Source organism: Macaca nemestrina, unplaced genomic scaffold, assembly GCF_043159975.1.
Source record: "Macaca nemestrina isolate mMacNem1 unplaced genomic scaffold, mMacNem.hap1 Scaffold_99, whole genome shotgun sequence".
NCBI classification, from domain to species: Eukaryota; Metazoa; Chordata; class Mammalia; order Primates; family Cercopithecidae; genus Macaca; species Macaca nemestrina.
The window spans coordinates 60,180-204,358 of record NW_027257890.1 but is presented as its reverse complement, the minus strand read 5'-3'; the positions used below and the strand labels follow the sequence as shown (position 1 = coordinate 204,358).

At 42.7% G+C, this 144,179-nt stretch overlaps 2 protein-coding genes and 2 pseudogenes across 8 annotated transcripts; 2 read left to right on the top strand and 2 right to left on the bottom strand.

Moving 5' to 3' along the window:
• Nucleotides 1-41,864: 41,864 nt before the first annotated feature.
• Nucleotides 41,865-57,950, top strand: LOC139361726 (zinc finger protein 705A-like; annotated as a pseudogene).
• Nucleotides 57,951-60,466: 2,516 nt separating this feature from the next.
• LOC139355333 (uncharacterized) lies at nt 60,467-134,733 on the top strand. 7 transcript variants are annotated; one of them, XM_071090488.1, is made up of 7 exons: nt 60,473-60,995; nt 66,622-66,795; nt 80,299-80,364; nt 81,416-81,591; nt 86,169-86,402; nt 88,061-88,166; nt 99,229-99,788. In XM_071090488.1, exons 1-2 carry the CDS (start codon nt 60,635-60,637, stop codon nt 66,651-66,653), a joined length of 393 nt encoding a protein of 130 aa, XP_070946589.1. In that variant the 5' UTR covers nt 60,473-60,634; the 3' UTR covers nt 66,654-66,795; nt 80,299-80,364; nt 81,416-81,591; nt 86,169-86,402; nt 88,061-88,166; nt 99,229-99,788. The 7 variants fall into 7 exon arrangements, 6 of the variants coding, with proteins under 6 accessions (XP_070946589.1, XP_070946588.1, XP_070946587.1 ...); XR_011619303.1 differs by lacking the exon at nt 81,416-81,591 and having other exon boundaries at nt 60,467-60,537; XM_071090487.1 differs by lacking the exons at nt 81,416-81,591; nt 88,061-88,166; nt 99,229-99,788 and adding an exon at nt 134,164-134,733.
• On the bottom strand, nt 98,977-104,579 carry LOC139361723 (beta-defensin 109). The gene is made up of 2 exons (XM_071090490.1): nt 104,522-104,579; nt 98,977-99,325 (listed from the first exon to the last, which is right to left on the bottom strand). Exons 1-2 carry the CDS (start codon nt 104,577-104,579, stop codon nt 99,120-99,122), a joined length of 264 nt encoding a protein of 87 aa, XP_070946591.1. The 3' UTR covers nt 98,977-99,119.
• LOC139361725 (protein FAM90A5-like) lies at nt 117,301-119,337 on the bottom strand (annotated as a pseudogene).
• Nucleotides 134,734-144,179: the final 9,446 nt, after the last annotated feature.

Genomic DNA, 144,179 nt, shown 5'->3' with positions numbered 1-144,179 from the left:
CGTGTGACATTGTCAGGGCCTTAGGCAAATTCACTTTTCTTGGTCCTGTTTCTAGGTTCATCAAAAACCAGCTTTGGACTAGGGAATCTGTTGCTTCCCAAAGCCTTCCTTCTGTGATTCCAGCCCAGATTTTAGGACTGCTCTCCCACTTGGTATATGAAAGCACTTTCCATGTATAATAGCAAGAGTGCATTTCTGTGTTGAATGCGGTTTGGGACCTACTCTATGAGGCAGAATATCATCATGTAACTTTAAACGTGACGACAAGGCGCACTCTAGATAAGGATAACACATAAGATGTGGCCATACACCTGTGCATGCCTGGCAGGGAGATGCGGAAGTCTCATTTAATGAAGCCGGGGTGCCTGTCGCACCTGAACATCCTCAGTCCACGTCAAGTTCACAACGTCCTTCTGACATCAAACCACAGGTATCACATACTTTTCCATACTTTCCACCCAAGATTAAAATATGCAGAGCACCGTGATAAAGACGCCTCCATTCCCAGCATGTTGGCTCTCATTCCGTAGAATTACATACTTTCAGTGCAAAATGATGACCAGGTTCCAGCGGCAAGCAAGACTGGGCTCAGTGGGGACAGCAGGCCCTGCAGGAGCCACCACTCCTGTCGCCACAGTCTGATGCAGCTGCAGAGAAGCTGTGGCTGAGGCCATTCACTTTGTGAGAGAACCGCACAGGAGGGAAAAGGTAGGGAAGGTTGGAAAGAGGACAATGTCATGCTTCTGAGCCCAAGCCAAGCCATCGCATCCCCTGTGACTTGCATGTATACACCCAGATGACCTGAAGTAACTGAAGAATCACAAAAGAAGTGCAAATGCCCTGTCCCACCTTAACTGATGACATTCTACCACAAAAGAAGTGAAAATGACCGGTCCTTGCCTTAAGCGATTATATTATCTTGTGAAATTCCTTCTCCTGGCTCATCCTGGCTCAAAAAGCTCCCACACTGAACACCTTGTGACTCCCACTCCTGCCCAACAGAGAACAACCCCCCTTTGACTGTAATTTTCCTTTACCTTCCCAAATCCTATAAAACGCCCCCACCCTTATCTCCCTTCGCTGACTCTCTTTTTCAGACTCAGCCCGCCTGCACCCAGTTGATTAAAAAGCTTTATTGTTCACACAAAGCCTGTTTGGTGGTCTCTTCACACGGACGCGCATGACAGGCAGTTGCAGAGCCAGGGAAGGACCTGTGATGAGAACAGAAAGGAATGCGTCTCCCTGTACACACACTCGGATTTTATGACAATGTGCGCAGGGGGCTGAACTGGATGCCTGAGAACATTCCTAAAAGTTCTTTTGCAGATTTTCTAAATATTGGTGTAAAATCTGAACTCAGACAAAATTTTTTTAAATCACTTCAATCAACATCTTTGTCTAGTGCTCAGCATCATGTCTACATCATCATCTAGAAAACCAACTTCTGTTCTAAGGCTCACATCCTCCTATAAAGTCCCAGGGATTTTACAAGGGAATGCACCTCTCATTCGCATCAAGAACACACACAACTACTGTTAAAGAAATGATTAAATTGCTTACATAATTTTTTAAACACCCAGATTTGAAATACAACAGAGACAACTTTTTGATAGCTCTGCTTTCCAACTGCAAACTGCGAGTGGAGAAAATAACCTACCATGATTTCTAACCAGTCAACAACCTGTCTTCCCTGGCTGCAGTAGGAGCAATCTTTCTGAGCTCAGGAGGAAAAAGAACCCAGCGGGTTAGCGGACAGATAATCATCAGTTCTCAGCGGGCTTCCCCGGTCCCAAATCCCCATGTGATACATGGAAGTAAACAGCTATCATTGACCAAGCATCTGAATGCTTATCTCACCTCGCCATCTGATTCTCCTGCCATGCAAATTTAAAATTAATAAGCCTGCTATTAGAGAACAGAGTTGGTGCTACATCTGTCTTCCTAAAATTATGGATAATTACCAGCCCACAATGGCTTCTAATCAGATTTGAGTAGTCCCTTAGACAGGAAGCTAAAGTGCCTCAGCCCTAAACAGAGAAGAAAACAGAAACTGGAATGCTCTAGGTTTGATTTTTTCCCCCTTGTTCTAAAGTTGCTGTTCACGAATCTCCTTCTACTGTCTTGTTTATAAAATTTATGAGAAACAGGGAAATTCAAAGACATGATAGAAATGGCCACGTTTTCTAGGTACAAACTTTGTGAACATTATTTTTAGGTGCTGGGCTTTTTCTCCACAAATTGTGAGCCTGGAGTACATTTTCTCCCTCGTGGTTACACATTCAGAGTCAGGGAAAGTGGCTTTAGGAGTAAAGAGGGGAGTGCAGTGAGAAGTGACCGGACACTGAGAAGGACAGACAGGGACTCTACCTCGGTGGCCTACAGCATTCCTGGGCCTCTGCCTTTACTTTTCTATCTGTACAAGGGATATAAAGGCCCGTGATTCTAGGCCACGACAGCTCTTCATACACACATACACTAACATCACACGCCTGTGTGAAAAGCTGTGACACTTGGCTGATTTCCTGAAGAAGTTATCTTGTATCATTTCTACTCAAGTACTCCACCTCCTTCTAGACAAGTATCTGAGGATGATGGGCTATCCCACAGCCATGTGTGTAACCTCTGCTGCTTACGATCCCTGTTCACATAGCATTTTCCAAAAGCATTTGGTGTAAAGTGACAGAAGAAAGAAGAATAAGGTTCTTTCAGCCCATTCATTCATTCATTCATTCATTCAACAAATATTGACTATCTATGTGCCAGGCACTGGTGATATAACAGTGAACATATATTTTTGTAGGTAGCGACAGACAACCAAAAAGTATGTTAAAGAGTGATCAAGACTGTAGAGGAAAATACACCAGGAAACAGGAAAGAATAATACCCCTAGCCACCCTACACTGGGGTGACGCTAGTGTTACACAATGGAAACAGCGGCCGGGCGCAGTGGCTCACACCTGTAATCTCAGCTCTTTGGGAGACTGAGGCAGGCAGATCACCTGAGTTCAGGAGTTCAAGATCAGCCTGACCAACACGACGAAACCTTGTCTCCACTAAAAACATAAAAATTAGCTGGACGTGGTGGCACACGCCTGTAATCTCAGTTACTCAGGAAGCTGAGGCACAAGAATCACTTGAACCTGGGAGGCAGAGGTTGGAGTGAGCCGAGATCGTGCCACTGCACTCCAGCCTGGGTGACAGAGTAAGACTCTGTCTCAAAAAATGTAAAAAAAAAAAAAAAAAAATGTAAACAGAGAATAAGATACCAAAAGAAAGAACATGAAGGATTAATTGTAACAAAAGCCTTTGTAAGCTGATACTTTCCTTCCTGGATCCTTGTCCCTTACAAATGGAAAAAAAGGGCAGAGAGGGGGTAGCATCCAAATGATGTTGTAAGATGGCTTCGGGTTTCAGATGTCTGACAGCCATACTCAGGTACTTCAAGGAAAAAGCTCTAGCTCTATAAGCAATCTGGGCAATGGTTTAATGATCCTGTAAGATCAGTACCATATTCTCTCATTTTTCATAGATGAGGAAACTGAGGCATAGAAAGGCTAAGTAAATTGTCCATGGTCACAGGTGATTTAGAAACTTTTCTTCAAACTTTCAAAAGTTAACTACTGCCACTATTACACATGGGTTTTTGTTTGTTTGTTTTTGTCTGTTTTGAGACAAGGTCTTGCTCTGACCAGGCTGGAGTGCAGTGGCGTGATGATGGTTCACTGCAGCCTCGACTTCCCAGGCTCAAGTGATTCTTGCACCTCAGCCTCTCCAGTAGCTGGGATTACAGGCATGAGCCACCACACCTGCTAATTTTTTAATTTTTATTTTTTGTAGGGATGGGCTTTCACCATGTGGCCCAGACTGGTTCCAAACTCTGGGATCAAGAGATCCTCCCAGGTCGGCCTCCCAAAGTGCTGGGATTACAGGTGTAAGCCACTGTGCACAGCCCTACAAATGTGACTTGTACAAAGTCAGAGCAGTGAGCAGGAAGAGAACAGAGACTTCAGCGAGTCTCCTGGCTGTGGCAACGCCATATCCCTCCTTCATACCGTAATGTGTCTACACCCACCAAGCTCCTAGATGTTGAAGGCAGGCCAGCTCAGAGACGAAACAGCAGTCAAGAAAGAGGAGATGCAGACATGCGTCTTGATTTCAGCTCGAGCGTGCCTCTCTGCCCTGCAGCTGCACAGGCAGAAACCAGGGGCCGTGAGTCTCAGGCAGTGTGTTTGGTTCCTGGCTGGTTATCTTTTGGGAGACCATCCCATACAATTAGTGTTACACTTCTCAAAAAGGAAGTGTGAGTTTTATAGAAAAATCGATTCCATTTGGGAGAAAGGCCTAATAAAACCACAAAAGGATAACACATTCATACAACAACAGATTCAATTCATCTGTCACAAACTGAAATCCCAAAGCCCTCGGCACACAGCTGCTTTTCTGAGCTGAAATTCAACTCCAGTTGAGAAACAGGTCAACTTTTCTAAAGAGATTTCTTTTTCACATGCCTTCAATAAAAATTCCTTTCCCTCACTTGTCATTTTCCAGATTTAATGACTCTGTTGGCCTTTCTCTCATTTAGGCCGTGAACACTGACTGCATGTCTAATACGGCCAGGACTCCAAGGGAGGCACCCTAGGGAACACAGATGACCGCAGCACAGCGACAACCTCAAGGAGCACACACGGGGAAGGCAAGATGATACAATCGAAGACTTCACACAGAAAAGAACTTGGCATCCATACCCCGTCCCATTTATAGAAAACAACGATGCTGACTTAGGAACATTTACCGAACAGCCTGCAGTGTGGAGGCAGCACGAGGGGGTTCCATGCGGGGAAGAGCCCCTTCAGAAGGCGGCGTTCAAGCAACGTGGAGGCAGGAGACGTCCCCAAGCACAAGGGCCAGCCTGGGGGCCTGCAGAAATGCCCATGCATCTGGGAAGAGGGAGAGAGGACAAGATACTTAAATGCTCCAAAATGAATAGAAGCCTCCCAAGAACCTCCCCCGAAATGGGGCAGGGATTTACGAAAGACCAAACCGAGCATGCGCAGTTACCTGAACATAGCGCCACCAGAGCGAGCTATCAAGGAAGAAACAGGGTCACTAGAAGCCTGAGCCTCTACTCCCAGCTCTGCAACTCATTCACCCTATGACCTTGGTGAAGGCTCTTAGCCTCTGTGAGCCACAAGAGAATCACGGGAAAACAGAAGATATGAAAGTGTTCTACCTTTTTCACAGAACTGCTGAGGGAATAAAATCAGATAACGGATTTTAAAATTCTCTGTGAATTACAAAGCAAAATGCAACCGTATGAAATCATTCTTAGCATTAATAACAGCACTGTCAAATTAAGAGAAGAGTTAAGACCACAGCATTTTCCATCCCCCGACTCCCGAGACAAATAGTGAGTCCAGCTGACGTATTTGGGCAACCCCAGTATCTAGGCTTTGAGAGTCTCAAACAGCTCATGAACTCTGACAGTATCACTCCAGCCCAGTGCTCATTAAGTTCTCCAAGACAGCCAACTGACCTAAAAAACTACAGCTTTTTCAGCTGGACTTGAAGCCCTCCAAGCTCACTGCACAGCTCAACAATGAAGAAGAGGTTTTCTGCCACTAGACTCAAAAGCAGGCTTTCGTAGATTCCCATAGAAAGAACATTCAAGGCCAGGCATGGCGGCGCATGCCTGTAATCCCAGCAATTTGGGAAGCCGAGGCAGGAAGATCACCTGAGGTCAGAAGTTCAAGAACAGCCTGGCCAATATGGCAAAGCCCCATCTGTACTAAAAATACAAAAATTAGCCGGGCATGCTGGCGGGCACCTGTAATTCCAGCTACTCAGGAGGCTGAGGCAGGAAAATCCCTTGAACTCAGGAGGTCGAGGTTGCAGTGAGCTGAGATCACGCCACTGCACTCCAGCCTGGGTGACAAGAGCGAAAGTCCATCTCAAAGAAAAAAAAAAAAAGAAAGAGCATTCTTCTTTGCTGATGTTAAATTTCCTGTGCTTAACACAGAGAAATCATACAACACTGAAATCCCGAAAAACATATCATAAAAAGCATTTAGTGACTAAAGACATTCAATATAACCTGTAACAGTGAGTTCCCCTCCTCTTTCCAGCCTGCTCCACTAACGCTGTGACCCTTAACACAATGCTTTCACTAACACAGAGGAAAATTAATAGGACCGCTTACCCCTCTCAGATGACAGCTAAACCACTGTTTCTCCCTGGGCTCACTAAAGATGACCTTTACCCAAAACCAGGCTGCAACGACCCTGTAGATGTTGACTAACAATTTCAAAATTCCCATATTCTTTGTCCACTCCTAAGGAAGATGAACTGAAGCCAGGTGTCTCCAAGTCAGAACTAACAGAGGCCTTAAACATCAGATGGCCCATTCCGTTCTTTGACAACCGGGGGATCTAAAGCTGAGCTTATGGAAGAAAACAGCCTGTTTAGTAACAAAGCGAAAACCAAAGCCTAGTCACCCAACCTCTGGTCCAGAACTCCTGTGACATTCCAGCACCCATACAGGATGAGTCTCCCTAACCAGAAACTCTGAAATCTACAACTTTTGAGTGCCGACGTGACGCTCAACGAAATGTTCATTGGAACAGCTCAGACTCAGGATTTTTGAATTCAGGAGGCTCAACCAGCAAGTATAATACAAATATTCAAAAATCCAAAAATGTAAAGAAATCTGAGACACTTCTGGTTCCAAAAGTTTGGACGAGGGATATTCAAAGTGCATTTTTTTTTTCTCTAATGAAGGAAATTAAAAACGAGGCCCAAGCAAAGTCATTCAATCCATACTAAAGTCATCAATAGTTTAATTAGTACCCATTTAAAGTTAAGTTCTACCCGCAGATATTTAAAAGGATGAATACATACATGCCTATAATTCCAGAACTTTGGAAGGCCGAGGTGGGAGGATCACCTGATGTCAGGAGTCCAAGACCAGCCCGGTCAGCATGGTGAAACTCCATTCCTACTATAAATGCAAAAATTAGCCAGGCGTGGTGGAGCACACCTGTTATCCCAGCTACTCAGGAGGCTGAGGCACGAGAATCGCTTGAACCTGCGGGAAGCACGTTGCAGTGAGCCGAGATCACACCACTGTACTCCAGCCTGGACCACAGAGCAAGACTCTGTCTCAAAAAAAAAAAAAAAAAAAAAGAAAATTTAAATTGTGTTTTCACATGGAGCCCATGTTCCCAGAACACAAACCCTGCTCTGTGCTCCAAGGGCACACAGGGTGCCCCTTTATCTTAATGTTCACCATATTCCATGACAGCCATTGGCACGTGTCTGTCCATCGCACTAGACTTCCTGTGCATGAGGCAGGGATCATATATTCTTAATGTTCACCATATTCCATGACAGCCATTGGCACGTGTCTGTCCATCGCACTAGACTTCCTGTGCATGAGGCAGGGATCATATATTATTACCTTTCTGTCCCCAGTGTCTGGCCTAGAAGACACTCAGTAAATGATTCCTGAATTAAGTCACTTACTAAAATATGTTAAACTTGTATTAACAAAATTGATTTAATAAGTTTGCCAATGCAGCGTTCATACCACACAGCTTGAATCTCAACCTGTGGATTTATCTTGTGTTCTGCTAGATTATCACCTATTAACATTCAGGAGGCACCTAGCATGTGCTAGGCATTACTAATTGCTGGAGACCTAGCAGTGACAAAACAACATTCCTTGTTCAAAGACAAGTTCTAGTATAAAGAGGAATAGAAGGAACAGGCTAGATTGATGAGAGAGCTAAGAAAAGGACAGGCTGCCATGGGAAGCACCTGGTCTTGTCTGGATGGTACACAGTTAACAAAGTCTGAGTGCTTCATACAACATAAGATCATCTCCTCCAAAGAAGCGAATGAAGCTTTGATTCCCCAGTACCAGAAGTCACCATAAAGGTGTGCACAGCCACATGCTTAGTGTAGGAAGTGAAACCAAACGAACAAACAAAGCTCCAACTTCCAGAGGCAATGGTCCAATTATGAAATCCTCTGGCTACGTTCAATTGAAATTCAAGGTATTCAAGAGGCCAATATTTAAGGGATAAATTAACCCAACCACTTAAAACTAAAGTAGTCAAGGGGTAAAGGTATAGTACTTTTTACAAATTTATTAGCTCTTAATATTTACATTTAAATATGACGACGATGGTGTAATAACTTTATTAACTAGTTATTATGTGTTAGGTACGAAACTAAGCACGTTACGCACACATTTGCACTATCCTGTGAGATGATAATGACCCCTTGTCATCCCATTTCATAGATGAAAGTTAGGTTTATATAAGCTTAAAAACTTGCCCCGGCCGGGCGCGGTGGCTCAAGCCTGTAATCCCAGCACTTTGGGAGGCCGAGACGGGTGGATCACGAGGTCAGGAGATCGAGACCAACCTGGTGAACATGGTGAAACCCCGTCTCTACTAAAAAATACAAAAAAAAAACTAGCCGGGCGAGGTGGCGGCGCCTGTAGTCCCAGCTACTCGGGAGGCTGAGGCAGGAGAATGGCGTGAACCCGGGAGGCGGAGCTTGCAGTGAGCTGAGATCCGGCCACTGCAACTCCAGCCCGGGAGACAGAGCGAGACTCCGTCTCAAAAAAAAAAAAAAAAAACTTGCCCCAAATGACACAACTACTTAGCAAAACCCAGGCAGCCTGACTCAATAGGCCTTGTTTAAAGAAGTAATATTTATAAACTGTCCAGCACAGCGGTGGTACAAACAAGAGTTCAATAAATGCCTAAAGGGTACTTCATACCCAAAATCGTTTCCCGCCAATCAAACTGGACTTACTCTGGTTCTGCATAACCAACTGTCAAATTATTGTTCCATGAAGAAATGGTGGAATGGGTAGAGATCAGGAAAGAGTGAATAACTGCTAAATATACTTGATGGCAGGTAGTAACAGGAGGTGGCATTTAGGCTGTTTCCACATTTGTTTGGGCAACACTTTTTTTTCACAGTTCTAAAGCACAAGAGCCATTCTAAGCTGGTGAAAGCGTAAGGCATGTCTATGATCCAGGCCTCCAATTCACTGTGGATCAGTGGATCTCAACCTTTACGGTATATCAGAACCACCTGGGGGGTTTTAACAGCACTAGAGCTGCCCAGGCTCCATTCCTGCAGATTCTATTTCAACTGGTCGGGAGTAAGCAAGCATGCTTTTTTCACAGCCATCCAGATGCAGCTACGTTTGCAAACCACTGTCCAAGATGCTCTCACACTTCCACTCAGTTCAACACACACTCACTGAGATTCTAAGCACTATGAATCGGGCTAAGTTAACAAGTCAGGCTCCACTCCCTAATAATATTGGCAAAGAAACCAACATCAGAGATTTATTCCAGTCCAAACCAAACAAATTGCCGGGTGAAAAAAATGCCCTGGCATAGTTTGCCATACAGAACAGCTTCCTGTATCTTCCCGGTCAGTAGCCTAGAGACTGACTCTGAGCCATGAGAATTCAGAGTCAGAGAAAAATGCCAGTCTGAGGCATCTGCCATACTTCTATCACACCCCCAAAAGCGCCCAGCTACATTTCACATCCACTGTCCTAACAGGGGTTGAAACAGGGAAGAGCAGTGCAATACAGAAAACAGAGCCTGCTGGGCATCAAAAGGCTGGAGAATTCCAGTCCTATCCCTGCTACCAATCGGTCTGGTCACTTGTCTCTGGTCCTGGTGTGGCCAACAGTTACGCGAGAGGGTGAGGCATAAAAACACAGATGTCAGGCAAGCTCCAGCATCCAAAATACATCGAAATTAAAAAGCATTAAGGTGATATCAAGGAATGTATGCCATCAACCAGAAAAGTAACGGAAATATTCCTTTTCCCATTCTTAAGAAATCAAAAGTGGAAGCAGAAAATTGAGCAATCAGCCTACTAAGTTGACTGCGGCAACAGAATACACTCACGGATTCTGTTCACAAAAGGAGGGGTGACAGACCAAAAGGAGAACTGCAGAGCGTCCCTCTCTCCTCTGTCCACCCATGACACCAGCATGTGAGCGCGTCCACACGCAGCGCCCAGTCTCCTGTCCCACTGGCGCCAGAGTCCACCCACCGCAAGCCTGCTAAGTGCCACATGTGCTAGGATGCTCCCTCATCTCATCACCATAGACATCCCTGCTGGACGTGAGTATGTGACGGACGAAAATCACGGAGGCCTAGGGAAGTTGAGATCCGCATTCCCACTGCGGTGAGGGCGTGCTTGAGAGGGACCCCACGGCTGGGCCCTCCATGCCGCTCTCCTCAGTAATCACCCCCAGACCAGAGCAGCGAGGGGGAATTTTCTTCCTCTCACTCTTTTCAGCCCCTTGGCTGACCCAGCATTCCCCAGAAAGCTATCGAGTTCTGGCAGCTCTGAGGCCACAAAGCCACAAAGGCACGGGACACACAGCCCATCTGTCTCTAACGGGGCTTTTACTTGGTCATGCTGATCATTTCTAAGAGCAGATGGGTTAAAAAAGACTTGGCAAGTTACCACGAAATGGCCCCTCCACTCCTCCCTGGGGGAAGGCTGACTAGTGAGCAGTCAGGCCGGCTTTCTTCCCCCACTCCCTGCATTCCTGTCCCCAAGGAGCCACAGACAATCCCACCAAATAGAGGCAGGAGACAGCCGCCTCCTTCCTACAGCTGGAGGGGGAAGGGTCCTCTCGGGCCTTTCTAACTGCATGAAAACCAAACTGTGAGCGGTACTGACCCGGGCCTCACCCATGTTGCAGGCATGTACAACACAGGTGCCCAGTGCTATCATCAGGCAGAACTACGAATGTGCTTTCCATCGTTTTCATACAATGATTCCAGAACCGTTATCCACACAGCTCCACTTCTCACATATACAACGTGCTTCACGGATTACACAGCATGTTCACCATGCCCCTCATCCGCTTCTCCCAGCAGCCTTGTGTGATCCCTTGGGTATGCTTCCTCATACTGAGGTTTGAAACCAAAATTTTCCCAAGAACATCCAGCTAGTGTTAGAACCAGGATATGAGGGCTTCTGATTCTAGAACCGGTATTTGTGCCACTATTCCACATGGGGCCCCTCCAGGGATTTCTGCCTGATCTGAAAATGCAGACAGCAAATCCGTCTCTCTACAGTCCTGGGGTTCCCTATAGACAAGAAGTCAAACTTCTAACAGAAAGCTTATACTTATTTGGAAGGCTACCTGGGATATTTCTTTTAAGTTAGTTTGTTCATGTTTTGGAAAGATTGTTCCAATGGCAATATGGGGCATGAAGTGTAGAAAGGATTCCATGATGAGACAGAGAAACAATTCGGTGGCTCTTACAACAGTTCAAATCAGGCATGAGGCACAACCAGAAAGGACAGAGGGAAAATGTATTGGAAAGAAATGCAAAATGAAGTCCACTCAGACCCAGGATGGAAAAAAGGGGATTAAGCATGATGGTGGTTTCTACTTTGAAAGACTGATGAACAAGGATGTCATTAACTACTGCAGAGTGGTATCTGGGGCCTGGGTGCACCAGTTTGTTTAACCATTCACCTGCTGAGCAGTCTCCGGGCTGTTTCCAGTTTCTAGCCTTTATAAATGCTGCTGCTATGAACAGATACATACAGGCTTTTGTGTGAACATAAGTCCTCATTTCTCTGGGATAGCAGCCCATGAATGTGAATGCTGCCTCCTACGGCAATTGCACATTTAGCTTTTTAAGAAACTGTCAAGCTGTTTTCCAGAATGGCCCTACCATCTTCCATTCCCACCAGCCAAGTGTGAGTGATCCGGTTTCCCTGCATCCTCACCAGCATTGGTCTTGTTACTACTTTTTATTTTAGGCATTCTGATAGGTGTATAGTGACGTGGCTTTAGTGTGCATTTTTCTGATGGCTCATGATGTTGCACATCTTTTCATGTGCTTATATGTTATCTGAAATGTCTCTTCAGGTCTGCTATTCATTTTCAAACTAGATGATTTGGTTTCACTGCTGAATTTGGAAAGTTCTTTATATATTATAGATATGAGTCCTTTATCAGACATGTGGTTTGCAAATAGTTTCTCCCAGTCTCTATCTCCTCCTTTCATCTTTATTTTGTATTTCACGTTTTAATCCATGATCTATTTTGAGTTAATTTTTGTACGAGGTATGAGGTTTAGATCAGAGTTCAGGTTTTTTTTCGTATGAATAATCAGGTAGTCAGTAACTTTTTTTAAGAGACAAGGTCTCACTCTGTCACCCAGGCTGGAATGCAATGACAAGATCAGAGCTCACTGCAGCCTCGACTCCTGGGCTCAAGTTATCCTCCTGCCTCAGTCTCCTGGAGCAGCTGGCACCACAGGCAGGTGCCACGGTGACCAGTTCATTTTTTTAGTTTTTGTAGAGACAGGGTCTTGAGCCATGTTACCCAGGCTGGTCTGGAACTCCTAGGCTCAAGTCATCATCCCACTTATATGGGGCCAGGCAGTGGCACATGCCTGTGATCACAGCACTTTGGGAGGATGAAGCAGGAGAATCACTTGAACCCAGGATTCCAGACCAGCCTGAGCAACAGAGGAAGGCCCTGTCTCTGCAAACATTTTAAACATTAGCTGGGCATGGTGTTGTACACCTGTGGTCCCAGCTACTTGGGAGGCTGAGGTGGGAGGATCTCTCGAGCCTATGAGGCTGAGGCTGCAGTGATCCATGATCGGACCACTACACTCCAGCCTGGGAGAAAGTCAGACGCTCTCTCCAAAAAAAAAAAAAAAAAAAAAAAAAAAAATCCTAGAGCATCACCCATATTAAAGACAGGTATTGTCTTTTTCAAATTTAATTACTGTTATATAATGGACATGTAAAATGTCCAGTTTGAAAGTTTGAAAATATATAACTCTAAGTATTCTTACCTTAAAATTCTGATTCCTACCTAAGATATTGCATACTGTTTACATAAGTATCACAATGCCTGGACAACAACTAAAAATGTGTAAGAGTAAGAATAATGAGCATGTATGCCTATTAATTAAGGTATATTTCCCCCTTATTACATAAAAAAGTCATCACTGCAAATCCCTATGACCGTATCGAAAGTAAACCTACAGTTTTACTTCTCTATATTATAAAATGCAAGGTTAAAACTCGAATACTAAACATTTCCTGAAGCCAAGGGTAGTTTACTTAAAATAAATGCCTAGGGTCTATATCAAAAATATGAAAAAGCTAGCTACTTCATAGCCATTCCAATCTAAGTTCAGCTTTTTTTAATTGACACATAATTGTGTACTGTACATATGTATGGAGTACACAGAGTGATGTTATAATACATGTAATGTATGTGATCAGCATAATTAGCATATCCACCATCTTAAACATTTATCATTTCTTTGTGTTGGTAACTTTCAATACCCTTCCTCCAATTATCTGGAACTATATATTCTTTTTTTTTTTTTTTTTTTTTTGAGACAAAGTCTTGCTCTGTTGCCCAGGCTAGAGGGCAGTGGTGTGATCTCAGCTCACTGCAACATCTCCTTCCCAGGTTCAAGCTATTCTCCTGCCTCGGCCTCCCTGGTAGCTGGGATTACAGGCACCCACCACTATGCCCAGCTAATTTTTGTATTTTTAGTAGAGACGGGGTTTCACCATGTTGGCCAGACTGGTCTCAAACTCCTGACCTCAGGTGATCCACCCACCCACCTCAGCCTCCCAAAGTGCTAGGATTACAGGCATGAGCCACCGCGCCCAGCCTGAAACTACATGTTCTTGTTGACTATAGTCATCCTATGTTATAGAACACTAGAACTTATTCCTATCCAGCTATAATTTTGTATCCTTTAACAAATTTCTCCCTATCTTCCTCTTCCCCCACCCTTCTCACCCTCTAGGATCCTGTCTACTTTCAACTTCAATGAGATCCACTCTCTTTTGCCTTCCACATAAGAGAACATGTGCTGTGTAACTTCCTGTCCCTGGCTTATTTCATAATATCTTCCAGTTCCATCCACGTTGCTGAGAATAACAGGACTTCATCCCGTGTTATGGCTGAATAGTACTCCATTGTGTATAAACACCACATTTTCTCTATCCATCATCTGCTGTTGGACACCGAGGCTGATTCCATATCTTGGCTATGGTGAACAGTGCTGGAGGAAACATAGAGGTGCAGATGCCCCTCCGACACTGATTTCCTTTTCTTTGGGTATCTACACTGTAGTGGGACTGCTGGATCACACTGTAATTTCATTTGCAGTTTTCTGAGGAACCTCCATACTGTTTGCCATAGTGGGTGCCCTAACTTACTCTTACTCTTTTTCTTTTTTCTCTTCGAGACAGTCTCACTGTGGCCCAGGCTGGAATACAGTGGTGCAATCTCGGCTTGCTTACTGTAGCATCCGCCTCCCGGGTTCCAGTGGTTCTCATGCCTCAGCCTCCTGAGTAGCTGGGATTACGGGCACCCGCCACTACACCTGGCGAAGTTTTGTATTTTTTAGTAGAGATGGGGTTTCACCACGTTGGCCAGGCTGGTCTTGAACTCCTGGCCTCAAGTGACCCACCCACCTCAGCCGCCCAACGGTGCTGGAATTACAGGTATGATCCACCGCTCCCAGCTAATTTTTGTGTTTTTAGTAGAGACGGGGTTTCACCATGTTGGCCAGGCTGGTTTCCAACTCCTGATATCAGGTGATCTGCCCGCCTCGGCCTCCCAAAGTGCTGGGATGTCAGCGTGTGCCCCACGCCCAGCCAGCTGCTCTAGTGTACACCCCCCTACAGTGTGTAAGAGCTCATTTGTCTCCATATCCTCGCCAGCGCTTGTTACTTTTTGTCTTTTTGATAATACTCATCCTAACAGGTGAGATGATACCTCACTGCGGTTTTGATTTGCATTTCTCTGATTATAAGTGATGCTGAGCATTTTTTTCACGTATTTTTTGGCCATTTGTGTGTCTTCTTTAAAGAAATGTCTGTTCGATTGGGTGTGGTGACACAAACCTGTAAGCCCAGCACTTAGAACGCTAAGGCAGGAGGACAGCTTGAGCCTTGACCAGCCTGGCCAGCATAGCAAAACCCTAGCTCAAAAAAAAAAAAAAAAAAAAAAGGAAGAAGAAAAAAGAAATATCTGTGTCTGTTCAGCTATTTGACCTCCAAAAACTAAGAGCCCATTTTGGAATCTAACAACCTGCCTGATTCAGAGACAATCTGTGTTTGGTTCTACTCTGCTACTTCTTATGTGACTTTGGGAAGTTCCCTTAGCCACTTTGAATTCAATTTTCTCAACATTAGCCAGGAATAAGTACCACCTGCCTCTGCTGGTTAACGCTGAGGACTGAAAGGAGAACCTCCACAACGCCACATGACAATGCCGCCTGGCGGAAGCCCCTCAATGCGGGGCTGGTAGGATCATCTGAAGCTAAGTACAACTTTCCTTTCCACTGTCCCAGGCTCACTCTGCATACGATTAGCAAGGAATAGAGAATAAAGGAAACAGAAATAATTGCTTAATTTTTAATAAGAAATTTTTAAAAAGTTGAGGTGGTGGAAAAATAGGAGGGAGAGGAGGGGAAGGAAAAGCAGTCGGTCACAAGTTTTAGTCCAGGGCTCATACCTGGCCTCCTCACTCAGGCAATCACCAGTCCCCACTCCCTGGGGAGGGGTACTTTCTCGGCTGGCTTCACCCACATGGAAGGCACTGCCACAGGTGTTCAGAAACCAGGAGCACCTTGAAATGGGCAATGTGCTTTGGGTAGGAGACCTACAATTTCCCCAAAGAAACCAGGGCATAAAAGTGACCCACATAGGAAGTACCAAGGCTGTAAATACTTGGTGGCAAAAACTGATGTCATACCTGCTGTACAGGAGACACACACCCAAATAAAACTTGCCAAAATAGCAGAGAAAAAAATACAGCAGACATCCAGTGCCATTCTGTTACAGAAATATTTATATCCCAAAGCCAGGGACCTCTCTGAAACACTGTGTTTATTTCCACGTTTCATGGAAGATGTTTGAGTGCGCTCACGTGTGTGTCAACAAACTTCCAGTCCCTGCTCTAAACCCTGTGGCTCCTCAGCAAAACCCAAAAACAAATATCAGTTTTCCTTCCAAATGAGAAGTTTCCTGACTTAGCGAAACCAGCATCAAATCCACTTATTATGAGATAGCTGATTACAGGCGAAGCCCTCTAGTCCCAGGATGACTCCCCTCCTGCAGGAGGCGGGAAGGATGGCCATAGCACTGGCCTGCCAGACCACATCTCCAGGCAGTTCGAAACCATGGCTGCTCAGGTGAGCCATGATAAAAATCGAAACCAAGTATCTCTGAAAAGTGTACATGTCAAGAACCAGACCTCGGACCGGACTCAGCAGAAATGGATGTTGCAAGGTTTGTTCAGAGACCTCCTTTCCATGCCCCCTTTCCCCGGGACCTCCCTCCTTGCACTAGGGGCCCAGGGCCAATGGACCTCTCCCTTATCTCTAGCCCAGTGCATTTTCAGGAACAGCTCCCAGACTGTACCAGACCCTGAAATGTATTCACTGAATGCACTATTTCTTCAAATGATCATAAATCATCTGACTATAACAACAATTGTTTTAAAAGTGTTCTCTCTCTCTCTCTCGGGAATTCTGTCATGAGTTTGAGCAAGCAGCTTTGCTTCTCCTTACTGCAATTCTATCATTTGCAAAATGTTAACAATTACTGTGTTCACCCATAGCATTGTTGTAAAAAGCCTTAAGACCCACTTCATGTAGCCTGCCTGGAGCACAGACACTGTCACATGGTAAATGCCCACTGAAGGTGAGTTATCTATAGCTATTATTACCCGCCACTCCAGCGAACGAAAGGAGTCGATCAGGTCTCATCGTATCACCATGGAAAGATGTCCATGTAGACTGTGCAGTGGGAGTAGGGGGACTCAGTGTTTATCAGGTACTATTTTGTTTTTTACAAAGTGTACATATATATTTGTAGGTACACTGGAAAAGATCTGGAAGGAAATACACCCAGTGTTAGTAGTGACTACCCCAAAGACACATTCATCCAAACACACAACAGAAAAACACTCACTATCTTTCTGCCTTCCATATCATTTGAACTATTTTCAATAAGCATCTATGGCTTTTGTAAAGTTTTTGAAAGGAATTTATTGCAATTTTTTCTGGAGAAACAAGCAGGAGCATGAAAAAGGTGGAAACAGAAGGTAAAATGGAATGGGACTTAATGGAATTGAGTCCAAGCCAGGCTCAGCAGGCACACGAACCACGCACCTCTCACTACAACTCAACACCAGCTCTCTCTTCTCTTCCAATGGCCCAAGACTTAGAGATAAAATGTTTATTGTGATCACATCAATCACACCAAGGAGCTTGGAACCACCCTTTCAAACTCCTCTGGTTCTGTGTACCTGCCCGGGGCTGTTAGTTTTTCTCCTGTGTCTTTGCTGGACTGTAATCCCCTAGTGGTGGAAATGCACCCTGACACTTAGCCATCATCCCCACAACACTCAGCACCGCATAGAGACCAGGGCAGTGATGTCCACTCGGACTGTGATTCCACTTATAAAGCAAAGGACCAGGGACCAGATGCGACTTGTCTTTGGTAACTCACCAGCTGTGGCTTGAACCAGAACAAAGCCAGGTCTCCTGATGCCCAGAAAAGAGCTAGTGTCTGTCCCACTAGAAACGCGGTAAAAATGTTTTGCTTGCTGTGAAAAGATGCACTACTGGAGAAGATGGGTGCAACTTCTCATGGAGGCATTCAGCCCAGATCACCAGGAAACAGAGCTGCCGGATGAGACACTCGGCCCAGACCACCAGGAAACAGGGCTGCCGGATGAGACACTGAGTCCAGATCACCAGGAAACAGGGCTGCCGGATGAGACACTCGGTCCAGGTCATTAGGAAACAGGGCTACCCGATGAGACACTCGGCCCAGGTCACCAGGAAACAGGGCTGCTGTAAGAGACACTCGGCCCAGGTCACCAGGAAACAGGGCTGCTGGATGAGACACTAAGCCCGTCCACTGGAAAGGAAATCTGGCTGGGCAGTGGAGGGAAATTCACACAGCCCAATGGCAGCAACAACATGAACAAAAAATACCTGCCTGGAAAGCCATAGCCTGGCTAGCAAATTCGAAACAGAGCCACAATCCTAGCAGCACACATCACTGCAACACAGGGCTTCAGTCAGTGTGAGCACACTTTAAGTAGAAATGTAAAATGTCCATGTTTTATGGAACAAGGGGGCTATTTGCGTGTGTGTGATGTCAAAGAAAACAGCTGAGAAGAAACTGTTGGCAAGGAAATAGAAATAGGCGCCCTTACACATTGACAGTGAGATAACGGTATGGCCCTAACAGAAGGGAATCCAGCAACACCCATCAACATTTAAAATTCGCAGAACACTGGATCCCACAATTCCATTTCTAGCAATGCATCCTATGAACATATTCACGCAAATATGCAAGAATTATGTACAACTCAGCATTGATTAATCCAAACGGTTGGGAACAACCTAAATACTTACCGGTGGACAACCGTGTTTATCTTATGCCAATATCTGTGTTTTTAAAAACAAGACACACAGGCTGGGCACAGTGGCTCACTCGTGTAATCCCAGCACTTTGAGAGGCTGAGGCAGGTGGATCACTAGGCCAAGATATCCAGACCATCCTGGTCAACATGGTGAAACACCGTCTCTACTCAAAATACAAACATTATCTGGGCGTGGTGGAGCACACCTGTAGTCCCAGCTACTCAGGAGGTTGACGCAGGAGAATCGCTTGAAGCTGGGAGGTGGAGGTTGTAGAGAGCTGAGATCACGCCAGCCTGGTGACAGAGCAAGCCTCTGCCTTGGAAAAACAAACAAACAAAAACTGGCAAAAGTGGTCACAGAGCAGTGATGGGAGTAGGACTGCCTTTCACTCTCCAGGACCTTTTGAATGTCGCTCATATTACGTATTCAAAATATATGACTATAGCAAATATTTTCAAAGTAACTATGAAAAACTGGGAGAATAATAATATCTAACACACAGGACTGCTGTATAATTAAAAGATGAAAAACATTAAGCACTATCAGAGTTCAAAGGAAGAAGGATTAATTCTAGCTTGGATGTCACAGCGGGGATCATGTAAAGGAAGCGAGTATTTCAAGTCTTGAAGGATGGAGAAGATTTAAAGAGGCAGAAGTGTGGAGACGATGTCCCAGATGGAGATAAGAACATAGGCGAAGACGATGGCCCAGATGGAGATAAGAACATAGGCGAAGACGATGAAGAGATGAGAAGGTATAAATTCTAAGTGCAGCTCTCAGGCTGGGCTTCAGAACAGGGCTTAGGAAACAAGCTGGAGCGCATGGCGGGAATGGAAACACTGAAACCCAAACTTGCATATCACGACCTGATCATGAGCCTTGAATGCCAAGCCAAGGAACCTGTCCTTGATCTTAACAATGAAAAATCACTTGGCCGGGTGTGGTGGCTCAAACCTGTAATCCGGTGCTTTGCGAGGCTGAGTCGAGAGGACTGCTTCAGGCCAGGAGTTTGAAACCACTCTGGACAACACGGCAAGACTCTATCCTTACAAAAAATTTAAAAATTAGCTAGGCAGGATAGCACACCTGTAGTCCCAGCTACTCAGGACGCTGAGGCGGGAGGTTCACTTGAGCCCAGGAATTTAGGGTTACAGTGAGCTGTCATAGCACGCCTGCATTCCAGCCTGAGCAACAGAGCAAGGGCATGTCTCAAAAATCAAATAAAATGAAATAAAATCACTACAAGTTTGTATAGACATAAAGTATAAAATCATACCCTATATGATTTAATCCAGGTATATAATATAAATTAGAGAGGGAGAAGAGAAATTAGGAAGCTATTATAAGAAAACGACACAACTAAGACACAAGCAAGGGCCCTGGGCTCACGGCGCTATCTTTATAGAAAGGAATGAACTACCACGTTTATTTTCATGGCATCACCAACTTAGATACAGGCTACAGTATTCTGGAACCATCTCTGTATCAGTCAAATCAGATGGCCATAATACCGTAGGCAAATATCGTCAAAAACACCATAGGCTATGTGGTTTAAACATTAGTTTATTTCTCACAGCTCTGGAGGCTGGAAGTCCAAGATCAAAGTGTCGGCCAACTCAGTTCCCGGACAGGGACCTCTTCCTGGCTTGCAGACAGCCACCTTTCTTCTTGTTTCCTCACACCGGGGCAGTGGGAGCTCTCTGCTTTCTCCTCTATTTTTTTTTTTTTTTTTTTTTTTTTAAAGACAGAGTCTTGCTCTGTCACCAGGCTAGAGTGCTGTGGCACAATCTCAGCTCACTGCAACCTCCGACCCTCTGGTTCAAGCAACTCTCTGCCTCAGCCTCCCGAGTAGCTGGGATTACAGGCACGTGCCACCACACCCAACTAATTTTTGTATTTTTAGTAGAAACACGGTTTCAGGATGGTCTCAATCTCCTGACCTCGTGATCTGCCCACTTCGGCTTCCCAAAGTGCTGGGATTACAGGTGTGAGCCACCACACCTGGCCTGGTTTCTCTTCTTCTAAGGGCACTAATCCTGTCAGACCAGGGCCCACGCTCATGACCTCATCTAACCCTAATCACCTCCCAAAGGTCCTACCCCCTAATACCATCACACTGGCAGTTAGGGCTCCAGTACAAGAATCTGGGGGAGACATAAACATTCAGTTTATAACAATGTCTTTTCAATCCTGTTGAAAAAAACAACCAAATGAGTAGGCGACAAAGTACCTTATATGTAAACAAGTCGGGACTTTTCATATTTCTGCTAACACATTAAGGTCAATTTAAAATGTCTGATAACAAGAGTCAGAAGCAGAGATAAATGAAAGTTAGTTACTCTGCATTTTAGGCGCACATTGAGCTGTCTTTCAATGACATTGTGGTACAAGGAACACTGCTTTCTATTCCTGGTTTTGTCACCAAAAAAAGCTGGAACATTTCCCTGTATTTCCATTTATCTTGAAAATCACTGGGCTGACCTAGCAGACCTCCAAGGTCCCTTCCATTCACAAATTCCACAAATAACTTCCTACCAACAGATACTACACAAATAAACCACACTGACGAAGGGGAAAGCTAACATTAGCAAACAATGAGATGCACACAAGACAAGACGTATAGAGAAGTGGATCAACCACAAACTGGTGGACGATGAGCCGGCGGTGGATAAAAACACATTCCCTATCGATGGACAGACAAGCAAGGGCGCCGAGGTAGTATTGTTGAAGATTTCCTATTTTAAACCTTCAAGATAAATGGCCCAATTGTTTATATTCATTCTGATTAAATGTGAACATGAAAACTTCCTCCAGGGGACACAGACATCTAAAAAGTTCCCAATGTATCCAATTTGTCATTTGATATTTTTACTGACAAGAAAAATGAGGGACTGAATATACAAACAGATCATGCCTGATCATATGTAGAAAGACAGAACTCAGATCACAACCTGTAGCTGCCCACCCAGGAAACCAATCTCCTATCTACAGTAAACAGCCAGGAGGCCAGCCAGGCTAGCACTTCAGACAGGAAGCCAGACTGCTCTCTCTCCACAACCCAGAAACTAAGAAACGACTCTGTCCTAGGTGGCCAGGACTTGACTCAAAACTAACAGCCACCCTAATTTTGGCCCCTGTTTCCAGTTAGGATCATTCAGAGAAAGCCAAATATACCCCTAATCAACCAAGGACACTCCGCTTCTGCACAGCCGCCTCCAGCCCTCACAACAGCCTCCACTGGGAGCCATTCTTTTCCATCCTGAAGCTTCCCCACTCCTCATCCGCCATTCACTTGCATATCAGTCTGTGCCACACGCAAGTGATGGTGCCAACTCCCTTGCCACAGCAGTTCTGAGAAAGTCGCCTCTGCCTGTCTCATGTGGGCAGCCTTCCTTTATTTCCCCCAAAAAACAACTCTTAAATGAGGGGCTTCTCTCTATGTGGCCACGCTATACAATTCAGAAGCCCAGCATGGCAGATTCCAAGCCTGGAAAGACCATACACCCCTCAGGTCCTCTTTCCACAAAACACAGCTTCCTTAAGTTCTTCAGTCACTCCCACCAACCAGGGAAGGAACCACGTGTTATGGAAAGATCAAGGGCCTTGACGTCAAACTTCTGGGTTCATCAAGTACTTCATCTTTCCACTTAAGAAATTACATGGCCTCGGCCAGGCGTGGTGGCTCACACCTGTAATCCCAGCACTTGGGGAGGCTGAGTCGGGTGGTTCAACCGAGGTTGGGAGTTCAAGACCAGCCTAACCAACATGGAAAAACTCCATCTCTACTAAAAATACAAAATCAGCCTGGCATGGTGGTGCATGCCTGTCATCCCAGCTACTCGGGAGACTGAGGCAGAACCACTTGAACCTGGGAAGTAGAGGTTGTGGTGAACCGAGATCACGCCATTGCACTCCAGCCTGGGCAAGAGCAAAACTGAGTCTCAAAAAAAAAAAATAAATAAAAATAAAAATAAAAAATTGACGTGACCTTGAACAATTTTCTTAACTTCTTTAAGCCTCTATCTTCATCTTCAATAAAATAATTTTACCTCCAAGATTGCATTAAATGGAATCCCACAGGAAAAACAGCTGACAAATTTAGGGGCCCAACAGCTGTGCACTCCTACTGTCGCCCCACTTTACTCCAAGAGAGAAGCGGAAGATGTCCAGAAAAAGCCTGTTGATCCCTACACCTCAGCATCCTGTGTTCACACAAGGCGCAGTGGCACCCAGACTTACCGGGGTCACCCAAATACAAGACATGTTTTGATTTTTCAACTTAGGTACACATGACTTCTAACGTTCACCATATATGATCCATAATTTAGAAGAGATTTTCCTACACTACCCCGTGGTTCTATTTTAGCAGACTTAGATGTGCCATAATAGCTCACTCTCTGAAGCCCTCTTCAGTATCAAAAACAAAACTTTAATCTGTAACACAGTTATCAGCAGTGAAAGTGGAAAAGGTACCTACGAGTCAAAATGACCCTCTGCCCCGCCCCGCCCTACAAAAAGCTGTTCAGGAGTATTTGGGCTGTTTATGAGAACGCTGTCTGTATTCCCAGGGACAGACAAACACCTACCCTGGTTAGAAGCTGCGCTGCTCAGCCTCCGGGCTAGAAAGCTCCCCACGCCCTCTACCCAAGGAGAAGAGAAGCAAATGGGGTGGCCAAGCTCCAGGATGTGGACTGTTTAGTGTGGTTTCTGCAGTCCAGGTCACCGCCATGGGTGAAGCTCTTCCTTCCTTCTTTTCCACCCAAGTGGCCAAGGTCCTACGGCTGCTGTGGGGCCTCTTCCCTATGAGTCAGCCTAGCCATTGTTCTTCTTTTTTTTTTTTTGAGACGGAGTCTCACTCTGTCACCCAAGCTGGAGTACAGTGGCGTAATCTTAGCTCACTGCCACCTCTACCAACCGTGTTCAAGCAATTCTCCTGCCTCAGCCTCCCAAGTACCTGGGATTACAGGCACCTGCAACCACGCCCAGCTAATTTTTATAATTTTAGTAGAGACGGAGTTTCAACTTGTTGGTCAGGCTGCTGTCGAACTCACGACCTCAGGTGATCCACCTGCCTCGGCCTCTCAAAGTACTGGGATTACAGGCATGAGCCACTGCATCTGGCCGAGTCAGCCCAGCCATCCTGACTTTTTGTTCTGGTAAAATTACTGTCTTCCACGTCTACCTTCCAAGTAGCTAAATCAGAGATCTGGCCCTTGGAGCAGGCTTGAAGAATCCCTGTTTTTGGTCCTCAAGAGGTCCTACCAGGGTCTGGGACAATTCCAAGACTTGTGTTTTTAAAGAGGAAAGAAACCTCACATACACGGCTCTCGCAGAGCTCAGGCGAGCCCGTATCGGAGGCAAGGCTTGGGAGGCGGCCCTAAGGTTTGGGTGTGCCATCTATGATAACAGATAAGAGATCTGAAGCCAGCTGTCTGGGTTCAAACCTCAATTCCAACAGCACCGGCTGTGTGATGTTAGACAACGTCCCCAGCCTCTCTGTGGTTCCGTTTCCTCACTGTAAAAGGGCCACAATAATAGAGCTGCTCTAAAAATTAAGTGAATTGGTGCATATAAGGTATTCAGAACAATGCTTGGCACATGGGGGAGTTCAATAGACACGTATTGAACAGAGTAACTTAGCAATTAGTAAATATACTCATGCAGGCCAGGCGCGGTGGCTTATGCCTGTAATTCCAAAACTTTGCGAGGTTGAGGCGAGACGGTCACTTGAGCCCAGGAGTTTGAGACTAGCATGGGCAACACAGCAATATTCCATCTCTAAAACTGTGTGTAACATACATGTCTATATACACTCACATGTTCACAGTGTATTTATAGTATACAAAATAGCTGGAATACAGAGTTAACTATTCACAATGGTTACTTCTAGAGAAGGCGGAATGCAAATTTCAGCTTTTTACCCCACATATATATTCTTGTATCATCTGAAATATTTAAGCAAATTGTATGTATAAATTTGCCCCGAAACACATAGCAGAATAATGTAGTTTTGACTCAAAAATCTTCAAATCATGATGGAATTGTCCTGTGAAAGTAAAGTTATAGAGATGAAAAGCCTGCCTCCAGCCTACATGCTCGTTCATATGACCTATATTACACAAAACAATGCAGACACCCCAATCCTTTCCCCACTATCATAAGAATTTTTCAGTGAACTGCATTCCCCTTTACAAACTAGATAATAGTTAGAGTTACCAGGCAAGAACGTGGATCCAGTTCTGCTTTTTCAAAGCCCAATGTTCCTCCCATAATAGCAATGCATTCTTCAACCGGTCAACTGCCCCCAACACCTGAGCTCTCTGTTGTACACAACTCAACGAGGCCTGGGAGAAAGCAGGTGCAAATTTCACTTACTCAGTAACAACACATCCCACCTGATTCCTCTGCTGGGCTAGTTCTCAAGTCATCTTTTTCTAAGCTTTCATTCGGCTCTACCACACGTACCTAGGCTGGGTAAAACACTTTACCAAGTTTTTTTTTTCGAGACGGAGTTTCACTCGGTCGCCCACGCTGGAGTGCAGTGACGTCATCTCGGCTCAGAAGCCAGCGCCCGGGTCCATGCAGTCCCCTCCGCGGCAGACGCGGGGATCCGGGGAGCAGTGGGGACCGGCCTCCACCCGCAGGGCGACCGGGACCCCCGCGCAGGCCCACGCGGTATCGCAGCAGGCGCGAAGCCCCCGGTGCCACCCGAGGCCGAGACAAAGCCCAGGCGCAAGGACCTCGGATCCCGACTTCGGACCCTGCGGAATCCAACTCGGAGCCGACACGCCCGGCGTAGAGAACCCCGCCCGGTCCGCAGACCCCGTCACCGGGTCTCACCTCAGGCCGCCCGCTCACAGGGCCCGCTCCTCGCCGCGGCGCCTGGGCCGACTGGAGCGCGGCTGAGCAGCCTACAGAGCGGAGGCAGCCTCAACAATGGAGTCCCGGGGCGGGGCCGCCGCCGCCGCTTCAGCGCGTGTTCCCCGCTCAGGATCCGGCTCCGAGCAAGGAGCTGCAGCTGGCGCGGGGCTGCGGCCGGGACACACACCCTGCAGGTGCACACGGCCCCGGCCGCCGCCTGCCACCCCGCCCCCAGCGGAGGCGGGCGCCCAGGGCCCGCCCCCCGGCCAACGGAGAGCGAGCTGCACGGAGAGGGCGGGGCCTGGGGGAACAAATGGAGGTTGGGCGGGAAGGCGCTGGGACTGGGCGTACCGGGTTCCGCGGGAGGACTGGACCCAAGAGCTGACCGGATCCTGGCCTTCTAGAAGACCCAGCTCAACGTCCACCTGCAGTCTGGTCTACAGGACGCGCTCATCTCAAGCCCAGAACTCAGGCTTTTAGGGCAGAGAGCGAGAGACAGGCTTGCTTTACAAAAAGGGAAACTGAGGTCCAAGGAATAGGATTGCCTGCTACCGGAAGTCACGTAGTCCCATTCACTCGTTCACCTTGTCATTCAGCAAACATTTGGAAGCACGTATGGTGGGCGTTAGGACTGAAGAAGGGCCGGGCGCGGTGGCTCGCGCCTGTAATCCCAGTACTTTGTGGGGTCGAGGCAGGTGGATCACTTGAGGCCAGGAGTTCGAAACCAGCGTGGCCAACAAGATGAAACCCCATCTCTGCTAAAAATACAAAAACTTAGCCGATCGTGGTGGCGTGTACCTGTGGTCCCGCTACTGGGAAAGCTGAGGCAGGAGAATCGTTTGAACCCGGGAGGTGGAGGTTGCAGTGAGCTTAGATCGTGCCACTGCATGTGCTCCAGCCTGGGCGACAGAGTGAGACTCTGTCTCCAAAAAAAAAAAAAATTAATAGATGGGAAGTAGAAGCGAACTTAGGCCTTCCCTGAAGGAGCTCGGCCAAGGAGTACCTGAAATGTCTCTGCATCTCTTTAAGGTCTGATAAAGGAACCAGGAGCAAGCACTAATCACTTCCCTTTCCTGCCTCAGAGCTTTCATGTGTTTGCTGTTCCCCACCCGAAATGCCAAGTACCAATGGTATTTATTTATTTATAGAAATGGGGTCTCCCTATGTTGCCCAGGGTGGTCTCAAACTCCTGGCCTCAAGCTATCCTCTCGTCTCAGCCTCCCAAAGTGTTGGGATTACAGGCATGCACCACTGTCCCCAGCCCTGATCGTCTTTAAAACCTCTTTCCTCATCTTATTTGAGATTCCTGCTTCATGTGCCCCCACACCCTTGGTTTTTCTGTACCTCCATAGCTGCTCTGCCCAACTTGTATATGTCTGGGCTCAGGCCAAATGCCCTTCCATTTGCAGTGGGCACTGCCACAGGAAATCTCATGCCCTTCCGGGCTTCACAAACCATCCACATGCTCTGCTGCCAGCCAGAGACATCCATCCCAGTCAGATGCCCAGCCCTGACCTTTCCCAAAGCCCCAGTTGGACACAGGGAAGCATCTCCAATTTTCCACGGGCCAAAACAGAGTGCTTTATTAGTGCCCTAAGCTGCTCATCCACATTCTTGTGATTCTCTGTAAACAGCCCCTCCATCCACCCAGCTGCTCAGGTGAAAATCTCAAATCTTCCTCCAGTCCTTCCTCCCCGAACCTCTCATGCAGCCCTCTGCCTTCCTAGGACACTGAGCACCCCTCACTCCCAGCACCAGCTGGGGTGCTGTCTGAGTCGCTGCCACCCACTTGGCATGAAGTGTGACCTCTCGCCCGGTGTGGTGGCTTACGCCTGTAGTCACAGCACTTTGGGAGGTTGTGGCGGGCAGATCGGTTGAGGCCAGGAGACTGGGACCAGCCTGGTCAATACAGTGAAACTAAAATACAACAATTAGCCAGGCATGGTAATGCGTGCCCATCTTCCCAGCTACCCTACCCAGGAGGCTGAGGCAGGAAAATTGCTTGAACCTGGGAGGCAGTGGTTGCAGTGAGCCAACATCACACCACTGCATTCCAGGCTGGGCAACAAGTGAGACTCTGTTGCAAGTTGAAAAAAAAAAAAAAAAAAAAAACCCAAAAAACACACACACAAAAAAAACAAAAACAAAAAAAACAAAAAGCGAAGAAGAAGGAGAAGTGTGACCTCTCTAAGGCAAGGCAGTGTCCCACTCTGATTCACTTCCATGTGCAAAACAGGACCTGCACCCTGAAGGCACTCACTCAGGGAGGCTGCTGGGATGGGTGGATGCACAGTTAAGGTCTTCATGGTGGCTGGGGCTGACCCCATCCCCATCGCTTTTCCCACAGACACCTGTACACTCATCACTCCCACACTCGCACCCACCACTGAAAGCCTGGCCCCTAATCTGATTTGCCTAACAAGCTCCCCAGATGAACAACACATGCTTCCCTACCTCTCCCCTGCTAGGGCCCCACCGTGTTCTGGGATGTACTCAGGGATCAGGAGAACAAAACCTCAGGGAGTGAAAGGACATTCCAGGGTGCAGGCCTCTGCATCCCCCTCCATGCCCTCACCCCTGCCTGACACACCCTCACCCCTGTACCTGGCCAGCTCCTACCAACCCTTAAATTCTCACCAAGTTCAGTGGTGGCAGCCACACCCTAAAGTGACAGACTTCCCAATAACCTATGCCCTTGCATAGTCTTCCTGACCTTGGGTAAGAGCAAAACCGGTGACTGACTTCTAACCCATAGAGCCTGGCAAAAGCAATGGGATGTCACTGTCACAGTGCATCACCTTCGCACACTAGAGAGGAAGGTTCCGCCTGCAGGCACTCCAGGAAGGAGATGCTGTGCTGAGAAAGGACCTTTGGAGGGGCCCCCGTAGGCAAGGAAGCAAAAAGCTGGGCCCTTGCCAAGCCGGTCTGAGGAAATGAATTCTGCCAGTAACCTCAGTGGACCTGGAAATGGATTCTGCCCTGGTGGAGCCTCAGATGAGGATGCCTCCCAGCTGCTTGGCGTGAGATCCCAAACACAGGATCCGCTAAAATGTGCTCAACTACTAGCTTGCCAAAATTGGCTTAAAGGTGTGTGTTGTTTTAAGCTTCTCAGTTTTTAGTTATTGCCTACAAAACTGTTAAAATGTGAGACAATAACAGGTCCCCTCCCCATCACACACATTCTTCTTTTTGGCATTCATCACAATTCTACTTATTGATTTAAAATCTCCCTCTTGACTGGGTGCAGTGGCTCAGGGGTTCCAGACCAGCCTGGCCAATATGGTGAAACCCCATCTCTACTAAAAATACAAAAATTAGCTAGACGTGGTGGTGCAATCCTGTAATCCCAGCTACTCTGAAGGCTGAGGCAGGAGAATTGCTTGAATCCAGGAGGCAGAGGTTGCAGTGAGCCGAGATGACACCATTGCACTCCAGCCTGAGTGACAAGAACAAAACTCTCTCTCAAAAAAAAAAAAAAAATTGTCTCTTGCCACTAGCATGAAGGTCCCATGAGAAGAAAAATGGAAACTCTTGCTCATAACAGCACCCCAAATGCCCAGCACGGTGTAGTTCTAGGGCAGTGGGTCGATGGTGGACGCTGCTGGTTGGAGGACCCAGCTGGCCCTCCCAGCTGCCTTCTCCCTAGTCAGGTTCCATTATAGAGAACAGAATAGTTTCTTGCCTTTCTGGAGTCCCTCTTAGTGGGGATTGGCCAAGTGACATTGTCCTGCCCCAGGACACATAAGTGGAAGTTGGCTGAAAGGTTTCTAGCCATGGTGTGCTGGGGCGATTTGAACCAGGACATGAGAGCTGACCATCCATTGTTCGAGAATTCTGCAAGTTGGTTGTTCAACACATTCAATACTTCAAAATATCAAATAATATAAACTCGCAAATTAAAAAATGCATTAGACCAGATGCAGTGGCCCACATCTAACACATTGGAAGCCTGAGGCAGGAAGATCACTTGAGCTCAGGAGTTCAAGACCAGCTTAGGCAAAAAAGGAAGACCCTGTCTCCACAAAAAAATTTAAAATTAGCTACGCATGGTGGTGTGTGCATGCAATCCTAGCCACTCAGGAGGCTGAGGTGGGAGGATCGCTTGAGCCATCTGTTCAAGGCTCCAATGAGCTATGATAGTGCCACTGCACTCCAGCCTGGGTGACAGAGCCGGACACTATCTCAGAAATAAACATATTTCATATATCAATAAATTTATAATAAATGTATATTTATATATACATTTATGTATTACAATAGACGTAAATATATATTTCTTGTTTTATTTATTCATTTATTTTGAGACGGAGTTTAACCCTTGTCACCCAGGCTGGAGTGCAATGACGCAATCTGGGCTCACCACAACCTCCACCTTCCGGGTTCAAGTGATTTTCCTGCCTCAGTCTCCTGAGTAGCTGGGATTACAGGCACACACCACCATGCCTGGGTAATTTTTGTATCTTTAGTAGAGATGGGGTTTCTCCATGTTGGTCAGGCTAGTCTCGAACTCCTGACCTCAAGTGATCTGCCCACCTCAGCCTCCCAAATTGCTGGGATTACAGGTGTAAGCCACTGTGCCCAGCCTATATGATATATTTATATATTATAATTATGTATATTAATTTTATATAATTATATATAAATATAAATATAAAAACTTTCCTTGCCTTCTCTTGTTTCTACCTACAGTCAGTCCCATAACTTCAAATACTATCTACATGTAATACTTTTAAATGTATATTTATATATATATATATATATATTTTTTTTTTTTTTGAGACGGAGTCTCGCCCTGTAGACAGGCTGGAGTGCAATGACGCAGTCTCAGATCACTGCAACCTCTAACTCCCGGGTTCAAGCGATTCTCCTGCCTCAGCTTCCCAAGTAGCTGGGCTTATAGGCTTCCACCACCACGTCCAACTAATTTTTGTATTTTTAGTAGAGACAGGGTTTTGCCATGTTGGCTAGGTGGGTTTCGAACTCCTGACTTTAATTTATCTCCCACCTCGGCCTCACAAAGTGCTGGGAATACAGGCACGAACCACCTTGGCCAAAATATTTTTCTGTTTCCAAGCACTTTACAGGAGAGGAAAGCGGAGAATAAATCATCTGACACTCTACTGTAGAAAAAAAATCTTTGTGCCTCTCTTCTTTTCATCTTTCCTAAGTGTACATATTACCAAAATGTCTTTAGGTTGAGGTCCCCCTGTGAAAACTTTACAGGGTGCTGTGTTCTCAGCCACCCTCCTGTCTTTTCCTAGTCCTGGAATTTTAGAACTGTCTGGGGATGACCCAGGATACCCACAGTGGCCATGTCTATTGGAGGGTCTAGTGACTATCAGCCCTGGGGTCATCTCATCGCCAAGGACAGCCTGAGGTAGGGGGTAGAGTCTCTCAGGGGAGTAGCTGGATGCTCTTGGCCTTAGAGGAATCTCCTGGTATAATTTCATCTAAAATGGTGACCCCTTAGGGTTATTAAAATTTTAGGACATTAAAATTAATGGACAATACAACGTAATGTCATTAAAGCTAGGTCATTAAAACTGTTCCTCCAGCCAGAGTTTTTATTCCTCGGAGACACATTGATGGTCTGCCAGTGGGATGCTGATATTGAGAGGAAAAGGCAGAAATGATTTCTGCTCTCTAGATTGTCTCAGACTTGTGAAGAGAGAAAAACTGTCCCAAAGGACAAGGAAAACGCACAACAGAGAGGATGTGCAACAACCTGAACATGAAAATGCACTGAAGGCACACAGGAGGACAAAGAGCAGTGCCAGTGCCTCCTAGGTGGTCACTGAGTACTTTACTGAACAGGATGGGTGTCCCGAGGGATAGAATGGCTGCCGTGACACTTAGAAAGGTCTGTGTTGGAGTCAGCACTGCCTCTCCCTGAATTTGTTACCTTGAAAAGGCTTGTCCGCTGATTTGAGTTTCAGTTTTTCATTGACTGTAAGATACATTTTACTTGTACAGCTTGAAAGATAAACATACTATTTCCAAAGAGGCAAAGTAAAATGATGTATTTTATTTGCTAAAAATTCGTATTTATTTCTTCCCCGGAGTGAGTGTAGTAAGTTTTAAAGGTCTGTTCTTTTCAAGGGTGATTTCAAATGGAATTGTAGGACTTAGCTTTGTCAATGCTACCGGTGAAATAAAAGTGTGATAGATAAATTGATGATTTACAAAGATTCACCAAAATGTCAGTTTCCCTCTTGTAGTATGGTGAAGAATTAATGACAGTGGACACATCCGTATCCTCTTCTCTGGATATCTGAGGGTTTTGTTTTGTTGTTGTTGTTGTTGTTGTTTTTTTTTTTGGAGACACTGTCTTGCTCTGTAGCCCAACTGGAGTGCAACGGCGCCATCTCTGCTTACTGCAACCTCCGCCTCCCAGGTTCAAGTGATTCTCCTGTGTCAGCCTCCCGATTAACTGGGATTTTAGGCACCCACCACCACACCCAGCTAATTTTTGTATTTTTAGTAAACACGGGGTATTAGGCCTGGCACAGTGGCTCAGGTCTGTAATCCCAGCACTTTGGGAGGCCAAGGTGGGCCGATCATGAGGTCAGGAGTTCCACAGCAGCCTGACCAACATGATGAAACCCTGTCTCTATTAAAAATACAAAAAAATTAGCTGAACCTGGTGGCAGGCACCTGTAATCCCAGCTACTCAGGAGGCTGAGGCAAGAGAATTGCTTGAACCCGGGAGGTGGAGGTTGCAGTGAGCCAAGATGTTGCCACTGCACCCCAGCCCAAGCGACAATGTGAGACTCCGTCTCAAAAAACAAACAAACGAACAAACAACAAAATGACAGGGTTTTGATATATTGGTCAGGCTGGTCTCAAACTCCTGACCGCAGGTGATCGCCCTCCTCAGCCTCCCAAGCTGCTGGGATTACAGGGGTGAGCCACCATGCCCTGCCCACTCTATTTTCTTTTTATTCCCTGAATTTTAATATGTTTGAGTTTGTCTGTTCCTTTATTACTGTTTTCTTACATAAAAGAAATTCTGCCTAATCCTTCGTTAAAAAAAAAAAATCTTCCTGTGACTTCTGAAAGTGTTCTGGTTTTATCTTTCATATTTGAATATATAATAAGTTGATTATGGTTCATGGAATAGAGAAGAATGCAATGCATTTTCCCAAGTAGATGCCAGCCTGGTTTGTCTCATATTTTAAAACGCATGTGATTTCTTTTTCTCTTCTATAGTGGCTACTCTATCATTCATCAACTTTCCATATGAATGCTGGGTCATTAACACTTTTTTTTCCCTTTGATCTGCTTGCTCATCTCTCTGCTAATACTGTGCTGTCCTGAATATTTTCATTTGAAAATCTTAGAAGTATGTTAGACAAGCCATCACTCTTTTTTTAGATGACTAAAAATCATTAGACGTTTGTCATTTTTACTACATAAGAAAAAGTAGTTTTTCTTGCCTAAAAACAACCTGAGTTGGGAATTTATGTGATTTCATAGGAATAACATCTGGAAGTGGTGATATAAATGTCATTTTAAAAAACATGTGTCACATTTCCTCTTATTCTTTTCTACCTTGATATTGTGCAATGGAAATTTTTAAAATTGTGGCATTAGTATTACCAAATATCAATTATTGGTTTAATTTACTACTCAGTTAAATTTAGTGAGCCTACTCTGTCTTGGTGTAATCACATGGAATGGGCTCAATTCCTCAGTTAACAAGTGACAGCACGTGTAAAATATTGTCTACCAGGGAAACTCATTGAACACTTAGTGTTCAGACTGTGTTTTGGTGTCTGGTTCCCTAAGCACCACTGCAGTGACACAATATAATGGACCTTCAGCAGAAAAAGTTTTTGCAAATATATTGCATAAGCCATTTAGATGCAGTGAGTCATTCTTATTACTTGGGTTGGTGGAATCCCTTTCAAAATGTAAGTTACTAATACAAACAAAGATGAAACTTTGTGAGCAGGCGTTTTTAAGAATAAGTAGTCTCAGGACTGATAATATTAACTCCGTTAGGCACATCAGGTAGGACTTTATTATGACAGATACTAGAAATGTACAAAGTGAAGTTAAAAGGTAACTCCTAGCAGCACATCTTACTCCCTGGATTCTCTAATAAGATGGGTGTTTCTACTTTGCTGTTGCCTTTTTGAATAGTTCAATTCTAGCATTCGTACTGCTGCGTGGGAGGGAGTATGTGTGAACAGAGTAAGAGTTGTGACAATCAAGTCACAGAATAAATGCTTGGAAATTTTAGAATCATGTAAACAGCTTATGGATTGACTATAGATTCCCAGTGCTGTCAGTCCCACCCATCCTTCTATCCACATGTGTGGGATGTTCTAGGACTCCGTGGCTTTTGAGGATGTGGCTGTGAACTTTACCCAGGAGGAATGGGCTTTGCTAGATTCTTCTCAGAAGATTCTCTGCAGAGAAGTGATGCAGGAAACTTGCAGGAACCTGGTTTCTGTAGGTGAGAATGACAACACATTTCACTTAATTACAGAATTATTTCCCTATCATCAGTGCTATTGGTGATTTGGAATGTGGCAAGGGAATGATTTGGTGAAGAAATCAGGCATGGGCACTATGTACAATGAACATGAAATCTAGTAATGTTTCTATAGTTTGTAATAATTTGTGATAATTTTGTGGGTCTGTATTTTAGGAAGCAAATGGAAAGGTCAGAATATTGAAGATCACTTTGAAAAATCTGGGAAAGAGATAAGATAATTTGCACTGAGAAGAGGAAATAAAGTCCTCTGAAGGAATCTTAGCTTGTCATGAACTTAAAAACAAGCGATCAAAGCAAATAAGAGTCACTTGAAATTTATTTCTTTTTAGAAAAATTTCACCCAAAATGTAATGTACTTCAGCGTAGCAGTCAGTGTTTGGAAAACAGTTTACTTGAAAATAGTACTACAAAATTGTGTACATGAATGTTACTAATTTGGTCATAGCCATGCAGGTGGTAGCTGTGTTTTCAGTAGTAACCCATTTACTTTCAAATAATTCAGTCATGGCAACAACAAAAAAAAGCATTTTCCTTGGTATTGGTAGCAGTGTAAGTCAAAGACCTATTAATAAGTAGAAAGTTATTAAACCAAGCAATAATAATGTGCTCGTCATTTTTTTTTTACAGAAATCATGTGATACAGAGACTGTGTGAAAGCAAAGAAGGTAGTCAGTATGGACAGTTGTCAGCCAAATTCCAAAGCTTGATCTGAATGAGAGCATTTCTCCTGGATTAAAACAATGTGAATGAAGTATTTGTGGAAAAGTCTTTGTGCGTCATTCCCTCCTTAATAGGCACATCCCAGCTCACTCAGGATACAAACCATATGGAGAGAAGCAATATAAATGTGAACAGTGTGGGAAACTCTTCGTTTCTGTTCCAGGTGTTAGAAGACACATGATAATGCACAGTGGAAATCCAGTTATACATTTGCTATATGTGCGAAAGCTTTTTATGTTCTCAATTCAATTGAAAGACATCAGAGAACTCACACAGGAGAAAAACCCTATAAATGTAAACAATGTGGTAAAGCGTTCACTGTTTCCGGTTGTTGTCTAATACATGAACGAACTCACACTAGAGAGAACCCCCACGAATGTAAGGAATGTAGAAAAACATTCAGATTTTCTTGTTCCTTTAAGACGCATGAAAGGACTCACACTGGAGAAAGACCCTATACATGTACCAAATGTGATAAAGCCTTCAGCTGTTCCACTTCCCTTCATGACCATGGAAGCATTCATACTGGAGAGATACCCTATGAATGTAAACAACGTGGCAAAGCCTTTAGTCCTTTGAGTTCCCTTTGTAACCATGGAAGTACTCATACTGGAGAGAAAGCCTATGAATGTAAACCATGTGACCAAGCCTTCAGTCGCCTCAGTTCCCTTCACCTCCATGAAATAATTCATACTGAAGAAAAACTCTATGAATGTCAGAGATGCGGTAAAGCCTACATTCGTTCCAGTCACCTTACTCGCCATGAAAGAAGTCATGATATAGAGGCTGGGTGTAGTGACTCAGCCTATAATCCCAGCACTTTGGGAGGCCAAGGAGTGTGTATTGCTTGAGCCCAGGAGTTTATAACCAGCTTGGATTAAAACAATGTGAAACAACCTGAGCATCATGGTGAAACCCTGTCTCTACAAAAAATAAAATAATGCCAGGCGCGGTGGCTCACGCCAGCTACTCGAGAGGCTGAGGCAGGAGAATGGCGTAAACCCAGGAGGCGGAGCTTGCAGTGAGCCGAGATCGCACCAGTGCACTCCAGCCTGGGCGACACAGCGAGACTCTGTCTCAAAACAAATAAATAAATAAATAAATAAAAATAATTAGCTGGGCATGGTGGCACATTTCAGTGGTCTTAGTTCTTTTTCAAGGACATAAAAAGCAACAGGGGGTTGGGGGAAAGCCCTGTGCATGCGGATCACCAGGTCAGGAGATCGAGACCATCCTGGCCAACATGGTGAAACCTCGTCTCTACTAAAAATACAAAAAGTAGCTGGGTGTGGTAGCATATGGTTGTAATCCCAGCTACTCAGGAGGCTGAGGCAGGAGAATCACTTGAACCCAGGAGACGGAGGTTTCAGTGAGCCGAGACTGTGCCACTGCACTCCAGCCTGGTGACAGAGTGAGACTCCATCTCTAAATAAATAAATCAATAAACAAACAAATAAATAAATAAAGCCCCTTGAATGTAAGAAATGTGGTAAAACATTTACTCTTTCCCATTCCCTCATAAACATGAAAAGGCTCACACTGCAGAGAAACCTTAAGAATGTAGGAAATGTGGTCAAGCCTTCAGATTTTCCTGTTTTTGAAGATTTGGGAGGACTCAGAGTGGAGAAAAGCCTTTTGAATTTAAATTTGTGGTAAGGCCTTCAGTTGTGTTAGTTCCATTTGAAGACATCAGCTCATTCCTGAGAAAAACCTTATGAATGTCCAGAATGTGGGAATGTTTCATTTCTCTCATCCCCACTCAAGGACATATGAAAATGCACACTGTAGCTGGCTGGACCTTGTAAATACAAGAACGTACACAGGATTAAAACTCTAATAGTTTAGAAACTGCAAGAATATTTTCAGTTTTCACATTTACTTGAAAAGTCCTGTGAAAACTCCCATGGGAAAGAAGCTCTATAAGTGAAGCTTTTCTAATTTGGAAAGCCTGATGCAAATTAATTATCGTGCAGTGTTTGAAAAAAGTGTATGAAATGTTACACAAGGTACAAGTATATTGTTTTTATCAGTGACTCATTCTTAAAGATTCTTGAGTATGCATTTCACGTTGTTTTGCAGGGAAACCTTGAGGTGAGAGTTCTGTAGATGCTCTTTAAGCAGTAGTACTTGAGTTTCATAGATAATGATATTAAGTTTGTTGGTAGAATTTTTGTCTATTCATTTGATAATTTGCTGGATTCATGGTTGAAGTTTGATGTTTTTCTAATATGTAGGTAAGTTCAATTTTTTTATTTCATTATTATCTTTTTTTGAGATGGAGTCTCACTCTGTTGCCCAGGCTGGAGTGCAGTGGTGCAATCTCGGCTCACTGCAACCTCTACCTCCTAGGTTGAAGCGATTCTCCTGCCTCAGCCTCCTGAGTACTTGAGACTACAAGCGCCCGCCACTACATCCAGCTAATTCTCTGTCTTTTTAGTAGAGACAGGGTGTCGCCATGTTAGCTAGGCTGGTCTTGAACTCCTGACCTCATGATTTGCCTGCCTCGGCCTCCTAATGTGCTGGGATTACAGACATGAGCCACCGTGCCCGGCCAGGTAAGTTTCATTTGTATGTATTGCCCTGTGATTAATGGACCAGTGAATAATGATTATGAATTGTTGAAATAGTCTTACTAGCCTCATTTGGTAAACTTTGATTATACCTTGTTCATTATACACATTCCACCTTTCTTTATTAAAGGAAAAATTACTCTTGATGTAAAGATGTTTATTTTTTGCTAATACTGAGTTGGTATTAATTCCTAAGTACATAAACTTTATCATGGAGTATCATCTCGTGAGTTCTTTGCATCTGTTGCCCTTTATTCTTTATTATTTCTGTCTGTTATTTGGATCGTTCACTTTGAATGAAGGAGAGAGGACTGTCATAGGACGATACGTTGTAACCAATCTGAGGGAGGAAGCATTCAGTCTCTCAGTCACATATGATAGCGTTGGGCTTTTCATCGATGTCTTTGGTATTGTAGTAGATCGTATTACACCATTATGGTATGGTAGTTTATATATTGTATTTTAGAGTATTACAGTCTTACCAGTCAGTGTCACATGACTCAGTTCCCTACCAACCAACAGACAAACCAATCACGTACTCCTGTAGGAACAAAGGAACATCCTCGGCCGGGCACAGTGACTCACGCCTGTAATCCCAGCACTTAGGGAGGTCGAGGCGGGCAGATCACGAGGTCAGGAGATTGAGACCATCCTGGCTAACACGGTGAAACCCCGTCTCTACTAAAACTACAAAAAATCAGCCACGCATGGTGGTGGGCACCTGTAGTCCCAGCTTCTAGGGAGGCTGAGGCAGGAGAATGGCATGAACATGGGAGACGGAGCTTGCAGTGAGCCGAGATCACACCACTGCACCCCAGCAAGGGTGATAGAGCGAGATTCTGTCTCAAAAAAAAGGAAAAAAAAAAAAAAGGAACATCCTCACTTTTTTAATGTGATACCACTCCCTGCTCCCAAGTTAATCCCTGTTTGGGCCTGTGGGAGCTTATGCCATCTTTCTGTATGTAATTAATAACTGATGTCTGGCTTGTCTGTTTAGTAATAGATATTATGTGTTTAACGGTGCCAGTAAACTTAGGGTGTCATTCCTTCCTCACCAGTGGGGTGCATGAGACGCTATTGAAACAATTGGCAATGCAACACGAGTGGAATGGAACAGCCCTCATGCAGGACACCTGCTCAACTTGACCTACCTGCTGTCGGCTGATGGTTCCGTGACACATCAGCAGTCACCTGAGTCAGAACCATGAGCTGACGATGGGCCTTCCCTTTGTTCTGCACAGTGTTTTGTGGTCTTCAGGTGTTGTCATCTTCTCCCACACTAAAATGCTCTCATCTCCTAGACATGAATGTTTAATTGCACCCCAGCATGACATTTGGCCTGTGCTTAACAGGCAGTTTTGAGGCCCTGGATTATTAATGCACAGAAGCACAGCACATAAACCGACACTTAAGTCCTAATTAGCAAAAATCAGGCTGTATCTCTGTAGTCCCTGCATCTACTCTGGTCACCATCTCTGTATGCTTAGGGCAGCCATGTGAACATTATTAACTATTGTACACTCCAAGACAATAGTAATTATGTAGGCAGAAGTAGTGGCCTTGTTTGTTTCTTGTGCTGCTGCTCCCCTTGCCGCTGTCCCCTACAACCTCCTGATGAGGTGTACATCCATGGTGCCTCATGGTTCAAGAGAGCTAGTAGATGGCTCACAAGAACACTCTGTCGCTACCGTCTGTGCCTCTGTCACAACAAATATCCTGATCCTTCAGTTTGAAGGGTGCAGGGCCATTTTCCTCCCTTTCTTACTGGTAGTTCTCAAGATAACTGTATGATATGCTGGGAATGCAATATCCTGATAATCTGGTGACATTGGTCAGAACAGCCCAGGCTCTGTTAGAGTCCCTGCTCAAAACAGAGTGGCCTTTAACGTTTGTGTCCAGCAAACCACATCGTGGGAGAAAACCCAAGGTGGGCTGCTTTCTGGGTCACTTTCTGTAGTGCAAGTGAAGCATTTACAGTCAAAACGCCATCCATCTGCTCTGGATAGCCTTCCTGATCTTGTGGTAGCGGTTCAAATTGAATCCTAGGCTTCTGTTGTCTTTTGTTTGCTATTTGTAAGTAATAAATTCACTTTATGGAATTTATGTATGAATGTGTTTGGTCTCATTGTACTCAGAAAAGTTGGTAGCCATTACACAGTGAACTCGCTTCATAATTGGTGAAAACACCTATCGCCCCCCTTGTGCCACAGCAAGGAGGTTAATTCAGCCAAACATAAACTTCATGTTCGTAAAACCCTGTAGCACAATTATTACCATGTGGGAGGCCTTTAACAATGGTGATGCTGATTTGAAGAACTCTGAAGGAAGAAATTTACACAAATGGGTTGGGTACACGGGAGTCCCTCCTAACTTAAAGCAAACCTTACTCCCCTCTGCTTAAAAAGAGTGGAGAGGGCAGGCACGGTGGCTCAGGCCTGTAATCCAAGCACTTTGGGAGGCCGAGGTGGGCAGATCACAAGATCAGGGGTTCAAGACCAGCCTGACCAACATGGGGAAGCCACATCTCTACTAAAAATACAAAAATTAGCCGGGCGTGGTGGTGGGCGCCTGTAATCCCAGCTACTTGGGAGGCTGAGGCAGGAGAATTGCTTGAACCTGGGAGGTGGAGGTTGAAGTGAGTCAAGACCATGACACTGCACTCCAGTCTGGGTGAGAGGGCAAGACTCCGTCTCAGGGAAAAAAAAAAAAAGTGGATAAGAACTGAAACAGGTTTAAAATTTCACCTAATTGGAAATGCAAAGTTTACAAAAATAATATTTCAAATAAAATGCTAAATGAGTGCTCATTGAATTTTATGCCTCCACAAAGTAGGTTGTGAATTAACTTCCACATCTGTTGAAAGCCACCAAAGTTGGGAAGCCTGCATGTCTGAAATTCACATGTGGCTCAAATAAGAATTGTACCTGGGGATACCCCAAAGTTTAAATATGGTATCCCCTGTGATATTATGAGGAATTATTGTACATAAAACAAGTTGCCTTCCTTTAACTCTGAAAATCATATTATCTTGCCTAAATTCTCCAAAACGCATCGCTCTGCAGTATCCTATAGTGGACATAGGTTTCCTGACCAATGAGCACTAAAAGTAAGTGTGTGCGACTCACCTATGTTCTTATCAAAATGGAAATCCCCGAATCCCACCAGTTAGAACAACATGACAGAATGTCAGGATTTTGGAATATATAGGTTTTCTGTAAGGTTATTAGGTATTGATTCCATTTTTAAAGTAGATATCAATATTTTTAGATTACCTATTTCTCCTATGTTTTAGTATTAATAGATTGTGCCTTTTAATTCATCCAGTTGGTTTAATTTACCAAGTTTGTGGGTTATGGAGATTGTAATATTCTTTATTATTTTATCATCCATGGGCTCTCTAATATAAAGGCCTCTTTTAATTCTTCTATTATTAGGTTGGTGCCAAAGTAATTGTGGTTTTGGACCGTGAATTTTAAATTTTTATAACTAGGCTGCAACACATGTTTATTAATCAAAATAGAACCCATTACAATGGACTGGGCACAGTGGCTTACACCTGTAATCCCAGCACTTTGGGAGACTGCGTCGGGTGAATCAGGAGGTCAGGAGTTTGAGACCAGCCTGACCAACGTGGTGAAATCTCGTCTCTTCTAAAAATACAAAAAGTAGCCAGTGTGGTGGCAAGTGCCTGTAATCCCAGCTACTCAAGAGGCTGAGGCAGGAGAATCTCTTGAACCCAGGAGGCAGAGGTTGCAGTGAGCCAAGGTTGCACCTTTGCACTCTGGCCTGGGCGACAGAGTGAGACTAGGTCTTAAAAAAAAAAAAGAAACCATTACATTGAACACATTTTTGCCAATGAGAAAGAAACTTGTTTATTCCGTGCTTTCAGGGTTCGATGAACTCTTGGAAAGCATTTTCTGCACCCTGCTGGTTGTGTAAGTGTTTTCCCTGCAAAAAGTTGTCAAGATGCTTAAAGAAGTGGTAGTTGGTTGGCGAGGGTTCAGGTGAATATGGCAGATGAGACAAAACTTCATAGCCCAGTTTATTCAACTTTTGAAGTCCTGGTTGTATGACAGGTGGTCACGCATTGTGGAGAACTGGTCCCTTCATGTTGACCAGTGCCAGCTCCAGGTGCTGCAGTTTTCCATGCATCTCATCGAATAACTTGGCATACTTCTCAGATGTAATGATTTCACCAGGATTCAAAAAGTGTAGTGGATCAGAAGACCGGCAGCTGACCACCAAACCGTGACCATGACTTTTTTTGGTACAAGTTTGACTTTGGGAAGTGGTTTGGAGCTTCTTCTCAGTCCAACCAGTGAGCTGGCTGTTGGATGAAATCCACTTTTCGTGGCATGTCACAATCTGATCAAGAAATGGTTCATTGTTGTTTCATAGAATAAGAGAAGATGACAGTTCAAAAGGATGATTTTTAAAATATTTGGTCAGCTCATGAGGCACCCACTTATCAAGATTTTTCAGCTTTCCAATTGGTTTCAAATGCTGGATGACCATAGAATGGTCGACATTCAGTTTTTCGCCAACTTCTCGTGTATCTGTAAGAGGATTGAATTCAGTGGTTGCTCTCAATTGGTCGTTATCAACTTCTGGCCCAGAGCCTGGAGCTGAGGCTGCCATGACCACCCTGTTCTCTTCCTTCTGGGGTCCCCAGGAAGCTCCCAGGCCTGAATGATCCCCACAAATACAGTGGCCAGGATGGGAGGGCTGGAAGTCAACTACCCCTCACCCCTGCCACCACAACCAAGAGGCCCCCATGGAGGTTGGCCCCGAGATGTGGGTCCCTGTGGGATGCAGGCTCCCACGGATACTTCAGGGGATGAGCACGGGTCCTCCTGGCTGACAGGACCTGGTGGGCACTGGGTGTGCGGGGCCTGTACAGGTGGGTTGGACAGAATTGGGCCTAACCAGGGAGCCGGAGACTGGTGTGTCTTCCAGATTTCCTATGAGATCCCCTATCTGGTCATAGATGATGGTGATTGCTCTGAATCCCTGTAAGGTGTTAGGTGCTCCATTCTTACCAAGTTTATTTTGTTACCTGGTAGAACTTGGCTCATAAAGAAGAAAATGGTGAAGAGGAGGACAGGAATCCTCATGGCTGAAGAAAGAAGAAAGTTTGGCTTCATTTCCAGGAGGCAGAGAAAACTTCCGTCCATGGCTCTCTAGCACCAGTGGAATGTCTCTGTTTGGACAAGAAGAGCCTTTCTGTACCTCATTGGGGATATTCATAGATAGAGGTGTTCTATGCATGCAAAATTGCTTTGATGGGAGGACTGATGTGGATGCACAATTTTGGCCAGAAAACCTTGTTAAATGGGAACATAAGCTACAAACATTTTGGCAAAAGATGAAAGTTTATGAACAAACAACCATTTATATTGTTACCATAAATTAGACTGTGTTGAGAAACCAGTTGCTTTCGTTAATGACCAGACATTTTGTTAGTGAACACTTCCCAGACTTTTCTAGCCCTGCTAAGAATTAATCACCCCACTTGCTCCTGATCTGAAACTCCAAAGTGTTGATGTTACAGTGCTTACTGCCTTGTATGTTAGATTAGTGAATGTATATTTGCCTCTTCCACTACTGTATGAGCTTCTTGCTTGCTAGGACAAGGCTATATTCCTCAGAGCAGAGGAGGGAGTTGAATCATGTGGCCATTTATTCTCAAATCCTCTTCACCAAGTGGAACAAAACAGAACAGCGAAAGACCACTGCACATGGAAGCAGGAGGTCTGGATTTGGGTTCTAGATCTCTAGATCTATTACTAACTGGAGGTATGGATATAGTCAGGAAAATTGTCTTCCTTAGGTGCTTCCTTGATAGCACCTATAAAGGTTGAGATATGTTGGATCTAGATCAGGGGATTCTCAATCATTATTATGCATAAAATCAACTGGGACAGTTGCTTTGTAATACAGATGCTTAGTTCCATCTCATGATATTTTTACTGTTTTTTAAAATTGATCTAGTATTTTTCATTAAATAATGTAAACTTTCTTAGTCTACATCAAATAAAACTCCCACCGGCATACAAATACATTGAATGATATTAGCAGCAGAATATTTAAATAAAGTAACCATATACAACTATTAAGCCACTTTTTTTCATTACTTATTATTTCATGCTGTTTGTCATCATTGTCATCATAATCAGCATCATCCTACATTGCGGAATACCCATTACGAACCATATGGCATAAACATTTTTCCTACTCATAAGGAGCATATATTCTCTATATGCATATGAAATTAATGTCTGAACAAAGTGGCTTAAACAAGGCAGAAGTTTATTTCTTTCTCACTTAAATCTATAGTTACCCCTATCACGGCTGGTACAGATGCTTGCCAAATTCATTAGGGATGCAGGCCCCTTCCAGCTGTCTGCTCTGCTGTACTTTAGAAGAGGCTCCAGTTTGGCTGCTAAATGCCCACCTATCATTTTTTAATTCCAGGCACCAGGAAAGAAAATAGCCAAGAGAGAAAAACAAGGGAACATCTACCCCTCCTTTTAAATTTTTTAACCAACCCCCTCTTTTTATTTTTTTAACCCAATTTGTTGAGCTATGATTACATTTAAAAAGCTGTACATGTTTAAGGTATGCATCTCAGTGAGTCTGGGGTAAGTATACATCATGAACACCACTACCCTTAAGATTATAGACATATCCTTCACCTCTTAAAGTCCCCCCCCATTATTATTATTATTACTGGTAAGAAATTTTGGTAAGAACACAAAATCCACCCTTTTAGCAAATTTTAAGTGTGCAATACAGTATTCTTAGCTCTAAGCACTATGCTGTAAATGAGACCTCCAGAACTTACTTCTATGGTATATCTGAAACTTTGTGCTCTAACCACATCTACCCATTTCCCCTGCACCAGGGCCCCTGGCAACCACCATTCTCCTCTCTGCTTTTGTGAGTTTGTCTATTTTAGATTTCTTTTTTTTTTTTTTTGAGACGGAGTCTTGCTCTGTCAAGTGAAATCATATAGTAATTGTCATTCTGTGGCTGACCTATTTCATATAACATAATGCCCTTGAAGTCCACCCATGTTGTCACAAATGACATGATTTCATTATTATGTAACACTGAATAATATTCCAATGCATATATGTATTACCCATTTATCCTGATACTCTCCCTCCACCTGCCTCCCAACAGGCCCCAATGTGTGTTGTTCCCCTCTCAGTATTCATATGTTCTCATTGTTCTGCTTCCACTTGTAAGTGAGAACATGCAGTGTTTGATTTTCTGTTCCCGGGTTAGTTTGCTGAGGATAATGGCTTCCAGCTCCATCTATGTCCCTGCAAAGGACATGATCTCATTCCCTTTTATGGCTGCATAGTATTTCATGGTGTATATGTACCACATTTTCTTTATCCAGTCTATCATTGATGGACCTTTGGGTTGATTTCATGTCTTTGCTATTGTGACTAGTGCTGCAGTGAATATGTGTGTACACATATCTTTATAACAGAATGATTTATATTCCTTTGGGTTGATACACAGTAATGAGATTGCTGGGTCAAGTGATATTTCTGGTTCTAGGTCTTTCAGGAATCACCATACTGTCTTCCACAATGGTTGAACTAATTTACATTCCACCAACAGTGTAAAAGTGTTCCTATATCTCAACAGCCTCATCAGCAGGTAGTTTTATTTAAAAATTTTTTGAGAAACCTTCATACTATTATCCAAAATGGCCATAGTAGTTTGCATTTCCACCACAAGTATACAAGGGTTATCTTTTGTCCACATCCTCACTAATACTTGCTATTCATCTTTTCGATAACAGCTATTCTAAGAGGTGTCAGGTGACATTTCATGGTGGTTTTTGTATGCATCCCCCTGACAATTAGAGATGGTAAGAATTTTGTCATATATTTGTTGGCCATTTGTATCTCTTCTTCTGGGAAACGCCTATTCAGATCTTCACCTATTTAAAAAAAATTTCAACTTTTATTTTAGATTCAGTGAATGCATGTGCAGGGTTTTACATTGGCACATTGTGTGATGCTGAGGCTTGGAGTATGAATGATCTTGTAACCCAGGTAGAAAACATAGTATTTCATGGTGTATATGTTTTTCAGGTCTTGGTCCCCACCTTCCCTTCCCCTTCTTGTAGTCCCCAGTATCCGTTGTTGCCATCTTTACATCCATGTGTAATCAGCGCTTTGTTCTTACTTATAACTAAGAACGTATGGTATTTGGTTTTTTCTTCCTGCATTATTTTAGAATAATGGTCTCTAGCTGCATCCATGTTGGTGCAAAGGACATAATTTTTTAATGGTTGCATAGTATTCCATGGTGTACATATACTACATTTTCTCTATCCAATGATAGAGAAAATATTCATGTCTTTGCTATTGCAAATAATGCTATAATAAATATATGAGTGCACATGTCTTTATGGTAGAACAATTATTTTCTTTTGGATACAAGGGTCAGTCCCCATGGCTGCTGTCAAGGGCTAGCGTTGAGTGCCTGCAGCTTTTCCAGGCTCAGGGTGCAAGCTGTCAGTGGATCTATCATTCTGGGGTCTGGAGGATGGTGGCCGTCTTCTCAGAGCTCCACTAGGCAGTGCCCCAGTGGGGACTCTGTGGGGGCTCCTACCCCATATTCTCCCTCTGCACTGCTATAGTAGACATTTGCCATGAGGTCTCCACCCCAGCAGGCTTCTACTGGACATACAGGCTTTTCCATACATCTTTTGAAATCCAGGTGAAGGCTTCTGATACGGTTTGGCTCTGTGTCCCCCCACAAATCTCACCTCAAATTGTACTCCCACAATTCCCACATGTTGTGAGGGTTCCCAGTGGGAAATAATTGAATCATGGGGGCAGTTTCTCCCATATCGTTCTCGTGGTAGTGAATAAGTCTTACGAGTTCTGATGGTTTGATGAGGTGAAACCAGTTTTGCTTGGCTCTCATTCTCTCACTCGCCTGCTGTGATGTAAGAAATTCCTTTCGCCTTCTGCCTCCCCCCAGCCATGTGGAACTGTAAGTCCAATGAAACTTCTTTCTTTTGTAAATTGCCCAGTCTCGATGTGTCTTTATCAGCAGTGCACTCCTGTACTTTGTGCAACTGCAGGTCTAATATCCCATGGAAATTGCCAAGGCTTATGGCTTGCACCCTCAAAGCAGTGATCCAAACTGTGTCTGGGGCCTTTTTAGCCTTGGCTGGAGCTGGAGTGGTTGGGAGGTAGAATGCTGTGAGCACTGTCCTGCGCTTGCCCTGGGTGGTGCAGCCCTAGGCCCAGCCCACAAAACCAGTCTTCCCTTATAGGCCTCCAGACCTTTGAAGGGAGGGGCTGCCACCAGCCAAGGTCTCTGAAATGTCTTTCAGGCTCTTTCTTCATTGTCTTCTATTAGCATCTGCTTTCCTTTTAGTTATGCAAATGTATTCAGCCTGCTTGAATTTCAGAGGATACTAATGGCCTTAAAAGTACCATATGCCCCCTAACACTTCCTGACTTCATTTCTGCAATATATTTTATTTTTTTACATCATCATGAATATTGAAACTTTTTAGATCTATTCACTTTCCATTTGTTTTCAAGTCCAGTTTACTTCCAAATAATTTTAGAATATAGAGTCTCCATAAGACTCGAGTTTGTCTGGTTTCTTGCTGTACCCCATGACTGCGAATGCTTTCTAGTACATATAATACACTCAAAAGTACTTATAAGGCCGGATGCGGTGGCCCACGCCTGTAATCTCAGCACTTTGGGAGGCCGAGGTGGGCGGATCACGAGGTCAGGAGATCGAGACCACCCCGGCTAACACGGGTGAAACTCCGTCTCTACTAAAAAAAATACAAAAAAATAGCCGGACGTGGTGTCGGGCGCCTGTAGTCCCAGCTACTCGGGAGGCTGAGGCAGGAGAATGGCATGAACCCCGGAGGCGGAGCTTGCAGAGAGCCGAGATCGCACCACTGCTCTCTAGCCTGGGCGACAGAGCAAGACTGCATCTCAAAAAAAATAAAATAAAATAAAAAAGTACTTATGAATGAAAAAAGGAATGAATCTTCCTATTTTTCCTTCAAAATAGCCTTAACTCTTTGGTTTCCAAGTTGATGTGGGGTTTTTAGTAGTTGTCTCAAAAATCCAATCAAATTGAACCGGATGTGTCTCCAGAATGAAGTTTTGATGAGGTTCAGTATCTGTGCAATCAGGGCATGTCTCTTGGAATGTAGTGCTGATTAGGTTTATTAATTGTTTGTTTTTTCCTATATAAGGGGAAGCCAATCAGAGGATGCGTTTTCCCAGAGAAGGAGCATCAGAAGAGTTTAAGACCTTGGGGGAAGAGAGTCTTGCTTCTTGCTTGTGGGACTTGCCTTGGAAGGTAGATAAGTTCACAGCATCCTCCAATTTTTTATTTTTGGTGAGTTCTCTGAGCACTGAGATGTGAACTGGTCTCATTCCCTTACAATGATACTGTTACCAGTAGAAGAGATTCGAGTTACTGGCAGCATATCTGCATGGGTCCATAAGCAACTTCAGTCCTTGCCTCCTCAGAAGAAAGTATTTGACTGAGGGGCATACAGCGGAAAAAGAGGCTAAGTTTCAGAGCAGGAGTGGAAGTTTATTTAAAAAGGCTTTAGAACAGAAAGGAAAGGAAAATTCTCTTGGAAGAGACCCAAGTGGATGCCTGAAGGTCCAAGAGAGAAAAGAGAAGGGCCTTTAACCTTGATCCTGGGATGGGCTTGCCTCTTTCCCATGATTCTTCCTTTAGGGAGAGTTTCCGGCATGCACAGTGCTTTCCTTACCCTTTGGAATTGAGCATGCACGGTGCGTTTAGGGAGTTATGTGCATGTCCATCTGAAGTTTTCTTTCCTTTTCCAGTGGAGTGTGTCCCCAGAAGATTATGCTTTGCCATTTTTGTCTCTTAACATAAATGCCCAAGAAGTTGCTTCTTCCTGGGGTCTGCATTTAGTTAACATTTTTGATGTTAACAGGTGTAGACCACCATGAAATGGCCTCTCTCTGGTGCTGCCTAATTGTCATTTTTAGAGAGGCAAAGTGATCATTAACAGGCCATCACCTGACATTTCTAGTGGGTAGGGGAAGAGCCCTCTCCTGCCCTGCTCCTGCTCTTCTACCTGTAACAAGACAAGCCTTGAATATCATTAGACACGTGTCCCATCAAGGCAGCATCTCATTATTAAATTTTACTGTGTGAATTGTTACTTCACATTCTCATATTCTGTGTTCACTATTTGTGCACCTTTTCCATTTTTGTTTTGACCATATCTCATTATTTTAACTGCCTTCTCCAAGATTCTAGATCTGCATTGACCAATAGAGTAACTACTAGTCACATGTGGCTATAAACTGTAAATTAATTATAATTAAATAACTAAATGGCATATCCTTAGTAGTAATAGCCAAATTTGTGGCCAAAGTAGAAATTTTGTGACTACATATGTGTGGTAGTTACTGCATTGGACAATGTAGATACAGAGAATTTCTTTCATCACAGAAAATCATGTTGGGCATGTTGGCTGCCACTTATTTTTATTTTATTTTTATTTTTTATTTCTTTGAGACAGAGTTTTGCTCTTGTTGCCCAGGCTGGAGTGCAATGGCATGATCTCAGCTCAATGCAACCTCTGCCTCCCAGGTTCAAGCGATTCTCCTGCCTAAGATTCCCTAGTAGCTGGGATTACAGGCATGTGCCACCACGCCCGCCAGTTTTTTTTTTTTCTTTCTATTTTTAGTAGAGACGGGGTTTCTCCATGTTGGTCAGGCTGGTCTCAAACTCCTGACCTCAGGTGATCCGCCTGCCTCCACCTTCCAAAGTGCTGGGATTACAGGTATGAGCCACTGCACGCGGCCTTATTTTTAAATTCTATTTGTGTGCTTTATAGTTAAATTATATTCTGCTTCTCTATATTCATTTCCTTTCACAGATTTTTCTCAGGCAATTTTTAAATTTCATTCATTTACCTTCTTCAGGAAAGGACTTAGATCATTTTTTAAAAGTAATCTACAGCAAATAATTTTTCCACGGATATTGTTTTAGCTTTATTGTGTTGGTACTTTTACATACTATATTCAGGTATTATTATTTTTCATAACTTACTTTAAAAATTGTGCCAAGTTTATTTAAAAGAGATTTCTCCCTTGATTTTCAGAGGTCAGATTGTGTCTTTCATTGTTGTTATTTTAGTTTAATTTTATTTTATTATATGTAAATATGTTGCATATTCCTTTTTAAAAAATGTGAGATTTTTTTCTCTCTCTTGTAACACAAACTTTGTATGCAGTGTTCATTATGCACTTTAAAAATAAATGTTTTGTTTCAAGGCATGGTGCTTTCACACATGCAACCTTAGAATAATTTTAAATTCCATTCCACTTTCACCATTCCTGAACTGCTTTGAATATATTGGATGTTGGAAGTCATGAGAGGTTTTGACTTGCAATCCAGTCAAGATAATAGGATTTTCCATTTATAGTGTAATCTGGTATATATTCGTTTTGGTTTCATAGTTTTAAAAAATCTATTCTCTTTTACTCTGTGGTGATCTTTGCTTTTCTATTTGTGCATTGCTAGAATGTCGGCTGCTGTTTCCCTAGCACCTGAGATGTTACTCAACACTGTATAGTGCTGGTGTTGAGAATTGAGAGAACCTACTAAATAATAGCACTTTTCAAGACCGCAGTTCTGAATTAAAAGGAAGGGAAAGGACAGGCAAAAGAATATAGACATCAGCTATTTTTACTGAAGATCTGTTGGAGAACATGGTTTTGGTGTCCAGGAACTTGAGACCTAATACTGCATTCCTAATACTTCACTAAGGTGTGCCTAAATAGCCCTGAAAGGGCTAGGAAGTCACAAGTCTGCCTCTTAGTTGTTATGAGTGTCCTTAAAATATTAAGGGAATATTGAGGATGCAGAATGGCTCCTTCCTCATGACTTTTTAAGAGATCTGGGCTGGGCGCTGTGGCTCACGCCTGTAATCCCAGCACTTTGAGAGGCTGAGGCGGGTGGATTACCTGAGGTCAGGAATTCCAGACCAGCCTGACCAAAATGGAGAAACCCCATCTCGACTGAAAATACAAAATTATCCAAGCGAGGTGGCGCATGCCTGTCATCCCAGCTACTTGGAAGGCTGAGGCAGGAAAATAGCTTGAACCTGGGAGGTGGAGGTTGCAGTGAGCTGAGATTTCACCATTGCACTCCAGCCTGGGCAACAAAAGCGAAACTCTGTCAAAAAACAAAAAAGGAGAGAGAGAGAGAGAGAGAGATCTGGAGGGAGATACTAAGCTGTGCAGGCTCTTATCTTGAAGTCACCAAATACGTAAGTTGTTATTCCTGCTCTGGTGAGAAGTTTGTCAATACATTTTTTCCATGAATTAATGAAAATTTTAGACTCATAACATAAGTTTTAAAAAATTTCTCCTAAAGATTGCTTGTGTATGTATGTGTTTTGAAATATATTTAATCTCTATATCTTGAAATAGTTTTTATAGATTCCACACAAGAGTCCTTTAGGAAATAAGTGTGCTTTAATTTTCTTATAATATTTGTCCTTTTTTGTCCCTGGCACAGTCTGTATATGACCATTTAAATTACTTTTAGTTCATGTTTGGGTTATAATCACACACAGATATTCTCTAAAGTCCAAATCTTATTTTGATATTCGAGGAAGAGTTTACATGGTAATAGTATTAAGGGTTACAGCTGGTTTCACTGAAGCTTTGTAGGCATTCTCTAATACCTTACTGTTTTGAAGGAATATCTGTTCTGCTTGAATTATAGACTACATAATACATGTACTGTCAGGTACATTCATGGAAGGGACAGGCAGATGGAGTCATATGTTACTGGAGTCTTGATGAACAGATGTAGGAAATAGTCCAAGAAATAAGAAAAAAGTTGATATTGAAAAGTGCTTGTTGAAGTCTGTAAATGTGCATTAAAGTGTGGCAGTAAAAATAAACACAGTGAAGTTTGGGAACTGGGGTCTAAATCCTGGAGTCCCCAGAATCATAGAGAACCTTGGTTAGGGGAGTAATTTTGTAAAAAAGCAAGAAGAGGCAGTAACAAGGCAGAATATAATTAAAAGTATTGCTGTGTCATTTTCTAGTTTTGTAATTTTGTCATATTTGTCAAACTCTGTTGATCATTTATTAAACTGGTAAATAAACTATAATCAGCAGGGTTATTATAAGGGTTAAATAAGGAAATTTGTGTATATCTGTAAGCACAATGTCACAATTAATACAAAGCTACCCTTTTTATTTTTCCTGGATTTCATGTACAAATAGGTCAGTTAATTTTTTGTTTATGACACATAATTATCATTTGTACATAAAATATATTTAATTATTTTTATATTTTTAGCAGGGAAATAATACATGCATGTTTTCCCCCGTCTCAAACACATGCGTTCATATAAACATATCCATCTATATACCTACATATCTACGTATGAATATACACATGAACATCAGTATTTCTCAGCAAATACGTATCATGGTAATCAGAGATATTGCAACTAACAAAGACTAATATAAACCATGATTGCAAGAATTTTAGATACCACCTTAGTAAAATATCAGATTGAGCTGCTAAATTTCTCTCAGCCCTAAGTCATTTTGTATTTTCTGAGCATCCTAGAGGATTGTGACTGTATACACAGGACAAAAACACCATGACGCAGGGTACTGCTGCGAATTTCTGATGCGGGGGATTTTAAGGGCTAGATCAGCAGGATGGGAGTGTTGACCCTCCAAGTGAAATAAATTCCTGAGTTGATTATCCCCATCCTAAAACAGATTTTGTGTGTGTGTGTGTGTGTGTGTGTGTGTGTGTGTGTGTGTGTGTGTGTGATATAGAGTCTTGCTCTGTCGCCCTGGCTGGAGTGCAGTGTTAGGATCTCGGCTCACTGTAATTGCCTCCTGGGTTCAAGCAATTCTCCTGCTTCAGCCTCCTGAGTAGCTGGGATTACAGGCAAACACCACCATGCCCAGCTAATTTGTGTATTTTTAGTAGAAATGGAGTTTCACCATTTTGGCCAGGCTGGTCTCGAACTCCTGACCTCAGGTGATCCACCTGCCTTGGCCTCCCAAAGTGCTGGGATTACAGGCGAGAGCAACCGCACTTGTCCCTAAAACAGATTCTTACTTGATTGATTTCTGAGTTCCAAAGGGAAATACAAAAGTCAAAATTGAAAGAAAGTAAAAGTGGAGTAAGGTTTCAGAAGTCTGTGATTGGTGTTGGAGAAACATTGCTAGGGCATAAAGCTGGGATAATAAAATCTGAGAAATCCCACAGTGTTTATCTACAGGTGGAAATCATATTCCACATGTAGGCGGAGTCAGGGATCCCTGTGTTTTAAAATCAGTGAGGGAATTGAATATCTGGACTTGTGTCAATTCACATACAAAACCCAGTGCTTTTGATGCTCTCATTCATAAGATATCTGTGTTCCTTCTTTGTCAGAAACCATAGTCATAGGCTTCCTAATTTTGACCATGGGAAAAGAGGAGAGGCCTCTGTGTGTTTGTGTCTGTTGGTCAGGCTGTGGTGCAGGTGGTGTCACCCTTCAGTGAAGGTCTGGCTTTTCATCACAGATTGGTCTGAAAATTATGTACAAGGCTGGTGTCTCACGTGTTCTTTCTCCAAACTCAGCTTTTCTTAGTGCCTGAAGCGTCTGCAAGTGGAAATCCAGAAGAAGACAGAGAGAAACTGAGTTCTTGACAATACATTCACTAGTGAGTGGGGGATGGCTCTTTCTACTGAAATTATACCCATATTGCTGGCAAATGGGCAGTTTTCTCCAGTTTGCATGGGTGTTTCTTTTTTATTCTTTTTTTGTTTGTTTTTATGATGCAAAATCCACCCAGCCTGGGTGTTCCAAATGCAATCAGGAGACTTTCAGGTATCTGGCCTCCAATTAAGTTTTCTCAGGACTCTAGGTTGGGTATCATGTGTCAATGATTCCTAAATTATCAATATAGTTTCTAATATTACACTACTTTATTCCAGCCCCTATGCAGGCTATTTACAAGAAAAGACATGGAGGTCTCATTTATGTATTTCTTTTTCTTCTATCCATCCTATAACCTCATAGGGAAATAATTGACCCATTAACTGTCCCGTTGGCTGAAATAGACTTAGGATTGTGATGAATGCAGGCAATAGAGATGCGTGAAGAGCAGAAGATCACAGCCCAATAATGAGACTGATGTTCTAGCAGCTGAGTTCAATAAATCCCGTGTGATAGGCCTTGGGCAAGAGCTGCACAGTGTTGAGGAAAAAGGAGAGTTTGATAAAATATATTTATGCTTTTAAAAACTTTGCAAAAGGACAACTAAAGAAGTCATTATTATTCTTATCCCCATTCGTTATGCCTTTTGATAATTAACTTTTTGCCTTCTGGTAACTGAAAGTAACATATAAGAAATACAATTACTTAATTATGGTTGCACACTCAGGAGAAGGAATATAGTAGATATAGTACAATTTAGAGTTCTGTGGAAATGCTCTATAAGGGCTGGTTAGAAAAAAACAAAACAGTAAAGAGGCCTTTTTATCCTTGAACAAGCCAAGTGACAAGGTAAAGTTAAAAGAGAGGCAGTGATAACTGATGTTTGGGTTGACCAGAGAAAGTTGAGAACAGGAGGCTTCATATCACAGGAATCATCAGACTAAGACTTCCTCAGTATAGCAGCCTCAGCGGTCTTGTCTTGTGTGGCTGGACTGTCTTTAAGCCTTGTCATGAACACCTGAATTGCATAACATTAGAGTGACTATATGTATGAATTGAATCCTATATTCTGTGTAAAACTTGTTCAGTTCTGAAGAATGCTGGAGTCTGGTTCATCACTTTCTAACTTTTTAATGAATAAGGGACCAATGACCTGTATTTAATAAATATTTGCTAGATAGGAAACATGTTTTCTATTACTTCTTTAGATTATTCAAAACACACAATAGGTCTTTTAACCATTTGATTGGTGAGAAACCTGTGTTTTATCTAGAGAAATAATTCATTTAATCACGGTCGTGTTTAAAAAGTAGTAAATCATGGTTATTTGCCTTGTGACAAATCTGTAATTTACTTGAAATTCATGGTAAATTTGTTTTATTTATGAAGGTTCAAGTGAAAATTTTATAATCAGTTATGTACAGGTGATTAACACATTACTAAAAAATATCTGGGCTATATTATGCCACATCTCATGCTATATTTCTTCGTAGGAAAGTTTAATGGAGTAAGAGTGGGTATGTCTCTGTGAGTGAATTTGAAAGGCAGATACCAGCTTAGTATTGAGAATGAACTGGCTGGAACCTAAAACGCTGAGTGTTCTGCATACCCAGCTCCTACCTATGTCATTTCAGCCTTCCTCCTCTGGACATTAAAAGGGATTCTCTGTCTAAACTAAAATGTCTGTGATGTTTTAGAACAAAGTGACTTTTGAAGATGTAGCTATTGGCTTCACCCAGGAAGAGTGGGCCATGATGGACACATCCAAGAGAAAGCTGTACAGAGATGTAATGCTGGAAAACGTGTGTCACCTGGTGTCCCTCGGTGAGTCCCTCAACATTCACATACGTATGTGGACACACATTGACTCATTCATTCGATAAGTGTTGGAACAGCTTCCCCATATCTCACTCTAATCTCTTCTCTGATTCTCTCACAGATCTTATCTGAAAAAAGTTTGAGCTCTCTAAATCTGTCTAAAGAAATATCTTTATTTTATTTTATTTTATTTTATTTTATTTTATTTTGTTTTATTTAGTGTGTCACGCAATTAGAATGTAATCTTGACAGGGATTTCATGGTTTCCTTGGTACTCAGTCTCTAATACTCAGAACAGACCTAGGAACTTAATGAATATTTTCAATGTATTAAATTAAATATTTTCTAAATAACTCTTCTGCTTCAGTCGCTATGCTTAGGCTGAGACCAATTAGTGAAAGCAATAGCAATATCTTTTCTGTATAGAACACCAATTATTTTTGTAAATCGAATGTTTTTTTTGTTCTGCATGAGAATAATAATAAACATACTGTGCAGAGGTTTAATTAATCTCTTTCTGAAAAGACTGTATTATGCATTGTGTCTTGGAACTTAGGCATGGACTCAGCATTCATAGGTCCTGACTGTTTTGAATTTCCTTTTCCTGATGGACCTTTTGTTTGGATTTATTTTCTAGTCTCACGTTGGGTCAGAAAAATCCTGGGGAGTTTTCTGTGTTCTAGGTCTTGTGGCCTGAGCTGACCTTCACTGTTTTTATTCTTCCTCGGTAGCCTGCCTTACAGTTGGTGATAATGCACATTTATTGACAGTGAACTCAAAACACATGTACTGTTTCCACTAACAGGGTACAGATAAGCAAATCCTATATAACTTTGCAGCTGGAGCAAGCAAAAGAGCTCTGGTGGGAAGGAAGAGAATTTCTCCAAGGCCAGAATCTGGGTAAGGAACAAGGTCCTGTGCTCTAACAGGAGGAAGTGCTTTGTCAATGAATAATATCAGTCAAATATTAATTAGCAGTTTTATTAAATGAGTGGTAATTTCTAAAATGTAGGTTAAGCTACTGGAGCAGAATTCCTTAGATGTTATTATCATTTTGTTCATATGTCAGATGCTACTCTTGTGTCCTCTTGCCTTTTCTTTTACTTTCGGGAAAAGGATAATTCATGTACCTGTTGGGGTTAAACTGTCACATGCTGACTCTTTTCCCGATACCCCTGTGAAGACTATCCCTCTATTTACCTGCCTGATATCTCATCTCCATTTTATCTCTTTTCACATTTTAATTTTAAAGCACTTTTCTAATTGCTGACGCTGTACAATCTGTTTCTTCTATTGAAGTATTTTCTTCATTTGACACATTTGCCACATCTAAGTGTCAATTTTTGAAAAAAAGTAAAAGGGCCTTGGGGTTTTTCAAACAATTTTATTACCATAATACCAAGGTAACAATTTATTTTTCAATTATTTCAGACAAGGAAAGTGCCCTTAAGAAAAAACACACGATATTCATGCATCCTATCAGAAAAGACGCATCTACCGGTATGACAATGGTGAGTTATATAGCTGTGTACACCAGTCATCTAAGTTAAAGACCTGGTAATGGGTTAAGTTAGTAATGACGCACAGTCACCTGAGCGTAATTAGGCTGGCATTAAGGGCTTTCTAAGCAAAAAAAAAAATTTGATAGTTTGAATTCAGTGAATAAAGTGACCTGTGTTCTAAACCATAACATGAGATCTTTAAAATAGAACAAGTGCATATACATTGCTCATGTTCAGACTTTGAAACATATTGATATCATCACAATCAATGGAATAACTCTGCAGTTGGGATCTTACAAAAGAGAAAATATCTGTGTCTGCAGGAGACAATGTGTACGCAAGTGTCAATCGAGAAAAGTGACGAGACAAGTCCCAATCATTTTAGGAGATTTATTTGCCAGAGTTAAGGACATGTACCTGGGGGCCAGGTGTATACCTTTCTCCAAAGATGATTTTCTCTAAATTTAAAGGGGGAAAGGGTGGGATATTGAGAAGTACACAATTTTCATGTAAAAGGTGCGTAGAAAAAAATATTCATGCATTTTTCTGGCTCAGTGAATCTGGATTTTTTTTACATAAGATGACATAAACAAATGAGGCAGAGGAATAATGCAGGAGAGCTGCATTTTATATAAGACAACATAGGCAAAATGGGGCAGGGAAACAATCGGATATGCATTTGTGTCTGGTGAACTGGGGATGACTGCGCCTATAAAGACAAGCTATCAGTTTGCATTGCCATGGTGTAACTTTAATAGCTCATGAGGAATTTCCTTGTGGGCAAAATATGGGGGAGGCATGTAGCTTTTCATCTTGTAGCCAGACTATTTAGGAACCAGAAGGAGGAGGCAGGTTTGTGTGACCCTGTTCCCAGCTCGATTTTTCCCTTTGGTTCAATGAGTTTGGGGTGCCAAAATTTAATTTCCTTTCACACAAGTGACATTGGAAAGATGTCAACTGGGCTCTACCACTGAATAGTTGGTCTAGAATTCAAAGGTGGTGAAATGAATGTATAGATGTATGTTGGTAAATCATTAAGAGCTTTTAATCTTTGTCCCTAAAGGAGAACTCTCTCATTCTGGAGGATCCCTTTGAATGTAATGATTTGGAAGAAGATTGCACTCACAGTTCCACAATGACTCAGCGTTTGTTAACTCAGAGTGCAAAGAAACCCTACATCAGCAAACAGTGTGGAAAATCCCTTAGTAATCAGTTGTTCCTTAAACCACATAAACAAATTCATACTAAAGGTAAATCATATCAATGTAATATATGTGAAAAGGCCTATACTAATTACTTACACCTTAGATGGCACATGACTCACACTGGAGAGAGGCCATATGCATGTCATCTATGTGGAAAATCCTTCACTCAGTGTTCTCACCTTAGAAGACATGAGAAAACTCACAGGGGAGAGAGACCGTATAAGTGTCATCAGTGTGGGAAAGGCTTTATTCAAACCTTTAATCTTCGAAGACATGAGAGAACTCACCTTGGATAAAAGCGTTATGAATGTGATAAAAGTGGGAAGGTCTTTAGTCAAACCTCTGGCTTTAGAGGACACACAAGAATTCACACTGAAGAGAAACCACATGCTTGTCTTCTATGTGGGAAAGCCTTCAGTCTATCTTCTGACCTTAGATGATATGAGAGAACACGCACTGGAGAAAAGCCATATGAATGCCATTTATGTGGGAAAGCCTTCAGTCAGTGTACTAATCTTAAATAACATCAGAAAATTCACCCTGGAGAGAAAATGATAAATGTCTTCAGAACATATTCTGACTTTAGATGACATGGTGTTAGGAATGACGAATGTAAGGAATATGGAAGAGACTTCAGCTGCAGTTGTAACATCTAAACATGCCAAAGGACTCACATTTTGAAGAATTACTATAATCAACATGGACGTTACTTCAGTTACCTTTATTCTTCAGTCCACATCAATAAATTCATATGGAAGAGAAATTGTACGACATATATGTACCAAAGGCTTGTTAGTGATCTGATCATAAATGACACGAGAGAGCTGAAACTGTCAACATAATAAACTAAAAGTCTTCAGCAACAGTTTTAATAACTTAAAACGTGTGGGACTTTCAGGTAGAGAATCTCTAGCTCTGCGTTCAGTGTGAAAATGTTTTTATGTGCAATTTGTTGCCAAATAACGTAAGAAAACTTTACTTGGATGAACCCTTTATTTGTATTTTCTGAGAATAAACATTCAGCCAAGCACTAGGCTTGATGTTCACAAGAAAACACAGTGATAAAATGCTGCTAAAATGGAAAATAAGAGAGGAAATCCTTTATAAGCTAAATAAGAAGGGAAAGTCTTTCCAAGGGCAATGAATTCTCTTGGAATACCAAACACTTCTTACTGGAGAAGTTATGCCTTGAAAAATCAAGAGAAATCCTTTCTTCACAGAGTAACGCTTGTGGCACATGTGAGATTTCACACTGGACAAAACACGGTTAGCATCTTGAAAGGAGAAGATTCTTTAGGGGTAATTCATTTCTTAGTTAACATTAAGTTTCTCACATTGAGGAGCTATTAAAATTGAAAATCACCATGGAGAAACCTGATAAGTTTCTCATCAGAAAAGTGAGTCAAGAAGGTGGACCTCTAGAAAAAACTCTTAACACATAGTTTGGCAAAATAATTCAGAAATTTGAGAAAATGTCTATTCATAAAAATGCAGCACATAAACGTATAATAGCAAAGTGACCTGGGCATAAATTGAATGCAGAATTATATATGAAATCTCATTAAACATTTCCAAAATATCAATACTTACAAATATTCAAAGAATACAATCGGTTGTTGGAAAAACTTAGTGTGTTGGTAAAGTCCTTCTTTCATTTATGCAGCCCTAACAAATTGATTTGCATCTGCACTCCTCGGATTATGGGTCGAGATTCTACCCCAACTTCTGAGTCTCCCCAGTCTTCAACGGCTCTTTCCTCACAGCTCACCTCCCTTTACTTCCATGTCCACTAAAACCACTTGTTTCCATCCAACCCTCGAACTGACACATCAGGGATCTTCAGCCCCACTCGCCAGATTTCTCAGTGTGTCATTGCATAGATTTAGCAAGGAAACGGAGGCTGGATCAAAGACACCTAGTATATGCATTTGGGTGTCCCCAGCCTTTGCCTCTGTCTCTGAGTAGTTACCTGGGATCAGAGAATAAGGCAGCCCTGCTCTTCTATCCCTCAGAAATCTCTTGAAATTTTGTCCCTGAAGCCTCTCTAAGTGGAGGTAGCAGTTCATCTCATGACACCCCAGAGTTTACTCAGGTAAGTCCTGAGTTATTACACAGAGACAGACACAGCTGTGTTCCTTTTACTTCTGTCCAGAAGGTAAAACACCGGCATGCTAAAACAGCCGAACCTGTCAGCCACCATGCAAGCCTTTCCTATATTTGAAGAAGCAAAATGAAAGTTCTCACAGACGGGGCCTCCTCTGCCTTGTCCTCAGAATTGGAAAATGTATTGTCCATCAAGGAGCCTCAGTACTGAACCTAAAACTCAAGAGAAAACGTTTCCTGAATAATAAGTGGGATGATGACTTGAAATCTTGCAAAACAGGCACAATCTTAATACGATAGGCCTTACTAAGGCTAAATGGCCTTATCCATGGTTGAAATTGACACATCATTATATTTAAAAATCTCCACAAGTGATTGATTTTACTCAGCAGCCAGGGTTTATGTCAAGTGTGAGGATAACGAGCAAGAAATTCGAGCCCTTGGCAAACTGGTTGGAGAGGCAAGGATCGTGTCCAGGTAGAGCTCATAACATTATTTATTGTTTAATCTATTTAATTAAATAAGTAATTTACCCTCAAACTGTGGCTGACATTCTATGTAGTCCTGAGCCACATTAAGATGTACTATTTGTGCTGTGAAATTCTACGGGATTTGACAAATGCATGGTGGCAATTCTCCAGCATTAAAGCATAACACAGAATGCTTCTCTTATTCAAGCTCTTCTTCCCTTCACATAGAGGGAATCAATCGACTTTTGTATACTAACTTTCGAATTTGTTTCTTTATTCCCATCTTCTTTAATTAAAGCACAAGATATCGTACTCAATTTCCATTTGATCTTCCAAAAGAAAGGTACTGAATAATCCATACCTGAATTTCATTGATTCAGACTCAGGTCCACCGCTAAGCAGTAAAGGCCAAACGTCCTGTGCTGCCACCTCATGGCCGGCAAAGGGCAATGAAACCCATCGGTCCGGCCATGCAGGGCGCATGCGCGGTCTGCTTGCCGCGGCGAGCCGGGTCTCCAGGGAGGACCTGAGTTTTCTTTACCCAGGGTGAGGAAGGCGCCGCCGCCCTGGCTTTGGGGCTGGGGCCTCTGGGGAGGTTCCGGGTGGGGGCGTTGAAGAGGCAGCTCTTTTTGCAAGGCCCAAGATGGCGGGCCCTGCACAGGCCGCGCTGTTCCGCGCCCTCAGGGCGTCAGTATCCCGTTGGGGCAGGATGCCCCCGCTGGGCCCGGAGCATCCTTGGCGCTGCCCTCGCAGAGCCGCGCTGAGGTTGAGGTGGCGCGGGGGGCCCGGGCTCCGCGAGGAGCGGCGGCAGCGAGGGCTGGAGGACCCGGGCTCCGGGGCTCCGGGGCGTCTGGCCTGGGTGGGACTGAGCCCATCCGGGGACTGGGACTCCCGAGTTCTGGTGCGGGTGGATCCTGGGCAGGCTCAGGACCAAGTCCCTCTCCTTCCACCAAGGAGCGCCCAGAGGCCGGCGGGAGCTCCAGGTTCACCTCCTCCTCCTTCAGGTGTTTACTTTTCCTTTATTTCTGGAAGGCCAGAAATTGGCGCCATCCTTCACATCAGTGAATCGGGACCCTAACACCCATTACCTCAGGTTTATTGTTATTTTCCATTAACAGTGTTGGTGGCATTATCACTAAGATCATCATTGTTGTTATTGTCATTCATGATTATTAGCAGGTGTGTTCATCATTTTGTCTCACTATGCTTTTTTTTTTTTTTTTTTTTTGTGATTGGTTTTGTATGACGTTGAATTGAACTTCTCTAATCTTGACTAGTGTTGTCAGATTCCTGAAGAGCATTCCGGAGGACAACCCCTGCCTTTAGTGCAGCCACAGAATTTCGTGGGCACAGGAGAGCACCTAGAATATTCCCCTTTCATTGCACAGCAGCTTTGGGAAATGGTGGCTGCCTGGCTCTGAGATGAGGTGGAAAAGACCGGATACTGGGGCAAGTGATATCACCTCCACTGGTGTTTTTATGAAGCCAGTGCACTGTCTCCCACGTAGACTTAGAATAAAATCTGATGGCTCTAAAAGGCCATGTTTGCCCTTCCTGGACTTCCTGGGAGCCTTTAAATCTTGTGTGGGTCCTACAGTGGCTAGGTTGCCATATCTGTGCCTCGTATGGCAGCACCAGTCTTTTCTGGGCCAACAAGGGCACTTAGAATGTTTCCAGAAGCTCAGGCATGCTGTCTCTGTTCCTCCCTTCTGTTCAATGGCAATTCACTGGGTCCCTGGCTGACACAGAACATCCTGCAGAGGGATGGGCTTGGGTGACTTCCTGGCCAGCCTTTCCAGGCAGTTATCTTTGAAAAACTTGAAGAGAGTCACAGAAGCCATTCACTGGTATTTCATGACTGCAAGTGGGGTTTCTGGTTCCTTGAGTTTACTTAGAATATTTGAATGGCTCTGAATGGCCAAGAAACCCTCTCTGGTCTTGGAAGCTGCCAAAAGCTATTACTGGGCCTTGGAAGAGTCTTTAAAATTTTTCCAGGTACAGCTGAGAATAGGAAACTTTTCCAGGTCTAGCCCAACCAGCTCAGGTCGAGTCCTGAAAAACTGGTGGGTATTGGGGGAGCTCATCTTATAAAAGAGCAATTGGTGGCAAAGCTGGGTCTCCAGGACAGCTGTGTGTGTATATGTCTGCAGAGCATGCCTTGTGGTCATCTTTAGTAACTGAACACCATTTGTGAATGGATAAACTATATTCCTTGCTCTACAATAATGAAAAATCCATACTAACAATGGTACCAATAAAAATATTGATGAATATTAACAGGAATGATGATCATCATGATACTAGTACTAGTGGTTATAATACTGATAATAATACTAACCCTATGGACTTGGGACATACAAGTTTTCCCTAAGTGGATAATAGGCATAAATATTTGGTGGTGTAGGGTTATTTCAAGTCCCAGAAAGCAAGGATGAACATCTAGAACGAGAAGAAAAACAATCTGGAGGTTGGCATGTGCACACCTGGGGACTCCTGTGTTAACTTCTGCTGTTTCAGCCTAAGAGGGAATGTTAATATAACCCTGGTCCTGCAACACCATGCTGACCAACTCCTACCAGCTTTCAGGAGATAAGATAGCTGGCTGATGGGGCAGGGATCCAGAGAAGATACATGTCCAGACCCGTACATTTGCCCAGCGGCAGAGTTCATGACAAGCAAAAAACCCCAGGACAATGTCATTCCCAGCCACCTGACTGTCATCTGCTCTTTCATGGTCCCTCTCTACTGGTACCTCTAGGCACTGGCATGTCCTCCAGAGGCTGTAGGAGGGCATCATACTCAGTACTCTCCCACCTGCAGGAGGCAAGAAAGATGGAAAGAGCTAAATACCATGGCTTCTGGGTTCTTTTTGGTGGGCATGGCATATTTTGCATTTGCTTTACTAATGGTGGAACCCAGTCAGTGGTTTGCAATACAGCTCTGAATGACTCTGGACACCTGTAGAGATTTTGACAATTTCCAGAAGGTCACAAGTTCTTGGAGGACTTTTTCACAAGTTCTTTGACTGAAAAAGTGGCTCAAAGAACTACTGTACTGACTTAGAAAATGTTGCAGAGGCTGGGCGCGGTGGCTCATGCCTGTAATACCAGCACTTTGGCAGGCCGAGGCGGGCAGATTTCGAGGTCAGGAGTTTGAGACCAGCCTGAAACCCTGTCTCTACTAAAAATTCAAAAATTAGGCAGGCGTGGTGGCATGCACCTGTAACCCAGCTACTCAGGAGGCTGAGGCGGGAGAATCGCTTGAACCTGGGAGTCGGAGGTTGCAGTGAGCCAAGATTGTGCCACTGGACTCCAGCCTGGGCGACAGTGTGAGACTCTATCGCAAAAAAAAAAAAAAAAAAGAAGAAGAAGAAAAAGAAAATGTTGCAGAGACTCTGGTGAACAGGTAGTCCCTCTCCTGCCACTCCAGGTAAAAGTTTCTTGGCCACAAACCTGATTTAGCGGTATCCCTTCATCTTAGGTGAGTAACAGAAAGCCATTCATGACCTATCCAAGCATGGAGGGGGAATTTGACTTAGAAAACTTTTAGGTGGACTAGTTGGTGAAAGAAAGTGCATTCTAGGGCTCACAGGCCTACACATAGAGTTCCTAGCACATAAAGCATATGTATGAATTCTTTCTGAGCCCATGGCAAGACCAGGGTGCACTTCATCCATCTCCTATGCTGGTATGAATAGGTACTTGCCCGAAAAAGAAAAGAATAAGTCAGGAAGCCCATTCTTCTACAGGACACCAGCTGGTACAGTAGGAGTCTTGGGGTTGCTGTGGTATGTATGTTTTCAGGTTGTCTTTTAATCATCTTCAGCAAATTCAACAGTCTTCAGAACATAAACAAAATTATTCAACATTGCCTAATAACTACCACAAATCTATCCATGATAAAGAACTGTACCCACATAATAATATTAATAGCAATCACAATGGTGTGATATAAATGTCATTTTAATGAAGAGAATAATAAAAAAGCAGATATTTAAGAGCATATTCCTGTAAGCCTGTGGCATTGTTCCCATATGAGCCCTCATGTTATTGATTACAGGGAGAGGCTTGGGGCTGCATCTTGAAATATCTTCTGTGATGGCAAAGAAGAGTGGCAGTAGGGAGAATAATTCTGAGCCACACGAGGGCTTGGGCAAAAGTGGAGATGCCTGTGCCACGTGGAAATACATTACAAATGGACTATGGAAAAGGGTCTGGCCAGAGTCCTGCCTGACACAGGTCATACAAAAACTTTCAGTAGTTCGCCCCAAGAAATGGCTGGTCCAGGCTGTAGATGAGAAGCACTGGGCAGACAGATCCACACCCGCTTCCTGAGTCTCAGAAGTCTGGTGTGCATCGAACATTAAGCCCCCAAGCCTACTGAGACTTCACCTCCTGGCTGGTCTTCTACCATCTGATTCTTGAGCCCCATCACGTAAGTGCCATCTCCATACTGGAATTACTGACAATGTCTGATGGAGGGTTTCACCCTGGGTACTCAGTACCAGCAATGGATGAAATACCAGAAGGGAGGCTCCAGGGCTTCCATAGAAGACACATTCTAAAGTTGCTCGGGTGATCAAATGATCATCTCATAGATTTTCAGCAGAACTGCAGCATTTTGTGAATACCTGAGTGAATGCAGAAAGTATCCAGACGCATGGGCATTCTAGGAAGCTCCCTGTGTAAATCAAATACAAGGAATATCTACTTCTGGGTTCAAAAGCTAACTTAGATAATAAAAAAAGTGAGATGCTGGCAGAAGGCAAATAACTCCACTTCAGTTCCTGAGAGAAAAATGGTTCTGTAACCTCTGAGTTTATTTAGAAAAAGTTTGGAGCCTCAGGAAGACCAAGTATATCATTCCTGATGTTTCCAGGGCAGATTGGACTGCTTAGGCCTCTGGGACTATTCTAAGTCCTCTCAGGTTTCCATGGGAAACTGTAACTCTACTCCTAGAGCTCACACCACCCCCGAGCAAGCTCATTGTTTTCTAAATATTCCAAGGAAGTCCATCCAGGGTATGCCTGTATTGGTGAGTTTCAAATTGGACTGGCAGGAGAACTCTGAGAATGATACATCCTGACTTCACTTGATAAAGGTAGGGGAGCCACGAAGTCCAGATCTGGAGAGCACCTGAAACACCAGATGGCAGAAGGACAGTAAGGAGGTGAAGTCAGCTATGGAGTTGGAGCTTCATGTTTAATGCATGTAGGATTCTGAGTTCCAGGACTGATGGGCTGGTGGGGATGAGATACATGTCTTCTTTGCAGGGAGCCAGGCCAAACCAGCCATCTGGTTGCACTACTGAAAGCTTTTGTGTGCCCAGTGGTAGGCAAGACACAAGCCAAACTCTCTTCACCTCTGGCTGGTAGTCCTTGACTAGAGAGGTTTGCACACAAGTGGTCCTATTAGCCCATGCTCTCCTGTGGCTTGCTTTCCTTTCACCTGTTTCTCATGTTTGCCGTCATGGAACACATTTCATAGTGAAATTCTTTGACCCTGACTCCGAATTACACAAGGAGGACCCAATTTGTGAACTTTTCATATATTTAGGAGAATCTCCACATTGATTTTTGTATCCTTATGTTCATATTGTCACCAGTATTAAAATTCTTACTATTTAGGTCATTGCGTTCACTATCATAATTATTAAATATTTTTCATTTATCATTTATTTTTATTGGTTAATTTTTGTGGCAGCTGTTATAGAACAATCACTAGAGTTTCTCTATTCATGAAAGATGTCCACGTTAATGGAGGTAACTAGGAGTGTTACTTTACAGGTATGTAAACACAGATAATCTTGGCTGAACTGTGGCTATATTGTCTGGTGTCCCTTTGAAGGTGAAGCCTCTTGTGTTATTCTAAGTGACCTCTGGAGACAGAAACTGTCTCATAATTGCAGGGACGACTTGAGAAGGCATCCTGAGCCTATGCAGAAATGCAGAAGCACTTCCATGATCTAAGCAACCTATGTGAAGGCCTGAAAGCCAAAGCAAAGCTGTCCAACAAAAAGTTTTCCTAGTAACACTGGAGGTCCATCAGTCACTCCTCCTGGTCTGGAAATGTCAGAAATGTCCTCCATGGTTCTTGTGAGGGTCCAGATCTTTTCACAATCACCTCAGGAGCCACAAAACCATTCCATCCTACCTGAAATTGCAGAATGACTCTTCTTTTGACCAGAGTCTCAAAAATATATTCATTGATAGTTTTGATTCCTGGGAGCCGCCATTGCTTGCAAAAGATGTGCCAGAGACTAGACATTTTCTGTCTCCTCACTTGTCCGGGGAAGACTGAAGTTTTTCTGAAACCCAGAAATGGGAATCTGACCCTCTGAGCAGCCCTAGGATTTTCTAAGTCTTCCAAGCAGAGTGGAAGTTCTGGTGAGGGCCCATTGTACCTCCGATGGTCTGGAATCACATAGGATGATGCGTTTAAACAACTCTATGTGGAGATATATTTTCTGAGATATTCCAAGGAGGAGGGACACAACTGGACCAGATGTTAAAAGGGCAGCTGAGCATTAAGTGCCTATGTAGTGTTTGCAGCTTAATGTCCCATGCAGAAGGGGACTCTGGGCTCTTGTGTTAGAATTCAGTGTAATTCTGGGGTCCTGCTTTTCTTCCAGGAAATCCCACTTCCATCTGGATGTCTGGATGAACTACTGAAAGCCACTGAGTGTCCTGCAGCAGGTGAACTGTGGCCAGAGCCCAAGGATGAAGGGGGCTCCTTCCGTCTGTGACTGTGAAGAGGAAGCCTGAGGTATAGCAGACCCAGGCCCCAGAAGGATGGAAAAAATGAGGTAGGGAGTGAGGGGACCTCAGAGGAAGACTGAGGTCTGCAGAATCCCAGGGTCAAGGAGACAGTGCGGTGTCGTGGTGGTGTCCTTGATATTCGAAGAGGGGCGATAATCCATCTCCTGAGTAAAAGCTTCATATGGGGTGAGGAGGGGAGAAGTAAACAGAGAGGAAACAGGGAAGGCCAAGACAGCGACCAGCCTTAGAGAAATTTTAACCGGAAATGGACACAGACCCTGGACCCCATCGTGGGGTTGCAGGCCAAGGACCGTCTCTAGGCGATGCACAGCTCCCTTGTGGGGTTAGTGGGAGTAGGCATTGTGACGTCTGCAGGGGTGTGGAAGGCTGGGCGACGGGAGCAGCTTACTGGGCTGGACCAGAAAAACTGAACTTCTTTTCCATCAGTGAAATCCACTTCTGGGTCAGAAAAAACTGCAAGTTCTGGAGGGGCAGGGCCTAGGAGGAGGTCAGGGCCTGAGCCTTCCTGGTTTGACCCCCCTACCCCCTGTGTTTCTGGGTCTGTCCTCACTTCCACCCAGCGGATCTTGAGTATCCTCCTTTGAGTCCCCACGAGTGTGTTGTGTGCAGTGGGGCCAGGCTGCTTCATCCACTGCACGTTAAATGTTTCCAATACTTTCTGGCCAAAGTTTAGAGTTGCCAGACCACTGACTTTGAATGTTGACCTGCTTCCTTTTGAACAGAGTAAAATCTATTGAAGTTTAAGGTCACCTCTTTTCATGGATGGTGAAGAGGCAGGCTGTTCAGGCACAACTGCCCTCAGGTCTGGAGGGCGGCGGAGGTCACTGTGGGTGGTGGGTGAATCCGGAACCTCTGTGGCTGTAGACTTTCAAATATTTCATTTTTTCTTTTGTAGTTTTTGTTTGTTGCTTGCTTTTTTTTACAATGGGAACTGGAATGTAAGATGCCAAACTAGCCTGTGGGGGACATGGATTTTCACAACAGTAACCACAGAGTGTAGTTTCCATTTCTATTCCCTGTTCATGTGGGAGGCAGAGAAGGAAATCAGGTGCTCAGTTCTAGGGACATCACAGGACTAGGACATGTACAGTGGGGGTGGAAGGCAGAGGCATTGCTTTAGGAGAATAAAATTACTGCATGCACACACATATGTATGTATATGGATGTATGTACACAAATATGCATAGTTAGAGATTCAGTTCTCCCTCTCTCTATATAATTTTCTTTATTTCACACTTGATATGATTTTTTTTATTATACTTTGTGTTCTAGGGCACATGTGCACAATGTGTAGGTTTGTTACCTATGTATACATGTGCCATGTTGGTGTGATGCACCCATTAACTTGGCATTTGCATTAGGTATACCTCCTAATGCTATACCTTCCCCCTCCCCCCACCCTACGTCAGGCCCCAGTGTGTGATGTTCCCCTTACTGTGTCCAAGTGATCTCATTGTTCAGTTACCACCTATGAGTGAGAACATGCGGTGTTTGGTTTTTTGTTCTTGTGATAGTTTGCTGAGAATGATGGTTTCCAGCTACATCCATGTCCCTACAAAGGACTCAAATTCATCCTTTTTTATGGCTGCATAGTATTGCATGGTGTATATGTGCCACATTTTCTTAATCCAGTCTGTCATTATGGACATTTGGGTTGGTTCCAAGTCTTTGCTATTGTGAATAGTGCTGCAGTAAACATACATGAACATGTGTCTTTATAGCAGCATGATTTATAATCCTTTAGGGATATACCCAGTAATAGGATGGCTGGGTCAAATGGTATTTCAAGTTCTGCATCCTTGAGGAATCGCCACACTGTCTTCCACAGTGGTTGAACTAGTTTACAGTCCCACCAACAGTGTAAAAGTGTTCCTATTTCTCCACATCCTCTCCAGCACCTGTTGTTTCCTGACTTTTTAATGATTGCCATTCTAACTGGTGTGAGGTGGTATCTTATTGTGGTTTTGATTTGCATTTCTCTGATGGCTAGTGATGATGAGCATTTTTTCATGTGTCTGTTGGCTGCATAAATGTCTTCTTTTGAGAAGTGTCCATTCTTATCCTTTGCCCACTTTTGGATGGGGTTGTTTGTTTTTTTCTTGTAAATTTGTTTGAGTTCTTTGTAGGTTCTGGATATTATCTGTAGGTTGCCTGTTCACTCTGATGGTAGTTTCTTTTGCTGTGCAGAAGCTCTTTAGTTTAATTAGATCCCATTTGTCTATTTTGGCTTTTGTTGCCATTGCTTTTGGTGTTGTAGACATGAAGTCCTTGCCCATGCCTATGTCCTGAATGGTATTGCCTAGGTTTTCTTCTAGGGTTTTTATGGTTTTAGGTCTAACATTTAAGTCTCTAATCCCTCTTGAATTAATTTTTGTGTAAGGAGTAAGGAAAGGATCCAGTTTCAGCTTTTTATTTATGGCTAGCCAGTTTTCCCAGCAGCATTTATTAAATAGGGAATACTTTCCCCATTTCTTATTTTTGTCAGGTTTGTCAAAGATCAGATGGTTGTAGAAGTGTGGTATTATTTCTGAAGGCTCTGTTCTGTTCCATTGGTCTATAGCTCTGTTTTCATAACAGTACCATGCTGTTTTGGTTACTGTAGCCTTGCTGTATAGTTTTAAGTCAGGTAGTGTGATGCCTCCAGCTTTGTTCTTTTGACTTAGGATTGTCTTGACAATGCGGGCTCTTTTTTGGTTCCGTATGAACTTTAAAGTGGTTTTTTTCCAATTCTGTAAAGGAAGTCATTGGTAGCTTAATGGGGATGGCATTGAATCTATAAATTACCTTGGGCAGTATGGCCATTTTCACAATATTGATTCTTTCTGTTCATGAGCATGGAATGTTCTTCCATTTGTTTGTGTCCTCCTTTATTTCATTGAGCAGTGGTTTGTAGTTCTCCTTGAAGAGGTCCTTCACATGTGTTGTAAGTTGGATTCCTGGGTATTTTATTCTCTTTGAAGCAATTGTTAATGGGAGTTCATTCATGATTTGGCTCTCTGTTTGTCTGTTATTGGTGTATAAGAATGCTTGTGATTTTTGCACATTAATTTTGTATCCTGAGACTTTGCTAAAGTTGCTTATCAGTTTGAGGAGATTTTGGGCTGAGACGATGGGGTTTTCTAAATAGAGAAGCATGTTATCTGCAAACAGGGACAGTTTGACTTCTTCTTTTCCTAATCAAATACTCTTTATTTCTTTCTCTTGCCTGATTGCCATGGCCAGAACTTCCAACACTATGTTGAATAGGAGTGGTGAGAGAGGGCATCCCTGTCTTGGGCCAGTTTTTAAGGGGAATGCTTCCAGTTTCTGCCCATTCAGTATGATACTGGCTGTGGGTTTGTCATGAATAGCTCTTATTATTTTGAGATACGTTCCATCAATACTGAATTTATTGAGAGTTTTTAGCATGAAGGGTTGTTTAATTTTGTCAAAAGCCTTTTCAGCATCTATTGAGATAATCATGTGGTTTTTGTCTTTGGTTCTGTTTATATGTTGGATTACGTTTATTGATTCGAGTATGTTGTACCAGCCTTGCATCCCAGGGATGAAGCCCACTTGATCATGGTGGATAAGCTTTTGGATGTGCTGCTGGATTCGGTTAGCCAGTATTTTATTGAGGATTTTTGTGTCAATGTTCATCAGGCATATTGGTCTAAAATTCTCTTGCTTTGGTGTGTCTCTGCCAGGCTTTGGTATCAGGATGATACTGGCCTCATAAAATGAGTTAGAGAGGATTCCCTCTTTTTCTATTGATTGGAATAGTTTCAGAAGGAATGGTACCAGCTCCTCTTTGTACCTCTGGTAGAATTCAGCTATGAATCTTTCTGGTCCTGGACCTTTTTTGGGTAGTAGGCTATTAATTATAACCTCAATTTCAGAGCCTGCTATTGGTCTCTTCAGGGATTCAAATTCTTCCTGGTTTAGTCTTGGCAGAGTGTATGTGTCCAGGAATGTATCCATTTCTTCTAAGTTTTCTAGTTTATTTGCATAGAGGTTTTTATAGTATTCTCTGATGGTAGTTTGTATTTCTGTGGGGTCGGTGGTGATATCCCCTTTATCATTTTTTATAGCATCTATTTGATTCTTCTCTCTTTTCTTCTTTATTAGTCTTGCTAGCGGTCTATCAATTTTGTTGATGTTTTCAAAAAACTAGCTTCTGGATTCATTGATTTTTTGAAGGGTTTTTTGTGTCTCTCTCTCCTTCAGTTCTGCTCTGATCCTAGTTATTTCTTGCCTTCTGCTAGCTTTTGAATGTGTTTGCTCTTGCTTCTCTAGTTCTTTTAATTGTGATGTTAGGGTGTCAATTTTAGATCTTTCCTGCTTTCTCTTGTGAGAATTTAGTGCTATAAATTTCCCTCTACACACTGCTTTAAATGTGTCCAGAGATTCTGGTATGATGTATCTTTGTTCTCATTGGTTTCAAAGAACATCTTTATTTCTGCCTTCATTTCGTTATGTACCCAGTAGTCGTTCAAGAACAAGTTGTTCATTTTCCATGTAGTTGAGTGGTTTTGATTGAGTTTCTTAATCCTGAATTCTTGTTTGATTGCACTGTGGTCTGAGAGACAGTTTGTTATAATTTCTGTTCTTTTACACTTGCTGAAGGGTGCTTTACTTTGAACTATGTGGTCAATTTTGGAATAAGTACAATGTGGTGCTGAGAAGAATGTGTGTTCTGTTGATTTGGGGTGGAGAGTTCTGTAGACGTCTATTAGGTCCGCTTGGTGCAGAGTTGAGTTCAATTCCTGGATATCCTTATTAACTTTCTGTCTCGTTGATCTGTCCAATGTTGACAGTGGGGTGTTGAATTCTCCCACTATTATTGTGTGGGAGTCTAACTCTCTTTGTAAGTCTCTAAGGCCTTGTTTTATGAATCTGGATGCTCGTGTATTGGGTGCATATATATTTAGGATAGTTAACTCTTCTTGTTGAATTGATCCTTTTATCATTATGTAATGACCTTCTTTGTCTCTTTTGATCTTTTTGGTTTAATGTCTGTATTATCAGAGACTAGGATTGTAACCCCTGCCATTTTTTTGTTTTCCATTTGCTTGGTAGATCTTCTTCCATCCCTTTATTTTGAGCCTATGTGTGTCTCTGCACGTGAGATGGGTCTCCTGAATACAGCAAATCGATGGGTCTTGACTCTTTATACAACTTGCCAGTCTGTGTCTTTTAATTGGAGCATTTAACCCATTTACATTTAAAGTTAATATTGTTATGTGTGAACTTGATCCTGTCATTATGATGTTAGTTGGTTATTTTGCTCATTAGTTGATGCAGTTTCTTCCTAGCATCGATGGTCTTTACATGTTGGCATCTTTTTGCAATGGCTAGTACTGTTTGTTCCTTTCCATGTTTAGTACTTCCTTCAGGAACCCTTGTAGGGCAGGCCTGGTGGTGTCAGAATCTCTCAGCATTTGCTTGTCTGTAAAGGATTTTATTTCTCCTTCACTTATGAAACTTAGTTGACTGGATATGAAATTCTGGTTTGAAAATTCTTAAAGAATGTTGACAATCAGCCCCCACTCTCTTCTGGCTTGTAGAGTTTCTGCCAAGATATCTGCTGTTAGTTTGATGGGCTTCCCTTTGTGGGTAATGTAACCTTTCTCTCTGGCTGCCCTTAACATTTTTTCCTTCTTTTCAACTTTGGTGAATCTGACAATTATGTGTTTTGGAGTTGCTCTTCTTGAGGAGTATCTTTGTGGCATCCTCTGTATTTCCCAAATTTGAATGTTGGCCTGCCTTGCTGGGTTAGGGAAGTTCTCCTGGATGATATCCTGCAGAGCATTTTCCAACTTTGTTCCATTCTCCCCATCACTTTCAGGTACACCAATCAGATGTAGATTTGGTCTTTTCACATAATCCCATATTTCTTGGAGGCTTTGTTCATTTCTTTTTACTCTTTCTTCTTTAAATTTCTCTTCTTGCTTCATTTGATCTTCAATCTCTGATACTCTTTCTTCCAGTTGATCAAGTCGGTTGCTGAAGCTTGTGCATTTGTCATGTAGTTCCTGTGTCATGGTTTTCATCTCTATCACGTCATTTATGGACTTCTCTGCATTGGTTATTCTAGTTACCCATTCGTCAAATCTTTTTTCAAGGTTGTTAGTTTCTTTGTGCTGGGTTCATAGTTCTTCCTTTAGTTCTGAGAAGTTTGATCAACTGAAGCCTTCCTCTCTCAACTTGTCAAAGTCATTCTCCATCCAGCTTTGTTCTGTTGCTGGTGAGGAGCTGCATTCCTTTGGATGGGGAGAGGTGCTCTGATTTTTTGAATTTTGAGCTTTTCTGCACTGCTTTTTCCCCCTCTTTGTGGTTTTATCTACCTTTGGTCTTTGATGATGTTGATGTATGGATGAGGTTTTGGTGTGGATGTCCTTTCTGTTTGTTAGTTTTCCTTCTAACAGTCAGGACCCTCAGCTTCAGGTCTGTTGGAGTTTGCTTGAGGTCCACTCCGGTAGGCTACTCCCAGTTAGGCTCTCCAGTTAGGCTACTCGGGGGTCAGGAACCCACTTGAGCAGGTAGTCTGTCAGTTCTCAGATCCCAACCTCCATGTTGGGAGAATCACTACTCTCTTCGAAGCTGTCAGACAGGGACATTTACATCTGCAGAGGTTTCTGCTGCTTTTTGTTTAGCTATGCCCTGTCCCCAGAGGTGGAGTCTACAGAGACAGGCAGGCCTCCTTGAGCTGCAGTGGGCTCCACCCAGTTCGAGCTTCCTGACTGCTTTGTTTACCTACTTAAGCCTCAGCAATGGTGGGCACCCCTCCCCCAGCCTCACTGCCGCCTTGCAGTTAGATCTCAGACTGCTGTGCTAGCAATGACAGAGGCTCTGTGGGCTTGGGACCCTCCGAGCCAGGCATGGGATATAATCTCCTGGTGTGTTGTTTGCTAAGACCCTTGGTAAAGCACAGTATTGGGTGGGAGTGACCCAATTTTCCAGTGTTCTGTGTCACAGTTTCCCTTCACTAGGAAAAGGAATTCCCTTCCCCCTTGCACTTCTTAGGTGACGTGATGCCTTGCCCTGCTTCGGCTCTCACTCGTTGGGCTGTGCCCACTGTCCTGCACCAACTGTCCAACATGCCCCAGTGAGATGAACCCGGTACCTCAATTGAAAATGCAGAAATCACCCATCTTCTGTGTTGTTCACGCTGGCAGCTGGTGGCTGGAGCTGTTCCTATTCGGCCATTGTGGCACCAACCTCACTTGATATGATTTCTAAATTTAAATACCTTTGAGACAAACGCGAATTGTGAAGGGATTTAAAAATGTCAGTGAAAATGGAATTAAAAATAAAAATATAAATATCAACTTTATTTCTCAATATAATCTCTACTGAGGTCAAGACACTGCATTAAGGGATGATCCCAACCATTCAGTCCATTGCTAAAGAACGGAGGGTCATGGGAATTTAACCATGTCAATGCAGTCTTCTACTATTAACTAAAGAAAAATGGGTGCCCTTTACAGTTATTTCAAGATTAGGAAAAATAAGGTCAGAAGAAACCAAATCAGGACTGTAATGTTGATGCCTAATAATTTCCCATGAAAACTCTTTCAAAATTACTGGTGTTTGTCGAGAGGAAGGAACAGAAGTGTTGTTGTGGTGCAGAGGGACTCTCTAGTGAAGCTTTACAGGGCACTTTTCTGCAAAAGTATTTGCTAATTTTCTCTAAGAACTCTCCTACTAAGCAAATATTATGGTGCTTTGATCCTACAGAACGTCAACAAGCAAAATGCCTTGAGCATCCCCAAAACCTCTATGGCTTTTGCTTTTGAGAAGTTTGCTTTTGCTTTGACTGGAGCACTTCTACTTCTTGGTAGCCATTGTTTTAATTGTGCTTTGCCTTCAGGATCCTATTGATAAAGTCAATTTCACTCCCTGTTATAATTTTTCAAAATAATGCTTCAGGATCTTGATTCTGCTTGTTCAAAATAGTCACTAATAGCTCTGCTTTTGTCCATAGCTGATCTAGGCACAAGGGTATTCGGGACTCATCAAATGTAAAGTTTCTCAACTTTCACGTTATAGTCAGTGTTGTGTAAGCTGAACCAATTGAGATGTCTGTGGTGTTGGCTATAATATCTCTCGTTAATTGTCAGTTCTCCTCAATTAGGGCATAGAAACAATTTTTTTTTTTCTCTCAAAAATTGGAATGGGTGCCCCTCCTCTGTGGGCTTCATCTTCAACATTGTCTTACCTCTTCTTAGAATCAGGTATCCGTTTGTATACGACTGATCCTTCAGGTCATTTTTCCCATAGACTTTTCATAAAGAATAATTTATTTCACCGTTTTTTGTAGCTTCCCCATAAATTTGATGTTTGTTCTTATTTCAGGTTTGGCAGAATTCAAGTTCGGCAGAATTCATGTGGCTCTTTTCAGACTGATGTTTTAAATCCTGTTCACATATGTTAAAACAGGTCCGGGCATGGTGGCTCATGCCTGTAATCCCTGCACTTTGGGAGGTTGGCCAACATGGCAAAACCCTGCCTCGACAGAAAATACAAAAATTAGCCTCTACAAAAAATACAAAAATTAACCAGACAAGGTCCCAACTATTTGGAAGGCTGAGGCAGGAGAATCGCTTCAACTTGGGAAGCAGAGGTTACTTTGAGCCAAGATTGCTCCACTGCACTGCAAGCTCGGTGAGAGGAGTGAAACCCTGTCTCAAAAATTAAAAAAAGTTAAAATAAACTAGCATATGTGTGTTTTGATGCAAAAGCTAAAAGTTCATGCATAGTTTTTTCATAATTGTTATTTTGCATGAACTTATTAAAGCCCCCTATTATTTGCCATAATTTTCTCATCTTATTAATTTCTATATACATACAGAATTTCCAATTTGTGTAAACCTTTCTTCCCAGTTACTGAACAATTATTTTAAATTTGAAAAATATGAGCTATTTTAATCTATATTTTTTTTTCTACTTCTGAATATTTTAGAGAAAATATGGATAATGAAACTTGTAAAAAGGAGATGTTTGGAAGTTTCTGTTACCAATGACAAATTAATTTTTAAATAATTTCAGGAAAATTTAGGTGAATGTCTGTACTTTCATATGAACGTTCATAGTAAAACAGATTTTTGAATTTATACCCTTGATAAATTTTAATGTAAAATATGTGAGTAAATGTGTACTTTTCCGTTCCTCATGAACATTCTCAAGTTTATACTATCTGGATTTTCTCAGGACGAATTACAAGCTGTATATGCTGCTGAAGTGTCTCAAAGATTAAGTCCCAAAGAGAGTGCCCTACTGTTTTTCCAATATTAATTTCTAAGTTTTACCAAGTTACAAGTTTTTTTTTTCATAAAATATAAAATGTTTTGCCTCCAGCAGAAATACATTTTGGAACATAACTTTCCTGTACGTAAGGAGTATAAAGGAAGCTTGGATTTGTTCTGAGAAAGGGAGAGGGTACTTCTGCCCATTGCCATGCACATCTGATTTTAGAGCTGAATGCCTTTCTGAGCTTGGCTCACTCCTCTCAAACTTGCTGGTAAATGGACACAAATTAAAGAGAAATAATTGTACACCATTTGGGATCAAGGAATCCAGATATCTGAACCATTGTTTATTATTTGCCCCTCCCACCCTCTCACCCTTCCAGATCTCTAGTGTCTATCATTCCACTTCTATGTCCAGGTGTACAATTATTTAAATCACACTTACAAATGAGAACTTCATGTGTTCATTTGTACAGATTCTCTTCCACCTAGCTACCTCTGAGACTGCAAGAACAATCACTCCTCCCCGTCCTCCTTCTCAGCCTACTCAAACAGAAGACCAGGAGCATTATCTATCTATCTATCTATCTATCTATCTATCTATCTATCTGCACACACCCACACGTACACATATATATACACACACAAATATATATACACACATATGTGTACATATACACACACTCATAAAGAATTTGCATTTTAAAGAATGGCAGACCCATAGTTGTTCAAAAATCAACTATATAATTCTATATATGATAAATGTCTACTAGAAAGTTCACATTGAAAATTGCAAACACGACTTAGAAAAAATAAAGTTTTTAAAAATTTTATTTTATTTCATTTTAAGTTCCAGGATACATGTGCAGGACGTGCAGGTTTTTTACATAGGTAAGTGTGTGCCATGGTGGTTCGCTGTACCTATCAACCCGTAACCTAGGTATTCAGCTCCACATGGATTAGCTATTTATTCTGACGCACTCCCTCCGCACCCCCAGACAGGCTCCAGTGTATGTTGTTACCCTCCCTGTGTCTATGTTTTCTCATTGTTCATCTGCCACTTGTAAGTGAGAACATGTGTATTTGGTTTTCTGTTCCTGCATTAGTTTGCTGAGAATAATGGCTCCCAGCTTCATCCATGTCCTTGCAAAGGACATGATCTCATTCCTTTTTATGGCTGCATAGTATTCCATGGTGTATATGTATCACATTTTCTGTATCCAGTCTGTCACTGATGGGCATTTGGGTTGATTCCATGTCATTGCTATTGTGAATAGTGTGGCAATGTACATATGCATGCAAGTATCTTTATAATACAAGAATTTATATTCCTTTGGGTATATACCCAGTAATGGCATTGCTGGGTCAAATGGTATTTCTGATTCTAGGTCTTTGAAAAATCACCACACTGTCTTCCACAGCGTTTGAATTTATATTCGCTCCAACAGTGTAAAAGTGTTCCTGTTTCCCCACAGTCTCACCAGCATCTGTTGTTTCTTGACTTTTTAATAATCGCCATTCTGACTGGCATGAGATGGCATCTCACTGTGGTTGTGGTTTTGATTTGTATTTCTCTAATGATCAGTAACGTTGGGCTTTTTTTTCCATATGTTTGTTGGCTGCATAAGTGTCTGTTCATATCCTTTGCCCACTTTTAAAAATATTTTTATTTTCGCTTTTTAAGACAGAGTCTTGCTGTGTCACCCAGGGTGGAGTTCAGTGGCACAATCTCGGGTCACTGCAACCTCTACCTCCCAGATTCAGGTGGTTCTTCTGTCTCAGCTTCCTGAGTAGTTGGGATTACAGGCACCTGCCACCACATCTGGCTAATTTATTGTATTTTGAGTAGAGACTGAGTTTCACCAGGTTGACCAGGCTGATCTTGAACTCCTGGCCTCAAGTTATCTGCCCACCTCACCTTCCCAAACTTCTGGGATTACAGGCATGAGCTACTGCACCCAGTTTTTGCCCACTTTTATATGGGGTTGGATTTTTATAGTTTTGGGTTTTACATTTAAATCTTTAATCCATTTTCAGTTCATTTTTGTATAAGGTATAAGGAAGGGTCCAGTTTTAGTTTTCTGCATATGTCTAGATAGTTTTTCCAGCACCATTTATTATTAAATAGGGAATCCTTTCCCTATTGTTTGTTTTCATCCAAAATAAAATGGTTGTAGATGTGCAGTCTTATTTCTGATATCTCTATTCCATTCCATTGGTCTATGTGTCTGTTTTGTACCACTACCATGCTGTTTGGGTTACTGTAGCCTTGTAATATGGTTTGAAGTCAGGTAGCAGGATGCCTCCAGCTTTGTTAGTTTTACTTAGGATTGTCCTGGGTATATGGGCTCTTTTTTCGTTTCATATGAATTCTGAAGTAGTTTTTTCTAATTTTGTAAAGAATGTCCATGGTAGTTTATGGGAATAGCACTGAATCTACGAATTACTTTGGGAAGTATGGCCATTTTCATGATATTGATTCTTCTTACCCATGAGCATGGAATGTTTTTCCATCTGTTTGTGTCCTCTCTTATTTCCTTGAGTAGTGGTTTGTAGTTCTCCTTGAAGAGGTCCTTCACTTGCCTTGTTAGCTGTATTCCTAGGTAGGTATTTTATACTCTTTGTAGCAATTGTAAATGTGAATTCATTTGTGATTTGGCTCTCTTCTTGTCTATTGTTGGTGTATAAGAATGCTTGAGATTTTTGCGTACTGATTTTGTATCTTGAGACTTTGCTGAAGTTACTTGTAGCTTAAGAATCTTTTGGGCTGAGGTGATGAGATTTTATAGATATAGGATCATGCCATCTGCAAGAAAAGAAAGTCCAACTTCCTCTCTTCCTGTTTGAATATGCTTTATTCTTTCTCTTGCCTGATTGCCTTGGCCAGAACTTCCAACACTATATTGAATAGGAGTGGTGAGAGGGCATCCTTGCCTTGTGCCAAATTTCAAATGGAATACTTCCAGCTTTTGCCTGTTCAATATGATAATGACTGTGGGTTTGTAATAAATGGCGCTTATTATTTTGAGGCATGCTCCATCAATACCTAGTTTCATGAGAGTTTTTAGCATAAAGGAATGTTGAATTTTATCAAAGACCTTTTCTGAGTCAACTGAAATAATCATGGGTTTTTTGCCTTTAGTTCTGTTTATGTGGTGAATTACATTTATTGATTTGCATATGTTGAACCAGCCTTGCACCCAAGGGATGAGGCCGATTTGATCTTGGTGGATAAGCTTTTTGATGTATTGCTGGATTTGGTTTGCCACTATTATATTGAGAATTTTGCAACAAAGTTTATCAGAAATATTAAGCTAATGTGTAGTAAATACATTGAAAATAAGAACAGACTGATTAAAAGACTAAATAACATGAATCCTAAGTGTTTTCACAACTGATTTATAGAGTAAAAGCATTGCCAAACTAAATGAGCTTGGTCAAAAACTGTACAGGGTCTGAGATGTTGTCTCAACTTCCATTACTCATTGTGAGGTGGACCTGCAGTAACTATATTTGATGCAAAATTTCATGTTGATGGAAGCTGAGATGTCCTGCAGTCTCAGAGGGACAGAATTCTGGTGTGTCTCCCTTTGCCCTGTCAGGAATAAAGATCTAGACTCTACAGGTTTTGTCAAAATTTACAAGATGTAGGAAATGGGGCAGGGTTTAGGCTGTGAGGCAAAGCCTAGAGATATAAAGAAACAGCTTCTGACCCAAGGCTCATGAAGTCAGGATAGTTTCAGAGGGGATGGTGGAGTGAGCATAGTACAGTCTTTGGAACCATTCCTTCCCCTTATTTGTTCATAGGCCAGATGTGCTCAACCAGGGGGCATCTCAGGTCTGATGAACAGAGTCCTGGAGAGACAAAGGGGCAATCCTGAGGAAGAGGCTCAACAGGGAGGAAGGAGTCACCATTTTCTCTCCTGAGAAAAATCTTTCTCCCTAGGAAACGATAGGATTTTCCTTGGTCCCAGTGAGACTTTTCCTGAGTGAAGAGAGCAGAGAGAGCAAGGGACTGATGTGTTATCTGTTTCCACCTCCTGCAGTGATTCTGAAACCATGGGGGACAGAATTATCTTCAGAATCATGAGCAATCCAGATGCCATGGTTTCACACAAGACATTGGAAGTTCTTATCTCTACGGGGTAGACACTGGTCATTGATACTCTGTAAAGCTCATTCGCTGATTACTAAGTGAGCCAAATTAATAATCTACTGGAAGTTTTACTAAACTCCGTTTACTTGACACACAATTCACACAGACACATTGTTAATATACACATTTTGATGCTTGGACAGGGTTGGACCCAAGATTCTGTACTTCTATGGAGCCCTGTGTTCTGCCCAGGTGTCATTTACTCTCAGGTAAGTAAACTGATCACCATAACTAACAAGAGATTGATCTGTGATGATTAGAAATGAGAAGATCTGTTGGTTATGTTTTATTGGGATGGATTCTATTAACATTTAAATACAGTTTAAAAACGCAGATTTACAATGAAAAGTAACAAGCAAATATAAAAAGTGAAGGGGCTATTCCCCAAAGTAGTTTCCACTGAAATACCACCAGAAAAAATAACTCTCAGGACAGGGATACTGCTTCAAAGACACAGATTTCACAGCTGGATAGTTGATCTCGAATTTCTGAAAATTCCATCCCTTACTCATGAAATGCAGTTTATTTAAGAACTTTCTAATTTGACTGTAGTTTCATACTCACACATTTCAGTGTGTTGTGTATTATTCCATTGATGATAAGTATAACTTATTTGAAAATGAATTACATACTGGTGAGAAAATTTTCCCTTTAAATTAAACTTAAACTCACACCATAAAATTAGCAGCATCTGTTTGTCTGTTCCAAGAATTACCTAGGTTCTACCCAGGGCACCTGAGATCAGTTGAAAACAAATGCAAATAAGTTGGAATAAAAAGTAAGAACACCCTTCAAATGTTACGAATGCATCCTAGTCTCAATTATTCACATTCACGAGAATGATTCACCTATATCCCACTTTAGCAAAATTTCACCTACTCTCGCCTACCAATTGACTAATCAAAACAAACCAAGACAGAACAATAAATTCAAATTCATCCAGTAACCTGAGGGGAAAACCTACACCTCAAAATGTAGTCTACAGATATTCACACAGGATGTCATCTACTGTGAAAACACATGCACAGAGACAGTCCCTTCACATGATCAGAATACTCACAACTCCACAACAACATATTAGATATGGGATCATCTTGAAATGCGGCCATCACTAACCAGTTGTCCCTTTTACATAGACAAAAACCTGAGGACCACATTATGTTATGTAGAAATGACTGTACACCTGTGTGCGTGTGTGTGTGTGTAGGGATCCGGGGAATCCAATAGACATTCCAGCCTCTTGATTTTTTCCATGTTCAGGCTCTTGATTCTATATCCGAGTGAAATGACTTGCCAGTGGGGAACAAGATAAGTCTTTGCAGGAAGGGCTCTGGTGGGAGCTAGATACTCAAATAATAAAGCATCGAGTGTTGGAAACATGCACTGAAGTTAGACGAAATACTCAATGCACAGTTTAGACGGTGAAAGACTTTCAGGTAATCATGCAATCACCGACCGGCTGATTGATGACATTCCCCGAATTTATGATTGCAAGAAGAGACAAATACTCATGACATTCTATTTCCGGTGGTTGGGGACATACGATGGCAACATACTGTCTGCCAGTCATGCTCATCACACTGTACTTTGCACACACGTCACACAGAGACACTGTTAATACGCACATTTGTGTGCTTGAGCAGGGTTGCACCCAAGATTCTGTGGTTGTACGGAGCCCTGAGTTATGCCCTCGACATCTTTACTCTCGGGTTGGTCAACTTGGATCACTGTACCGAACGAGAAACGGAGCCTGAAATCCAATCAGCGAATACACAAAAGGAAGGGGCCATTTCCCACAATCATTTCCACTGCAACACCACCTCGGATGAACAAGTCTCATTGCAGCTTAGGGACTGTGCTTCAGAGATGCACCTTTTGCAGCTGGACGATTGACCCGGAATCTCCCAAATGCCATTTTGATACACACCAAATGAGATTTATTTCAGTACTTGCTGATTTTATTTTAGTTGAATACACACACGCTCCTGTGTTTGATTTCCTTTATTATCAATACGACTTACTTCCAAATGACTCACATACCAGTGGGATGATTTTCTGCTTCAATTCATTGGAAATGGACAGCATTCAATAGGCAAGTGTGTCTGCCTGTCTGTCTCCAGCATTCTGTGGGTTCCACCAAGGGCACAAGTCCTAGGGTGCCTGAGGTCCATTCAACAAGCAATGTAAAAACGGCGAGGCAGGTTCAAAAGAAGAACACCCTTCCTCTCTTCAAATGCGTCCCAGTTTCCACTACTCAAGGTAGGGAGAAGGATCCACAGAAGTCCCACGTTCGCAACATTTCAACTTCTGGTGCTCACCAACAACTGACGAATGAAACACACCCCAAGAGAAAATAGTCAACCCCGTCCCCTGCAATAACCTCATGCGCAATCCTACACCGCAATATGTCATATTCAGAAATTCACACTGAATGTCATCTACCATGAACACAAACACACAGACACTGCCTCCACAGGTTCAGAAGACTCACGACTGCAAAACTCGATGTTTGCCATGTCTGGGCTCATCCTGAAACGCAGCCATCACTATCCAGTTGTCCCTCTTGTGTAGACAGAAACCTGGGCTCCTCATTACTTTATGTCGGATTGACTGTGTATGTGATGTGATGGTGTGTGTGTGTGCGTGCGTGAACCCCCTCGTGGGTGTGTGTGTGTGTACGTGTATGTGTGTGTGTGTCAGTGTGTGTGCGCATGCACTCCTGCGTTTGGGTGGAGACTTTTCCTGAGATCACTGGCACACAAACAGAGCCCTCTTGCTGTGTTTGTTCCTCCCTTTGGATCTCCTGGTCCTCCCTTGCAGAGAAGTAAGTGTGTCAGTGTTCATGGACTCCTAAGGTGTCAGGTTCCTTGAAGAGAGGTTCAGCAGGGAGCTTTGCTGTTCAGGATGACGGTTGTTCATCCCACCCTTGTATTTTGATGAATGAATCACAAGCACGTTGGGAGGCAGGGTACATTCGACTTTTCTGACGTTGAAGTCAGGCTTGGTTTTGTTTTGCTCTTGGAGGAACTTCCAATGGTCTAAGGTGCTTTCCTGAGTGTCTCTTTCCACCAAGTGCTCCTCCAAGTCAGGTACCTGGAGGCAGGGTTCTCTCTGGAGCTCTCCTTGCGTTGCTCGCCTGTCTTTGTGTTCAGCGCCAAGGGCTCCTGGTTCCCTGCCTATTGACACACTCTCACTGCATCTTTCCAGTTCACTCTTCTGGATGTAAAAGAGGACATAGGCCTGTTGACTCAGGACAGAAGCGATGCTACAGGCAGTGACCTCGGCGTCATCCATTTTATACCACTGGCCTCCTGGAGCTTTGACATAAGAGAGGTAATGTCCGTTGTGACAACTCCACCCAGCGTGGACCAGCACAGCATAGAGGACATAGACTAGAGGTCCCGTGTTCTGCTGAGACATGTATGGCTGCATGTCAAGGCACTCAGGGTATTGCACATTCTTGGCAAGTTTGTTGCCTGTGACATCGGAGAATCTCTTCAATACAAGGATGAGGACCTTGGCAGAAGTGTGTAGAGTGAACGTCTTTGAGGCAGGCGCCTTCTGGAGACAAAGACCACAATGATAGGCATTCTCTCCATTGAGTTCTTCGGGCTTCACCACCTGTTCCAAAGCTTGCTTCACACTCTGAGCTGCCTGGATATCCAGGGCGATGTCCAGGTAAGGGTCAAAGGTGTCCGAAACGCCCTGGCAGTGGAGACACTTGATTTGAGATCTCCAGCAGCCTCCAAATATCTGGTGGATGAGGGTGGTGTCCTCAGAGTCATGATCTACCTGCTTGTGCCTGGGAAGGCATGCCTTTTTCATGGCATCCACAATGAACATCAGAAACTCATGGGCATCTTCCTGCTTGCCTCGATGGAAGCCAGCAGCCAATGGCTGTGAGGGCTGGATGACGTGGCCAGGACAGTGGAGGGCCCATGTAATGTGAGCTTCCATCGTACACAGCATGCAGCACTTGTGACGCTGACAAAGTTGAGAGTGCTTCTGGGACAGCATGTAGTTGGCAAGGGGCGGTGTGTATGTCAGGCACTGCAGGGAAGCATTCAAGTAGCAAGTATTTCCCATATTCTGGAGCCCAGCCCCCAACGCAGCAGGTCTCCTGCTACTGAGAGGAAGCTTCTTTCTGGGGGCAGGCTGTCTTGCCACAGGAGCCAAATCATCACAGAGGTTGACTTGGGTCTCAGATGACAGTGGTGACTTCTCAGGTAGAGAAGTCTGCTGAATTTCAGCAAAAGCTGCATCTGGCCGAGAAGATATGAGTTTTGAAAAGTGGTTGAACTGCCACTCACCTCCCAAGTGGAGTGAATCGGCCTCCATGTCGCCAGGAGCAAGGATCACAAGCTTTTTCTGCTGGGACCACACGTTGCAGAAAGACGCTATCTCTTCCGAGAGAGTCTTCAAATGACGCGCCACCTGGCTGCATCAGCCCTTATATAACTCACCCCCGCCTACCGCGAACACCCCACCCACCCATCAGGTACGCGGTCCACCAATCCAATATCAGCGCTCAGTTAAAGAATGAGTCATAGGGTATGTCCCCTTGTATTCCCCAGGGAGTTCACTTAAAACTCCTGGGGAATGCGTTAGTTTACTTAAAACAGTGGTAGGGAACAATTCTGTCCTTACAAAACAATGTGTGTGTTTGTGTGTATGTGTTTGCTTGCGTGAACTTGTGGGCATGCGGAATCATGCCCATGTGAGTGTTTCTTTGTTTTTGTTTATATGTCTGGGTGTGTGTGTGTTTGAGCTGCGATGTGCTTCTAACTATGTGCTTTTGGCAGTTACGATCATCCTTTCAGGCACTGAAGGACAGGAAGTCAGACCTGTACTTTCTGACTTGAGAATCATCAATGAAGTACAGTTAATAACATAGTGTATTTGTTTCCTTAATATCAAAGAAGAAATCCGTGCAGTCTAATAAGTATTCTAGCGATAACCTTTCCATGTTCAGCCTATTGATTCTGTGTTCGAGTGAAATGACTTACCAGTGGGGACCAAGACATGTCTTTGCAGGAAATGCTCTTGTGGAAGCTATATACCGAAATCATAAAGCATCAAGTGTTGGAAACATGCACTGAACTTAGACGAAATACTCAGTGCCCAAATTAGACTGTGAAAGACTTTCAGGAAATCATGCAATCACCGACATACCAATTGATGACATTCCCCGTATTTATGATTGCAAGTAAAGAGAAATACTCATGACATTCTATTTCCAGTGATTGAGGTCCTATGACCGCAATTTAAGAAATCATGATATCAGAAAACTTGACTAATCACAATTTAATCCAACTAAAACCTTTGGTTCATTTAAGAAAGGATGAATATAAAAACAACATATCACACAGCATGGGAGATAATATTTTAATACGTATGTGATAATGGATCAACATTTGAGAGAGATGAAATAAATAGTTGTAAATTTGAGAATAGCATATAACCAGAATTAAACACTGTAAATGCCTGGGTGATGGGAGTGAGTCCATGTCTCAGGAGGAAACATAGAGATTTAAAAGCAGGGCGTCTAAAAGAGATTTGCATACCATTGTTAAAACTGGCGGTTGTTTTAGTAAGAAAGAGAAAAATAAACCATTTGTCTTAGGGATTGTTGCATGTATTTTTCATCGTCTGAGATGTTGCTTCCAATTCCAGTTAAGCATTGTGTGGTGGACTTGCAGTTACCACATTTGGTGGAAAATGTCATGCTGATGAAGGTAGACTTGTTTCCCAAACTAAGAGGGACAGAATTTGGGTGTTTCTTTGGGACTTTTGGCTTACTAGGAATAAAGATCCTGGCTCTAGGGATTTTCTTAAAATTTTTCAGATAATGAGAAAGAGAATAGAATTTAGGCCAGGTGGCAAGGCCTCGAGGTGTACAGAAGCATCCCCGGTCTCAGGGCCCATGAAATCAGGATGATTTTAGGGAGGATGGTGGAATGAGGAGAGTGTGACCTTTGGCCTCCTTTCTTTCCCTTTTCTTTTCATGGGTCAGGTGTGCTCTATCAGAAGGCTTCCCCTTTCTGTTGGACAGAGTCCTGGAAGAAGAAATGAGCGCTGCTGAGAAAGATGCTCCACAAGGAGGAAGGAGCCACTATTTTCAGGAGCATGATCCCCAGAAGCATGAGAAATCCAGATGCCGTGGCTTTACACAGGACGCTGGAGTTTCTTTCCTCTGGATCCGGGAACTTGGCATCAGTGTTCTGTAATGCCCATAACTGATTTTGAGGTGAGTCCACTTGATAACCTGTCTGCGTGTCATGCTCATTACACTGCAATTCACACACATGTCACACCGAAACACTCTGAATGAGCATATTTATGTGCTTGAACAGTGTTGCATCCAAGATTCTGTGATTCTACAGAGTCCTGAGTTCTGTCCTGGACATCTCTACTCTTGCGTAGGTCAACTTTGATCACTATACCTAATGATAAATGTACCATTAAATCTAATCAGCAAATACACTAAAGGAAGGGGCCATTCTCCATAATTGTTTCACTCTGGTAGGTCAACTTTAATAACTGTACCTAAGAAGAAAGGGATCTGTGATGATTCCACATCAAAGAACCTGTTGATTTTTTTGTCATTTGAATGAATTATGTTAACATTTAAATAGAGTTTAAAACCCCAGATTTCCCATGAAATCTAATCAGCCATGAAATCTAATCAGCAGATACACAAAAGGAAGGGGCCATTCTCTAAAATCGTTTCCACTGAAACACCACCACCAATAAACAAGTCTCATTGCAGGAAAGGGATCCTGCTTCCAAGATCCAGTTTACACAGTTGGACGATTGACCCAGAATCTCCCCTAATGCAATTTTTTAACACCCCAAGTGAGATTTATTTCCGGGTTTTCTAATATCATTTCAGCTGAATACACACACTCCTGTGTTTCAATTTCTTTCAAACACCTTTTAATAATGAAGTATCTTGCTGCTTCACCCCTTATATAACTAATGCCCACCCACCGGTTCCACTACATTTACCCATCAATTACCCAATTTAACAATGAAATATCAGCAGTCAATTAAGTTTTGTGTCTTAGGTTGTATCCTTTTGCATTCCTCAGGGAATTTAATGGACACAGCTTAAATTGTGATTATAGAACAGTTGAATCAGATTTACTAATCAGTGTTATGGGCAAATATGATAGGAGTGGAACTGAGTTAGGACAGTGGCTACACATTTGCCTTATTTCATGTAAAACAATGCCAGTTAACAATTGTGTACGTATTAAACAGTTTGTGTCTGTGTGTGTATTTGTATCTTTGTGTCTGGATGTGAGAGTGTGTGTGTGTGTTGAGAAGTACTTCCAAGCATGTGCATCTGGGAGATAAGATCATTCTTTCCGCAATTGAACGACAAGAAGTTGGAACTACACTTTCTGATTTGAGAATGTGCAGTGATGTTATGTAATTAACACAGCATATTGTGTCTTAATTAAAATGGAGAGATCAATGGAGTCAAATAGACATTCCAGAGATAACCTTCCCATTTTTGACCAATTGATTCTATATCATGTTGCAATGATCTGGCTGTGGGGACAAGACAAGTCTTTGCATGAAATGGTCTTGTGGAAGCAATATATGCAAATAATAAAGCATCAAAAGGGACTATGCGTTCAATTTGTAGAAATATTCACTTAAGTTTGATGAAATTCTCAATGCCCAAAATAGACTGCAGAACACTTTCAAGAAAACATGCTATAACCCAGAGATTAATTGATGACATCCACCGAAGTGATGACTGCAAGAAAAGAGAAATATTCATGGAATTTTATATCCAAGGGTTTCCTGTATATGACAGCATATTTTGAAAAGTCAAAATCAGAAAAACTTGACAAACAGGAAGATATCTAAGCTAAAACCTTTTGTTCATTAAAGGAGCGATGAGAGGCAGTTCCAAGATGGCCGAATAGGAACAGATCCAGCCTCCAGCTCCCAGCGTGAGCAACACAGGAGACGGGTGATTTCTGCATTTCCAACTGAGGTACCGGGTTCATCTCACTGGGGCTTGTTGGACAGTGGGGGCAGGACAGTGAATGCAGCACACAGAGCAACAACCGAAGCAGGGCGAGGCATCACCTCACTCAGGAAGTGCAAGGGGGAAGGGAATTCCCTTTCCTAGCCAAGGGAAACCGTGATACGCAGCACCTGGAAAATTGGGTTACTCCCACGCTAACACTGTCCTTTATCAAGGGTCTCAGCAAATGTCACACCAGGAGATTATATCCCGCATCTGACTTGGAGAGTCCCACGCCCACAGAGCCTCCCTCATTGCTAGCACAGTAGTCCAAGATCTAACTGCAAGGAGGCTGCAAGGCTGGAGGAGGGGCGCTTGCCATTGCTGAGGCTTGAGTAGGTAAACAAAGTGGTGGGGAAGCTCAAACTGGGTGGAGCCCACCACAGCTCAAAGAGGCCTGCCTGTCTCTGTAGACTCCACCTCTGGGGAGAGGGCATAGCCAAACAAAAGGCAGCAGAAATCTCTGCAGATTTAAATGTCCCTGTCTGACAGCTTTGAAGAGAGTAGTGGTTCTCCCAGCATGGTGTTTGAGATCTGAGAACAGACAGACTGTCTGCTCAAGTGGGTCCCTGATCCTGGAGTAGCCTAACTGGGAGACACCCCCACTAGGGTAAGATTGACACCTCACATCTCACACAACCGGGTACCCCTCTGAGACGAAGCTTCCAGAGGAATAATCAGGCAGAAACATTTGCTGTTCAGCAATATTCACTCTTCTGCAGCCTCCACTGCTGCCACCTAGGCAAACAGGGTCTGGAGTGGACCTTGAGCAAACTCCAACAGACCTGTAGCTGAGGGTCATGACTATTAGAAAGAAAGCTAACAAACAAACAGAAAGCACATCCACACCAAAACCCCATCTGTACATCAACATCATCAAAGACCAAAGGTAGATAAAACCACAAAGATGGGGAAAAAGAAGTGCAGAAAAACTGAAAATTCTAAAAATCTGAGCAACACTCCCCCTCCAAAGGAATGCAGCTCCTCTCCAGCAATGGAACAAAGCTGAACAGAGAATGACTTTGACGAGTTGAGAGAAGAAGGCTTCAGACCATCAAACTTCTCCGAGCTAAAGGAGGAAGTTCGAACCCATAGCAAAGAAGCTAAAAACCTTGGAAAAAGATTTCCTGAATGGCTAACTAGAATAACCAATGTAAAGAAGTCCTTAAATGACCTGAGAGAGCTGAAAACCATGACACAAGAACTACATGACAAATGCGCAAGCTTCAGTAACCGACTCGGTCAACTGGAAGAAAGGGCGTCAGTGATTGAAGATCAAATGAATAAAATGAAGTGAGAAGAGAAGTTTAGAGAAAAAAGAGTAAAAAGAAATGAACAAAGCCTCCAAGAAATATGGGAATATGGGAAAAGGAAAAATCTACGTCTGATTTGTGTACCAGAAAGTGAGGGGGAGAATGGAACCAAGTTGGAAAACATTCTGCAGGATATCATCCAGGAGAACTCCCCCAACCTAGCAAGGCAGGCTGACATTCAAATTCAGGAAATACAGAGAACGCCACAAAGATACTCCTCTAGAAGAGCAACTCCAAGACACATAATTGTCAGATTCACCAAAGTTGAAATGAAGGAAAAAATGTTAAGGGCAGCCAGAAAGAAAGGTCGGGTTACCCACAAAGGGAAGCCCATGGCCGGGCGCGGTGGCTCAAGCCTGTAATCCCAGCACTTTGGGAGGCCGAGACGGGTGGATCACGAGGTCAGGAGATCGAGACCATCCTGGATAACACGGTGAAACCCCGTCTCTACTAAGAAATACAAAAAACTAGCCGGGCGAGGTGGCGGGTGCCTGTAGTCCCAGCTACTCGGGAGGCTGAGGCCGGAGAATGGCGTGAACCCGGGAGGTGGAGCTTGCAGTGAGCTGAGATCCGGCCACTGCACTCCAGCCTGGGCTACAGAGCGAGACTCCATCTCAAAAAAAAAAAAAAAAAAAAAAAAGGGAAGCCCATTAGACTAAGAGTGGATTTCTCGGCAGAAACTCTACAAGCCAGAAGGGAGGGGTGGGGCAATATTCAACATTCTTAAAGAAAAGAATTTTCAACCCAGAATTTCATATCCAGCCAAATTAAGTTTCATAAGTGAGGGAGAAATAAAATCCTTACAGACAAGCAAACGCTGAGAGATTTTGTCACCACCAGGCCTGCCCTACAAGAGCTCCTGAAGGAAGCACTAAACATGGAAATGAACAACCCATACCAGCCACTGCAAAAACATGCCAAAATGTAAAGACCATCGATGCTAGGAAGAAACTGCATCAACTAATGAGCAAAATAACCAGCCAACATCATAATGACAGGATCAAGTTCACATGTAACAATATTAACCTAAATGTAAATGGGCTAAATGTTCCAATTAAAAGACACAGACTGGCAAGTTGGATAAAGAGTCAGGAGCTCTTATAGGGCAGGCCTGGTGGTGACAAGACCCACCAGTTTGCTGTATTCAGAAGACCCATCTCACGTGCAGAGACACACATAGGCTCAAAATAAAGGGATGGAGGAAGATCTATCAAGCAAATGGAAAACAAAAAATGGCAGGGGTTGCAATCCTAGTCGCTGATAAAACAGAGTTTAAACCAAGAAAGATCAAAAGAGACAAAGAAGGCCATTACACAATAGTAAAGGGATCAATTCAACAGGAAGAGCTAACTATCCAAAATATATATACACCCAATTCAGGAGCACCCAGATTCATAAAGCAAGTCCTTAGAGACTTACAAAGAGACTTAGACTCCCACACAATGATAATGGGAGACTTTAATACCCCACTGTCAACATTAGACAGATCAACGAGACAGAAAGTTAAGGATATACAGGAATTGAACCCAGCTCTGCACCAAGCAGACCTAATAGACATCTACAGAACTCTCCACCCCAAACCAACAGAATATACATTCTTCTCAACACCATATCGCACTTATTCCAAAATTGACCACATAGTTGGAAGTAAAGCACTCCTCAGGAAATATAAAAGAACAGAAACTATAACAAACTGTCTCTCAGACCACAGTGCAATCAAACAAGAACTCAGGATTAAGAAACTCAATCAAAACTGCTCAACTAAATGGAAACTAAACACCCTGCTCCTGAATGACTACTGGTTACATAACGAAATGAAGGCAGAAATAAAGATGTTCTTTGAAACCAATGAGAACAAAGATACATCATACCAGAATCTCTGAACACATTTAAAGCAGTGCGTAGAGGGAAATTTATAGCACTAAATTCTCACAAGAGAAAGCAGGAAAGATCTAAAATTGACATCCTAATATCACAACTAAAAGAACTAGAGAAGCAAGAGCAAACACATTCAAAAGCTAGCAGAAGGTAAGAAATAACTAAGATCAGAGCAGAACTGAAGGAGACGGAGACACAAAAAACCCTTCAAAAAGTCAATGAAACCAGAAGCTGACTTTTTGAAAAGATTAACAAAATTGATAGGCAGCTAGCAAGACTAATAAAGAAGAAAAGAGAGAAGAATCAAATAGATGCAATAAAAAATGATCAAGGGGATATCACCACTGACCCCACAGAAATACAAAGTACCATCAGAGAATATTAAAAACACCTCTACATAAATAAGCTAGAAAACCTAGAGTAAATGGATAAATTCCTGGACACATACATTCTCCCAAGACTAAACCAGGAAGAAGTTGAATCCCTGAATAGACCAATAACAGGTTCTGAAATTGAGGCAATAATTAATAGCCTACCAACAAAAAAGTCCAGGACCAGAAAGATTCATAGCCGAATTCTACCAGAGGTACAAGGAGGAGCTGGTACCATTCCTTCTGAAACTATTCTAATCAAGAGAAAAAGAGGGAATCCTCCCTAACTCATTTTATAAGGCCAACACCATCCTGATACCAAAGCCTGGCAGAGACACAACAACAAAAAAGAGAATTTTAGACCAATATCCCTGATGAACATCCATGCAAAAATCCTCAATAAAATACTGGTAAACCAAATCCACAGCACTTCAAAAAGCTTATCCACCATGATCAAGTGGGCTTCATCCCTGGGATGCAAGACTGGTTCAACATACACAAATCAATAAACGTAATCCAGCATATAAACAGAACCAAAGACAAAAACCACATTATTATCTCAATGGATGCAGAAAAGGCCTTTGACAAAATTCAACAGCTCTTCATGCTAAAAACTTAATAAATTCAGAATTGATGGAACATATCTCAAAATAATAAGAGCTATTTATGACAAACCCACAGCCTATATCATATTGAATAGGCAAAAACTGGAAGCATTCCCCTTGAAAGCTAGCACAAGACAGGGATGCCCTCTTTCACCACTCCTATTCAACATAGTGTTGAACTTCTGGCCGGGGCAACCAGGCAAGAGAAAGAAATAAAGGGTATTCAATTAGGAAAAGAGGAAGTCAAATTGTCCCTGTTTGCAGATGACATGATTGTATATTTAGAAAACCTCATCCTCTCAGCCCAAAATCTCCTTAAGCTGATAAGCAACTTCAGCAAAGTCTCAGGATACAAAATCAATTTGCAAAAATCACAAGCATTCTTATACACCAATGACAGACAAACAGAGAACCAAATCATAAGTGAACTACCATTCACAATTGCTTCAAAGAGAATAAAATATCTAGGAATCTAACTTACAAGGGATGTGAAGGACCTCTTCAAGGAGAACTACAAACCACTGCTCAATGAAATAAAAGAGGACAGAAACAAATGGGAGAACATTCCATACATTCCATGCTCATGGATAGGAAGAATCAAGAATCAATATAGTGAAAATGGCCATACTGTGCAAGGTAATTTATAGATTCAATGCCATCCCCATTAAGCTACCAGTGACTTTCTTCACAGAATTGGAAAAAACTACTTTAAAGTTCATATGGAACCAAAAAAGAGCCTGCATTGCCAAGACAATCCTAAGTCAAAAGAACAAAGCTGGAGTCATCACACTACCTGACTTCAAACTATACTACAAGGCTACAGTAACTAAAACAGCATGGTACTGGTACCAAAACAGAGCTATAGACCAATGGAACAGAACAGAGCCCTCAGAAATAATACCACACTTCTACAACTATCTGATCTTTGACAAACCTGACAAAAACAAGAAATGGAGAAAGGATTCCCTATTTAATAAATACTGCTGGGAAAAGTGGCTAGTAGAAAGCTGAAACTGTATCCTTTCCTTACACCTTATACAAAAATTAATTCAAGATGCATTAGAGACTTAAATGTTAGACCTAAAACCATAAAAACCCTAGAAGAAAACCTAGGCAATACCATTCAGGACACAAGCATGGGCAAGGACTTCATGTCTACAACACCAAAGGCAATGGCAACAAAAGCCAAAATAGACAAATGGGATCTAATTAAACTAAAGAGCTTCTGCACAGCAGAAGAAACTACCATCAGAATAAACAGGCAACCTACAGAATGGGAGAAAATTTTTGCAATCTACTCATCTGACAAAGGGCTAATATCCAGAACCTACAAAGAACTCAAAGAAATTTACAAGAAAAAAAAACAAAAACAAAAACAATCCCATCAAAAAGTGGGCAAAGGATATGAACAGACACTTCTCAAAAGAAGACATTTATGCAGTCAACAGACAGATGAAAAAATGCTCATCATCACTAGCCATCAAAGAAATGCAAATCAAGACCACAATGAGATACCGTCTCACACCAGTTAGAATGGTGATCATTAAAAAGTCAGGAAACAACAGGTGCTGGAGAGGATGTGGGGAAATAGGAACACTTTTACACTGTTGGTAGAACTGTCAACTATCAACTAGTTCAACCATTATGGAAAACAGCATGGTGATTCCTTAAGGATCTAGAACTAGAAATACCATTTGACCCAGACATCCCATTACTGGCTGTATCCCCAAAGGATTATAAATCATGCTGCTATAAAGACATGCACACATATGTTTATTGCATCACTATTCACAACAGTAAAGACTTGGAACCAACCCAAATGTTCATCAATGATAGACTGGATTAAGAAAATGTGGCGCATATACACCAGGGAGTACTATGCAGCCATAAAAGAGGATGAGTTCATGTCCTTTGTAGGGACATGGATGCAGCTGGAAACCATCATTCTCAGCAAACTACTGCAAGAACAGAAAACCAAACACCACATGTTCTCACTCATGGATGGGAATTGAACAATGAGAACACCTGGACACAGGAAGGGGAATATCACACACCAGGGCCTGTTGTGGGGTGCGGGGAGGAGGGAAGGATAGCATTAGGAGATACGCCTAATGTATATGACGAGTTAATGGGTGCAGCACACCAACATGGCACGTGTATACATATGTAACAAACCTGCACTTTGTGCATATATTCCCTAGAATATAAACTATAATAAAATAAAATAATAAAATAAAAAAGGGACGATGAAAATAAATGAAATGTAACACACAGCATGTGAGATAATGTTTTAATACACATCTAAAAATGCCTTAAAATTCAATAGAAATTAAATAAAATCTTCTAAAACTTGACAAAAGGAAAGAACAAAAATTACAGACTGGAAAAGCCTCGCTGACTGGAGTGATGTCCTGTCTCAGGAAAGAACAAACAAACACACAAACAAGCAAAGGATTCTGAAAGCAGAGAATCAAACAGATATTTGTACACCGTTCTTCCTTCTTCCTACTAGCATTCTTCATAGTAGGAAAAGGCAAAAACAACCCAAATGTGTCACAAATTGCTTCATCCGTTTTTTTGGATCTGAAATACTGCCTCAATTTTCAGTTACTCATTGTGGGGTGGACCCGCAGTTACCACATTTGGTCCAAAATTTTTTGCTGATGAAGGTAGACCTGTCCTGCATTTTCAGAGGGACAGAATTCTGGTGTTTCTCCAGGTTCCTTGGCTTACCAGGAATGAAGATCCGGGAAGAATGTGTGTGTGTATGTATGTATGTATGTACATAAGTATTTCCTGTTTTTAAATTTAAAAAATATGGGATACATGTGCAGAACGTACAGGTTTGTTATATAGGTATCCTTTGCCATGATGGTTTGTTGCACCTATTGACTCATCCTCTAAGTTCTCTTCCCTCACCCCCAGTCCCCAGCGGGCCGTATTGTGTGTTGTTCCCCTCACTGTGTCCTTGTTTTCTTAATGTTCAACTTTCACTTATTAGTGAGAACATGCCGTGTTTGATTTTTTTGTTACTGTGTTAGTTTGCTCAGTATGATGGCTTCATCCATGTGCCTGCAAAAGACATGATCGCATTCCTTTTTATGACTGCATAGTATTTTATGGTGTATAGGTACCACATTTTCTTTATCCAGTCTAGCACTGAAGCGCATTTGGGTTGGTTTCATGTCTTTGCTATTGTATATAGTGCTGCAATAAACTTACATGTGCATGTGTCTTTATCAAATGGTGTTTCTGGTTCTAGATCCTTGAGGAATCACCATACTGTCTTCCACAATGGTTGAACTAATTTACAGTTTCCCCAACAGTGTAAAAGCGTTCCTCTTTCTTCTCTGCCTCACCAGCATCTATCGTTTCTTAACTTTTTAATAATCACCATTCTGATGGGTGTGAGATGGTATCTCATTGTAGTTTTGATTTTCACTTCTCTGATGATCAGTATTGTTGAGCTGTTAAAAAATATATTTGTTGGTTAGATAAATGTCTTCTTTTGATAAGTTTCTGTTCATATCCTTTGCTCACTTTTGATGGGGTTGTTTGTTTTTTTTGCTTGTAAATATGTTTAAGTTCCTTGTCAATTTTTGTTATTAGACCTTTGTCCGATGGGTAGGTTGCAATAATTTTCTCCCATCCTGTAGGTTGATTGCTCATGCTGATGATAGTTTCTTTGCTGTGCAGAAGGTCTTTAGTTTAATTAGATCCGATTTGCCAATTTTGGCTTTTGTTGCAATTGCTTTTGACATTTTTGTCATGAAATCTTTGTCCTTGCCTGTGTCCTGAATGATATTGCCTAGGTTTTCTTCTAGGGTTTTTATGGTTTTGGATTTTACATTTAAATCTTTAATCCAGCTTGAGTTAATTATTGTATAAGGTGTAAGGAAAGGGGTCAAGTTTTGGTTTTCTGTATATGGCAAGCCAGTTTTCCCAGCATCATTTACTGAATAGGAGATCCTTTCTCCCTTGCTTGTTTTTGTCAGGTTTGTCAAAGATCAGGTGGTCATAGATGTGTGGTGTTATTTCTGAGGTCTTTGCTCTGCTCCATTGGTCTATATGTCTGTTTTGGCAACAGTAGCCTGCTGTTTTGGTACCGTAGCCTTCTAGTACAGTTTGAAGTTAGCGTAATGCCTCCAGGTTTGTTATTTTTGTTTATGATTGTCTTGGCTATATGGGGTATTCTTTGATTCCATATGACATTTCAAATAGTTCTTTCTAATTCTGTGAAAAATGTCAACGGTATTTTGATGGGTATAGCATTGAATCTATAATGTTTGGGCAGTATGGCCATTTTCACAATATTGATTCTTCCTATTCATGAGGATGGAATGTTTTTCCATTCGTCTGTGTCGTCTCTTATTACCTTGAGCAGTGGTTTGCAGTTGTCCTTGAAGAGGTCCTTCACATCCGTTGTACTCCTAGTTGTATTCCTAGGTATTTTACTCTCTTTGTAGCAATTGTGAATGGGAGTTCATTGTTGATTTGGCTCTCTGCTTGACTATTGTTGGTGTAATGGAATGCTTGTGATTTTTGCACAATGATTTTGTATCTTGAGACCTTGGTGAAGTTGCTTATCAGTTCAAGAAGTTTTTCAGTTGAGATGATGGGGTTTTCTAAATAGGAAGTCATGTCATCTGCAAACAGAGACAAGTTGACTTTCTCTCTTCCTATTGGAATACCCTTTATTTCTTTCTATTGCCTGATTGCCCTGGCAAGAACTTCCAATACTATGTTGAATAGAAGTGGTTACAGAGGGCTTCCTTGTCTTGTACCGGTTTTCAACTGGAATGCTTCCAGCTTTTGCCTATTCTTTATGATATTGGCTGTATGAAATAGCTCTTATTATTTTAAGGTATGTTCCATCAATACGTAGTTTATTGAGAGTTTTTAACAGGAAGGGATGTTGAATTTTATCAGAGGCATTTTTGCGTGTATCAAAATAATTGTCTGGTGTTTGCCTTTGGTTCTGTTTATGTGATCAATTACATTTATTGATTTGTGTATGTTGAATCAGCCTTTCACCCCAAAGATGCAGCCCACTTGATCGTGGTGGATAAGCTTTTTGATGTGCTGCTGGATTCGGTTTGCCAGTATTTTATTGAGAATTTTTGCATCGATGTTCATCAGGGATAATGGCCTGAATTGAGCAGGTGTGTGTGTGTGTGTGTGTGTGTGTGTGTGTGTGTGTGTGTTTACCTCGGTTTGCCAGTAGGTTGATGTGTGTGTGTGACGTGTGTGTGTGTGTGTGTGTGAGAGAGAGAGAGAATGTGTGATAGAGAGCCAAATTAGGGCAGAGGAGGCTCCCCGGCCTGTCATGACATTGTATGTTCTGAATTCAAGATGCTCTAATGGACTGTGTCAGTTGGCCTTCAGCCAGGAGGTGGTGCTTGCAAAAGACTGCCAGCTGTGGTGGTAGTGGTGAGATTTGGACTTGCCTTATGTTACCCATGGGAGGTACTCTGGTGTCTCAGGGAACGGGTAGAGCCAAAGGGCTTCTAAAAGTTTCTTCTGTTATTTGTGTTAATCTACCAGGGTAGGTGGTTGAGCAAAACCAAGTGGGAACTAGGTCAGGTAAAGTGATGCTCTGGCTCTCTACGTGTGGGACAAGCAGTGGCTCCAGTGGGAATTGGAAGGCAGTTCTTGGGCCACTGGGGTAATTTTCCAGAGAGAAGTGAAGCTGCCTCTGCCTCTGTACACGGAGAGTCCATATGAAGAATGGGGAGTAGCAGCTTGGCAGTAAGCCCCATCCAGCTCCCACATCCTTGGCGAGGCAGGTCTCACACCCACAGTGTTCCACTGGGAGTAGTTAGCTAAGTTTCAAGAAGTCTAAACTCAGAGCTCAAAACTGACCCATATCATAAGCCTCTCCTATTGAGACAGTAACTGCAGCCTTCAGGCCAAACCCCTCCTGATCCACCTGCAGAGCAGGGCATCCAGCTCCTGTGCTTGCTGCTGCATCACACGTCCCACTCACCTCTCAGTTCTGGCCTGGGGAGTTTGTCCCCGCAGAAAATTATATCAAACATTTCAGTTGGGAGGTTCTCTCAACCTGTGACCACCATTTGAGTTAGCTGGCAGACTTCTGGGAGGTCCTCTCTGAGGTAGAATCAGAAATGGCTTCCCTCCATCCTGCCAGAAACTGGGAACGTGCTGGAGACTCAAAGCACATCCCAATGCCACTCCTCATATACTCGTCACTCTTCACTGAATCAACTCCAGCCCTGAGTACGATTAAGGCCTTCCCCCATGGCCTAGATTGACAGGTTTCCCAATGGAAGTGTATATCTTACAGTCAGTTTATCCCCCTCTCACACCCTGGAAACTCAAAATTTTCTGCCTAGCTTATGGTGTAAGCTGCATCCTGCTGCTTCTTTCAAATGGTCTGTGGCTTATTTCAATTTTCCTGTTAAGTTCCTGTGTTGCTTCTTGAAAGAAAGTTCAGTGTGAATCTCTACACACCATTTTGTCTTTCCAAGTGCAAGAGGCAGGCTAACAATGCCTTCAATCCACCATCTTGGAAAACAAAAGTAACAGTTTTCTCATTTTTAAAGGTTTTGTTAAGATCTGTTAATGACTCACAAAGAAATAGTATTGGGTATATTTGAAATTAGTATTTATTCATTTATGTTGATAAGTGAAAACACAAGATGGTTATCAAGATGGAAGTACTTAATATGTATACTTCAATATTCTTAGATGCAAATAACTTCACTTTTGATGTATTTTTATTTTACATCAGTTTCATTTCAACTTAGGTTTAAGGGGTTCTTGATAATCTGACATGATAAGTGGTGTTGGAATTGGCATTAAAATCCACCATGCTCTACAGCACTTCATCCTTCTTCGGCAGGCACCAATTTGATCTTCTACTACTTTGCAGACATCTCTTCTGCAAACACCAGACAAATTGAGACAATGACCTTCAGCAGCACCCAAACCACCTCTTACTGCAGGAAAGAAGATCCAGTGAGATAGTCCACAAATGGAATGTAAATCCATAAACACTCTTAAGTAACAGAATAAATTTAGTATGAGCATTTCTATGTGGGAGCTTTTGAAATGGTTGCTGCTCATATGTCAGAGACACATGCAGATTAAGAAAGGTAGTAGTTCCGATCCTGGTTTGGCACAACAGTCACGGTATTTTTGGTGGGGGAAAAGGGATGTGGGAGGGGATGGTACATCTTCATCTTTTCCTCTGGATTTTCTCTCAGAAATGGCTGTTGCTTACTGCAGGGCAAAAATGCCAGTGTCTTCTGCCAGAGAGGGTTACTGAGGGCCATAGTGGTTCCACCTTGTGGCTGATACTGATAGTCCCTTTCTGCTTTTTTCGTTCCTAGCCAAAAAAGATGTTTCTGCTGTCTCAGGTATGCTGATTTCAGGAGTTGTTTTTTCTATATGGCTATTCGTTTTTGTTTTTGTTTTTTTTTTGTTTGTTTGTTTTTTCTTTCACTCTCTCTCTTTTTTTTTTTCTTTTTTTTTTTGGCTTCACTGTGTTGCTATAGTTTCTTAAGTGGTCCCTTGAACCCTCCCAGCGCTATTTTGGTTTGTACATAGCTATCTATAAATTTTTTCTTGGGGGAAGTGTAGAGTTAAAGGCTGGTATATCCTGCTTTTGCTCCCTCGAGTGATTTTATTCCCCCAAGCTAATATTTCAGGCTTTCAATTTATTCGTGCTTTCATCTGTTCAAACAAGTGGAAATTACTTTTTCTCTCCACATTTAGATTTGCTCTATCTACTTTAATTGCTAATAACGTCTTAGTCATAGGATAGATTAGTTAGAAAAAAGTATATTTTTGACATTATAAATGATCCTTTCAATTTGTGTCTAAAAGTGGAAAATATTAGAAAGCTTGACATTTATTATTGTGTCCAGACCAGTATTTCCTCCAGATAACCTTTATTACAACAAAGATAATTTAATGAAGATCTCTCTAATGGTAAAGCTGGTGGCTTTGTGCTATTATAATATCCTTAAAGTGACAGTCTGGTGGAAAGACCAACTAAAGCAAGGGTTAGGAGAAAAACAGTTATTACTTTCATTTTGGTCTCACTCTGCATTAAGAGTTTTCATTGTGTCAAAGATTTATTATTCATTAAGTAGCCTAATGTTCATTTAATAATAAATGGATCCTATTAAATATGATTTTTAAAATTATAATCACATTACTTTTATTCACATCTGTCTACTGATGCCATTCACAGATGAGAATGGTATAATGTTATTTTATTTTTTTCATTTTGCCACATCTTTATTTACTTAGGTTTATGCTGTATCGAACAATGTATGTGTGGGAATAATGGGTGATTCAGGAATGCATGAGGGGGAGGTTTAAGCTCTTTAACTTTGAACAATTAAAATTAGCAATATAATATTGAAATACATGCATAACACTCAAGTGATACTTTCAAAATAGTGTATATTTTCTATGTTTATTTGTTGCTTTTAAACCCAGCTAGAAGTATTCTATTTCTTTTAGGCACCATAAGTCTGAAAGTCTGTAGTGAAAGCTACGAGTAGTAAATGATGCTAATTCATGTGCTCCCACCTGTGGAAGAATTGAATGTCTTAGATGAAAAAAAGATGGTGCAATTGGTGTACCAAGTATCTTAGAATATAATATGGTGGTGGTTTTTCTGTTTCTGTAGCACAGTAACATATATACTATACCCAAGTCATCAAGTTATTTAAATATGCCTTTAAACAGGGAGAACTGAAAATAATACTTTGAATCCTGGTAAGCATTTAAAAATAATGAGGAGAATATTGGCTTTATAAAGTCAAAATTTATCTGAATACAACCCATATAGCAATTTCATAGCAAAACACTTCCTTCAATCCTATTAAAGTCAGAAGGAAAAGAAGAATGCCCACTGTCAATGCTGTATTAATATAGTTCTAAAAGTTTTGAACAATGAAACATATTGTAAGAAGAGAAGTCAGAGGAGATTTGAGCCCATTGTTTTTCCTCTCCTTCTATACCTCCCAACATACCATTGGAATGTTGTAACATTTTGAAGAATCTATAGTAGTGTCGCAAATCATAGAATACTATGAATGCATCTGAATCTGAGATATCCCCAAAAGATACAAAATAGGTGTGACTAGAATGAAAGAAAGATTTAGGCTTTTGGCCATGACTGCAAGTGAGCTGCTCTCAAGTGACTGCTGCTATAGAACATATATATAGTAGAGGTTGTCTTTGAAACATTTCTATCCCTGAAAATGGTTAGGCAAGTTCTTAAAATATCTCCTCTTTCAAACACAAAAATAGTCTGTGAACTGGAGCTTGAGCAGTGGGCACTTTGTATTGGATAGCTGATGGAGGGGGTGAGGGTTTCCCAGATCTTCTGGGAAGATCTGCTATGATCAGTAATGCTAATGATGGTACTACTGACTCTTGGGCCATCAGAAGTTCCAGTTTGTTAATGCTGAAACTTCTATATTGAGTTAAAGCATTGAGTCAGCTTCACAGAGGAAGTCTGGATAATAGCATTCTCATTTCAGACCATAAAATGATGTCAGGTTAAGGATGAACAATGAGTTCAGTATTAAAAATGATCAGGTAAGCAAGACACCATGAATAAAAGTTAATGAAATGAATAGCATATCTAAACCCTTTAAAACTAGATGTATTGAAATCGTCAATGTGGAGAAATAATTAAGCAGGTATGTATCAATTGTTTAAAGAAACAATCTACTATTACAAAGATGTAAAAACAATAGTAAAACAATATAGATGATAGAAAAAACGGGCAGGTCTGGCTGGGCGTGGTGGCTCATGCCTGTAATCCCAGCATTTTGGGAGGCCAAGATGGGTGGATCACGAGGTCAGGAGTTCAAGACCAGCATGCCCAAGATGGTGAAATCTTGTCTCTACTAAAAAATATATATATAAAAATTAGCCGAGCATGGTGGCAGGTGCCTGTAGTCCCAGCTACTCAGGAGGCTGAGATAGAAGAATCGCTTGAACCCGGGAGGTGGAGGTTGCAGTGAGCCAAGATCGCACCACTGCACTCCAGCCTGGACAACAGAGCGAGACTCCATCTCCAAAAAAAAAATTTAAAAATAAATGCAAGTTATTAATGATATATTAGACACAGGTAAGAGGATAACTAGTGAAGAAAAAAAATGTTTAAATGATATACCCAGAATGTAACATGGAAACACAAGGTCTAACATTTATTTAATGCAAATATGGGGGGAGAGAAGTGTAAAAGGATTCACCATTTCAAGAGATTCTCAAAAAGAAATTAAGAAAAGGTATAAATCCATTGATTCAAAGAATATATTTCTAACAGATGATATAAAAATAAACTCACTTTAGTTAAATTATAAAACATTAAAACCAAACACCAGACCATAAAACATTGAAAAAAAGGATAATTTATAATGAAATAATATTTATCTGATTATTATAGTAAAGCAAAAACTAAAAATGAGTAAACTAGTATCAACAAATGCTGAGAGCAAATAACTGTTAATACAGAATTGGGTACTCAGTAATGCTGTCTGTCAAGATCAAAAATCACAATATGAAATTGACAGATAAAAATGAAAATTGTTCACTACCAAGAGATCTGCAGCAAATAAAATTTCAAAGGCTACATATCAGAAAGAAAGAATTTAACCCAAAAGCTGATATTAGAGTCAACTTGGTATTCCATAAATATCACTAAACTGATGATAATAGGAACACTTTCTGACACGTGGGGATTCTGAAAAGAAGTGAACTTTTACTTTTGTTTAGAATTTAGAAAGTTAGCCGGGCGCGGTGGCTCAAGCCTGTAATCCCAGCACTTTGGGAGGCCGAGACGGGCGGATCACAAGGTCAGGAGATCGAGACCATCCTGGCTAACACGGTGAAACCCCGTCTCTACTAAAAAATACAAAAAACTAGCCGGGCGAGGTGGCGGGCGCCTGTGGTCCCAGCTACTCCGGAGGCTGAGGCAGGAGAATGGCGTAAACCCGGGAGGCGGAGCTTGCAGTGAGCTGAGATCCGGCCACTGCACTCCAGCCTGGGCGACAGAGCCAGACTCAGTCTCAAAAAAAAAAAAAAAAAAAAAAAGAATTTAGAAAGTTATAGAAAAATGCTCTTGCCCTGACAAAGAGAATAAGCTGGATAATCTATAGATCATAGATTTCATTTTAAAACACAGAACTGAGGTCTCAAAAAAAGCTAATTAACTTAAATTCAGAGTGATGAAGCCCTGCTGAAAAAAGAACGGATCCACAGATGCTTTGTGCCTAGCTGAGTTGCAGCAGCAGAAGCAGGAGGAAGCTGCCCTTGGTGGAGATAACAAGGAAACAAGTGAATCTCCAGCAAATGTTGAAAGGCTGAGTGTGGGCTTGTGATAGTTTAGCATCATCAGTAGGGGCCCAAACACACTCACTCTCACTCACTCTCCCTCACTAATGCTTGCTTGCTTGCTTGCTTGCTTTCTTTCTTTCTTTCTTTCTTTCTTTCTTTCTTTCTTTCTTTCTTTCTTTCTTTCTTTCTTTCTTTTCTTTCTTTCTCTTTCTTTCTTTCTCTCCTTCCTTCCTTCCTTCCTTCCTTCCTTCCTTCCTTCCTTCCTTCCTTCCTTCCTTCCTTCCTTCCTTCCTTCTCTCCCTCCCTCCCTTCCTTCCTTTCTCTCTCTCTCTCTCTCTCTCTCTCTCTGGAGTCTCACTCTGTCGCCTAGGCTGGAGTGCAATGGCGCGATCTTGTCTCACTGCAACCTCTGCAAATATAATAATAAATGCTGCTGAAATTCAATCCTGTCAGATCTAACTGCCTGCATATAAATTTCGAGGTCCCACAAAGACATCTCATTGAGGTCACATTCTGTTGTATTCTTACTTTGTATCTTGAGATGCCTTGGTGGGACATGGAAATTTATATGTAGGCAGTTTGATCTGACAGGATTGAATTTCAGCAGCATCCATTATTATATCCACTCACTAGTTCAAAAAACATGGATGGAATCTTATCAACAGGAACTACTGCTAAATGAGTCTCTTTTCTATTTTTCCCTATTATTGTCCTAGTGAAGCTGTAAATATTAGGTTCTTGAACCCACAGGACTGATTCTAGGATCTTGTCTGGCCAGGGATATAGCCTTCTAATCTGCAGAACCTTGTAGTAATCAGCTACCAACTTACCTGGGGATAAAAGAATTGAAAAAAGAAGGAGAATAAGAAGAAGCAAATGGAGTCTCATGGCTGAAGGGCCAGCATCAATGTGGGTTGAGCCTGGAGTCTCTGGACATCGTGGGTCTGGGCCTTTTTATGATGCTGTCTGAGTCTGTGATTTGTTCTTGGTTAGTAGAGCCTAACGAAAAGAGAATAACTAAATCTCCCACAAGAAACTTCCAGGGACACACAAGTACATAAATCTGGTGATATCTCAATGGATGAGAAAGCAGGTGAATGCTATTTATTTCCAAAAGACTCAGGATGTCTTACTGTCACCTGCTTTCTTTATTATTTTCAACATGCACATGCAATAATCATTGCTCTTACTTTAAGTATAAAGTATTGTTTGCCAGGTAATATAGTAGGAACTGAAGTAAAATTGTTATACAAACACTGTACGTAATTAATGCATACAGTTTGGCAAATTTTCACATAGATGTTACTCTTGTTACCACAACCAATATCCAGGTAATAATATATCCATCACCTCCAAATGTTTCCTATGTCCCTTTATTGTTGTTGTTGTTGTTGTTGTCAGAACCCCTAAGATCGACCTTCTTAACAAATTGTTAAATACAAAATACCTCAGTAATAACTATAGGTACTATGTTTTAGAGCCTATCTCTGTAATTGACTCATTTTGCATAGCTTTAACCCTTGAACAATAACTCCTCGTATTTCTCTTTCCCACTCAATAAAATACCAAACTCTTTTAAAGCACATTCTATATAATCCACTTTATGAAGCTTTTTCTAACATTCTTTTGTCTGCTCCCCCTCAGTAAAGGGAACTACTAACATAACAATTACCTATTGTGGATTTTTGTGTCTCTTACATATATTCCTGCATGAACCCATGTAACACTTTATCTCCCATTATCTTAATATGAAGTAAAATAAAACTTGAAATGATTTTAAAAATGAAATCACAGAAGGACTTTGTAAAAGTATGATGTACCATTGCTTATTTGTAAGAATTCAAGTGACATTAGGGGTTTTAAAACATCTTTTGTTTTGATTTGTTCTTTGCTTGTAAACCTTGTGTCTTGCATATTGTGGGCACAGTGTCTTTCCCAGCTATTTGCTTGGGGAAGATCAGTTAGAGTTACAATGAACATCAAAGACTATCTTGTCTAGTGACTTACCTTTCAGATGAGGAAAAGAGCTGAGGGAAAGGAAGAAACTTGCCCAAGATCACCCAGTGATCAAGTGAGGAAGGTGATAGGGACAGCACTAACGCTTGGTATTCTGAGCCTCATTCTATTTTCCACTCTTGCCCCTTCTCTGTTTCCTCCTCTCTTCCCTAGCCTTCTAAAGAAAACTTTGCAGTTCTGCTGCAATGTCTACCTAAGGACACCCTGAGGAGACCCCACTTTTCATTAGACTGCTTTTTTAAGCACTGTCCTGCATTTTCTTCTTCAGTCTTGTTGCATCCCATTTTTGGCGATAAGTAATGCTTCTGCTGTGCTGTTCTATCCAATTAGTTTTTTTTCTATTTTCATTGAGTGAAAATTAAAACAACAAAAAACATGAGTTTATCTAAATTTGGAAGTTTTAAAACTTGATTAAAATTTCCTGGGGATATGGATGGAAGACATAAATTTTAAAATATTTTTCATTTTCAAAATTAAAAATCAAACCCATATATTTAGCCAGGGTGACTACTCGATAACTACTAATCAGATGGGTCTTCAGTAATGCCACAAGGTTAATACTCTTATAAATCAATTCCCTGGTGTTTTGTGCTACTGAGTTAATACAATTTGATACGGTATCACCTTTAACCAGGCTTTGAGGAGTCACACAAAGGAACAGCACAACAGAACCATAGGGTGGGATGTGTGCGGAAACCGAGATGTAAAACACAGCCTTGACTCTGACATTTACTCCACTGTTGGGAAAAGTACTTCAATTCCCAGGGCCTTAATATTTTCCTGTATAAAACAGGAAAAATAGAGCCATCTTTAACGTTTTGTCAAATCTTGTTGCTGAGTGATTTTATAGTGTCTGCAGCTATCCTCTCTGCTAATCACAACAAGGTTAACTAACTGTTCTTTCATTTAGTTAAAGAAATTTTTGCATTTGTTTACAAATACTTATTCTTCCCTTCATGAAAAAGGAAACATTTTAAAGATAATTTATAAGATGTTCAGAGTCTCTTACATATCAACTCTTCACAATGTGGTAGAGTAGCTTAACCCCGTACCCAAGAGTATAGATTCAGATCAGCCTGTATGTAATTAACCCCCAAACCAATGTGGAGTGTGGGATAGATAATATATTTCAAACACATGAAAAGGCACACGTACACACACACACACGCACGCACACATACACACAGTATTACCAAAGCAGAGGTGCAGATGAAAATATTGGATAGACAGCTCAAAACTCTTAGTACTAAAATAATCCTAATAATAACTTTCCTTCCAAAGTCACCACCAACACTCAGATCTCTTAAAGGTTGGTGCCTTAGGTTTTTGAACTTTGTGTAACTTTTGACTTTCTTATTTGGTTGTATGCTATTTATCTCATAGAAAGAAACTTCTTCTTCATCCTATGCCAGTGCTGTATTGTAGGGGCTTGTGGACGTTTTTCTGCTCTATAGCAATCCAAGTTACTGGTCTCTAGCTTCTTAGGAGCAAGGCCATCACATGCTTTTGTTCTTTGCTTGCTTCCTTGTAAGGGCCCGACATACAGTGGGTGCTTAACAAATATTTGATCAACTGAACTCATTTTCCACCTCCATTCTCTCCCACTTCAATCTCTCCCTTTTACTTCTTCCAGATTAGTTTTCCTACAGCAAAATGGGAATTGTCCAAAAACTGCCCTTCATCTTTACAACTTGAAGGATTCATTACCCTAAGCAGTCCTTCAAAATTGACTATCACAGACTAGACAAAAAGTCTGGGTTCACCAAGAATAGGCATGTGTGCCATTACATTTTCTGTTGAAAGCTTTGGAAAGTGTCTTTTAGCAAACAACATAAAGCATAGAATTTGACCGTTCCTGACTATGTAAAAGGATCATCCACATTCTCACATGTCCATGGCTACTTTCCCACTCCTTCCCCAACCTTGAAATCCTGAATTCAAAAGAAAACATAAGAAGATAGTATGCCTCATGTAAGGCAACAGGTTGCTTAATCTTTCTTGCCTCTACACATTCAAGAGCTCCAGAAAAATTTCTGAGCTACTTAGGATGTCTGATCCTCTTCTTGGGTAAAAGCAGTAAGTCCTACATGTAGTCACCAAAACCACGTCTGTTCAAGGGGTCTTGTACCTGTGATTCATGATTGCATGCTAAACGTAGAAGGATACGCTCTGTTGCAGGGCCATGTCTGGTCATTGTTTAAGTTCTACTTTGAAGGACTAGTTGCTGAGAAGGAAGAGGGAATGGTAATGTTAGAAATTGGAATAAAACTTAAGGGGAAAAATCAAGTACAAGGGACCAACAGTACTGAGGGGCAATAGGTTGAAGATTTCTTCGATTACTGTAATATTTTCAAGGAGACCCCCAGGAATCCTTCCTGGCTGACCCCAACATAGCTTTGGCATAGGCCTTATGCCAAATGTCTTAGGCTAACTAACTTTTCCTAAAGAAAATAGAGGAGTTATGGAGACCAATATTTAGTAGAATAATGCCTGATTCTCTTGCTTTTGAGGTCTAGTAACTGCTAGTAAACTTGCCTAATTAATTCACATTTAGAGGTAGAGTAACGAGGGTTTCAAGCACTTGAAACACCACTGACTTCATTTCACGTGAGAGTTCTTCTGGAGAGCTAAGGAACTATGAGGCTGCAGGTCTCTTGGCCAATAAGTCTTCTAGATTTCCTGTGACTCCCTTTTCTGGTCATAGGTGATTTTGCTTTTGCTTTGAGTATTATAGCACCATAAGGTCATAAGGTGTCAGACACTCTGCTCTTACCAAGGCTTACACAAAGTTTATCTTGTTATTTGGTAGAGTTTGGCCCATTAAAAAAAAAAGAGAGAGAGAGAATGATAAAGAGGAGGACAGCAATCCTCACTGCTGAAGGAAGAAGAAAGCTTGGCTTTATTTCCAGTAGGCAGAAAAAACTTCCGTCTGTAGCTCTCTAGCACCAGTGGAATGTCTTTGTTTGGATAATAAGTGTCCTTCCATACCTCATTAGGCATATTCGCAGACAGAGATGTACTATGCACATAAAATCACCTTCATGGGATGACTGAAAGTCCATGTTTTATTGGACACTAAGTTCATTAGAAGGATGTGGGTGCATAGTTTTGACCAGAAAACCTTGTTAAATGGGAACATAAGCTACAAATATTTTGGCAAAAGATTAAGGTTTATGAGCAACCAACCATTTATATTAAGTTACAATTAATTAGGCCATGTTGAGAAATAATTTGGTTTAGTTAATGATTAGACATTTTGTTAGTGAACACTTCCCAGACTTTACTAGCCCTGCTAATCCCTGCTTTGCTCCTGGTCTGAACCCCTACAGTGCCTTGTTTATGGTACAGTGCCTACTGCTTGTATGCTAGATTAGTGAATGTCTATTTGCCTCCTCTACTACTGTGTGAGCTTCTTGTTTGCCAGGACAGGGCTATATTCCTCAGAGCTGAGGAGAGAGTTGAATCACGTGGTCATTTATTCTCAAATCCTCTTCAACAAGTGAAGCGAAACAGGACAGTGAAAGGCCACTGCACATGGAAGCAGGAGGTCTGGATTTGAGTTCTGAATCTCTAGATCTGTTAAGAACTGGAGGTAGGGATAGAGTCAGGAAAATTTTCTTCCTTAAGTCTTGATAGCACCTATGTAGGTCCAGATCTGTTGGGATTCTCAATAATTACTGTGCATAAAATCAACTGAAAGTTATTTTGCAATGCAGATTGTTAGCCCCATTCTATGAAATGTTTACTGTTTTATAAATTGATAAATAATTTTTATTAGACAATGTAAATTTCCTTACTTGCACCAGCGTACAAAAATATTGAGTAATATTAGCAGCAGAATCTTTCAACAAAATAACTATGTATAGCTATTAAACCACTTTGTTTCAAGGCTTTTTATTTTCTTTTATTTATCACCATTGTTTTATTTATAAACATTGTTTCTACTCATAAGGAGTATGTATTCTCTACATGTTTATAAAATTAATGCCTGAATGAAGTTACTTAAACAAGACAGAAGTTGATTTCTTTTTCACTCAAAATTATCCTGTAGTTACACCATTCAGGGCTAGTACAGATTCTTTCTAATGTCATTAGGGATGCAGGTCCCTTCCAGGTATCTGCTCTGCTATACTTTAGAAAATACCCTAGTTTGGCTGCTAAATTTCCACCTATTATTTCTGAATTCTAGACATCAGGGAGAAAAAAGGCGTGGGAGAAGGGCAAAGGAACATCTACTTTTCCTTTTTACATTTTTTAACCAACCTCCCTTAAAAACACTTTGTTGAGATATGATTACATTAAAAAGCTGTACCTATTTAATGTGTATATCTCAGTGAGTTTGAGGATAAGGATACGTTGTGAAAGCATCACTACCATCAAGATTATAAACATAATCATCACCTCCTGAAGTTCTCCCTCCCATTCTAATTATTATTTCTATTAGTAAGAACAATTAACAAAAAATTCACCCTCCTATTATATTTTAAGTACGCAATACAGCATTCATAGCTAAAAGCACTATGCTGTAAATTAGACCTCCTGAACTTATTTATGTTTGTATATCTAAAACTTTGTACTATAATCACACCTACTCATTTACCTGCACCACAGCTCCTGGCAACCTCCAGTCTACTCTCTGCTTCTGAGTTTATTTGAGATTTCAAATACAAGTGAAATCATACAATATTTGTCATTCTGTGTTTGGTTTATTTCACATGACTTCATGCCCTTCAGATCCATCAATGCTGTCACAAATGACAGGGTTTCATTATTGTATAATACTGAATAATATTCCATTGTGCATACATATATATATAAAAAACGTTAATTCATCCGTCCATGAATGAATGATAACATATGTGTTTTCATATAGCTTGACTGTTGTGAACAGTGCTGAAAAGAATATACGAGTGCAGATATCTCTTTCACATACTGATTTCAATGACTTCATATATATATATATACCACTTCATATAAAAATACCATTATATATATATATATATATATATATATATATATATATATATATATATATAAAAATAAGTGGGATTGTTGGAACAAAGTGGTATTTTTATTGTGAATTTTTTGAGAAACCTCCATACTATTTTCCAAGATGGCCATACTAATTTACATTCCCACCACCAGTATACAAAGGCTCCCTTTTCTCCACATCCTTACCAACACTTGTTATCATCCATCTTTTTGATAATAGCTATTCTAACAGGTGTGAAGTGATATTTCATGGTAATTTTCATTTGCATTCCCGTGATGACTAGAGAGGGTAAGAATTGTTTATATATATGTCGTCCATTTGTATCTCCTCTTTTGAGAAATTCCTACTCGTATCTGTTTGTTCATTTTAGTTTTTTAATTTTAATTTTATACACAGAGGATACATGTGCAGGTTTGTTACATGGATGTATTGTGTGACGCTGAGGTTTAGAGTATGAATGATCTCATCACACACCTAGTGAACATAATACTCAATAGACAGTTTTTAAGTCCTTGTACTCAACCCTCCCTCCTCCCTCTAAGAATCTCCAGTGTCTATTGTTTCCACATAAGTGAGAGCTAAACAACATATAACCCAATGTTTGGCTCTCACTTACAATGGAGAATATGTAGTATTTGGTTTTCTATTCCTGCGCACAATACCACACTGGGCTAATTTTTGTATTTTTGGTAAAGATGGAGTAGCTTCAGCATGTTGGCCAGGTTGGTCTCAAAATCCTGAGCTCATGTGATCCACCCACCTCACAAAGTGCTGGCATAGCAGGCATGAGCCACTGCACCTGGCTTTTCTAATTTTTTTTTAGCTTATATTAGGTTTGTCTGTTCTAGAATTTTGTGTACATTTATTTATATTACAGGACACTTTTTAGCTTAGCTTTCCCCACTCAGGGTGAGAAAGATTATATTGATCCAAGTTATTGATTAATAGAGTGGATTATCCCCCGTTATTGCCCAATATTGCTCTATAATATGCATATAATTTGTTTCTTGATTTCCTCTCGATAGACATTTGAGTTGTTCCCAGGTTTTGGCTATTGTTAATAGAACTCAAGGACATATTTTTAAAATAAAAAATTTCAATCCAAAATGTCCTTTCCTTTTGACTCTCCAATATTGTGTCAGGGTTACATTTTTGTAGTCATGAAAATCCAATTACATTGAACAAGATGTGTTTCCAGAATCAAGATTCAGTATATGTGTGGTCTAGCTGTGTCCCTAGAATGTAGCCCTTATTAGTTTTATTAAGCATTTTCCTATATAAATTGAAATCAAGTAGGAGATGTATTTTTCCACAGTAGGAGAAATAGAACAGCTTAGGACTTTGGAGAGATAGCAACTTGCTGCTTGCCTGTGCAACCCACCTCAAAAGATACAACTCCTCCAACTTTTGGTTTCTGGCGACTGGTCCTAACAATTAGATGTGAACTGACCTTATTCCCTTACAATACTACAAGTCGATCTTCTGCACCTGGCCAAATACAGTATAAAATTGATGGACATACATTTCTTTTGGTTTCATGCTTTCTATTTAAAGCTATTCTCTTTGACTGGGAACTATGGCTCATGCTTATAATCCCAGCACTTTGGACGGTCGAGGTGCATGGATCACTTGAGGTCAGAGGTTTGAGACCAGCCTGGCCAACATAATGAAAGCTGTCTTTCTGAAAAATACAAAAATTTTCTGGGCATGGTGGCACATGCCTGTAATCCCAGCTACTCAGGAGGCTGAGGCAGGAGAATCGCTTGAACGCAGGAGGCAGAGGTTGCAGTGAGCTGAGATCCTGCCTCTGCATTCCATCCTGGGTGACAGAATTAACCTTCATCTCAAAAAAATAAAAAGCTAATATATACTTTTCTTTTGATGCATTATTAGAATGTAGGAGGTAATAAGGCAAAACTACTGTGGGTATGTGAATGTGTATCTGTAGCACCTAGAATAGTGCCTAGCCCATCACTTGTGTTGAAAATTGAGAGAACCTTCTTAATATAACTTTTCCACACTCTAGTTCTGAATTTAAAGAAAGAAAAAGATAGGTCAGCAAATATAGGTATCAGTTATTTCTATTGACAGATCATTTGGAGAATATGTTTTTGGATGTGGGAGAATAAAGGTCCCTAACTCTCCACCCCAGAAATAATTTTGCTGATACAAAAATCAGTCAGACATGATGGCACATGCTTATAATCCCAGCTACTTAGGAGGATGAGGTGGGAAAATCACTTGAACCTAGGAGGCAGAGATTGCAGTGAGCCAAGAGTGCCCCACTACACTCCAGCCTAGGCAACAGAGAAAGACTCTGTCCGAAAGAAAAAAAAAAAGTTGTTACTATATAGCAGATAATTTTATTGTCATCTCATTTAAAATTGAATAGTACATTTGGGTCGAATTCTTATGCCTGCAGAGACATTTGCCTCTGGCTTAAAATCACTGGCTCCAGGAGGAAACTCCACCAGAGGGTATCGTAAGGATTTCATAGTGTCTAAGTCATCTTGGTAGTTCTTCAAATAATTCCCGGCAATTCTGTTAGGTTTTGAACTTCACTTACTTCTTACGTGTTTAATAAAAAGAAGTTCAAAACATTGCCATGGCTGTTGAGCCCCCACAGGCTTGTCTTCCCTTTAAAATTCATTACATGGTTTGTACTCTTTTGCAAATATAATAATTGGAGGTGGATGCTTTCAGCCATTAAGTTCAAAAGTACTGCTACATGGGCTGGGCATAGTGGCTCATACCTCTAATCCCAACCCTTTGGGAGGCCAAGGGGGGCAGATCACAAGATCAGGAGATCGAGACCATCCTAGCCAACATGGTGAAACCCCATCTCTACTAAAAATACAAAAATTAGCTGAGTGTGGTGGTGCGCACCTGTAGTCCTGGCTACTTGGGAGGCTGAGGCAGGAGGATTTCTTGAACCAAGGAGGCGGAGGTTGCAGTGAGCTGAGATCACACTATTGCACCCCAGCCTGGTTACAGATCAAGATTCCGTCTCAAAAAAAAAAAAAAAAAAAAAGTACTGCTACATGGACATCCATCATTCTGGCATCTCTGCCATAACAGCTGAATATCGAGAATGTCTGTTCATTTCTTTAACTCCAAATTTGTGTTGTGTCCCTTGGTCTCCTGTCATATCATGAAGTGTATTATTTACAAAAAGGACAATTTATCTATAGTTATTTCCTCTCAGTATGCTACATCCTTTTAGAATTTAAACATAGTGTCTCCCAACCTGAAATTTGATTTTTGAAAAACCAGAAAAATATTTTCGGACACCTTTTATTTCCAGCTGTTTTCATCTTCATCTCCTCTCCTGAACTCAAGTTGAGGGTAAAATTCATTCGTCAAAATTTCTCCTCAACTCAAACAACCTCATCCCACTCCAATATGATTTTTGTCCCCATGAATTGATACACATAATTCTTGCTGGCAGTGGTAATGTCCTAATAAAAAAAAAATCATGAGATGGCATCAGACTTTACCTTATTTTCTAGCTCAGCAGAATTTGATCCCTGTCTGATAAGGAAACCATATTTTCCCTAGAAACTTTTCACTTTTGTCACAGGTTTGGTTCCCAGAGAGCTGGATATAGATGAAGTTTAGTGTGCAGGATGTTTATTAGGAAGTAATGTCAGGATCCACATCTGTGAAAAGGATTGGAGGGAAGCCTTATGTGCAAAGGGACAAGTCTAATGGCAATGCAGCCTGACTTTGTCAACTGGCCGCACAGACAGAGCTGTTCAGCTAAGAAGACCTCCCCTATTTGTCCCAATTGAATCAAATGGCAAAACCTATGCATCCCTTGCCTCCATTAATAATTGTGTGCTTGCCACTTGTGGAGGGTGAGACTTTGAAGCAGGTGGCTTTCTGTGGCTGAAGAAAACCTTAAATGTGGTGGCAAAGTTTTCCAAAGAGACAGAGAATGGCATCTGCCGTGTATGTTGCCCTTTTTCAAAGAGGAAGCAACAAGGGTAATGTCCTCCAACGGCTCTGTATGCAGATAGGTGGACAGTAATGTCTGTCCCTCCTGTGACCTAAGAAGAACAGATGGCAGACATGCAGCCAGGCAGTTAGAGGTGACACAGTGTTAGGAGAGAAACATCTGTCATAAGCAGTGCTTCTTTGAATCAGGTGTGACACAAGTCTTGCATCCCTTGCATGGACTCCTTCCCTGTTATCCTGCTGTCCTACCTCATGAAGGTGAGTGGGGGCTGGGTGGTGGGCAGTCCCAGGACAAGGTACACTTTGCCTGCAGTGTTCCCACATGGGTTCCAAAGTAGCCCAGGTGGTCATCCATGAACTTTATATTTTCCTTATGCTTCTTGTCTTTGCCTTTGAGGAACATGTTTCATTGGACTCTGAGTCCAAACAACTCATGTATCCCTATATCTTCACATTGTCCTTCACTTAAGGGAATCTCTAATCTCTAATGCCTTTGTTTTATTATTACTATCAATATTATAATAATTAACATTGTCATTATTAACTTCATTGTTGATTTTCAGTTATTTTTATTAATGGAGTTAGTATGAATTATTCTTTTGTGGCTACTTACACCAAGATGAAGATAATTTTTTAGTTCAGGAAGAATCTGCATTCTGAAGGTGAATAGAAGTTCACACTACATATGGGCAGACACATGCCCTCCCAATTCCTGATGGACCTCCTAGTGCCTCCTAGACCTAAGGGGTCTCCTGCAATGCTCCAAGATGCCACCAAGGCAGGAATCTGCTTGTGCATGCCTGAGAGCATCCAGGATGAAGTGAGGCTCTGAAAAAATGCACGAATTTCCACATAATCCCCAAAAACCTTACAGGTGAACTGGATGCCACAGAAACAGGAGTGGTCATTGACACAACAAAGTCATCAAAATGTTTTGACGTCAATTAGAAAATTCAGGAATCACTCTTGCTGCCATTAAGTGGAAGAACAGGAGCCTGTGAATGGCATCCATGGCCTGCCTGAGACTCCACAGATATTTCTATGTGGCTTCAGGTACCAGGAATCTCCATGATTTTCAGAAAGGCAGGGACAGCTTATGCCAGCCCATCCCTCTGCAGAATGTGCCCCAGCGGATCAGAGGCATGGAACCATCATGGACTGCACAAAGGCTCAAGGCCAGCTTCCCAGACCTGCCTGTGACTCTAGGTAAGTTCTGAGTCCACGTGGGTGCTGAGGAAAGGTTAATGATGACTTGGAAAGATGGGACAAGCAGACACCACCCCTAAACAATCTGCACGATTCCAACTACAACAGGAAGCCAAAGACCAGCTCATGCCACACTAGTGCACCTTGAAAACCCCTGGATGTAATGCCTCTCTGCAGAGAGTTCAACAAAGAAGTGGCTGGGAATTTTGCATTCTAGGCCGCATTTTCCAGTGCTTCTGGACACGTGATCAGAAATTTAACATTGGTATATCTAACTCTGACATTTTTCACAAAATGGTTTTTTAAAATGAGGTAATAGAGACAAAATATAATACAACCATATGTATTATATGCCAAAATATGCTTCACTGGCATCAAGTAGACTCACCTTGAAATACAATCTAGGACAACCTCCATTTTCAGAATATTTTCTTTTCCAGAGTGAAACTCTCCCACCAAAAACCAAGAACATCACAGGTTTTTGCCTCCAACAAACCGACAGAAAGCCAATACATTTTTTCTAGCACTGTGAAATGGACTGCGGTGCAACACATACGTGTGAAACCCGACACGTGGCATCGCCGTGAGCCAAATGGGGACTCGTGGTGCAAGCAACCCTCCCCACGTGTTAGCGTGCGTGAGATTCACTTGGCAGAATTTGACTAGGTGCGTGTTGGTAGAGTGGGGCTGAGGTTCTCTTGCCCCTGTGGATGTTTAAGAAGTCACAGGTCCTGCGAAGACCTGTGGTCCCTTCAATCAACTCTGTTTCGGAGACATAATGACTTGGATTGCTGACAAGTCAAGAAATTTTCAAGCCTTGGAAAATCAGTTACACACAAACACGGAATGAAAGTCAAAAGAGAGTACGTCATCTTTTTTGAGAATTTTATTCACTTCAAAACAAATTAAACACACCTATTTCTAATGGCATTCCAGAGCCCAATTTTCGAGGCTGAGGAAACACCCCAAGAACGCATTGCGCAGAACGCTTCACAGCGTCCAAAACACTGCTGTCAGGGCGGGGCACAGCTGAAGGCCTGCATCTCTCAGGGTTCCCTAACTGTTCCCTGATTCAGTCATCTAGAGAGCAAACACACAGTCATTCCCCGGTTTCCTACTGACATCACAGCGGAAGTCTGAATCCCGCGCGTCACCGTCACCCAGTTTCTGAGGCAACGAATCACTAGCACAGAAGCTTCTGGTGGCGGGTTTCCGGAGATCCCGGCGAACTACAATGTCCCTCACCAGAATTTGATGAGGCAGAGTCTCTGCATCTGGTCCCTGCCTGGCCTGGGCTCCAACATCCACAGAAGCACCCCAGCCGGGGAGCTTGGGAGTCACCACACACAGTCTGCTTTCTGCTCTGTGCTCCTCAGTCCCACAGACCCCTCCAAATCACGGGAGCTGGACGCAATGGAGCCCCGGCCACCTGTAGTCTCACTCCAGGTCAGAATCGCTGTTCTCTGAGGAGGAGGAAACCTGAAGGTACTCATAGAGGACACTCAGGGGGACAGCAACACAGGGAGCCTCAGACTTCTCTGAGACATGAGGGCTGTGAGCGAGGAAGGCTCCCGGCTTCTCAGGAGAGGGAAATGAGGGAGCTGTCAGGAGGCTGGAGCTCCACCATCCGTTTTCCAGTCTCCAGAAGAGCATTCTGAGAGGCTGGGCCCCATCGTGGCTGGCCGCTGGGTGATGGGACATGGTGCAGGCATGGGCAGTAGGCAGGCAAGGTCTGCTGTGCAGAGGCTGCCGGTTGGTGCTGGGCACCTGGGCGGGTGTCCCCCTGCTCATCTGGGGAGACGGACTTGGTCTGAGTTCGGTTGCAGATGGCGGAGGTTGGAGAGTGTCCGGGACCCCCAGTTCACCTCCCTGGAGGGCATTTTAGGGCATCTGGAAGGAACCCATTCTCGGTTTCTTGGGGAAGTTCAGGCAAGCCTGAGTCGGAGTCTGGGCAGCTCTCTTGGCTCCTGGCCTGAAACTGAGATTGGAGCCGAGGCCCAAGCTGTGTGTGTCGGCTGGTGGGCAGGGCTGTGAGGTCACCGCAGCACGTTTGTCTTGTGCCTGGGGGCTGATGACCCGGATCAGGCCGTGGGGCTTGGAGGCAGCCTGGGGAACTTCTCGACTGCCACCCTGAGGCCTGCTGTGTGTCGGCTTCACCACGACGAGAGGCTCCGGACCCTGCTGCCTGACTCCAGGCTGAGGGATGTCGGCCACAGCCCCTGTCTGTCGTTCCTTTGGTCGGAGACTTGACGAGGAGCTCGGACTGGCTTTTCTGAGGGGAGACAGTGAAGCCAAGACGGATACCGTGTCAGACATTTTCGTAGCTGAGCCATCAGTGAGGGCAGGGTCCACGCGTGGCCTCTTATTGGTTGTGTGGACCGGCATTGGCCTGCTTACAACCTGAAAGAAAGGAGACCACACACGTTAGAAGTTCGTCAGCATCGAGCCAATATGGAAATCAACCACATCCAAAGACAAGGTGCACACAGCAGGAAATTCTTAATACGGTATGGACAGGCGGTCCTTGGAAGTAGGGACAGATCCTTAACGTGAGTGCTGATCGGGACAAGACCCATGAAAAATGCACTCTTGAGCTATGATCTAAGAATACCATTTTTCTAAAGACTGTGTCTTGGGCATTCACTGGATCAAAGTGCCTCCACTCAGCCTTCCATGAAGTGGGACGGACTAATGCCCTTCTGAAGGCAGGTTGGTGGCTCAAGGGTTCCCAGGACGCCTTTTCTGAAAACATGCATGTTCCTAGGGTGAGCCTCCTCCATGTTTGGGGCCCCTGAGGGACTAATTTCCTCACGCCGCTAGGAAGACGTTGTTGGCAGGCTTGCCATCATTGCACAGAAAGAAAGCAACAGGAAATATGGCATCTTCAGATGCCTTCACCTGGAATCAAATGGACCTGGAAGGATCGTGGAGTCCCTGACCCCAAGAAGGCAGGGAAGAAGGGTTCCCCGATCCCCTCACACACACGAGAACCTGAAAGAAAATCAACCAGAGTGACCTAGTGGAGCAAAGAACAGGGACCCATGGTGACACTCACCCTCAGATAAATCCAAGATTCCATGGATTCTTTTCGATTTGGCAGCGGCTTCTCCAAAGGTTTCCCAGAAAAGGTCTGGAAGGGAGCCTTCCTCTGCGGGTCTTGTTGCCTGCAGAAGAGAAAAAGTTCAGGCCATGTATCCGGTTTTCCCCAGGAGACAGGAAGAATTCAGTCTCTGGCCCAGTCCTGTTCTGTGTTTTGTGATAAATAAATGGAACTCTTATGCCCTTTCCACCTCTGCACCTTCCCTCATGTGCCAACCTTCCCATCCTCCCAGTGGCCTTCTTGGCTTCCCAAGTAAGGACCAGTATTTGGATTCCGTTGCTTTCCCCCCTGTCATGGGGAACCTGCACGAAGCTTCCCCACCTGACATCGTCCTCCCGCAGCTCGATATCAGGAACAAGTCTGTTAATTATCATTATTATTAAATATAATTGAAATTAATAGGAATCATCGATAATAATAATCACAATAAAGATAGTAAAAATTAATACTGGTTAAAAATGTTAATGATTAGTATTAATAATTAATAGCAATATCACTGTTAGTAATTAAATAATGATATCAGCAATTAATGTTACTTAAGTCAATACTAAGTGATGTTGGTTATAAAATAATGATTAATTTTATGAACTACTAGCATTGCTAAGTGACATTAATATTAATAATTAATTTTAAGCATGCATAATCGTATATTTAAAATAATTATCCATAATTAGTAATGGTATCCTATTAATTATTAATATCACCAATAATTGTTAAAATCAGTCATTGATGTTTAATAATTAATCATATTATTACTCTTAATACTGCAGTGTGTATACAGCTACCTGTGATGTCTTTCCTAATATCAGAGAGGGAGAGCATGGTTTTAGTTTTAATATCACAATAAGTGTACACTCACCCTGTGATGCTACACTAATATTCAGTGTAGTAGAGTATGACATGACTCCCAACATAGCAATGAATAGATAGCCACCCGGTGATATAGCTCCTAATATTCACGGAATATGCGTATGATATTACTCCCAGTATCGCAGGGAGGGTACAGCTCTTCTGTGTTATGATTCTTAATATCCGGAGGGGGAGAGGATGATAATAATTCCAGTGTTGCAGGCTGTGTTCACCGGCCCTGTGACATTGTTATTAATATCTTGGAAGGGAGAGGATATTACTCCCAATGTGGCAGGGGGTGTACATCCACCCTGTGATATTCTTCTTTATATTCCAAGGCCGAGAGGTTGATATTACTCCTAGTATCACAGACACTGTATACCCCCATGTTTTTAATCCCTGTGATATTGGGAGTAGTATCATCCTCTCCCTGGTGGAAATTAGGAACAGTATCACCAGGGGCGTGTACACTCCATGCGATATTGAAAGTAATATCATCCTCTCCCATCCTGGATCATAGGAACAACATCACTGGGGGGTGTACACTTTCTGTGATATTGGGAGTAACATCATCATCTGTGCCTTGGATTATTAAGGACAATATCACGGGTGGACATGTGTACATCTTCTGCAATATTGGGAATAATATTATCCTCTCTCCCCCTGCATACTAGGAAAGATATCACAGAGTGGGTGTTCACCTCCTGTGATATGGGCATTAAAACCATCTTCTCCTATTCTGGATATCAGGAAGAGTATCACACGGAGGTGTACAGTGTCTGCGATACTGGGAGTAATATCAACCTCTCGGCCTTGGAATATTAAGAAGAATATCACAGGGTGGATGTACATCCTCTGCCATATTGGAAGTAATATCAGCCTCTCCTCTCCATGGATATTAGGAACAATATCCCAGGCTGGGTGTACGCCTCCTGCTCTACGGGGAGTCATATCATCCTCTCCCTTCCAGGATATAAATAACAATATCACAGGGCGGGTGAACACAGCCTGCGATACTGGAATTATTATCATCCTTTCCCCTTCTGGATACTAGGAACCATATCACAGAAGAGCTGTACCCTCCCTGCGATATTGGGAGTAATATCATAGGCTTCTTCCGTGAATATTAAGAGCAATATCACTGGGTGGCTTTCCATTCATTGCTATGTTGGGAGTCATGTCATACTCTACCCCCTAGATATTAGCATCAGTGGCACAGGGTGAGTGCACATCTACTATGATATTAAAACTAAAATCATGCTCTCCGTCCCTGGATATTAGGAACAACATCACAGGTAGGTGTACACCCCCTGCAGTATTAGGAGTAATAATATGATTAATTATTAAACATCTATGTCGATTTTAATAATTATCAATGACACTATTAATAGGATACCATTATTAATTATGGATAATTATTTTAAATATATGATTATGGATGCTTGAAAATAATTAGTAATATTAATGTCATTTAACAATATTATTAGTTCTTAATATTAATTATTATTTTATTACCTACATCACTTAGTATTGATTTAAGTAACATTAATTGCTGACATCATTTTATTGTTAATAGTGATATTATGATGGTTATACTAATCGTTAATATTTTTTACCAGTATTAATTTATACTATATTGTGATTATTAATATCGATGATTGCTATTAATTTTTACTATATTTATTAATATTAATAATTAATAGACTTGTTCCTGATATCCAGCTGGGAGAGGATGATATTATTCCCAATATTGAAGAAAGTGTACACCCCTCTATAATGTTATTCCTAATAGCCAGGGGATAGAGGATGACATTATTGAAACTATCACAGTGGGTGTCCATCCCTTCAGTATCTTGTTCCTTATATCCTGAGTGAGAGAGGATGATATGACTCCCAATATCACAAGAAGTGTACAACCGCCTGTAATATAGTTCCTAACATCTAGGTGGGGAGAGGATGATATTACTGACCATATCACAGGAGTGGTGAAACCCCTTCAATATTTTGCCTATGATCCTGAGGGGAGAGGATGATATTACTCCCAATATCAAAGAAGGCGTACACCCCCCTGTGACACTACGCCCAATATCCACTTTGGGAGATGATGACATTACGCCCAATATCCCAGGGGATGTACACCAACCTTGGGATATTGTTCCTTATATCGAGAGGGGGAGAAGATGCTATTGCTCCCAATAACGCAGGGGCTGGGGCTGTACACCCCTCCTGTGTTATTGTTCTCAATATCCGGAAGAGAGGATGATACTACACCCAATATCGCAGGGGGTGTACACCCACCCAGTGATGTTGTTCTTAATGTACTCCACATCCCACCACCAGGGATATCATTCCTAATATCCAGGGGAAGAGAGGATAACATTATGCCCAATATCGCAGGGGAGTATACACACCCTCTGTGATGTTGTTTCTAGTATCCAAAGGTAGATACGATGATGTTACTGGCCATATCGCAGGGGGTGTACACCCTTTTGTGATATTGTTTTTGACATTCAGTGGGGGAGAGGATAACATTAATGCCAATATCGCAGAAGGCATACAGACCCCTGTTATGTAGTTCCTAACGTACAGGGGAAAGGGAAGAATATTACTCTCAACATTGCAGGACGTGTAACCACCCTGACCCCCGTATATTGTTCCTAATATGCAGCGAGGTGGAGGCTGAGAGTACTACCAATATCCCAGAAGGTGCACACACACCTGTGATATAGTTCCTAATATCTAGCGGGAAAGAGGCTGATTTTACTTTCAATATCGCAGAGGGTGTACACCGCCCCCAGCGCCGGGGTATCATTCCTAATATGCAGACGGGAAGAAGATGATATGGCTGACAATATCGAAGGGGGTGGACACCTCTTGTCTGATATGGTTCCTGATATCCAGGGGGTAAGTGGTTGATATTACTCCCAATAAAGTAGGAACCGTACAGCCACCCTGGGATTTTGTCCTCAATAACAACAGGGGAGAGGTGATATTACTACCAACATTGCAAGGGGTGTACACCCTCCTGTGATATTGTTTCTCATATCCAGGAAAGGAGAAGATGGTATTAGTACCAATATTGAAGGGATGGACACACCCCATGGAATATTGTTCTAAAGTTACAGGTTGAAAGAGGATGAGATTCCATCCAATATAACAAGGAGTGTACACCCCACCTGTGATATGAGTAGTAAAACCTAGAAGAAGAGAGAATGACATTGCTTCCAAAAACACACAGATTGTACACCCACCCTGTGATATTGTTCCTGTCATCTAAAGGAAGAGATGATGATACTACTCCCACTACCGGAGAAGGTACACACCCGCTGTGATATTGTTCCTCATGACTTGTGGGGGAGAGCATGATATTACTTCCAGTATGACAGTGGCTTGACACCCAGTCTGTGATACTGCTCCTAATTTCCAGTAGGTAAAGTATGATGTTCCAGCCAAGAAGTAGTGGCTATACAGCCACCCTGTGATATTTCTCCAAATATTCAGGGAAACACAGGACGACATTATCCCAAATCTCCCAAAAAGTGTACACTCATTGTGTGATATGGTTCCTAATATCCGGAGGTGCAGAGGATGGTATTCGTTCTCCTATCGCAGGCTGTTTACACACAACCTTTGAAATTGTTCGTAATATCCTGAAAAAAAGAGACTGCTAAGAATGGACACACATTGCAGGGGGGAGAAATTGGCTATTACGATCCACATCGCAGGGAGTGAGGCACTCCCCACGATATGGGGAGTACTAGCATCCCCCTCTCCCCACTGGCTATTACGATCCACATCGCAGGGCAGTTCAGGACACCAGCCCTGCCCCAAACTTGACCCAGACATTGAGTGTCATGGGACCACCTCAGGGTGGGTGGAAGCTCAGCTCGAAGGTATCCTTGCTGCCAAAGACCAACAGTTCCTACTAGTTTCAATCTGGCCACAGGGTCTCTGTTGGTGAGACAGGTGACTATGAGGCAGACACCCTGAAATCTAGCACGACAGAGCTCAACGCCCCATGAGAGGCACCATAACACACAGACTTTGCAGACATACTAGCGAAGGCCACAGCAGGCCCTGAGTGAGGAACAAACTGACCAAGATCCTGGGGTTCTGCCACACAACCCTTAAACCAGGGACTGGAAACTGTTTCCCTAAAGAGCTAGGAGTCGGTATTTTCAGCTTTGCCAACTGACCTTTGCCTCAAGGATGCAACTCTGCCATGGCTGCACGACAGCAGCCTTCTGCAGGTGGCCTGTGAAGAGATGGGCATGACTGCACCCCCATCAAACTTTACTTATGGACATGGAAATTTCTCAGTGTCATGAAGTGTTATTTTTTTGTTTGTTCAACCAGTTGGAAATGTAAAATCCATTCTTATTCACAGGCGACAAGAGCAGGCAGGGACAGGCCGCCCCTTGCGGCCTGGAATGAGCTTACAGAAGGAAATGACAGGCTGGGCCAGCGCGGCCTCCTCACAGCAGATTCGCTGCAGGAGGGTCCTTCGTAGCAACCACTTCTCATCCTTCGTCTTGGCTTCAAGTGCAGTTCAGGTGGAGAAAGAGAGAACAGAACCGGCCTCAGCAAGAAGAGGGGAGATGCAGGGTCAAGCAGCCGTGTGGATCCATCACACTCAACATTCACACCAAGCGGAGCACAGGCAGGGCCAGCCCGGTGGGGGGAGAAGTGAAGGCTCTCTGGGGTGGGGGACCTCTGGGTGGGCAAGATTCTCTACCTAAAACTCAAATAGAAGATCTACACAGCAGTAGTTACAGAAAACACACACTAACAAAAAGGCCAAAATAAAAATAGGACACCAAGTTTGGACAACCGGGTCTCACAAGCCAGTAGGTAAGAAAGCCCAGAAGGGCCCACCAGAGGTGCTGGGGGTGGGTTCCTGCCTGCAGGGGGCCTGGGACACCCCATTCCCACAGATGAGGACCCAAGCTTTGGGGAGGAAGCTGTCAGAGTCACCCAATGAGCTGCTCAGAGCTGGAGCCACAGAGCAGGTGAGGAGCCCTGGCCACGTCCCCATGTGCACTGAGGAGCTGGGGTGGGGGCATACCCCCAGGGGCCGATGCAAGCAGTGGACCGCGGGCCCTCCTCCTGCCCAGAGGATGCTCGGCTCCCAAGGGACCACCAAGGCCTGGAACCCAGGGACACACCACCTGACCATCATGCCCAGGCCTCCTGGACAAGGCAATGTCCAGTACAGGCAGGCAGTCTGGACTTGGGACCAGTACAGGGGTGGATGGTCCTGCTAGGCAGGCAGGCCTCCTTCTCCCTACCAGCTGGGCTGATTGCACTGTAGTTTCGGTTCTGGCAACATATTGTTGCCCAACTTGGCCACACCAGTCCCTGGCTCCCTGGCTAGGCCCAGTGCTGTCCAACCTACCTACACAGGCCCCACACACCCAGTGCCCACCAGGCTCTGTCAGCCAGGAGGACCCATGCTCATCCCCTGAGGTATCCGTGGGAGCCTGCATCCCACAGGGACACACAGCTCAGGGTCAACCTTTATGGGGGCCTCTTGGTTGTGGTGGTAGGTGTTGGGCGTAATTGACCTCCAGCCCTCCCATCCTGTACACTGTGTTTTATGGGGATCATTCAGTCCTGGGAGCTTCCTGGGGACTCCAGAAGGAAGAGAACAGGGTGGTCATGGCAGCCTCAGCCCCAGGCTCTGGGCCAGAAGTTGATAACGACCAATTGAGAGCAACCACTGAATTCGATCCTCTTACACATACCCGCGAAGTTGGCGAAGAACTGAATGTCGACCATTGTATGGTTATCCAGCTTTTGAAGCCAATTGGAAAGCTGAAAAATCTTGATAAGCGGGTGCCTCATGAGCTGACCAAATATTTTAAAAATCATCCTTTTGAAGTGTCATCTTCTCTTCTATGAAACAACATTGAACCATTTCTGGATCAGATTGTGACATGCCACGAAAAGTGGATTTCGCCGGGCGCGGTGGCTCACGCCTGTAATCCCAGCACTTTGGGAGGCCGAGGCGGGCGGATCACAAGGTCAGGAGATCGAGACCACGGTGAAACCCCGTCTCTACTAAAAATACAAAATATTAGCCGGGCGCGGTTGTGGGCGCCTGTAGTCCCAGCTACTCGGGAGGCTGAGGCAGGAGAATGGCGTGAACCCGGGAGGCGGAGCTTGCAGTGAGCCGAGATCGCGCCACTGCACTCCAGCCTGGGCGACAGAGCGAGACTCCGTCTCAAAAAAAAAAAAAAAAAAAAAAAGAAAAAGAAAAGTGGATTTCATCCAACAGCCAGCTCACTGGTTGGACTGAGAAGAAGCTCCAAACCACTTCCCAAAGTCAAACTTGTACCAAAAAAAGGTCATGGTCACGGTTTGGTGGTCAGCTGCCGGTCTTCTGATCCACTACACTTTTTGAATCCTGGTGAAATCATTACATCTGAGAAATATGCCAAGTTAATCGATGAGATGCATGGAAAACTGCAGCACCTGGAGCTGGCACTGGTCAATATGAAGGGACCGGTTCTCCACAACGCGTGACCACATGTCATACAACCAGGACTTCAAAAGTTGAATAAACTGGGCTGTGAAGTTTTGTCTCATCTGCGATATTCATCTGACCTCTCGCCAACCAACTACCACTTCTTTAAGCATCTTGACAACTTTTTGCAGGGAAAACACTTACACAACCAGCAGGGTGCAGAAAATGCTTTCCAAGAGTTCATCGAACCCTGAAAGCATGGAATAAACAAGTTTATTTCTCTTTGGCAAAAATGTGTTCAATGTAATGGTTTCTTTTCTTTTCTTTTTCTTTTTTTTTTTAAAGACCTAGTCTCACTCTGTCGCCCAGGCCAGAGTGCAAAGGTGCAATCTCAGCTCACTGTAACCTCTGCCTCCTGGGTTCAAGAGATTCTCCTGCCTCAGCCTCTTGAGTAGCTGGGATTACAGGCACATGCCACCGCGCCCGGTTACTTTTTGTATTTTTAGTAGAGAGGGGATTTCACCATGTTGGTCAGGCTGGTCTCAAACTCCTGACCTCCTGATCCGCCCGCCTCAGCCTCCCAAATTGCTGGGATTACAGGCGTGAGCCACTGTGCCCAGTCCATTGTAATGGGTTCTATTTTGATTAATAAAGATATGTTGCAGTCTAATTATAAAAATTTAAAATTCACGGTCCAAAACCACAATTACTTTGGCACCAACCTAATAATAGAAGAATTAAAAGAGGCCTTTATATTAGAAAGCCCATGGATGATAAAATAATAAAGAATATTACAATTTCCATAACCGCAAAGTTATAACTTAGACCAACTGAATGAATTAAAAGACACAACCTATTGATACTAAAACACAGGAGAAATAGGTCATCTAAATATATTGATATCTATTTTAAAAATGGAATCAGTACCTAATAACCTTACAGAAAACCTATGTATTCCAAAATCCTGACATTCTGTCATGTTGTTCTAACTGGTGGGATTCGGGGATTTCCATTTTGATAAGAACATAGGTGAGTCGCACACACTTACTTTTACTGCTCATTGGTCAGGAAACCTATGTCCACTATAGGATACTGCAGAGTGATGCGTTTTGGAGAATTTAGGCAAGATAATATTATTTACAGAGTTAAAGGAAGGCAATCTGTTTTATGTACAGTAATTCCTCATAATATCACAGTGGATACCATATTTAAACTTTGGGGTATCCCCAGGTATAATTCTTATTTGAGCCACATGTGAATTTCAGACACGGAGGCTGCCCAACTTTGGTGGCTTTCAACAGATGTGGAAGTTAATTCACAACCTACTTTGTGGAGGCATAAAATTCAATGAGCACTCATTTAGCATTTTATTTGAAATATTATTTTTGTAAACTTTGTATTTCCAATTAGGTGAAATTTTAAACCTGTTTCAGTTCTTATCCACTTTTTTTTTTCCCCCTGAGACGGAGTCTTGCCCTCTCACCCAGACTGGAGTGCAGTGCATGGTCTTGACTCACTTCAACCTCCGCCTCCCAAGTTCCAGCAATTCTCCTGCATCAGCCTCCCAAGTGACTGGGATTACAGGTGCCCACCACCATGCATGGCTACTTTTTGTATTTTTAATAGAGATGTGGCTTCCCCATGTTGGTCAGGCTGGTCTTGAACCCCTGACCTTGTGATCTGCCCCCCTCAGCCTCCCAGAGTACTCGGATTACAGGCCTGAGCCACCGTGCTTGGCCTCTCCAATCTTTTTAGGCAGAGGGGAGCAAGGTTTGCTTTAAGTTAGGAGGGACTCCTGTGTACCCAATCCATTTGTGTAAATTTCTTCTTTCAGAGTTCTTCAAATCAGCATCACCATTGTTAAAGGCCTCCCACATGGTAATAATTGTGCTACAGGGTTTTACGAACATGAAGTTTATGTTTGGCTGAATTAACCTCCTTGCTGTGGCACAAGGGGGCCATAGGTGTTTTCACCAATTATGAAGTGGGTTCACTGTGCAATGGATACCAACTTTTCTGAGTACAATGAGACCAAACACATTCATACATAAATTCCATGAAGTGAATTTATTACTTACAAATAGCAAACAAAAGACAACAGAAGTCCAGGATTCAATATGAACCGCTACCACAAGATCAGGAAGTCTATCCAGAGCAGATGGATGGAGTTTTGACTGTAAATGCTTCACTTGCACTACAACTGAGGGACCCCAGAAAGCAGCTCATCTTGGGTTTTCTCCTACGATGTGGTTTGCTGGACACAAGCGTTAAAGGCCGTTCTGTTTCAAGCAGGGACTCTAACAGAGCCTGGGCTGTTCTGACCAATGTCACCTGATTATCAGGATATTGCATTCCCAGCATATCATACAGTTATCTTGAGAACTACCAGTAGGAAAGGGAGGAAAATGGCCCTGCACCCTTCAAACTGAAGGATCAGGATATTTGTTGTGACAGAGGCACAGACAGTAGCGACAGAGTGTTCTTGGAGCCATCTACTAGTTCTCTTGACCAGAGCGTGGCACCTGACTGCTTTTCTCTTTCCTTTCAATGGAAACTGTTTCAGAATATTTTGAATATTTTTAATTTCTACATCTACAGAGTTGAGGCACACGATCGCTGGCAGTGTAGACTCTCTGTATAGTTACAGGAAAGAGTTCAGGAGCCCATCAAGCCACATTGGAGGAGACCACCTAATCCTCCAGAGACTGTCACTCCATCTTCCTGGGGTTAGCTCCACATGCAGTAAGGCCATTATGTCTAAGGCCAGCAAGACTTGCAGTCCGAAGATTCAACTTTTGACATGCTGATAAGCAGCAGTGATAAGAAAAGCCCACACACTGGCTAGGAATTTTTCAATGCAAGCAGCTGAGATGCTTCTTCATATGCTTCGATAGTGGCTAATATCAAACTCTTTCTTCCCATTTTCATTGCTCATCAGTGACTGAACCATGAGGCACCATGGATGTACACCTGATCAGGAGGGTGTAGGGGACAGCGGCAAGGGGAGCAGCAGCACAAGAAACAAACAAGGCCACTACTTCTGCCTACATAATAACTATTGATTGGAGTGTACAATAATTAATAATGTTCACATGGCTGCCCTCAGCATACAGAGATGGTGACCAGAGTAGATGCAGGGACTACAGAGATACAGTCGGATTCTTGCTAATTAGGACATAAGTGTCGGTTTATGTGCTGTGCTTCCGTGCATTAATAAGCCAGGGCCTCAAAACCGCCTGCTAAGCACAGGTCAAATGTCATGCTCGGGTGCAATTAAACATTCATGTCTAGGAGATGAGAGCGTTTTAGTGTGGGAGAATATGACAACACCTGAAGAAAACAAAACACTGTGCAGACCAAACGGAAGGCCCATCATCAGCTCATGGTTCTGACTCAGGTGACTGCTGATGTGTTACGGAACCATCAGCCGACAGCAGGTAGGTCAAGCTGAGCAGGTGTCCTTCATGAGGGCTGGTCCATTCCATTTGTGTTGTCAATTGTTTCAATACCGTCTCATGCACCCCACTGGTGAGGAAGGAATTCGCACCCTACTTTTACTGGCACCGTTAAACACATAACATCTCCTACTAAACAGAAAAACCAGACATCAGTTATTAATTACATATAGGAGAATGGTGTAAGTTCCCACAGGCCCAAACAGGGATTAACTTGGGAGCAGAGAGTGGTATCACATTTAAAAAGTGAGGAATTTCCTTTTCTTTTTTTTTTGAGACAGTCTCGCTCTATCACCCTTGCTGGAGTGCAGTGGTGTGATCTCGGCTCGCTGCAAGCTCTGTCTCCCGGGTTCATGCCCTTCTCCTGCCTCAGCCTCCCTAGAAGATGGGACTACAGGCACCCACCACCACGCGCGGCTAATTTTTTGTATTGTTAGTAGCGACGGGGTTTCACCGTGTTAGCCAGGATGGTCTCAATCTCCTGACCTCGTGATTCACCCGCCTCGGTCTCCCTAAGTGCTGGGATTACTGGTGTGAGCCACCGCGCCAGGCCGAGGATGTTCCTTTGTTCCTACAGGAGTACGTGATTGGTTTGTCTGTTGGTTGGTAGGGAACTGAATCATGTGACACTGACTGGTAAGACTGTAATACTCTAAAATACAATATATAAACTACCATACCATAATGGTGTAATACGATCTACTACAATACCAAAGGCATCGATGAAAAGCCCAACGCTATCATATGTGACTGAGAGACTGAATGCTTCCTCCCTCAGATTGGTTAAAACATATCCTCCTATCACAGTCCTCTCTCCTTCATTGAAAGTGAACGATCCAAATAACAGACAGAAATAATAAAGAATAAAGGGCAACAGATGCAAAGAACTCACGAGATGATACTCTATGGTAAACTTTATGTACTTAGGAATTAATACCAACTCAGTATTAGCAAAAAATAAACATCTTTACATCAAGAGTAGTTTTTCCTTTAACAAGGAAAGGTGGAATGTGTATAATGAACAAGGGATAATCAAAATTTTCCAAATGAGGCTAGTAAGACTATCCCAACAATTGACAATCATTATTCACTGGTCCATTAATCACAGGGCATTACATACAAATGAAACTTACCTGGCCAGGTGTGGTGGCTCATGCTTGTAATCCCAGCATGTTGGGCGGCCGAGGAGGGCAAATCATGAGGTCAGGAGTTCAAGACCAGCCTAGCCAACATGGCGAAACCCTGTCTCCACTAAAAATACAAAGAATTAGCTGGACGTAGTGGTGGGCGCTTGTAGTCCCAGGTACTCAGGAGGCTGAGACAGGAGAATCGCTTAAACCCAGGAGGAGGAGGTTGCAGTGAGCTGAGATCGCACCACTGCACTCCAACCTGGGCAACAGAGTGAGACTCCATCTCAAAAAAAAGATAATAATGAAACAAAAAAATTAAACTTACCTCCATGTTAGAAAAACATCAAAATTCAACCATGAATCCAGCACATTATCAAATGAATAGACAAAAATTCTACCAACAAACTTAATATCATTATCTATGAAACTCAAGTACTACTGCTTAAAGAGCATTTACAGAACTCTCACCTCAAGGTTTCCCTGCAAAACAAGGTGAAATGCTTTCTCAAGACTCTTTAAGAATGAGTCACTGATAAAAACAATATACTTGTAACTTGTGTAACATTTCATACATTTTTTCAAGCACTACACGATAACTAATTTGCATTAGGCTTTCCAAATTAGAAAAGCTTCACTTATAGAACTTCTTTCCCGTGGGAGTTTTCACATGACGTTTCAAGTAAATGTGAAAACTGAAAATATTCTTGCAGTTTCTAAACTATTAGAGTTTTAATCCTGTGTACGTTCTTGTATTTACAAGGTCCAGCCAGCTATAGTGTGCATTTTCATTTGTCCTTGAGTGGGGATGAGAGAAATGAAACATTCCCAGATTCTGGACATTCATAGGGTTTTTCTCAGGAATGAGCTGATGTCTTCAAATGGAACTAACACAACTGAAGGCCTTACCACAAATTTAGATTCAAAAGGCTTTTCTCCACTCTGAGTCCTCCCAAATCTTCAAAAACAGGAAAATCTGAAGGCTTGGCCACATTTCCTACATTCTTAAGGTTTCTCTGCAGTGTTAGCCTTTTCATGTTTATGAGGGAATGGGAAAGAGTAAATGTTTTACCACATTTCTTACATTCAAGGGGCTTTATCTATTTGTTTGTTTATTTTGAGATAGATTCTCACTCTGCCGCCAAGCTGGAGTGCAGTGGCACAGTCTCGGCTCACTGAAACCTCCGCCTCCTGAGTTCAAGTGATTCTCCTGCCTCAGCCTCCTGAGAAGCTGGGATTACAACCATATGCTACCACACCCAGCTACTTTTTGTATTTTTAGTAGAGACGAGGTTTCACCATGTTGGCCAGGATGGTTTCGATCTCCTGACCTCGTGATCCGCATGCACAGGGCTTTCCCCAACCCAACGTTGCTTTTTAGGTCCTTGAAAAAGAACTAAGACAACTGAAATGTGCCACCATGCCCAGCTAATTATTTTTATTTATTTGTTTTGAGACGGAGTCTCGCTCTGTCGCCCAAGCTGGTGTGCACTGGTGCGATCTCGGCTCACTGCAAGCTCTGCCTCCTGGGTTCGCGCCATTCTCCTGCCTCAGTCTCCCGAGTAACCGGTGTTAGCCACCGTGCCTGGCATTATTTTATTTTTTCTAGAGACAGGGTTTCACCTTGATGCCCAGGTTGTTTCACGCTGTTTTAATCCGGGCTGGTTATGAACTCCTGGGCTCAAGCAATACACATTCCTTGGCCTCCCAAAGTGCTGGGATTATAGGCTGAGTCACTACACCCAGCCTCTATATCATGACTTCTTTCATGGCGAATAAGATGACTGGAACGAATGTAGGCTTTACCGCATCTCTTACATTCATAGGATTTTTCTCCAGTATGAATTCTTTCGTGGAGGTGAAGGGAACTGAGACGACTGAAGGCTTGGTCACATGGTTTACATTCATAGGCTTTCTCTCCAGTATGAGTACTTCTATGGTTACAAAGGGAACTCAAATGACTAAAGACTTTGCCACATTGTTTACATTCATAGGGTCTCTCTCCAGTATGAATGCCTCCATGGTCACGAAGTGAAGTGGAACAGCTGAAGGCTTTATCACATTTGGTACATGTATAGGGTCTTTCTCCAGTGTGAGTCCTTTCACGCGTCTTAAAAGAACAAGAAAATCTGAATGTTTTCCACATTCCTTACATTCGTAGGGTTTCTCTCTAGTGTGAGTTCGTTCATGTATTAGACAACAACCGGAAACAGTGAACGCTTTACCACATTGTTTACATTTATAGGGTTTTTCTCCTGTGTGAGTTCTCTGATGTCTTTCAAATGAATTGAGAAAATAAAAAGCTTTCCCACATATCGTACATTTATAACTGGATTTCCACTGTGCATTATCATGTGTCTTCTAACATCTGGAACAGAAACGAAGAGTTTCCCACACTGTTCACATTTATATTGCTTCTCTCCATATGGTTTGTATCCTGAGTGAGCTGGGATGTGCCTATTAAGGAGAGAATGACGTACAAAGACTTTTCCACAAATACTTCATTCACATTGTTTTAATCCAGCAGAAATGCTCTCATTCAGATCAAGCATTGGAATTTGGCTGACAACTGTCCATACTGACTACCTTCTTTGCTTTCACACAGTCTCTGTATCATATGATTTCTGTAAAAAAAAATGTAAAGCACATAATTATTGCTTGGATTAATAACTTTCTACTTACTAATAGGTCTTGGACTTACACTGCTACCAATACCAAGGAAAATGCTCTTTTTTTTTTTTTTTTTGCCATGACTGAATTATTTGAAAGTAAATGGGTTACTACTGAAAACACAGCTACCACTTGCATGACTATGACCAAATTAGTAACATTCATGTACACAATTTTGTAGTACTATTTTCAAGTAAACTGTTTTCCAAACACTGACTGCTATACTGAAGTACATTGCATTTCGGGTGAAATTTTTCTAAAAAGAAATAAATTTCAAGTGACTCTCATTTGTTTTGATTGCTTGTTTTTAAGTTCATGACAAGCTAAGATTCCTTCAGAGGACTTTATTTCCTCTTGTCAGTGCAAGTTATCTTATATCTTTCCCAGGTTTTTTGAAGTGATCTTCAATATTCTGGTCTTTCCATTTGTTTCCTAAAATACAGACCCACAAAATTATCATGAATTATTACAAACTATAGAAACATTACTAGATTTAATGTTCATTGTACACAGTGCCCATGCCTGATTTCTTCACCAAATCATTCCCCTGCCACATTCCAAATCACAAATAGCACTGATGATAGGGAAATATTTCTGTAATTAAGTGAAATGTTTTGTCATTCTCAGCTACAGAAACCAGGTTCCTGCAGGTTTCCTGCATCACTTCTCTGCAGAGAATCTTCTGAGAAGAATCTAGCAAAGCCCATTCCTCCTGGGTACAGTTCACAGCCACATCCTCAAAAGCCATGGAGTCCTAGAACATTCCACACATGGGGATAGAAGGATGGGTGAGACTGACAGCACTGGGAATCTGTACTCAATCCATAAGCTGTTTGCATGATTCTAAAATTTCCAAGCATTTATTTTGTGCCTTGATTGTCAGAACTCTTACTCTGTTCACACATACTCCCTCCCACACAGCAGTACTAATGCTAGAATCTAACTATTCAAAAAGGCAACAGCAAAGTAGAAACACCCATCTTATTAGAGAATCCAGGGAGTAAGATGTGCTGCGAGGAGTTACCTTTTAACTTCACTTTGTACATTTCTAGTATCTGTCATAATAAAGTCCTACCTGATGTGCATAAGGGAGTTAATATTATCAGTCCTGAGACTACTTATTCTTAAAAACGTCTGCTCGCAAAGTTCCATCTTTGTATTAGTAACTTACATTTTGAAAGGGATTCCACCAACCCTAATAAGAATGACTCACTGCATCTAAATGGCTTATGCAATGTATTTGCCAAAACTTTTTCTGCTGAAGGTCTATTATTTTGCGTCACTGCAGTGGTGCTTAGGGAACCAGACACCAAAACACTGTCTGAACACTAAGTGTTCAATGAGTTTCCCTGGTAGACAATACTTTACACGTGCTGTCACTTGTTAACTGGGGAGGTGAGCCCATTCCATGTGATTACACCAAGACAGAGTAGGCTCGTTAAATTTAATTGAGTAGTAAATAAAACCAATAATTGATATTTGACAATACTAATAGAACAATTTTAAAAATTTCTATTGCACAATGTCAAGGCAGAAAAGAATAAGAGGAAATACGACACACGTTTTTTAAAATGACATTAATGTCATCACTTCCAGATGCTATTCCTATGAAATCACATAAATTCCCAAATCAGGTTGTTTTTAGGCAAGAAAAACTACTTTTTCACACGTAGTAAAAATGACAAATGTCTAATGATTTTTAGCCATCTAAAAAAAGAGTGATGGCTTGTCTAACATACTTCTAAGATTTTCAAACGAAAATATTCAGGACAGCACAGTATTAGCAGAGAGATGAGCAAGCAGACCAAGGGAAAAGAAAGTCTTAATGACCCAGCATTTATATGGAAGGTTGAGGAATGATAGAGTAGGCACTGTAGAATAGAAAAAGAAATCACATGCACTTTAAAATATGAGGCAAACCAGGCTGGCATCTACTTGGGAAAATGCATTGCATTCTTCTCTATTCCGTGAGCCATAATCAACTTATTATACATTCAAATATGAAAGATAAAACCAGAACACTTTCAGAAGTTACAGGAAGATTTTTTTTTTATGAAGGATTAGGCAGAATTTCTTTTATGTAAGAAAACAGTGATAAAGGAACAGACAAACTCAAACATATTAAAATTTAGGGAATAAAAAGAAAATACAATGGGCAGGGCATGGTGGCTCATGCCTGTAATCCCAGCAGCTTGGGAGGCTGAGGAGGGCGATCACCTGAGGTCAGGAGGTTGAGATCAGCCTGGCCAACATATCAAAACCCCGTCTTTCAGTTGTTTGTTTGTTTGTTTTTTGAGACGGAGTCTCACATTGTCGCTTGGGCTAGGGTGCAGTGGCAACATCTTGGCTCACTGCAACCTCCACCTCCAGGGTTCAAGCAATTCTCTTGCCTCAGCCTCCCGAGTAGCTGGGATTACAGATGCCTGCCACCAGGCTCAGCTAATATTTTTGTATATTTTGTAGAGACAGGGTTTCACCATGTTGGTCAGGCTGCTCTGGTACTGCTGACCTCATGATCGGCCCACCTTGGCCTCCCAAAGGGCTGGGATTACAGACCTGAGCCACTGTGTCAGGCCTAAAACCCCCTGTTTACTAAAAATACAAAAATTAGCTGGGTGTGGTAGTGGGTGCCTATAATCCCAGTTACTCGGGAGGCTGACATAGGAGAATCACTTGAACCCGGGAGGCGGCGGTTGCAGTAAGCAGAGATGGTGCCACTGCACTTCAGCCGGGCTACAGAGCAAGACAGTGTCTCCAAAAACAAAACAAAACAAAACAAAACAAAACAAAACCCTCGAATATCCAGATAAGAGGATACGGATGTGTCCACTGTCATAAATTCTTCACCATGCTACAAGAAGGAAACTGACATTTTGGTGAATCTTTGTAAATCATCAATTTATCTATCACACTTTTATTTCACCGGTAGCATTGACAAAGCTAAGTCCTACAATTCCATTTGAAATTACCCTTAAAAAGAACAGACCTTTAAAACTTACTACACTCACTCTGGGGAAGAAATAAATACGAGTTTTTAGCAAATAAAATACACCATTTTACCTTGCCTCTTTGGAAGTAGTATGTTTATCTTTCAAGCTGTACTGATAAAATGTATCTTACAGTCAATGAAAAACTGAAACACAAATAAGCGGACAAGCCTTTTCAAGGTAACAAACTCAGGGAGAGGCAGTGCTGACTCCAACACAGACCTTTGTAAGTGTCACGGCAGGCCATTCTATCCCTCAGGACACCCATCCTGTTCAGTAAAGTACTCAGTGACCACCTAGGAGGCACTGGCACTGTTCTTTATCCTCCTGTGTGCCTTCAGTGCATTTTCATGTTCAGGTTGTTGCACATCCTCTCTGGGGTGGGTTTTCCTTGTCCTTTGGGACAGTTTTTCTCTCTTCACAAGTCTGAGACAATCTAGAGAGCAGAAATCATTTCTACCTTTTCCTCTCAATATCAGTATCCCATTGGCAGACCATCAATGTGTCTCCGAGGAATAAAAGCTCCGGCTGGAGGAACAGTTTTAATGACCTAACTTTAATGACATTACGTTGAATTGTCCATTCATTTTAATGTCCTAAAATTTTAATAATCCCAAGGGGTCACCATTTTAGACAAAACTATACCAAGAGATTCCTCCAAGGCCAAGAGCATCCAGCTGCTCCCCTGAGCGACTCTACCCCCTACCTCAGGCTGTCCTTGGCGATGAGATGACCCCGGGGCTGATAGTCACTAGACCCTCCAATAGACATGGCCACTGTGGGTATCCTGGGTCATCCCCAGACAGTTTTAAAATTCCAGGACTAGAGAAAGACAGGAGGGTGGCTGAGGACACAACACCCTGTAAAGTTTTCACGGAGGGACCTCAACCTAAAGACATTTTGGTAATATGTACACTTAGGAAAGATGAAAAGAAGAGAGGCACAAAGATTTCTTTTACAGTAAAGTGTCAGATGATTTATTCTCCACTTTCCTCTCATGTAAAATGCTTGGAAACAGAAAAATATTTTGGCCAAGTTGGCCCACGCCTGTATTCCCAGCACTTTAGGAGGCCGAGGCGGGAGATCAATTAAGGTCAGGAGTTCAAAACCAACCCAGCCAACATGGCAAAACCCTGTCTCTACTAAAAATACAAAAATGAGTTGGACGTGGTAGTGGGTGCCTATAAGCCCAGCTACTTGGGAGGCTGAGGCAGGAGAATCGCTTGAACCCGGGAGTCAGAGATTGCAGTGATCTGAGACTGCACCATTGTACTCCAGCCTGGCGACAGGGTGAGACTCCGTCTCAAAAAATATATATATATATGTATATATATAATATACATTTATAATTACTACATGTAGATAGTATTTGAAGTCATGGGACTGACTGTAGGTAGAAACAAGAGAAGGCAAGGAAGTTTGTATATTTATATATAATTATATAAAATTAATATACATAATTATAATATATAAATATATCATATAGACTGGGCACAGTGGCTTACACCTGTAGTTCCAGCAATTTGGGAGGCCGAGATGGGCAGATCACCTGAGGTCAGGAGTTTGAGACTAGCCTGAGAACACGGAGAAACCCCATCTCTACTAAAGATACAAAAATTAGCCAGGTGTGGTGGTGCGTGCCTGTAATCCCAGCTACTCAGGAGACTGAGGCAGGAAAATCACTTGAACCCCGGAGGTGGAGGTTACGGTGAGCCCAGATTGCGTCATTGCACTCCAGCCTGGGCGACAAGGGTTAAACTCCGTCTCAAAATAAATAAATAAATAAATAAAGCAAGAAATATGTATTTATGTCTAAATATATAATTACAATACATAAATGTGTATATAAATATACATTTATTATAAATTTATTAATATATGAAATATGTTTATTTCTGAGATAGGGTCTGGCTCTGTCACCCAGGCTGGAATGCAGTGGCACTATCATAGCTCATTGGAGCCTTGAACAGATGGCTCAAGGGATCCTCCCACCTCAGCCTCCAGAGTGGCTAGGATTGGATGCACAAACCACCATGCGTAGCTAATTTTATTATTTTTTGTGGAGACAGGGTCTTCCTTTTTTGCCTTAGCTGGTCTTGAACTCCTGGGCTCAAGTGATCTTCCTGCCTCAGGCTTCCAATATGTTAGACGTGGGCCACTGCATCTGGTCTAATGCATTTTTTAATTTGCGAGTTCATATTATTTGATATTTTTAAGTACTGAATGTGTTGAACAATCAACTTGCAGAATTCCTGAACAATGGATGGTCAGCTCTCATGTCCTGGTTCAAATCGCCCCAGCACACCACGGCTAGAAACCTTTCAGCCAACTTCCAATTACGTCTCCTGGGGCAAGACAATGTCACTTGGCCGATCCCCACTAAGAGGGACTCTGGAAAGGCAAGAAACTATTGTGTTCTCTATAATGGAACTGACCAGGGAGAAGGCAGCTGGGAGGGCCAGCTGGGTCCTCCAACCAGCAGTGTCCACCATCGACCCACTGCCCTAGAACTACACCGTGCTGGGCATTTGGGACACTGTTATGAGCAAGAGTTTCCATTTTTATTCTCATGGGACCTTCATGCTAGTGGCAAGAGACAATTTTTTTTTTTTTTGAGACAGAGTTTTGTTCTTGTCACTCAGGCTGGAGTGCAATGGTGTCATCTCGGCTCACTGTAACCTCTGCCTCCTGGATTCAAGCAATTCTCCTGCCTCAGCCTTCAGAATAGCTGGGATTACAGGATTGCACCACCACGTCTAGCTAATTTTTGTATTTTTAGTAGAGATGGGGTTTCACCATGTTGGCCAGGCTGGTCTGGAACTCCTGAGCCACTGCACCCAGTCAAGAGGGAGATTTTAAATCAATAAGTAGAATTGTGATGAATGCCAGAAAGAAGAATGTGTGATGGGGAGGGGACCTAAGTTATTGTCTCACATTTTAACACTTTTGTAGGCAATAACTAAAAACTGAGAAGCTTAAAACAACACACACCTTTAAGCCAATTTTGGCAAGCTAGTAGTTGAGCACATTTAGCGGATCCTGTGTTTGGGATCTCACGCCAAGCAGCTGGGAGGCATCCTCATCTGAGGCTCCACCAGGGCAGAATCCATTTCCAGGTCCACTGAGGTTACTGACAGAATTCATTTCCTCAGACCCGCTTGGCAAGGGCCCAGCTTTTTGCTTCCTTGCCTACGGGGGCCCCTCCAAAGGTCCTTTCTCAGCACAGCATCTCCTTCCTGGAGCGCCTGCAGGCGGAACCTTCCTCTCTAGTGTGCGAAGGTGATGCACCGTGACAGTGACATCCCATTGCTTTTGCCAGGCTCTATGGGTTAGAAGCCAGTCACCGGTTTTGCTCGTACCCAAGGTCAGGAAGACTATGCAAGGGCATAGGTTATTGGGAAGTCAGTCACTTTAGGGTGTGGCTGCCACCACTGGACTTGGTGAGAATTTAAGGGTGTTAGGAGCTTGCCAGTTACAGGGTTGAGGGTGTGTCAGGCAGGGGTGAGGGCATGGAGGGGGATGCAGAGGCCTGCACCCTGGAATGTCCTTTCACTCCCTGAGGTTTTGTTCTCCTGATCCCTGAGTACATCCCAGAACACGGTGGGGCCCTAGCAGGGGAGAGGTAGGGAAGCATGTGTTGTTCATCTGGGGAGCTTGTTAGGCAAATCAGATTAGGGGCCAGGCTTTCAGTGGTGGGTGCGAGTGTGGGAGTGATGAGTGTACAGGTGTCTGTGGGAAAAGCGATGGGGATGGGGTCAGCCCCAGCCACCATGAAGACCCTAACTGTGCATCCACCCATCCCAGCAGCCTCCCTGAGTGAGTGCCTTCAGGGTGCAGGTCCTGTTTTGCACACGGAAGTGAATCAGAGTGGGACACTGCCTTGCCTTAGAGAGGTCACACTTCTCCTTCTTCTTCGTTTTTGGTTTTTTTGTGGTTTTTTGGTGTGTGTTTTTTGTTTTTTTTTTTTTTTTTTTTTTTTTTTAAACTTGCAACAGAGTCTCACTCTGTTGCCCAGCCTGGAATGCAGTGGTGTGATGTTGGCTCACTGCAACCACTGCCTCCCAGGTTCAAGCAATTTTCCTGCCTCAGCCTCCTGGGTAGGGTAGCTGGGACGATGGGCACGCATTACCATGCCTGGCTAATTGTTGTATTTTAGTTTCACTGTATTGACCAGGCTGGTCCCAGTCTCCTGGCCTCAACCGATCTGCCCGCCACAACCTCCCAAAGTGCTGTGACTACAGGCGTAAGCCACCACACCGGGCGAGAGGTCACACTTCATGCCAAATGGGTGGCAGCGACTCAGACAGCACCCCAGCTGGTGCTGGGAGTGAGGGGTGCTCAGTGTCCTAGGAAGGCAGAGGGCTGCATGAGAGGTTCGGGGAGGAAGGACTGGAGGAGGATTTGAGATTTTCACCTGAGCAGCTGGGTGGATGGAGGGGCTGTTTACAGAGAATCACAAGAATGTGGATGAGCAGGTTAGGGCACTAATAAAGCACTCTGTTTTGGCCCGCGGAAAATTGGAGATGCTTCCCTGTGTCCAACTGGGGCTTTGGGAAAGGTCAGGGCTGGGCATCTGACTGGGATGGATGTCTCTGGCTGGCAGCAGAGCATGTGGATGGTTTGTGAAGCCCGGAAGGGCATGAGATTTCCTGTGGCAGTGCCCACTGCAAATGGAAGGGCATTTGGCCTGAGCCCAGACATATACAAGTTGGGCAGAGCAGCTATGGAGGTACAGAAAAACCAAGGGTGTGGGGGCACATGAAGCAGGAATCTCAAATAAGATGAGGAAAGAGGTTTTAAAGACGATCAGGGCTGGGGACAGTGGTGCATGCCTGTAATCCCAACACTTTGGGAGGCTGAGACGAGAGGATAGCTTGAGGCCAGGAGTTTGAGACCACCCTGGGCAACATAGGGAGACCCCATTTCTATAAATAAATAAATACCATTGGTACTTAGCATTTCGGGTGGGGAACAGCAAACACATGAAAGCTCTGAGGCAGGAAAGGGAAGTGATTAGTGCTTGCTCCTGGTTCCTTTATCAGACCTTCAAGAGATGCAGAGACATTTCAGGTACTCCTTGGCCGAGCTCCTTCAGGGAAGGCCTAAGTTCGCTTCTACTTCCCATCTATTAATTTTTTTTTTTTGGAGACAGAGTCTCACTCTGTCGCCCAGGCTGGAGCACATGCAGTGGCACGATCTAAGCTCACTGCAACCTCCACCTCCCGGGTTCAAACGATTCTCCTGCCTCAGCTTTCCCAGTAGCGGGACCACAGGTACACGCCACGACGATAGGCTAAGTTTTTGTATTTTTAGCAGAGATCGGGTTTCATCTTGTTGGCCAGGCTGGTTTCGAACTCCTGGCCTCAAGTGATCCACCTGCCTCGGCCCCACAAAGTACTGGGATTACAGGCGCGAGCCACCGCGCCCGGCCCTTCTTCAGTCCTAACGCCCACCATACGTGCTTCCAAATGTTTGCTGAATGACAAGGTGAACGAGTGAATGAGACTACGTGACTTCCGGTAGCAGGCAATCCTATTCCTTGGACCTCAGTTTCCCTTTTTGTAAAGCAAGCCTGTCTCTCGCTCTCTGCCCTAAAAGCCTGAGTTCTGGGCTTGAGATGAGCGCGTCCTGTAGACCAGACTGCAGGTGGACGTTGAGCTGGGTCTTCTAGAAGGCCAGGATCCGGTCAGCTCTTGGGTCCAGTCCTCACGCGGAACCCTGTACGCCCAGTCCCAGTGCCTTCCCGCCCAACCTCCGTTTGTTCCCCCAGGCCCCGCCCTCTCCGTGCAGCTCGCTCTCCGTTGGCCAGGGGGCGGGCCTTGGGCGCCCGCCGCCGCTGGGGGCGGGGTGGCGGGCGGCAAGCGGGGCCGTGTGCACCTGCAGGGTGTGTGTCCCGGCTGCAGCCCCGCGCCAGCTGCAGCTCCTTGCTCCGAGCCGGATCCTGAGCGGGGAACACGCGCTGAAGCGGCGGCGGCGGCCCCGCCCCGGGACTCCATTGTTGAGGCTGCCTCCGCTCTGTAGGCTGCTCAGCCGCGCTCCAGTCGGCCCAGGCGCCGCGGCGAGGAGCGGGCGCTGTGAGCCGGCGGCCTGAGGTGAGACCGGGTGACGGGGTCTGCGGACCGGGCGGGGTTCTCTACGCCGGGCGTGGCCGCTCCGAGTTGGATTCCGCAGGGTCCGAAGTCGAGATCCGAGGTCCTTGCGCCTGGGCTTTGTCTCGGCCTCGGGTGGCACCGGGGGCTTCGCGCCTGCTGCGATACCGCGTGGGCCTGCGCGGGGGTCCCGGTCGCCCTGCGGGTGGGGGCCGGTCCCCACTGCTCCCCGGCTCCCCGCGTCTGCCGCGGAGGGGACTGCATGGACCCGGGCGCTGGCTTCTGAGCCGAGATGACGTCACTGCACTCCAGCGTGGGCGACCGAGTGAAACTCCGTCTCGAAAAAAAAAACTTGGTAAAGTGTTTTACCCAGCCTAGGTACGTGTGGTAGAGCCGAATGAAAGCTTAGAAAAAGATGACTTGAGAACTAGCCCAGCAGAGGAATCAGGTGGGATGTGTTGTTACTGAGTAAGTGAAATTTGCACCTGCTTTCTCCCAGGCCTCGTTGAGTTGTGTACAACAGAGAGCTCAGGTGTTGGGGGCAGTTGACCGGTTGAAGAATGCATTGCTATTATGGGAGGAACATTGGGCTTTGAAAAAGCAGAACTGGATCCACGTTCTTGCCTGGTAACTCTAACTATCATGTAGTTTGTAAAGGCGAATGCAGTTCACTGAAAAATTCTTATGACAGTGGGGAAAGGATTGGGGCGTCTGCATTGGTTTGTGTAATATAGGTCATATGAACGAGCATTTAGGCTGGAGGGAGGCTTTTCATCTCTATAACTTTACTTTCACAGGACAATTCCTTCATGATTTGAAGATTTTTGAGTCAAAATTACATTATTCTGCTATGTGTTTCGGGGCAAATTTATACATACAATTTGCTTAAATATTTCAGATGATACAAGAATATATATGTGGGGTAAAAAGCTGAAATTTGCATTCCGCCTTCTCTAGAAGTAACCATTGTGAATAGTTAACTCTGTATTCCAGCTATTTTGTATACTATAAATACACTGTGAACATTTGAGTGTATATAGACATGTATGTTACACACAGTTTTAGAGATAGAATATTGCTGTGTTGCCCATGCTAGTCTCAAACTCCTGGGCTCAAGTGAGCGTCTCGCCTCAACCTCGCAAAGTTTTGGAATTACAGGCATAAGCCACCGCGCCTGGCCTGCATGAGTATATTTACTAATTGCTAAGTTACTCTGTTCAATACGTGTCTATTGAACTCCCCCATGTGCCAAGCATTGTTCTGAATACCTTATATGCACCAATTCACTTAATTTTTAGAGCAGCTCTATTATTGTGGCCCTTTTACAGTGAGGAAACTGAACCACAGAGAGGCTGGGGACGTCGTCTAACATCACACAGCCGGTGCTGTTGGAATTGAGGTTTGAACCGAGACAGCTGGCTTCAGATCTCTTATCTGTTATCATAGATGGCACACCCAAACCTTAGGGCCGCCTCCCAAGCCTTGCCTCCGATACGGGCTCGCCTGAGCTCTCCGAGAGCCATGTCTGTGAGGTTTCTTTCCTCTTTAAGAACACAAGTCTTGGAATTGTCCC

Coding starts and splice junctions, on each gene's coding strand:
- LOC139355333 (XM_071090487.1), top strand. CDS start 60,635: ATGGCGGGCCCTGCACAGGCCGCGCTGTTCCGCGCCCTCAGGGCGTCA. Junction 60,996..66,621: donor TTCACCTCCTCCTCCTTCAG/GTGTTTACTTTT, acceptor CTTTTCTTCCAG/GAAATCCCACTTCCATCTGG.
- LOC139361723 (XM_071090490.1), bottom strand. CDS start 104,579: ATGAGACTCCATTTGCTTCTTCTTATTCTCCTTCTTTTTTCAATTCTT. Junction 99,326..104,521: donor TTCAATTCTTTTATCCCCAG/GTAAGTTGGTAG, acceptor TCTTTCCTGCAG/TAAGAGGTGGTTTGGGTGCT.